The sequence below is a fragment of the Strigops habroptila genome, chromosome 2 (assembly GCF_004027225.2).
Source record: "Strigops habroptila isolate Jane chromosome 2, bStrHab1.2.pri, whole genome shotgun sequence".
Lineage (NCBI taxonomy): Eukaryota > Metazoa > Chordata > Aves > Psittaciformes > Psittacidae > Strigops > Strigops habroptila.
The window spans coordinates 52,429,170-52,573,348 of record NC_044278.2 but is presented as its reverse complement, the minus strand read 5'-3'; positions in this window follow the sequence as shown (position 1 = coordinate 52,573,348).

Here is a 144,179-nt window from a genome sequence, read left to right as displayed (position 1 = left end):
TACATGGAACAGTTTTAATTGAGGGACTAATCTGCAATGGATCATTAAATAAATCTTTATTTCTTTATAACTGTTTGAGAGTATTATCCAGGAAGCACACTTGGGAAAAATACGTTCTACAGGATAAATGTTATCTTTATCTCATTTTATCATTTGAGCTTTATATATATTGCAGAACAAAACTGAAAGACTGGAAACACTTACGAATACCCATACTTTTTTCCATCACAATGGAAGGAACTATGGGCTCTGTTTTTGCTTTTGTGGAGGTTTCATTCTGAGTGCAGAATCACTGAATTACTGCATTTTTCTATACTGTCAATAGAGAAAGACTGATAATTTGCCTACGCTTTCTGAATTGCTCCCTGGAGGTACCCAATTTTCCTTACTGAATGGGCAGCGTTACTGTCTACTAAGAGAACTTTGACTTGGACCAGTAGGATAGAGTCTGCTGCCTATGAATTGTAATACCTCAGTTAGGAACCCAAAATAGAGCATCTCCAGTTCAAAATAAATAACAGCATTCAGCCTGAACTTACTGAGCCAAGAAAGAAAAAAAAATCCATTACATTACTTAGCATTTTACAGTTGAAGTTCTGTCATCATCAAAGTGCAGAAATTTTCCAGAGTTGGCTGGTGAAGAAAATGTAGTCTTTAATGTACTAAAAAAAAAAAAAAAAAAGTCCAATTCCCTCATCAAAGATTTCTATTGATTTGAATAAGAGCTGTAAAAAAAACAACCAACCAACCAAAAGCAAATAAAACTAGAATTTTGGGAAGTTCTTCCAAAAAAAAAAAAAAAAAAAAAGAAGGTTCTACAGTCTTGTGCCTGTACTGAATGAAATATTCTTCAGGTAAATGACTTTTTTTTTTCCAAGCATTATGCATTATGTAAATAGAAGTGAATGTTATTTTATGTCACAAATGTACAAACTTCCCAAACTGCATCTCCTTTGTTGCTAATATGACCATAAATACTAAATAAATTATAGTGACTTCTGAAAACATAAAGAAAAATTCCCATAAGTGTCTTAGTATTACTTGGGAAAAGTAGGAAGGCAAACCAAATACGTACATCATATAATATAACATAACATAATATAAAATGTATATGTGATATGCCTCCATTATCTTCACTGTTCCAGAGCCTTAATAGATTTTTAGAACTGACTCCAGAGAAACCTTCATTTAATCATCCACATTAGCTAGAGTAATTACAATTTTCAGTTCCTGACACTCCCAGACCTCCAAGTAGAATTACCTTGAAGTGTTATTTGTACTGGGATCTTCGTATTCAGAAGATGCTGTGTAATTTCTGCCAAACTCCTGAGATTCGATAGCTGTAGTGTCTTTTATCTGACTTCCATTTTCTTTCAATAAAGAAACTGAAGGAGTATTTTCTTTGAGATGTATAAATCTATCAAAATGGGTAACATCTGAGTGACAGAGCACTAGCACTAACAAAAATCAGAGGCTGAGAGACCAAAAATTTGCCAGACATTAATTTGTCATGTACGTTACTTGCTGCAGAAACTTATCTCAGAGTTAATAATTATTTCTGTTTGTAAGCCTTGTTTCTAATGTTCTTTAAGTTATTGACTTTAACTCTGAGGGAACACAAATTCCTTTAATATTAACGCTTACAGGTGATGGAGAGAGACGTTTGAAATGTTGGCACCAAACAGTAATTTAATAATGATCTTTTTCACTAACAAAAACCTTACTGTTCCTTCTTTTCTAGACTGGAATATTAAGATATTTAAGCTGATGAGTCTTTTGTCCTGTGGATATTTCCAGATGGAGTGCTGTAATGACAACTGTAAGAGTTGCCATGTCTTAGAGGAATACCTGGAGAGCTGGATCATTCACCACAGTTAAATGGTTAATGTGAGACTGCAGATAGGGCAGTAGTTGCAGTCTTACTTCCTCAAAATCTCTGCTGCATTAGCAGAGATAAATCACATTATTCACTTTGCAGACTTCCTATATAGTGTCTGAGATTCCCATTGTTAACATTCACTTTCCCCTATGTATTTTCTCCATTTTACAGCTCAGTCCACATTTTATGAGGTAATTAAACATCTCTTCACAACTTTCTTGGAGGCATGTAAAGGTTAGCCGTAATATGTCATTTAGTGTTTGATCAATGGATTGCAAATTGCTTATGTGATATTGCAGGTGTTATAAGATCCTCTTTTCAGATGTTCAGAACAGACTTAGGTGACATAATTTCTCTTGTGCTTAACTTCCAAACTATTCTGCAATTCCATGATAGGTTACACAGGACTGCAAAGGGAAGGAAATCCGATCCTCTGTCAAAAAGGAATGCAGATTTTCAAACCAGAGATTAGGCTCGGATTTAGGCCATCCTTCTTGAGTAATGGAGTCAGGGGCATTGATGATAATGACATTGGTAATTTGCCAGTACCAGTCTGATATATGTTTATATAAATTTGTATGTGCTTTAAACGAGAGATATACAAGCAATTGCTTTCAATTTTTGCAGTGTTTTCAGAATTAAGATTTCATTGTTCACCTTACCTGGAGAAGACGTGTCATGGGGGAGTAGAAAACAAACACCAAATAAATTATGGAAATGCCGCTTGAGTTTGTATAATACTGAAGTATTATTTATTTACTTATCTAGTTAGCTTTATAGATGTCTGGCATCACTTATGCTGAGTATTGTATGGCTACAGCTTCAGCATGTTACATTTTTAACACTTGACATTTCTGAAAATCAACACCAAAGCGCAATGGAAAAATGAAGTTCTAACACAAATGTGTACAGCAGTAATGGAAATAAATATTAATACACATTGAATAAGATTTTTCTAATTAAAATATTCTCTCTTTTTTTGCTATGAGACATTTCAGTGAAATTTATATTTTAGAGGATGACATTTGGAGATCAACATTTTTTTGTCTCTTTTTATATTCCTGTAAACATTTACCTTGGACTGCAAAAAAAAAAAAAAAAAAAGAATATATGGAGTAGGTGTCAGATACATCTGAAGCTATGAATTTTAAGATTCCAGTTTGAACTTCATGCATATCTGAATTAATGATATATTGAATCTGACTTTCTACTTTATGCTAGCAACCACTATGACAAAACAAGCATGCAAATTTCAGGTATAAATTTTAAGCAGCTTACCATCTCAGAGTTTCTCTTTTAAGGTTCATATGCTTTCTTCCAGTGAACTCACTGGCTGAAATTTAAGGCATATGGGGCATTGTAGTTTTAATCTAAAAGTAGTATATTTGCCTACTATATTTGACATCACTTTTCTTTGGGAAAGTTCTAAAATGGGGTGGGTAGTTGGGGGGGGGGAAGTGTATACCTGAAACAGGAAAGGAAAATGTCCATAGCTTTTTTCTTATGCTGTGATACAGTGTAATCAAACATATTGTCTGTTTGATAAGCGTTGCTCTCCATCTTCAGTTTGCATGCTGTCTGACTGAAAATTAATTGAACTCAGTTTCACAAAAATTATATATATTCAATTTAGCATAAAGACCTTAATATGCTTAATTTTAAATTTTCTGTAATAGCTGCCATTGTTTGGTTTGGGACAGAAGCATAATTTAGTTTAATCTGCTTTTAGCACAATTTTATTTTAATACTGACTAATAGTATCAAGTGTTCATTCTGCTATATTTCTCTAACCTTTCGTAGATAAAGGATGTCAGGCTATGACATTCCAAAGTAGATCTTTTATTAGTACTCCATTATTAAATAGAGGCTGTGTTTTTACTGTAATCTGTTTTCTCTTCATTTAACTAGATGAGGGAATATTCTCTTGCTAGATTTTCCCACAAATATTCCTTTCTGTGATATCAAGCTGTCATTTGATTTAAAATGTTAAGCAGCTTGAGTCATTTGAAAGTCATTTGGCAAAGACTTATATTCACCTGGAAAAATCCAAGGAATGATCTACACTTTTTACTCTGATATTGATGCCATCAAAGTCCATTGATTTTAATGGGTTATTCAGAATTCATTCTACTGTAATTCAAATTAATATTTGAATTTTTATAATGTTTTCCTCAATATAAGATTGTTAATTTAATTTTTATGGTTTATCCAGTTGCAAATACTGGATTTTTATGTATTTCCTGGCACTGCGTAAGACTTCAGTCTACAAATAATCTTTCTGATGTTAATGCTACCATCAGAGGGCTGGAGCACTTCTCTTATGAAGATAGGCTAAGAGAGCTGGGGTTGTTCATCCTGGGGAAGAGAAGGCTCTGGGGAGACCTTAGAGCAGCCTTCCAGTACCTAAAGGGCGCCTATGAGAAATCTGGAGAGGGACTTTTTATAAGGGCATGTAGGGACAGGACAAGGGGGATGGCTTTAAACTGAAAGAGGGGAGATTTCAATTAGGAAACATTCTTCACGATTAGGGTGGTGAGACACTGGAACAAGTTGCCCAGAGAAGTTGTGGATGCCTCATCCCTGAAATTGTTCGAGGCCATGCTTGATGGGGCCAGGAAGATGGGAACAGACATTTTAGTAGGGTCTGTTGTGATAGGACAAAGGGTAATGGTTTTACGCTAAAAATGGTAGATTCAGACTAGATATAAGGAAGATATTTTTTACAATGAGGGTGATGAAATATTGTGACAGGTTGCCCAGAGAGGTGATAGATGCCCCATTCCTGGAAACATTCAAGATTGGACAGGATCCTGAGGAACCTGATCTAGTTGAAGATGTCCCTGCTTATTGGAGGGGACTAGAGGACCTTTGAGAACTAATCAAAACTATTCTATGATTCTATGAACTTTCAAAGGTGATGTATTTAAGAAATTTCTGAGGATGCAACTATTTTATATGTATCTGGAGAGGGAGCAAACAGCAAAACACAAAAAGCTAAACACAAACAAAAAAACCCCTGAAAACCAAAACTCCATTGCAAATTTTGTCTGGGGTTTTGAAAGAATCGCTGTGCTTTTTGATCTTTTCAGTTAAAAGGAAAGACATAATATGTCATCTTTTCTCACATATTCTAAGATTCCTGGTGTATATTATTGGACTGCAAGTATGAGAAAACAGAGCATAAGTAAACAATGGACAAAAATAAATCAAAATTAAGATAAATGATTTCTACTTCAGTGTAAGAACTATGTTCTCGGGAGCCACTCAGCCTTGCAAACACACTGTGTTAATGTGTTCACAGTGAGCAAAGAACAAATGTACAGGTCATGTCAAACTATTAAATTGTTTGTTATGAGCTAAATGAATGACAATAAAAGTTTTAGAAAAAATGAATGACAATAAAAGCTTTAGAACCTTTAATGCTTGAACAGCTTTTCATCTAATTAATTTCTTACTTTTCTATTTGGCAGAATGACAGCCTAGCTCCATTACCTTCTTCCTCAACACCTTTGCCTTGAAATGTGAGAGTGAGCTATTTAATAAAGGTGAAACAAACTAGGAACTGTGGACATTAGGTCAGAGTGTAGATTTATTTGACAAATTCACAAAATAATTCTACAAGTGAGTTTTCATTAACAAAATGAGAAGAAAAAAAGTTTACTTATCAACCCTAAAAAATACCATGATTTATTACTTTGTTCAACAATTAGCATTGGAGTATTCGGTTTTAGAAGAGCTCATTCTACTAGCAGTTTATTTAAATGAGTGAAAAGTGGGCTGTGAAGACTGCACCTCTGGGTTTTCATTCAGAAATGTACTTCGATTGTATGTCATACAATCTCTTAAATAGATGTTGATGCTAATATAAAATGTTGAAATGGGGGGGTTAATTACCCTTTTTACTTTATTCTTCTTCACAGATTCAGACTTCTGGGATTGTACACTTTTTGCACGGGATTCTGTGTATCTGTCACAGCTGGATACTGCCCACAGAAATGTCTCTGCTAGGACTACTTTAGTTGATGGTAAATCTAGGTACAAGCAAAGTTACCTGGGGGCAATGTTCTGCACTATGGCTGTGCTGATTTCTCCATCTGTGCTGGGCAATATGCTACTGCTGCAGGTGCTGCTAGGAGACATGGCATTCCCAGAAACCTCATTCTCCATTGCTGCTTCTGCCATTCCTTTGCAGGTAACTTCAGAAGTTCAAATGAGCCTTAAAGGCTCTTTTATCCCTTTCCCAGCCAAGGTGCTTGTCAGATCTTGCTTTTTTTTTGTACGAAATGAGCAGCCTCTGCCATTCGAAAGCAAATTTCAGTTTTGCCAGTGCTGCTGAGGAGCCTTTAACTGGATCTGCATGGTTCTTGTTTCTGCTAAGATGCTTGACCCTGCAGTTTCACAACTGACTTTATCCATGTTGGAGGTTCATTCATTAGTATCTGTGAGAACAAATATCACAGGCAGTTTGCAGTCACCACATCAAAAAACCTTCCACCTACCAGATGCTCCCAACCTTCTTACTATCAGTTGTGCTGTTAAATTCAATTGCTGATTAAGGAATGAACTTAGTAAAACATTGGCAGTAAAGCTCTGTGTTAAGCTAAATGTCCATTACACTCCCTGATTCCCTGCAAACATTATGTATTTTCTCAATAAAATATTTGCTGTTCTTATTCACTACCATGTACAAGCCAATGTTTATTTCACAATAGTGATCAATTGTGATAAATGCTTTAAATGAGTTTAAGACCTTATTTAAAAAGCCAGCATATGCTTCACCCTGAATTTTATATTTCTCAGTGATTTTAAGAAAAACTTCTGTATGTACTAATACTCCTCCCAGTGACTGACATTTTGATGATTGTTGATATGCAAGATTTTCCATTGCTTAGGGACATTACTATAGAAATAGATTCATGGGTATTTGCAAACTTTATATTTAAACCATGTCTTGCATTAATTTAAATATATTGATGAGAACTGGACTTATGTCCATGATTACCCCAACAAGATATCATGTCTTTTATTAAATGCTTCACTAAATCAAGGTAGATAGCTGTACCGCTCGCTGGGTACACTCCAAATTCCAACAGAAAAAGCAAATTCCATTCTTCATTTCTTTTTTTATTTAATTTTCAATATATTTTTTTTAGGTGTCCATTCCTGTAGACACCTCAATCATCCATTTGGAATGTTGCTATAATCAAGACCTTTCCAGTCAGGTGAACCTTTTAAGGACTGTTTACTCAACAGGTTTTAACCTTCTTTGCTCCTATGTCTATCTATCTGTGTAACTGAATATGAGAACTATCCTAAATTATGTTAATTAGACCACCACAGTCTATTCTGAAATATTCGAGTTCATTTCAGGCAAGGTCCCTGTACAAGTACTATGCAAAGGATATTACAACTCATTTGATGAAGCAGAGTACTTCAGCTTTGTCTATACAGAAGTACTGATCACTTCTAACTATTATAGCATGACCAGGATGCTAAACACTATTCTGTTACTTTACTGGAGTTCACGCAATTTATAAAGCAACTTAAGACCTGAATGACAAGATTTGCCTGCTTTTTGTTTAGACAGTAGAATAATCAGATTTTAGGCACCTGAATTTGAATTGGCAGTCTCATCTTCATTTTTACAATTTTTCTTTCACAAACTTCATAAAACAAAAGCATCTTTTCCTTCATGAGAAAATTTTGCAGACTTCAGTAACAGCAGATGCCGTCAGTATGTACACAACAAAAACAATGAAAGATTTAATTAACTTTATCTAACATTGTTTATCCAGTAATTTTCTGCCTGACATCTTCCAGCATATTCTGTAGAGGGAGGATGGAGGTGCAGGGTTCTTTTCAGATCCCAGTGACAAAAGCACAACAGCAAATATGGTAATAGAATTGCTTTAATAACAAGCTAGAAATAGGAAAAGAAATAGACATAGTGAGTATATCTTTCATCCCTTCAGATGCTGGGAACTCCACTTTTATGCAACAGAAGATTGACCTCAGGTAGACAGTTACTGCATGCTGTGCATAGCCCATCAATGGGAAGTTTTATCTTCCCTATATAGTGGCTTCTCATACATAGTGTGTATTAAATGAAGCTATACACCTTGCTTTTACAGGTAGGAATGCTATCTCTTGATGTCTACCAGAGCAAACCTAGCTGCACATATCTGGGAACTATATCTAGGAACAGTGTGTATCCAGGGTATTCTACCACAATCTCTTACACTGTTAAATATGTAGGGTTATACTGTGGTCACTTGTGCTAACATATGTGTTTCTCAAGCCCCAAATACAAGATCTAGCATGGCTGACATGACCTGGTCTACATCTCTAACTGCTCAATCATCTCAATTATCTTCCTCAAGGCTCCCAGTACATAACATTAGTAAGCATAGACTCTTTTCCAGACATTAATTACATGTCCTTATTTAAAAGTAAGTTTGAGATGGTGTCTCACATAGACTCTTTAGAACTTTTGTTAAAAGCCCAGAATTGTACACTACAGGGATATACTGACATCCTTAGAAATGTCCCCAACATTATACATGTTTATACTATTGGTCTTATTCCAGGAACTGCAAAAATGTCTCAGGATATCTAGGAAGATACTTCCATGATAAGAAAGAAAGTGAGGTTTCTAATGATAAGCCATACTTTTCAATTCCTCTTCGTGATGGCCTGATAAAAGCACCGCAAGGCAGGGGACGGAGAGGAATTTTGGCACTAGTGTTCAGAATAAAAGATGTCTGCTCTTGATCAGCGGAGCAGTTCTTTATGGAAGGTTATTTGTTTGGGTTTTTTGGTTGGTTTGTTTGTTTGTTTGTTTGTTTGCTTGTTTGTTTTCATGAAAGTTCTAATGTCAGCGTGCAGGATCTTTCTTAGCTTATCCTGATCGTTGAATGATGTTATATGGTAGTCCAGACTTGAGTTCATGAAATAAGATGTCAACACTGGTAATTGATGATTGTCATGTCAAAACCAAACCAAGCTACTTGTGGTTGTGTACTTCATAAAAATCTGCAAAGTGACAGAAGAGGGTTTTCTGGTTCTGACAGACTGTGGCCTTTCTCATTAATTGTGAGCATACAGGCACAGTTGGACTTTTATTGGCAGGCAAAAGCCTGAAAATCTTTCTGGCTTTGCAGAAAAGAAATAAGATAAATAATGTCTAGATCATCTGCTCCTGCTCTGTTTACACATGAAACCTGTGACAGTGGTTGGTAGATCTCTTTCCAGAATTACTTTCTTTAACTATCTGTGGAACATTGTCTATCCCTGTCCTTTTAACAATGAAACCACTGTTAAAAGCATCAAAAAGATCCACATATGACAGAGGATAACACAGAGCTGCAGAGACTGGTTATAAAAGCAAATGAACCAATGAGAAGACAGGGACTGCATACATCATTTGTAATACATGAATGGCTGACTTCTGGGGATGTATAGACTGTTTTGTCAAAGATATACCCTTGAAAGTCAAGGGGTTGTTCGTGATGCATATTCACAGATCACCAAGAATATTATGCTTCAAAATAATGGGATCGGCAATTCTTAAATTGTAGAATATGGTCTTTTGAGAAACAAGGATATTGCAATCCAACCAAGTAGTTCAAAGAATTGTTTAAGTAGGTGATATAGAGCAGACATTCCATTCAAAACTGACAAAAGATTATGGGAAATAATGAAAGAGGGGTTTTTTTTTATAGTACATCTATTGTGTATGCCATTTATGAGTGATGAATAGTCTCTAGGAAGTGATAACAGTGGAATAAGGAATATAAACTTAATGACCAAATGGAGAATATGAGAATTTTACAATTTTTGTTTTCTTATGAAATATGATACATAAAGTGTTGTATCAATGTGGGAAATCACATCATGTAACTAGCCCGAAACATTTTACCTGTAGAAGAGAATAGACTGTTTTGGTTGGAAGGGACTTACAATAGTGCTCCAATCTATCTAGATCAATCTATCTGAATCCTTCTGCAAGGCATCTTGTCCCTTGAAGGAGTCAACAGCACCTCCCAGTTTAGTGTCATCAGCAAATGTACTGATGGTGCATTCAACTCCTTCATCAGGCAATTGTAAGTAATTGAACAGACAATTACTAGGCAGTCAAAAGTGAGGTACAGCAAATCAGTTAAACAGAACTTTCTATTTGTGAACCCATGTTGACTATGCCTGATAACTGCAGTATAATCTTCTCCATATTTTTTCCAGGAACTGAGGTTAGACTAATAGGTTTGCAGTTTCCTGGGTGGTTCACTGTGGCCAAGACAGCCACCTACCCTCATATCCCCTAAGAGTCTTTCTCTATTCACAGATAGCAAGCTCAGGAAGGCATCTTCCCTAGCTGGATCACTGAGTACTTGTTACAGGAAGTTATCTCCTACAAACTTCAAGAATTTCCAAGACCTGATCATCACAGGAGTATGGTATTCCTAGTTGATGTCTGTTAAAAGTTAAAATATCCCACAAGGACACAGGCTACTGATCCAGAGATTACTCATAATTGCCTATAGAATAACCTGCAAATACTTACATCCCAGCTGGGCAATCAGTAGTAGGCACCCACTGCAACATCTCCTTTGTTTTCCATCCTCCTAATCTCACCCGGAGGCTGTCAACCACATCATCCCTAACTGTAAGGGCTGTGCAATCAAACCTTTCCCTTATGCATAGTGCCACACCTCCACCTTGCCTTGTGGAGTATTACTTGTACCTTAGTAATCCTCAGTCTAGGTACTGACATTTTTATCTCCATTGAAAGAAGGGTTGGGAAAGAAACTTTATGAAAATAAAGAAGTCCAAAGAACAAGAATGAACACATCACAGCTGTAGGGGGTTCTTATAGAAGAGTGAGAAAAAAAGCAATTGAAATACAAAGGTCAGAGAAGGATTAGAGAGCCCTTCTCAGCAGCAAAAACCTCAGGTACTGCAGAAGAAATTTCTGGAAAAATTCCAAGTTATTAATTATCATGGTTCTATTTACAGTTCCTTTTCCAAACACACAACAAAATGTTTAACAGCTTGCAAAAAGGAAACCTTTGGAGGTAGGAAGAGAGAAGTAATTTCAGATTTACTTAATGTTTACCATGAGACTGTTTATCATATTTCACTGAAGTGAAATATGACCTAGGGAAACTTTAGTTCCACAAAAATAGCAAATCCAGATAGATGAAAGTTACAGAACAGTTTCTGTGACTCAAAAAGTTTGAATGTCAGGAGTTTAACTACTTTGGAAAGTAGTATTTTCAAGTGCCAGGGAAAAGGTGAAGTTTATTTGTAGCGAAAGCTAACTTGACTGTCCACCGTATCCGGTGGAATTAGTTTATGAAAATGTTAGTGAATACGTCAGTAATGTTTGGGAAACTGATGCAGAGAATGGTGCAGTCAATCATTTGAAGGCAAAAAAGGTGAATGGGAGCAACTACTATAGATTAATCATGGGTAAATCCTCCTTGGCAAATTGATTGTCTTCTAGCATGGAATGATTGGATCTGTAGGAAAGGGGAAAGAAGTGAATATTGTCTCCCTTGTCTTTAGCAAGGCTTTCAAAAGGACTTTCAACCATATCTTTGTAAGGAATGTTAAAATGTAATTTATATAATCTGTTATAAACTAGATGGTTGAACTACCAGATATGTGAAAAAAATGGCTGGACTACCTATCCAGCCATTACTGACTGGGTAGTGGTTAAACGTACATACTCTACCTGGAGGACAGTTTCAAGTACCTCAGGAGCCTATCCTGGGATCTCTCTTGCTTCATTTTCAAGAAGGGGAAGGTGGAAGACCCGGGGAACTACAGACCAGTCAGCCTCACCTCTGTGCCTGGCAAAATCTTGGAACAGTTTCTCCTGGAAAACATGCTAAGGCACATGAAAAACAACGAGGTGGTTGGTGACAGCCAACATGGCTTCACTAAGGGGAAATCCTGCCTGACCAATTTGGTGGCCTTCTATGATGGAGCCACGGAACTGATGGACAGCGGCAGAGCAGTTGATGTCATCTACCTGGACTTGTGCAAAGCATTCGACACTGTCCCACATGACATCCTTGTCTCTAAATTGGAGAGACATCAATTTGATAGATGGACCACTCGGTGGATAAAAAACTGGCTCGATGGCCGCACGCAAAGAGTTGTGGTAAATGGCTCGATGTCCAGTTGGAAACCTGTAACGAGTGGTGTCCCTCAGGGATCGGTGTTGGGACCGGTCCTGTTCAACATCTTTGTCGGTGACATGGACAGTGGGATTGAGTGCGCCCTCAGCAAGTTTGCCGATGACACCAAGCTGTGTGGTTCGGTTGATACGCTGAAGGGAAGGGATGCCATCCAGAGGGACCTTGACACGCTTGTGAGGTGGGCCGATGCCAACCTTATGAAGTTTAACCAAGGCAAGTGCAAGGTCCTACATCTGGGTCGGGGCAACCCCAGGCACTGCTACAGGCTGGGCAGAGAAGAGATTCAGAGCAGCCCTGCAGAAAAGGACTTGGGGGTGTTGGTTGACGAGAAGCTTAACATGAGCCGGCAGTGTGCGCTTGCAGCCCAGAAAGCCAACCGTATCCTGGGCTGCATCAAAAGAAGCATGACCAGCAGGTTGAAGGAGGTGATCCTGCCCCTCTACTCTGCTCTTGTGAGACCCCACTTGGAGTACTGCGTACAGTTCTGGTGTCCTCAACATAAAAAGGACATGGAGCTGTTGGAGCGGGTCCAGAGGAGGGCCACGAGGATGATAAGAGGGCTGGAGCACCTCCCGTATGAAGACAGGCTGAGCAAGTTGGGGCTGTTCAGCCTGGGGAAGAGAGGGCTGCATGGAGACCTCATAGAGCAGCCTTCCAGTATCTGAAGGGGGCCTCCAAGGATGCTGGGGAGGGACTCTTCCTTGGGGACTGTAGTGGTAGGACAAGGGGTAATGGGTTCAAACTTAAACAGAGGAAGTTTAGATTAGATAAAAGGAAGAAGTTCTTTACAGTGAGGGTGGTGAAGCACTGGAATGGGTTGCCCAGGGAGGTTGTGGATGCTCCATCCCTGGCGGTGTTCAAGGCCACGTTGGACAGAGCCTTGAGCCACATGGTTTAGGGCAAGGTGTCCCTGCCCATGGCAGGGGGGTTGGAACTAGATGATCTTAAGGTCCTTTCCAACCCTTACGATTCTATGATTCTATGATTCTATATCTTTCCCAGTGGCCTGGAAGAGGACAGAGAGTGGGCCCTCACCAAGCTGGGAGGTTAGGAGGGATCTAGTCAATATGCTTGAAGCCAGGGCTACTATTCAGGGTAATAGTGTGGCTGAAGGAATTTTGTGACAATCACAGACAGTTGAAAAGTCCTGTACATGGGAAAGACTATTCCCATGCAATGGTGCAGGTTGGGGTTGGAGAGTCAAGGGAGCAGCGCTGTGGGAAAGGCCCAGGGAGTGGCAGACAGCAAGTCGAATGTGAACCCTTGGTGTGCCTTGGTAATGATGAAGGTGAAGAGTATAATGGAATTAGAGATGTGTGCAAGGCTACGGGGATATGATGTCACTGGTATCGCAGAAACACGGTGGGATGGCTCCTGTGACTGGAGTGTCGGAATGGAAGGTTACAGGCTGTTTAGAAAAGACAGGCCAGGCAGACGGGGAGGGGGCATTGGTATTTATGCCACTGACAGGCTGGAGAGCACGGAACTCTGTCTGGGGATGGGTGATGAGTTAACAGAGTGTTTGTGGGTCAGGATCAAATGGAGAACAACAATGGGGGACATTAGGGTAGGAATCTGTTACAGGTCACCTGATCAAGAGGACTCTGTGGATGAAGAACTCTACAGACAGATAGGAGCAGCCTCACACTTGTAGGCCCTTGTCCTCATGGGGGACTTCAACCATCCTGACATATGTTGGAAGGACGGTACGGCCCGGCAGAAGCAATCCAGCAGGTTCCTCGATTGCGTAGAAGACAACTTCCTCTTTCAAGCAACAGAGGAGCCGACAAGGAGAGGTGCCATGCTTGACCTCGTGCTCACCAACAGGGAGGGACTGGTTGGAAATGTGACGCTCCAGGGCAGCCTTGGCTCTAGTGATCACGAGATGGTTGAGTTTGAGATCCTCAGGACAGTGAGAAAAGCATGCAGCAAGCTCACTGCCCTGGACTTTAAGAAAGCAGACTTTGGCCTCTTCAGGAACCTCCTTATTAAGGTTTCATGGGATACAGTCCTAGAGGGCAGGGGGACCCAAGACTGCTGGTTGATATTCAAGGATCACCTGCTCCAAGCTCAGGAGTGTTGCATCCCGACTAGAAGAAAGCGCAGCAGGAGGGCCAGGAGACCTCCATGGATGGACAAGGAACTGCTGAGGAAACTTAGAGGGAAAAAAGAAGCTTATAGAAGGTGAAAGCGAGGACAGGTGGCCTGGGAAGAATGTAGGAACATTGTTCTGGAAGCTAGGGACCAGGTTGTGAAAGCTAAGGCCCAGCTAGAATTAAATCTGGCAAGGGATGTGAAAGATAGCAGGAAAGGATTCTATAGATATGTAGCAAATAAAAGACAGACTAGGGACAATGTGGGCCCTCTCTGGAAGCTATCGGGAGAACTGGCTACCATGGATTTGGAGAAGGCTGAGGTTCTTAATGACATCTTTGCCTCAGTCCTCACTAGCAAATGCTCTGACCACACAACCCAAGTCTTGGAAAGCAGATGCAGGGACTGTGAGAACGAAGACCTTAGGCCCACTGTAGGAGAGGATCAGGTTCGAGACCATCTTAAGAACCTGAACGTGCACAAGTCCATGGGACCTGATGAAACCCACCCATGGGTCCTGAAGGAGCTGGCGAATGAAGTTGCTAAACCACTGTTCAACATATTTGAAAAATCCTGGCAGTCAGGTGAAGTTCCCGATGACTGGAAGAAGGGTAATATAACCCCCATTTTCAAGAAGGGGAAGGTGGAAGACCCAGGGAACTACAGACCAGTCAGTCTCACCTCTGTGCCTGGCAAAATCTTGGAACAGTTTCTCCTGGAAAGCATGCGAAGGCACATGAAAAACAACGAGGTGGTTGGTGACAGCCAATATGACTTCACTGAGGGGAAATCCTGCCTGACCAATTTGGTGGCCTTCTATGGTGAAGCCATGGAACTGATGGACAAGGGCAGAGCAGTTGACGTCATCTACCTGGACTTGTGCAAAGCAAGTCCCGCATGACATCCTTGTCTCTAAATTGGAGAGACATCAATTTGATAGATGGACCACTCGGTGGAAAAAAAACTGGCTCGATGGCCGCACGCAAAGAGTTGTGGTAAATGGCTCGATGTCCACTTGGAAACCTGTAATGAGTGGTGTCCCTCAGCGGTTGGTGTTGAGACCAGTCCTGTTCAACATCTTTGTCAGCGACATGGACAGTGGGGTTGAGTGCACCCTCAGCAAGTTTGCCAACGGCACCAAGCTGTGTGGTTCGGTTGATATGCTGGAGGGAAGGGATGCCATGCAGAGGGACCTTGACATGCTTGTGAGGTGGGCCAATGCCAACCTTATGAATTTTAACCAAGCCAAGTGTAATGTCCTACACCTGGGTCGGGGCAATCCCAGGCACTGCTACAGACTGGGCAGAGAAGAGATTCAGAGCAGCCCTGCTGAGAAGGACTTGGGGGTGTTGGTTGATGAGAAGCCTAACATGAGCCAGCAGTGTGCACTCGCAGCCCAGAAAGCCAACCATATCCTGGGCTGCATCAAAAGAAGCGTGACCAGCAGGTCAAAGGAGGTGATCCTGCCCCTCTACTCTGCTCTCGTGAGACCTTACTTGGAGTGCTGTGTACAGTTCTGGTGTCCTCAACATAAAAAGGACATGGAGCTACTGGAGCAAAACCAGAGGAGGTCCACGAGGATGATAAGAGGGCTGGAGCACCTCCCATATGAAGACAGGCTGAGAGAGTTGGGGCTGTTCAGCCTGGAGAAGAGAAGGCTGTGTGGAGACCTCCTAGCAGCCTTCCAGTATCTGAAGGGGGCCTATAAGGATGCTGGGGAGGGACTCTTCCTTAGGGACTGTAGTGGTAGGACAAGGGATAATGACTTCTAACTTAAACAGTAGGATCTCAGTGTCACTGTGACCATGTCTAGGTAGCTCAGATGAGCCTTTGACCTTCATTGGCTATAATAAGAGTTTAGACATTTATCACATAGAGGCTGTGCTTAAATGTCTTAATCTGGAGCTGTCCCATTCTAGATGTCTTCTGAATAGGTGGCATCAGACTGGCAGTTTTAAATGCTGAAGAACCTAAAGGAGAAGACACAAAACCCATATTCACATTGTGGAAGCAGTCACACATGAGTGGGTGGGTGAGGGTTTGTGTGTGAAAAGTCTTCATGGGAAGCCTATATGAAATGCTGAGAACACAAATATCAGTCCACGTGATCTTGCCATATTGAGAAGTAGAACTTGAATGAGTTTGCCATTCTGGCCTGTGCGACTGACAGAAGGATTGAAATATAATCTGAATTTGTTTAATAGATTTATGAATATATAGAAGAGAAGGTGGTTAGCACTATGCAACTGATACTAAACTGCAAAAAAAGTGAAAAGACCATTGTGGTTTGCGAAAAATAGTCTGGAGACGTAAAAAAAAAATGAGTAATATTAAAGTTCATCTGGTAAAACAGATATGATTTTTCTTCTGAGAAAATATTAAAAAATGTATTAATGAAATTACTTCTGTGTGGGAGTAATTATAAATGACTCCTAATGGGCACACTGACACAGTGTCAAAATAGACACATAACAGTTAAAAACAGCCTTTCCAATGGCAATAAGTAGATGCAAAAGTACATAGTCCTAGGGAGTTAATAGATGGGAAGACAATTATGATTCATATGAACATGGAATATTACTATAATTGCATATTACAAGTTGCTGATAGATAATTAGTCCAGTGAGAAACTTTAATATAGATTATATGTGCTAAAAGATTTGCCTCAAAAGTAGAGAACAAAGATGGGGTGCTCTCTGCTGAAATCCCTTTAGAGGATCAGTGGATATGGACATCTATCTTTCAAAAGCTCCTCTAAGAAACTAAACTGCCTTGGGTGTTTAAGTAAAGGCAAAAGAGAAACATAGTTATAATCTGACAGTCAGGACAGAGAGAAAGTGATTAACATCCACGAGTATAAAGAACTACTAGAGGATAAAGTTAACGAAATAAATGTTTAATCTGAAAAACAAATGCTATTTCCAGATAGTGCTTGCTGTTGTGTGAAAGACTTTTAATCCTGCACCCTATTAAACATCAAAAGTAAGTAGAAAAGAAGAAATCCTGCTTTAGCAATAAAATGGTTTAAATACTGTAATAAGGTCTTTCTTAGGTCTTTCTTACCTCTAAACTTACATTCCTGTGACTCAGCACTATTTTAAGAGTAACATTTTATTTGTATTCATGTGGTAGTTACTTATATTGAAAAGGGGATGAAAAGATGTCTTACTGTTTAAATGTGGTAGTATCGGATTGCAACTACAGTTACAATATTGCTGAAAGGTGTCCGTATTCCAATATTTTTCACCCAAAAGTTAAAAAATATGTTTCGTTAATGATACTCATGGTCTGTGTTTCTGCTATTTTTGAAGCTAAAAGCTACAGCTTTCATCATATATTCTGCTCATTTGCATGATCAAGGCCATGGAATAAGCTTTCAGTCCCAGCTTTTAAGCATTGCTACAGTTTGAAGCACCACAGTCTCATAAATAGCCATGAAGTGCACCTGGTTAGGAATATGTAAACGATCAACTGTTTTAAGCATCACAGTAGTCAAATCTGAAGACTTGGAGTAGGGAAATTCAGACTCTTTAGGTCAATTCTCAATGAATCGCTTCTCTAGTCACTTCTCCTTTTTAAGAACTGTGAGCCTTGAGGAATACAAGGAATAGCTGTCTTCGTACTCTAAGTGCATAGTATATGTATGTCAGTATGGGTATTCTTTCTTTTTCTCTAGGAATGGCTTCTAGAAGTTTTACACCCAATAAACTTCTTTTATGTGAGAACATTTTGCTGGCTCAATGAACTGAGAATATGTGATTGCTGTAAGGTGTACCACCATTGGTGATAGTAAACATAGTAACTTGTACAGTTGCACTAATAATTTGTTAACACAAAAATTAAATCTCTGGCTATGTTTATATCCAGAATATACGAGCCTATAGTTTTTCAGTGGAACCATTATGAAGAATCAATTTGGATAAAGATTTTCCACATCCTCTTTGGTTGTGCTAAAAAGCCTGTTAGGAAGTTTTTATTGACATTGTATTGGATTGTACCCTATTGATGATACACTGATATTACTTTGTAGAAACCTTAAAATGAAAGCAGTTTTCCTTGTTTTCATCTTCATTTGAAATGAATCTCATTTACCACCTGCATTAGATGCAAGCATATCTGGTGAGACAAATAAACCTAGCCAGGCTACTAAGTCATATTTTCAATAACTTTCTATCATTAATAGAAACTATAATGCATCACAGGAAGGTCAAGTCATTTGTTGCTCAGCTGTGCCCCTGCTAAGAGCAATGGAGAAACTCAACAAGCAATTTTCAGTCTGTGGAGGAATTTGGGAATGGTCCACACTGTATGTCCCATGGCTCAAACTTCCAATTTTCCTAGGAATGTCAGAAGAAGACTGTGTCTCAGAAATGTAAGCAGTTCCTCCTAGAGTACGTTGTTTCAGAGCCAAAGGGCAAAATGGAACCACATTTTCCATTCAATCTGATCATCTGTATACTATAGGCTGTTAGACATGCCTTGGTTCTTCCTAGAAAGAGAGCATACATTCCTATAAATGTATAAAGTTCAGACTTGGTAAAAAGGTGTAACAATGCAATGATCAAAATTTGTTCTTACTTTGAAGAAATAAGAATCCATCAACCAGAAGTCATTTCTCTTCTCCCATAAATTTTCTAGATTAACATTGTGAACATTTATGCCAATGTCAAATCGGCGGAAAAGACAAAGGATTAAACACCTTAACAGCTTGAAAAACACTGTGTGTTAATGGCATTCCTAGACAAAAAGTCAGTCTTGTTTTGTTTTATGTTTTTCCTGAGAGAATAATGTTTCCATGCTGTGGAAATGAAAGTTGTGTTAACACGGGATAGAAAGCTTTGGTGCTGCTATCAGCTCTGATGAAGGAGAACAAGTCATTTCACCTTCAAATCGAAGAGACAGATGAATAGGTAGTGACAGCAAGGATAAATGAGAAGCCAATGCAGTCATACAAACACTTGTCCTAAGAGGCCTGACAGAAGCTATTAGGATTCACCCCACAGTTCTCGTTGTCACACTATCAAGGTAAGTGAGCAATGAAGGCTCCTATAACAAACTATTGATGCAGCCTTCAGGCATGGGCTTCATGGGCAGCACATTGTGTGTCATGGATTACCACTGTGATGGTTCTGATGTGAATTCCAATAAAATGCATCATGGAAGATAACTTTGCGGGGGGGAGTGTCTGCTCCCTGTATTAATCCCATATATTCCCAGTCTGCTGCCAAGGAAATCCCACAGCAATAAATAATTGACAAATTAGGTCATATTATGTTGCCTTTCCTCAATTTTCCATCACAATCCTCTATCAATATTGCAAGAAAACACACAGGGATATGCATTTTGGAGGCCAACTCTCAGCAGTCAGCCATGCTAAATCCGCGGAAAACTTCAGCTTTTGTTCCTTATAAATATTCCAGTTGGTTAGTTTGGCCTTACCATGGTGATAAGGATCTTAAGTAGCAATTCACTTATTTGGCAATATAGGAATCCAGGAAGATGAAGCAAAACTCCACAGAACAGAATAAAGTAGTACAAAATCTCAACCCCAGTGCCATCCTACCTGGTCATTCTTTATTTTGCTTTTCCTTAGCTTTTCAGGCTTTGATTTTATTTCCTCTAGCACAATAACTGTACTAGAGGAAATAACATATAGTAAAAAATATATATAATAATAAATCTATAGTAATAAAATATATAAATATATGTTTATATATGTATAAATATATATAAAACATAGTAATTATGCTGTAATTACTATAATCACTGTGAGGTCTATTTCATCAGAAGTTTGGCACACCATAGCTTTTGCACACATGCAGGATACTTTTGGAACCTGATTAAGACACTGTCCTTGACGTCCCATTTGGCACTAATGCAATAGGAGTTATTGAACAAGGAGTATGGGTTCAGTTGTAATGGAGAGATGAAATGCAAGACATCATACACTCATAAAAGTTTCCTTCCAAGTGCCTCAACCTACTTGTCTCTGTGTCCTACTGACATTTCAGAGGATGTTGTTGCTGCATAATCGGACTCAACTTTTTCTTTCTATTTGTGTTTCTCTAAAGCCTGAGACTGAGTCCTAAGCAGTCTTTCTCCTACCAGAAGGACATTTGAACAAGATGGTCCTGGGAATGGATTAAAAGAAACAGAGAACTGAGACCTAACCCTAAAGCAATTACACAAGAAGCACAGCAGGATTATTGGAATCACAAGCACTGCTGAACAACTTGAACAACCTTTTCCAGAATAAGGTCCTTACTGTTACTCTGCATATATTTTTCTTCTGGATTTTTGGGTCTGCTCACACAGGCACATGCAAAGACACTTCAAAATTAGTCAGCTTCAAGGGTATCTTCTTTGCTTTTTTCTCTGCAAGTTCGTGAGGTGTTTATAAGAAAGCTGAGGTTTTAACAGCATTTCAACAGTGTTTAACAACATTCCAACAGAACTTCCTAAATTCTTCGACAAGAATTGCTATGATGGTAAAAAAAACCCAACCATTTTCAGACATCAGTAAACGCCAAGACTCCTTTTTTTTTCATTAAAATTTCTCATTTCAAATGTGGAATTTTTGACTAGCAAATAAAATGAAGGTATTTCACTTATATGGATTCAAGTCCTTCTTGCCGGTGAAGTAAGGCTTCACTAAAACTAACTAGCTAAAGACGACAGCACTTCATTTTGATAGTTCTCAGTGTTGCTCCAACACTACTACAGCTACTACTACCACTACTACTATTGATTATAAAGTTTGCAAGTAGAGTTTAGCCCACTTGTTTGGTAGCCATAGTCTGTATATATATGTCTTCTCACAGCTGAATTCAAGATAACAGACATAATATCCACTGTGAAACGAATAGAAAGTTAAGCATTAAGACTGTCAATAAGGTGACTAGCAGGCTGGTTTTTCTTGTTTGCCCTCCTTTTTTTTCCCCCCACTAATTGTGGTTTGGGGGGGGGGGGGTGGTTTTGGGTTTTTTTTTAAGCATTTGGAAATTACACAGTCAGATTTCACTTTGATTCCTTCAATTTTCAGATTTTAAAAGTGCTTTCCCACACTATTCCACCACTGGAAGCTTTAAACAAGATGTTTTTTCATTGTGAAACACTGACATTAACATCAAGGATCAATTTTCAACCTTTTTGCCATTGGAAGAAATTTATACATGGAATAAAGTTAAGAAGCGTTAAGTATTCTCTTACACAAGCTTACAGGACTGTAAAAAAATAATTCTCCAATGAAATCAGTTAAGTTGTATTACCCTAAAATCAAATTAAATACAACAAGATTTTCACCCTCAGATACCAGAACCATGATGAAAACTATCAGTTTCATTTTAATGACTTTTTTTTTTCATATTTTTAAGATACTGATGTTTATTTCTGTATGACCTGGATTATACAACAGGCCAGCAGCAATGCAATATACACTACTTTTGCAAGTGGTGCACTTCATTAGTCAAATATAAGTATTTGCAGAACCAACCAGATATGATTGGGTGAGTTTTTAAAGCAAGCTATCAGCTGTTTCATGATTTTCACACTGCAGTCTCTTGAAAATCACACCTGCAGGATAGAAAAGTTAAAAGAGTAAATGCCTTTAACTGGTTAAATTTCTTTTATATTTATATGTAGGAACAATCATATAGTGCAATTACATTATAATAATTCAACCATTAAGAGTGTGAAGACTGTGATTTAAATATATTTCTAATATTATGGGAAATAGACTGACTTAAAGCTCAAAGATAATGTTCTATTGTTGAAAAATGAAAGAAACTGATTTCATTTCTTACCAAAAAAGAGGTCATGTTTTATATATTGTATTGTCCAGTATGGACTGTGTTAGACACAGCATGAAATGAAGCTCATCTTGGTCTTCAGTCATTAATTCATACCATTAATTATTATTATGGTATAGAACAACAACAGATAATTTCTCTAAACTTCAGCTTTTACTGTCACTGTTCCCAAGCGAATGTGTTTATACTTCCAGAGTACTATTCCAGACCTAAAAAACTTTGCCACATCCAGACTTGATACATCACTCCATAATGTGTTCACAAAAATAGCTATACCTTGGCTGACATTTGGATCACTTGGCAATTCTAACAGATAACCTACAGTTATAAAAACGTGGGTTGTCCACTGCACCTGAAATGACCCACCTTCTATCCTAAAGGTAAATGTCCAAGCATATCCTAGAGTTGCCCACTGAGTGGATATATAGAGAAAATAACTTCTCGTTTATTTATGGTTTTCCACACAGGTGTCTTAAAGAAACATGCCTGACAGCACTTTTAGTCTGGGGTGTCAGAAAAGCAGCCAACATTAATTTCTGCCTTCAGGAGTATGCTATAGGAATAGTTTGTTTTCACTGAGCTTTCAGCTTCACTGCTGACTACAATTCCTTACTGTTGTCAGCAGCCCTTTTAAATTAGATGTGTAAGTAAGCGTGCTACCACCTCATTTTTCACATAATGTTAGATATCTTCCCTTTTTCTACAAATATTTATCATTCACATTTCCTCCAACACTTCAAAGGCTAGTGAGAAAGAATCTATTAAATAAAATATTAAAGTAATCCCATGGCTTCCAGGTCTTTTCTTTCTACTGTGTGTGATTTAGTGAAGTGGGAAATTCAGGTTTCTTCAGAACACAGGGGATGTCAGATGCAGTCTTCTAACTGTTTAAAAATAGTATTTGAAGTACGATTTAGGTTAAAACAATTTTCTTTTTTTATGTGAGAACATCTTGGGTTTATTCACTTTCTCATTCATCCACTTGCATGCACATAACATATTGCACACACAGAGTACAGTAAAAAGGAAAACAATCCAGTTTTTGCTCATCTATAGAAGGAATGTAGAACTATCTGGATAAGTGGGTTGGCACAGAAGTGTAAGAAGGCTGGATGCCTGGGAACCTAGGTAAACTACTGATGCAAAAGGACATAGATCCTAGGAAATAAATGAGGAGAATGGGAGCAGGAGACTATAAGTCTGTATGAAATCTCTGGGCCATGAATTATTGGAATTAGAGATATGATGTGATGGCTTGCACAACTGGAGAGCTGCAGCAGATGGTTACAGATTCTTAAAGAGAGTTTATATGCTAAGATCAGCTAAGAAACCAACAAAGCAGGGTGAGGTTATCATGCATAGTGGGCATCTGCTACAGGCCGCCCAGTAAAAGAGGAAGTAAACAAAGCTTCTTAAAGCAACTCAGAACAGCCTCACAGTTACTGTCCTTGGCTATCATAAGAGGACTGCTACCATGACATCTGCTAGGAGGGCAAGATAGCACGACACAAATAATCCAGAATATTTCTGAAATGTTGTTGTTTTTTGATGCAGTTTTTACATGAAGAGATTAAAGGACAAGCTCTTTGTGACCTGGTATACATCAAAAAAAACCAACAGTGAATCATTTGAGAATGTCATAGTCAATGGCAGCTGCGTCCAAATCAGATGATATTAAGATCCTGTGAAAAGTGAGGAAAGCAACCAGCAGACCAAACCCCTCAGCTTTCAGAAGACCCCAGCTTGTTCAAGAAACTTGCGATCTTGCACATGAAAGCCCTAAGTGCACCAATAGGCTTTGCCTGCCCATCGCTTTTGGGGTCTGGCTGCCCATGCTCAGGACAGCTCTGTGAAAGCCCAGCTGAGTGCCATGGGATCACACAGATGGAAAGAGCCGGAGCGGAAAGAGCTGGAAGATAGCCTGTGAGGTGATGCCTCCCACTTTGTTTTGGAGCTGTACTCAAGCTTAGGTCCTATCCTTTGCTTCTTCCCTAATCTACATCACAGGTATACACTTTCCAACTGGGTACCACACTGGTCCTTATCCTGACCTACTTTCTTGACCCCTTAGCTGGATCTCAGACCTCCCCTGCCAATGCGGACTTGCCAGGTGGTCACTGGGCTCTGCACTTGACTCCTCACTTTGCCTGGCTTGATAATTATTGGGCAATGGGAGGGTCCTGCCCCGGTCCTGCCTCCACTGGGGTAACGAAGGAAGATGCCCTGTCAGTGACGGCACTGCTCTGACAGCACGGTGGATGTCTGTGGCTCCTGGCTCATCCTCCTTTACGGTGAGGGTGAGCCGGGATGTGCCTGCTCTTTGACAAATGAAGTAACTGGCTTTGTGGGTGAGAGGAGAGCAGTGGATTTTTGTTTACTTTGACTTTAGCTACGCTTATTACATGATCTACCCATAATATCCTTGTTGTGAATTTAGAGACATGTGGACTGGTTGAGTGGTAAATTGACTGGATCATCCAGCTGAAAAGGTAGGGGTCAACATGAAAAGTCCATCTGATCACTTGTTACAAGAAGAATTCTTCAATTAACAAGAAAGGACTGATGATGTTTAAAGGCATCATCAGTCATCAGGGTGGTTGACCAGCACACATCCTCTGCAACGGGAGAAAAGGAAGACCCAGCGAATCACAGTCCGGTCAGTCTCACCTCAGTGCTTGGCAAGATCACAGAACAGATCCTTCTGGAAAGTGTGCTAACACACATGGAAAATAAGGAGGTGATTGGTGACAGTTAATTTCTGTTTTGAAGAGGACCTTGGACTAAATGACCTACAATTTTTTTTATTATATGAGTAAGATCAAATTGTCTCAACTGTAAGTACTCTTCCTTCACTTAATAGGAAAGATAGTATTCCTGAGAGATGATAAGCCTGTTGCCATCTAGATCTCATCAATCAAGAGACTTGGGTCTTTGGATGAGTGCTATAAACGTCTGAGAACTTCAATCTAAGACTGTGGTAGGGAGACAATTTTTTTCATTTAATTTAGTAGATATACAGCTCAGTAACAGAAGCCATTTGGTTCAACTGACCAGGAAGACTCTGATGTTTGTCTGAGCATTAGTGGGTAATGAGACAGAATCCTATAAGCAGTTTCCATACTGGAAAAATATGCCCGATTGCTTACATGCAGACAAGCAGTTATTTTGAGAAATTTATCAGAACAGACAAGGTGTAGATGCAGTTGAGAACTGTACAAAACAGGATTTTCAATTAAAGCTTCAGCAAGTAACCTCTTTAATTTAGAAGCAGATCCAAAATCTTCTTTGTATGAAAAGGACCGTGAATATTTTTGTAAAGATTTAAGTGACTATTAATGAATATATTTCATTTATGGTAAAACTCAAGTAATTCAGCAGGGTTGATGCCAATGCTAGGCATTTGTGAAGAATCAGCTAGAAATAAAATTTCTTTTTATTTGTCTTTTTAATTGTCAGTTACTTTTTCTTTCTTCCTTTCTACAACAAGTATGTAAATAGTATCAAAAAAGTAACAGCAGTCTGAAGTCAAATGACATTTCTTTCAATTTATTTATTCATCATCATCCACTTAACACAGCCCAATTGTGATAGGTGGTCCCAGAACTGGTACACACACTAGTAAGCAGCAAATGTATGACAAATGAGATTTAAAGCCATGAGATAAACAGCTGGCAAAATCAGAATAAGCAGAAGAAAAAACCCTAAACACAACAAGGAAATAGCAAAACTATGTATCTCAGTTCCACCATCCTGCAGCACTAATCAATCTGATAGATGAGAAATGATTCAAAGATAATGCAGTGTCAGATTCTCAGTGACAGCTTTAAAGGAAAATTTAGAATTAAGAATGACTTTATGATTATAAACTACAGCAATAATCTTAATGAGGTGATCACTTGAGAAGGAACATGGCAAGAAATCAAACAATAAGTTGCGTGGTTTTATGAGCCTTTAATTATGGAAAATTAACTTACATTTCTTAACATTAGAATGGCAAGCACCCTGAATTAAAAAGCTACAACATTGACCAGTTAGTAGACGTAAAGGCATTATCTGTCAAATTTTTTTCAAAACATTTAATTATTCAAATACATTCAGCTGTGTCATCTCTAGTTATCATTCAGAAATGCATATGGCATTTACTGATTTCCAAGGAAATCTGTAGGAAATGCATTCATTTTGCTCTGTGGTTTTCCAATGAGGTTCTGGATTACATATGCACAAGATGACAAGAATAGCTTTTAATAATATAACTGCACATCTGAAGATGCAAAACATTTCAAGTACAAGATAAATATCTAGTAGACATGGTAGATGGTGCTGTAAATGCTTACAGACTTAGAATTACAAACTGATAATGCTTTATTTAATGTTTTCATAAAGCTCATTAATTTCTTCTGTCAAAAAAGGGATGAAAAAATGAAGAATCCAAGAACGAACAAAGAAAAGTGCACATTATACATACTTAGTAATAATTACAACATTGAATTCAACTTATCTTAAAATATTATCAGCAGACTAATAAGTACAGCTATATCTAGATTGTCTTGCTATGAAGTCTTTTAGACACCATTTAAAGATGGGGGGGGGAAAAAGTAAAAAATAAAAACATATGGCCCTTATAGCAACCTAGTCATTAGGAAAAAACAAACCAACCAACCAACCAGAAAACAATAGAAAGGAAAGCTCCCAGCAGACCAAGAAAAATTTAGGCAAAATCTGAGAAGCTTCACTTCCAAGGCCTTGCAGGCTCACTTGTGTCCTGGTAGTGGCAATGGTATATTTCACTGGGCTACAGGGGCAAAAACTTCAGTGAGACATGTTGTCTTAATTACCCTCTTGTTCTCTTCTGCAGGCTGCATGACCTGCTTGCCCTGACCTTTTTTTTTTTTCATTCAAACCCAGTTCCAAGGAAGAATTATGCCATTTAGCTAACATGGGATTTTGATGCAAGCATATTTCTTGGATTATATCCATTGTGCTTTCAAGTGAACTTGCCAGGACAGGCAAAAGGTAGTGATACTTGAGTATTAAGTAAGTTTCACAGTAGAAATTCCTCTCTGACTGTGTTATAACCACCAATTATTGTGCCCCATTCCTCAGTACCACCTTATTTTTTATTTATTTTTTTTGGTAGTAGATTCTGTTTGGGTTTTTTTGCTTTGCTTCTCTTTTAATATTCAGACACCCTGCCTCCTGATACCCTGGCCCCTTGACCGATATTGGCAGCATAGACAGACTACTGACATGCTGCTCTTGACCGGTATTGGCAGCATAGACAGACTACAAGCACCCTGTCCCCTTGCCAACAACAGCAGCATAGGCAGGATGCCACTCTTTATATTCTTGTAAGGTATGATCCTTTGGTAAGGATTTCATGTAAGGTATGATCACACTGTCATTGCTAGGGCCAAGGGGTGCCATGACTCTTGCCCGTATTCAAACGGAGTTTGCATGACTGGCTGTTGCTGACAGATGCTCTGGACACCAAGTGGCTGTCCACTAGGGTGGTGGTATTGCTTATGATGCTAGCGGTGATTTACTGTATGGACGCATTGTTGCTCATCATTCCTGCTGCCTCAATAAAGCTTCATTTTATAATATGCTGTCACATTCCATCACTGTTTGGATTGCGTAATTACATCTGAGTTAATAATGGTTCTTTGATTAGACTGTTACGATTTCAGTTATATTAACAGTAATGTCTATAAGATGTGATTCTTTTCTGTCAATAAAAACACATTGAACAAAACAGACTACAGAACCCATGTCTCCTTTAAACTCTGAACGGCTCTTATCATGGAATTATTAATTAAAGATGGTAATGGAATCACCATGGGAGTTGTCATATCCTAATAACACTCATGTGCTGAAATTTAAGGGTGCATTTAAATTAGTACATCCTGGCTTGATACACATGCCTCAGAAGGTGGGGCTGAATATGAGTGACTAGTATCCTTGTTGTGGTTTAAGACCAGCTGGCAACTAAGTATCATGCAACTGCTTGCTCACTTCCCCACCTCCTCTCAGGTGGGATAGGGAGGAGAATCAGAGGAAGGAAAAACCCATGGGTTGAGATAAGAACAGTTTAATAATTGAAATTAAGTAAAATATGCATTCTAACAACAATAAAAATAGGGAATAAAAAAAAAAAGGAGAAATACAAATTTGGAAACCACATGTGATGCACAATACAATTGCTCACCATCTGCTGACCAACACCTATCCCATCCCTGAGCAGCAAACAGTGCCTCTCCACCAACTCCCCCCCGTTTATATACCAAGCATGACATTCTACGGTATGGAATACCCCTTTGGCTAGTTCAGGTCAGCTGCGTTGGCTATGATCCCTCCCAGCTTCTTGTTCACTTGGTCACTAGCAAAGCATGGGAAACTAAAAAGTCCCTGATTTAGAATAAGCACTAGTTAGCAACAACTAAAGTATTGGTGTGTTATCAACGTTATTCTCAGACTAAAGCCAAAACACAGCACCTGCCACTAAAATTAACTCTATCCCAGTCAAAACAAGGAAAATCCTGTGGCGTGTTTCTGCTTCACCTCCTGTGTCACCTCAGACTTGTGAAAAATTGGTCCTCAGGTAGCAGCTTTGCCCTTGTTGAGAAAAGGGAACTTTGGTTCCAAAGCACTATTTTGAGTATATAATACCCAAAGACTGGTTGACAGAGACTGAACTTTGCAATTATCAAGTTCTTTTACCTGAAGTTCTTGTGTTTGTGGGTATATAGACCATGACAGCCTAAGAGAGTGCCTACTTGCTAGCCAAATTATTCCTAGTTTTGCAGATTTATTTCTCCATCTAAGAGAAAGATGTAGCGAAAATAAATACTGCATGGCTGTGTTGAGTACAAACTGAACATGAAGCAGTGGCATTCTTGGGCTAATATGATATGAAATTATTATCATAGCACTAACTTTCTATCATGTCTTATTAGTCTTACATCATGTTGAGTTAACTGGTATTCTTTAATATGATGAGTCAGTAATGGCATGAGACTTTTCTTTTATAATAATAAATACCAATGTAACACAAGGGTGATATGACAATGTAAAATTGCTAATAATAAACTTTACAGCCCCTTTTCCTAACTGAAAACATTTTTGGTACTACTAAACATTTACTTTTCCAAGATCGTATTTGCATGGTTCTCAATGGCAAGAAAGTACTCTCAGGGGGACATAATTGTTTTCCCCTTCTGACTACTTTGAAACCTATTTCATGTCTTCACTGTTTTATTTTTTTTTCTGAAGATTGTTTTGAGAGGAAGAGTATGAGAAAAAATATTAATCAAACAGACTATCTTGTGAAGGATATATAAATACTCATTCTTTGCAAAAGAAATAAAATTTAGACATTCATAAAAAAGGAAAAGTTTTAAAGATAACTTCTCTTACATAGACTGTATTTATTCATGTCATTTTTCAAGTTCAAACGAAACCTGAATTTTTAACAGAACAATTCCTTTAACATTCAGTTTTGTTAAGCTATTAAATTCAGAACAAAATTTTATTAGGATGGGGAACAAATACTTCAAAAATGCAAACAAAAAACCAAGCAGCTTACCACAAAGATATAATTCTTTTTACTATTTTACCATTATTATTATTATTATCATCCTTATTATTATTAATATTATTATTACTTAACTGCAAAAAGTTAAAGAGTTATCATGGGATGGAATTGTCTAATATACCTACGTTATTAATAAACCTTGTTGCACAGCAAGTTTGATTAAAGTTTTTCCTTAACTTTGAGGATGTGACTTGCACCCTTATTAGAATTTCTGTAAGACCATTTTTTGTGTGTATAATCCATAACTAATGACAAATTTTCGCTCAGTGTGAAAACCTTTTATGGGACGTATATGTAACCCAGTATTCCTGCATAAAGAAGTGAATACATTGCATTTTATTTCCATTACTTATGATTCCAGAAATAATTATTAACTTTTATAGTATAGTACTTGTAATATTAGATTTGTATAGGTTTTTCTTAGAGAATTATCAGCCAGACATACGGGTTAATCAGCACCTTACCCATAGGATTTAAGACTATTTGAACTTTCAAAGCCTGTCTTTATTTTTCTTAAATTAAAACTAATTTCATGACTGTGATCACTTACTTCATTCACAAGCACCATGAGCTGATCAGAGAATTCAAAACAGCATTACTAATTTCGTTACCACCTAAATGAAGTCATTGTTATACACCATCCACTTCCAAGAAGGCAGACAAGGATAAAAAGAAGATATTTTAGTTCTTACTAAACAGGGAAAGAAGAAAAATGAATAGAACAGGAAAACCAGGGGATAGATATCACGATGAACTGAGTTAAAGAATCCACAAGATACATTCTCATGCCTTGATGTTGTTTAAATATTTGCATTATTTTTACTCTTTATTTATACCTGTGAAATTATGCACACGAGCATTTCACTGAAGCAAATATACAACCATAAATGGAAAATATAGCTATAAAGTTCAATGAAGTAACTGAAGTTCAGACAATTCAAGGAATTCTACTGGTGCCTGACACCAAATACTTAGTATGTGAAACCTCAGGATGTTTAAGAATGAGATTGTTCAGAGCCACCTGGTATCAGGTCTAACTTGGATTCATGCAGGATAAGAAACTTGCACAACGTATAGAGTCAGCACCTCAGCTATGGCCCTCATGTTTATTTCCCTCATGGAAGAGCACTGGAAATTCTATTTATTGAACTCCTGCTGCTGAGGAGCAAGTAGTTGAGCTATTCTATATGGAAGCAATAACTACAGTAGGAAACAAGTAGAGGAGCAATAAGGCTACTTCTGTAAGGGAAGTCAAGGAAAGGAAATGCAAAGCAAGGCTAAAGAGGAGGAAAGCAGAGCAGAGAAAGAGAAGAAATGAAGCAGTATCCACCTTACGAAAAAAAATAAAATTGAATAAACACTGCTTTCAAGTTGCTTTTGGCTGGCAGTACCTAAAATAACAGCTAGACATCTAGCCTCTCAGACACAAAGTTCTTCTGTAATTCTAACCCATAAGGGGTTTTCAAAATCCCACTAGGCACTTACCTTCATCTTTAGATGCCTACATGCCTCTAACACAGCACTCTAAGCCTCCTTTAATTGCTTCTCCGAGTTTCCCACTGCACAACCGTGCTGACTGAATGAATGTATGGAGGATTTGAAGCAGTTTGATACCTTGGTAATGAGGGAAGGAGGAGCACACAAATGGACACACTAAAGAAAGCATTCTTAACTGCTAAAATGAAGCTCCCTGCTTTAGACCACCAGCAGCTTGAATCTCTCAGTGCTGTCAGAAAGACCAATAGCCCTTTTGATCTTCTAGTGTATTCTTGAGTGCAGTTACTACATAATTAGTACTGATGAAAGATAGTTTAATTTGGAACAGAAGGGTTTGTGTGAATGATAAAGCCCAAAGGAATTTTCCAGGATTTATCTTATAAAAGATTTATCTTATTTAGCTTCTAAATGTTTCCTGAAGGATTTAATTATACCCTATTACTCTATAAAATATACAAAAATTTATTTTCCCACTAAAAATACAAATCTGATATGAACTGTAACAGTGAGAAAAAAGAAAAGAAAAAAAAAAAAGCAAATGGGCTTTCAACAGATACTGACCAGCCTTAATACTGACAAATGCTGTAGAACTAGAACACAAAGCCAGCAGATCACAAAAGGCTTAAAAGTATGGTCTAGTTAAAGAAGAATTTGACATATCTTAAAAGCTAGCCACAGCACAGGAAAATTTAAGGCCCTAGGATAGATGAGATTCATCCATCCTAATGTTAAGTATCTAAATCTTAGCTAGTGACTCTAGGTTCCCTTTGCTATCTGTAGTAAGAAATGGGCATTCTTAAATAATATTTTATCAAAACTATTTTGGTGATTTACAGGAGAATAAGATAAACTGCACTCTGGAAATTTTCCTTCTCATCATTCCCTATTACAGAGTCTATGTGAAATGTCGAAACCGGGAGAAATGAAACCATCTACTTTTCCCAGACTTGAGCTCCCACACTTGATTCCCAGCATAATCTCAAGCTTGCATTAAACACCAAGACATCCTGGGCTGTGCACACAGTGTATCTATTTAGCTGGATCTGAAAAACAAAAGTGGTGCAAAGATGCCCTTCTGAATCTTTCCCAAAGAAAAGCAGAGCAGATAGAGTGAGGGTTTCCAGGGAAGCATTTACATCCACTCTGAAATGTCCTCCTGAAGAAAGACATGATATATAGCGGGCAGACTGCTGTCCTTCCTAGAATAAAACTAGGTTCTTTACTGAAGTAGCTGAAGACACAGAAGATATGACCCCAGACTTGTTTACCCTGAGAAGATTCAAATACCTCTTTTCTACCTTCTAAGAATCTTTCCAAGATACCTATCTACAGAATAGTCTGGGTGAGGGTCCAGGAGGAGGGTGGGTACCTTGTGTCCTTCAGACTGAGACTAATATACCCAGCTGGAGAACAAACAGAGAGGAATAAGATTGCTTCTCACTGGATATCCCCCATATTTAGTCTATTTGCTTTCTCAATCACCTCAATGCATGAACAGTCAAAGGAGCAGAGACTGATCTGCTAGTGTATTCTAGCCTGCAAATAATGAAAACACAGCTTCACTTTGTAGGCTCACAGATACTTTCAATGCTAAAATAATTCATTCCGTATTTAATTCCAGTCTCAAAACCAAATAATTTCTTTTCCTTTTTCTCTTACATCATGTCCCCTTTTGCCTTTTTGTTTTAACTTTCTTTCTTTTTTTCTGTTGATTTTTCCTCAATAGTTCCATTAAGCAGTAAAATACAGAGGTAGAAATACAATTACAGAAGTAATATAGATTTATAGCAAGACATATATGTGTTTCAAATAAAAGCCTTTTTTATCCTTTTCTAGGAAAAAAAAAAAAAAGGCATGTTTAAAGAAAGGGCTCTTTTTTGCTCCTTTTTGCCTGCAACAAGTAAATTTTTTGGCTACAAAAGTTCCTGCAGTAAGAAAGTCAGCTTTCATCTTTTGAAAAGGCTTATGTAATGTTCTAAGACTATAAAGTAGATGAAGAAAGATTTCCAATAGTATTCCAAGGTTAGCACTAAGATATAAGATCTTGTTACTATGTTTGGTGTCAGCTAGAAGACCCCATTACTTCTCAGCTACTGCCTTAGCGCTAACATATTATCAAGTCATTCAAGTAAAAACCTAAAGCAAAAAGAAAACACAGTATTATCCTATTTCTAATTTACTATACTGATGCCATGAATATGTAATTTGTAGCTTCCTTTGTAACTGGGAGGATTTTTACATGATAATATATGTTTTGCGTCAGAAAATCAGAGATGCAGCAGAACTAGATTGCCTCCAAGAAAAATACAGTTAACAGGATTTGCAAGTACAATTTTCTAAAAGTTCTTCTCAACCATCTTTGCACATACATGAAAGCACTTTAAACCTTTTGGTGGACACTCAACTTTATGAAATATAATTCTCAAAGGGTGAGTAGTCTTCTGAGAACAAAATATTTAGAAAATATTGAACTCCTCTATCCTCTATATTATTTAAATCTCCTATATTACCTTTCAGGAACTGCTTAGATTTTTATCTTTTGTTGATTCCATTCCCACTATTTTAATTCCTTATTTTTCTTTTTCTCTTATATGCCTTTCCTTCACTCTGTTTTGTAAAAGCCTACCCCTGCTGAAAGACTAAATATAAAAATTTGCTCTTTCAAACCAAAAAGAGTATCTGGAAAGCTTGTGGACTTGGCCTTTGACATAATATGAAGGATTACTTAACAAAAAAACCCAAATAATTGGAAAATGGTGATATTTTTTTCCTGATGAAAGTTTTTGGAAGTATCATTACAAATGAAGAATATCTTTAATTATTTTAATGAAAACCTTTAAGAAGTTAAACTGAAGCAACTAATACTAAACTAAACTAAAGCTACTACTTCAAAAAAGTAAGAAAAATACTGTCTCTGCCTGTGTGTATACCTTTATATGTATAAATAAATAATTGTATATTTATATATAAAATCCTCAATAATACTTTGATGATATATGAATTACATTTATGATTAATTTTCCAGACCACAGGAAACAATGTAAATATTTACGTGTTATAAAAGTGACGTCTCTTTATCTTGCATAGTGATTAGCTATATATAGCACAGCTGAGATTTAGTAACTTGTAGAGTTACTTGTAGATTAGTTTTCCAAATATAGTGAGGAAATTCATCATCAGAATGAACAAAAGGACAAAAGAAACAGCGTTTGCAAACAGACTGTACAATCTGTCGTGGGGATCAAGCAGGTGATTCATCTGCAGCTGGTTAGGATCTATTCTATAATTTTCAGTCAAGAAGTGAGAAGTTCTTATGCATGAATATTTCTGTAAAAGTGCATTATTTTTAAAGTAGTATGCATCTGTTCAAGCTGTGTACCTCTAAGAGGTCAAATATATGCTGACCCCAAGAAGATACTTCTACCCTGTTTTATGTAGCCCTGTAAGTTCTCCTGCAATGTAGCACATTTTCAATTATTTTTCTGTGGTGTCTTTTTCTTAAAAAATTTTCAGAAGTTCTTTGTTTCTTCTTAATATAATATGAAATTTGTTGGTTGTTTTTTTTTTTCAAATCTCAGAATATTTCACTTGCTGGAACAGTCAACAATCACCTCCAGGTACACATATTCTTTTCTATTTCTAATGTTTGTTTGTTACCTTTGTTCATCTATTTAATAACTAGTGTGGCTCCAGTAGATCTGATGAAATATATTGTTCACAGACTGCTAGAGCCTCAGAGGATGCATGAAGCACATTCATTGCCTACAGAAATCAAATACAACATCCAGATCTCATTTCTCATTTTTATCCTTCCATATTAAAAAGTATTTTCTGGCATACAGAATATTTCAGATGATTAAATCCTGATTGTGAGGACTTAAAAGGAATCATTCCTTTAATTTACCATTACAGTTCTGACTGTAAAAGAACAGTACTAAAACATCTTCAGAACAATGGTGCCATGATCTGAAATAGAAAAACCTGCGACAGTGTAATTAGACTGACATGAAGAAAACAATTTGTAAATATTGAAAGATAAGATCACGTTTGAGGCTGCTGATAAATATTTTGTTCCAGCCTGAAGGAATAATAATGTTCTACTGTCCTTTAGTAAGGTTAGACCTGCATCATTTTTCCCCTCCCTGTGTGCCCCATTGAGGTCTTGCTGCAAGTTTACACACAGTCATTATGAAGAGTTATGCTTTGCTGTGTGACAGTGACGGAAAACTTGCATGAAGGTAATTGGAAAACAAAGCATTAACTTTGGGTAAATGAAATCTGAACATTGTCTAATTAATGCTTAAGTTTGTTTGTTCTTATCTTCATGTTCTCCTATAGTTAAAGCAAAAAAAAAAAAAAAAAAAAAAAAAAGAAGAAAAAACCGAGGTTTTTAATACAAACTGTACTATAAATTCAGATCTGTCACATTTAGAAAGCAGAAAAATTGAAAAATATTTTGAAAGCTTTTTTTCCTTTCGCTTTTCAATTGTTTGGGATTCTGTTTATTTGGGGAATGTCATGGTACCCTCAAAATCCCCTTAACAGAAAGTAGAAATGTTCTCTAAATAAGAATTCTTAGCACTCCTAAAGTAGCATTTCCTTAACTTTTGTTAACAGGGTTTAAATTTCAAGAATTATTGAGTTTTATAGGCATGGAAAATGAAGCTACAAAAGCTTTCTCTGAGCAGATGCTTACCTGCCTGTACAAACACAGAACACAACTAGAAGGTGGCCTATGTCCTAGATATGAAGGCTGAATGCGAAAGGTTCGTTCATTGCTTATCAAGAAGTAGGCCTGTTCCCATATATATACTATTTAACTCTCAATAATGACCTTTTCCTGTACGGTTTTCTGATGCTTCTGAAAAAGAAGAAACATACCCCAGATGACTGTAATGCTCAAAATACATGAAAATATATAACATTTCAAGGAAATTGTGCAAAAGACTTTTTTTGCGTGTGGGTCTGTGTGTGTGTCCTGAAAGAGCCCTCTAGTTGAAAGCCAGAAAACTAAACTTTTTCGAATAATGACTTTGCATAATAGGCACTGAGGGAGCTACTTTCAAGTGGAATTGCTTCCCTAGAGGGTTAGGTGTTACAGTGCATATTTCATTTTCATTTCTCTCTGGGACTAGTTCACACATATATGGCATAAGTACTTCGCATCTGTTAGTTTGGGTGAACTTACCCCTCTCCTGGCAGAAAGGAATGATAGACGTGCACTGTAACTGGTGCAAGGTCATCACTAAAGATTCTGCAAAAGCAGAATTGAGCCACAGGAGAGAGTCACAACATGTGCCTTAAGGCAATTTATTCATGGAAAAAGAAAACCTATTTTTTTTTTTTTTCCAGTGGATGAGACCAGGACGGTTTTCAGAAATGCACAATCTATATTTTTAGATTCCAGATATTCAATAGCAGTGTGGATTATTGAAAGAATGCTGACAAAATGTATAAACAGCTTCCTCTCATATTCCTGTGTGTCAATCTATATTGCAGACAGAATGAGAGACAACGAATCCTTCTGACAGCTGTAAGACATTGTTAGTATATTTTAAGTACTCTGTTTCAGGGATCATTTTTTTAAAGCAATTTGAAGTTTGGTGGGTTTTTTTTCCCCCTAAAATTATCTGACTACTGAGGACGAAAGAAAGAGAATCATTTGCATTCACATAGTGATGTCTTGTGCAGGCATCACTTATGTCTTGCAATAAAGCATTATGGACTAACTACTGTGATTTTTTTTTTTTTTTCCCTAGAAATTTAAATCCAGAATTGCAGATAGAGCACTGCTGGGGATGATCAGTGGGATGGATGTGTCTGGCATGAGTGTTATTCTTGGTTTGGCTTCATTAAATGAGCCATTACCAGGAAAGACAAATTGCTGTATACTTTTACTGTCTTCCAGTGTTTCCTCTATCAAATCAATAAGACTGTTTTGTAACTCTGGTTATAGCACTGGTTCTAACTCCATTTCATGACTATTGGAAATAGTTCATTAGGTTCTAAAATGACAAGGACAAATGGCACTCAAGATGCAGAAGTGGACTGCTGTTGTTTTAGAATTGTGAATATCCTCTATTCTATGTCATGATACATAAGTAAAGATTAGTAAATAATTAAAAAAAAAAAAATCTGTTATATAGCATTGTTCAAAGCCCTCAGATTAAAAACCAAAACAACCTCAAAGCAGCAAACCATGAGTAATTCTAGACAGTGACAAGATTACCATTTACAGAGTGGTATATACGTTAAATTTTCAGGAATCTTTAATTTTCCTAGTGATTTCTTATCATCATATTCATAATTATTATGCCACAGGTCACTATCAAGTAATGTGGATCCATGAGAGGAAGAGATGAATGTTTCATATCTATTAAAAACCTCAGAAAACAAATGGTTAAATGAGTATGATTTCTCATTTTCCTTAGCATTTAAGCTGGTGGTTTTCAGAGATGTTCTTATTGAGTGGCTGAAGAGGAACCATCTCCCTCCTCTCCTGATGTTCTAACATCATCTTGAAGAACTTATTCTGCCACCATGTGACAGAGGAGAGAACATGCTGTCTCTCTACCTCCTGCCACAGCAGACAACTGATTCTTAAACCTTGGTAACAATTCTTCTTTCATTAGATCTTGTTTAAACTAAGACTTTTGATTGTTTTTTCTTTTGAGACTTTCTTATCTCCTAACATCTCCAAACAGTTGAAAAAAAAATATTTCACCAAAGCACTAGAAAATGCCCACAGAGATTTCAAAAAACCCACCTTGCTTTTTTTTTTTATTCCTGATTACTTGACAAAATATTCTTACCATTTTCCAAGTCTAAAATATCTCAGACAGACCTCATGTGCAGAACAATATAATAAAATATCATTTTAACACTGGAGAAATAGCATGGAAAAATTCATACCAAGTTTATTTAGATAAGATGTTTGAAATATTCTCTATTACCTCAGTGTAACAATGAGTTCTACTATAACACCACATAAACAATAAAACAGCTCAATAAAATGTGAATGGATGTTTCCAAACTTCTTTGTGTTGAAGATCATTTTGTTGCTACATTTTTAAGCTGTCAAACAATAGATGGCTAATTTGTCAGATTCCTTGGCTTTTGTATCCTTTGCCATCATTTTAAAGGTGCATTTATCACATCTGATAGCGGGGTGACTGTGAAACTGGTACTCCTAGTGTTTATCAGAATTCAGTCATTTGTTAAAAAAAAAAAAATTAAAAATTATCATAAGTTTTTTTTTTTTTAGTGTAGGTGTCATCTTAATAATAAAAATTATATTAAAATTAGAAAATTCATTTTCCTTTGAAAGAAGAGGAACTTTTGATTTAGGTAATAATAACAAGCAGAAATCTCATCTATTCTGATTCATTCATTTTGTCTCCAGGTGGAGATGTCACTGCAGAAATATCAGGAATGTTAACACTGGCTTCTAACTGGAGAAAGCCATATTTGCTATCATAGATATTTTCCTCTAAACTTGCATTTTCTGCCTTCACATGTTTACAAGATTGTTGCAATTTACTATTTTCACATTTTGTCTTGAATTCATGTACTATCAACTTCAGATTTCCCTTTGATACTTGTTATACTTTTTGTGTCCAGGCGCTTTGCAATTAGAGGAAACATATGAAAGATAGCAGGGTTTTTTGGGGTTGTTTCTGTTGTTATTGTTGTTACTCTTCGATGGAACTCACTTGATTATGTCACTTCTGTAATAGTCTCTACGGTACTAAAGTCATCTAAACCAGAAGAGGAATGTCTCACCTTGCCACTTAAGAACTGGCTTTTAACTGAGGAACTGTTTGTGTGTGCTAGGCAAATAAACATCTGTATATGAACTTGCTGCACCTGTAACTACTTTATAGTTACGCAATATATGTTGATTTGTTGATTAGCAGTGCAGAAGCTAATGCTATATGTTTGGTTTGTGGTGGTTTTTATTTTTGTTGTTGTTCGTTTTTTGGGGTTTTTTTAATGTGCGTCTTCATCTTTACAGGATGCATTGAAATTACATATAAAAGCTTGGCAATTGTTGCAGAAACAGAAACACATCCCTCTGCCATGAGAAAGCTAACAGCATATTAATAAAAAAGGTACATTCTGTATTAAAGCAGTATTTAAATAGACCCAGTGGGAAATCACAGCTTTTACATACTGATAAACCTACACATATATATACACATGTATTTAATTATGTCTTATGTCAGACCATGCAGAGCATACACACACATACCCCCACTCACCACACTCAAAATAACATAAAAAACCTTCCAAAAACTGCTACTAGATGCCTTATGGTATTTACTGACTTTTGTTTTGATTGTTCTCAAGATTTGGATGCAAGAGGGAACTGCCCCTGAAGAAGAAACTCCTTTCATCTAAGTATTCTTAACATACCCTTACACTTGAACATGAGAGTTCAGGAGGTCAAGTGATTCTCAAGATTCATTATTTTCTGTTTAGTTGAATAAATTGTTCCATTCAAATCAAATTATCTCCTTTATATTACAATACAATTAAGATTAAATCTGTATCCTTATGAATAATTAGGATCATCAGAAACAGCATGGAAATGGATTTGAGCGCAAAAAAGCCACCACATAAGCATCATAGCTGAATGCAATGCTCATGAATGTCTGGTGAAGAATGAAGGGTTATTTCCCGCAGTATTTTGAGTTTATGCCAAGGTTTGCTTACTTAACAAGAGCTATGAAATTACAGTCATTGTTTGTGTATCTTTTTCAAGTGAAGAAGTGAAGAAGTGAATTCTGTCAAGTATCTTGTTTACATTTACCAAATTTATATCATGCCATCTGATAAAGATGCTAAATTTAATGCAATTCAGAGGGAGCTTCCTTGGTCTTTGGCAACTAGTCTCCAGTGAAATGCAAAGTGGAGAGTGGAGACCTTGACCTAGGAAGCAGTTCAGTGAAGAGAAATTAAATGCCTGTACTGGACATCAGGGAGCATAAAAATTTTGTTACTATGTTCAGCTATTCCAGCTGTTAGCACATATATTTCACTGTAAGCTGTATGTATTTGCCATTCTACCAAGGATCATACATTCTGGTATCACAAAGTTGAGAAGCACAAGAACTTCCATTTTGATGGCAGTCAATGGAATACATTATTTCAGAAGGCATTCAGTTAAGTAGTAGCACACTAGGCAAAGTGTTAAGAAATATCCATTAGAATACAACATCCCAGCAGCAGTAATGGAAGACACAGGTATGTCTGACTTGAACAGGAAGGGAGAGTATGTACAGATTTCCCAAACTGGTAAGAACATATCTGCTATTGTACCAAAAAAGTCTGCAGCTGGGTCAGGCTAATGCTGTTGCTTAGAAGCTAGGCTTTGTAGCCTGATTGCAGCCCTGTGTTAGCATAGCTTACATTGTTTCCAGAACACAAGTTAGTATTTCTGTCTAGCTGCAACCCTCTTCAACATCACACAGCTTTGACTTTAATCAGTATTAGCTCAAGGATCTCCGTGCTGCATTGCTGTAAATAGACAGAGTTACATGCACAGAATTTTCAAAACATGAGCTGAAATTGAACTTGCTAATTACAGCACACACAAGGCAGTTGCTGCCTGAAAGTGTTTATGGCCTAAAAGGCAAAGCTTTCTTCCTCAATCCTGCAGCACAGTGCAGATGTGCTCCACTGTATCTCCATAGGCTGCAAGCAGCAGTGTCTTGTGTGCCATCTTCTGCCTTCATTCTTGAGTTCACACTAAGGTGGATCTTAAGACAGCTAGATGATAGAGGGTTTGAGGACACACTTAAACTTCTTAAGCAGTACAAACAAATGACGTGTACAATTTTTTTTTCAAACTTACTGAGCATAACATTAAGAAAGAAACATATTTTGCTGTTGAGAAATAAGATTGACAGTTGGGCTTTAATGACCACCACTAACCACCTAAGAAATTGGTATACAAGAATTTCCATTGATAATAATAATTAGATCATCACAAAGTGTATCTTACTAAGCATTTACAAGAATAGCTTTTGAGTCAGTCAAATCTTCATTTTGTACAATAATGTTTCAACCCACAGAGAGAAATAGTAACTCAGAAAAACAAAGCAAAACAGCCCAAAATGAAACAAAAACTAACTAGCCAAACAAAACCCCCAAACAAAAAAAAAAAAAAAAAAACCCCACTCTCACTCCATGTGCTGTCCAAATTCACTACCATAAACAGTTTTATGATGTCATGCTATGTAGATATACCGGAGTAATCTATAATGCCAAATTTAAAAAGCAGACTTGTATCACAATCAAATAAAGTGGGAAAATCACTTGGGAGGGGGAAATTAGAGAAAACTGGGATCTAACAGAAGTCATAGGATTATAGAAACCTTTTTAGGGTAAAATACAGTTGCCACTTTCAGGATGGTTGGCATGCACAGAAACTACTCCACCATCGTTCCCTAGGCTACACAACCTGCTATCCTATAGGAGCAATGGAGGGTGGAGAAGAGTGGAGATACCATGGCCAGGCTCTGTTGTACTTCCTGCAGAACTGAGAACTTGATGGTACCATACTGTTGATAAGCTGCATAGCAGTTGTCAGATGGAAAATATTAGAGATGTCTGTTGCTGAACCAGCAACTGTGGTGAAATCACTTTCTTTAGGTGAACCTTGCTCATTATAATCTCACTATAATACTAATGCACACCTCCATCCCAAAGTTACCTGCCCCCAAGGTATGGTCACCTCTGACTGAGCATGAGCTTTATATTTTTTATCAGCTATATCTTTAAATGAGAAGCAAGAGAATTTTACATCAAACAATAATAAAAGAATTGTATTACTAGAGTCACTCAAGCTCCACCTGAGAGCATAAAAGAAGAAACGTATGAAAGTGAATGAGAGAGGGGAAGAGATAGGGAAGACTCCATCATAACTTCCAGGATGAGGGGATGGGCTGAACCTGTTTTCTTCCCCATAGGGAAGCCTATTGGGTGAGAACTTGATCTTATGCTCACTAAATAACTAACACACACTAGCTGTTATTAATGATTATAGTCTGGTTGTGTTCACCTCAAGCTTGTTTTTGCAGACAGTCCCTGTCACAGGCAATCCACAAACCTTAATTTGTCACTATTTTATATTAATAAAGACTGTTATTCAGTGAACTGTTAGTGTTAGTCCCTCATGGGTGCTAGCAGTCACTGGCAGCAGGTAAAAAAGTGAGAGAACCCAGTGAGGGTCCCCCTTTATGCTGTTGGTGCATTTCCCTGAACAAGTCAAGTCAAATCAACCTCCAATCTAGCAGGACTGTTCATTGAAGGGTACCTGTAACGGGATGCTGACAGACTGGTCAGGCACAAGGGTCTCAGCCAATTCACCAGTCTCTTTAAATAGGCAGACAAAGTCAACAAAGAATTTCTAGTAGATGCCAATCAAGAGATTACTCATTGTCGTGGTTTGAGCCCAGCCGGTAACTCAGAACCACACAGCCGCTCGCTCACTCCCCCCCTCCCCCCTTCTTCCTCCCCCCGCTCCCGGAGGGATGGGGAGGAGAATGGGAAGAATGTAACTCCCACGGGTTGAGATAAGAGCAGTCCCGCAACTAAGGTATAACACAAAACCACTACTGCTACCACCAATGATAATAACGATTAGTGAAATAACAAGGGGAGAGGATACAATTGCTCACCACCCGCTGACCGATACCCAGCCCGACCCGAGCAGTGATCTGGGCCTTCCGGGTAACTCCCCCCGGTTTATATACTGGGCATGACGTGCTGTGGTATGGAATACCCCTTTGGCTAGTTTGGGTCAGGTGTCCTGTCTCTGCTTCCTCCCGGCTTCCCCTCCTCCCTGGCAAAGCATGAGACTGAGAAAGTCCTTGGTTGGAATAAACATTACTTAGCAACAACTAAAAACATCGGTGTTATCAGCGTTGTTCCCAGGCTGAAAGTTAAAAAACACAGCACTGCACCACCTACTAAGCAGGAAAAAAATGGCTGCTATAGCTGAACCCAGGACAGTATCCACCCCTTATTCCATACCATTCACGTCATGCTCAGATCCCACATCTCTCAGCACACCATCACCCCTGTCCCATATATACACATATATATACACCCACACCCACACACAGAGAAAGATATCGTTCCCTAGTCCATGGACCAATCCCTGTAAAATTGCTGAACTCATCCAGTCCATGATGTCAGGCTCCATCTCTTGTAATAGTCTTTCAGGGCAGGAGGGACGGTACGTAGTGTTGGGTTGTTGCCTGCTGATGATACCGCCAAACTCATCTGGTCACTGCTGAGCTCGTCTAATTTCCTCAAAATTCATTCTTTGTTGAGGTGATGATCGGAGGGAAGTCAGGGTCAACGGCTGGCGACCTGAAGATATCTAGCTGGTGGGCTATAAAAGTGTTATAGAGCAGGCAACAGCGTACAATTGAGTTCATTGGCTGTTTTCCCCCAAAATCAAATCCCCTTGAGGTACACATCGGACTTCCCCATCTTCCCGCATTACCCACCAAGTATATCCAGGTCCCTGAGCAAAAGCAACCCCACGAGTGGGTTTGCCTTTACCTGAAGCAGGAATAACCCAGACTGTCTTCCCCAACAAATTCTTTATGTGTACCACAGGAACTTTATCCCCCTCTACGGTACGTAAAAGATCTGATTGGGCTGGGCCAGCCCTGTTGGCAGATCCCCTACTGTTGACCAACCAGGTGGCTTTCGGTAAATGTGTATCCCAGTGTTTGAAAGTCCCACCACCCATTGCTCTCAGTGTAGTTTTTAACAGCCCATTGTACCGTTCAATTTTCCCAGAGGCTGGTGCATGGTAGGGGATGTGATATACCCACTCAATGCCATGCTCTTTGGCCCAAGTGTCTATGAGGTTGTTCCGGAAATGAGTCCCACTGTCTGACTCAATTCTCTCTGGGGTGCCGTGTCGCCACAAGACTTGCTTCTCAAGGCCCAGGATAGTGTTCCGGGCAGTGGCATGGGACACAGCGTATGTTTCCAGCCAGCCGGTGGTTGCTTCCACCATGGTAAGCACATAGCGCTTGCCTTGGCGGGTTGGTGGGAGTGTGATATAGTCAATCTGCCAGGCCTCCCCATATTTGTACTTCAGCCATCGTCCTCCATACCAGAGAGGCTTTAACCGCTTGGCTTGCTTAATTGCAGCACATGTTTCACATTCGTGAATAACCCGGGCAATAGTGTCCATCGTTAAGTCCACCCCTCGATCATGAGCCCATCTATATGTTGCATCTCTGCCTTGATGGCCTGAGGTGTCATGGGCCCACCGGGCTAAAAATAATTCACCCTTATGTTGCCAATCCAAGTCCATCTGAGCCACTTTAATCTTAGCAGCTTTATCCACTTGCTGGTTATTCTGGTGTTCCTCAGTGGCCCGACTCTTGGGTACATGAGCATCTACGTGGCGTACCTTCACCACCAGGTTCTGCACCCGAGCAGCGATATCTTGCCACAATGCAGCAGCCCAGATGGGTTTACTTCTGCGTTGCCAGTTGCTCTGCTTCCATTGCTGCAAAAACCCCCACAGGGCATTTGCCACCATCCATGAGTCAGTATAGAGATAAAGTACTGGCCATTTTTCTCGTTCAGCAATGTCCAAGGCCAGCTGGATGGCTTTCACCTCTGCAAACTGACTCGATTCACCCTCTCCCTCAGCAGTTTCTGCAACTTGTTGCAGGGGACTCCACACAGCTGCCTTCCATCTCCGATGCTTTCCCACAATACGGCAGGACCCATCAGTAAACAAGGTATATTGCTTTTCACTCTCTGACAGTTCATTATATGGTGGGGCCTCTTCAGCACGCGTCACCTCCTCTTCTGGTGACATCCCAAAATCTTTGCCCTCTGGCCAGTCCATGATGACTTCTAGAATTCCTGGACGACTGGGATTTCCTATTCGAGCTCGTTGTGTAATTAGTGCGGCCCACTTACTCCATGTAGCATCAGTTGCATGATGTGTAGAGGACACCCTGCCTTTGAACATCCAGCCCAGCACAGGCAACCGGGGTGCCAGGAGGAGCTGCGCTTCAGTTCCAATCACTTCTGAGGCAGCTCGAACCCCTTCATAGGCTGCCAGTATCTCTTTTTCAGTGGGAGTGTAGCTGGCCTCGGATCCTTTATATCCCCGACTCCAAAAGCCAAGGGGTCGACCTCGAGTCTCCCCTGGAGCTTTCTGCCAGAGGCTCCAGGTAGGACCATTCTCCCCAGCTGCGGTATAGAGCACATTTTTCACATCTGGCCCGGCCCGGACTGGTCCGAGGGCTACTGCATGAACTATTTCTCGTTTAATTTGTTCAAAGGCTTGTTGTTGCTCAGGGCCCCATTTGAAATCATTCTTCCTCCGGGTCACGTGGTAGAGAGGGCTTACAATCAGACTGTAATTTGGGATGTGCATTCTCCAGAACCCCACAACACCTAAGAAAGCTTGTGTTTCTTTCTTGTTAGTTGGTGGAGACATTGCTGTTATCTTGTTGATCACGTCTGTGGGGATCTGGCGGCGTCCATCTTGCCATTTTATTCCCAAAAATTGAATCTCCTGTGCAGGTCCCTTGACCTTATTCCGTTTTATGGCAAAACCGGCCTTCAGCAGGATTTGGATTATTTTCCTCCCTTTCTCAAAAACTTCTTCCGCTGTATCACCCCACACGATGATGTCATCAATGTATTGCAGGTGTTCTGGAGCTTGCCCCTGTTCCAGTGCAGTCTGGATCAATCCATGGCAGATGGTAGGGCTGTGTTTCCACCCCTGGGGCAGTCGGTTCCAAGTGTACTGGATGCCCCTCCAAGTGAAAGCAAACTGTGGCCTGCATTCTGCTGCCAAAGGGATTGAGAAAAATGCATTGGCAATGTCAATTGTGGCATACCACTTGGCTGCCTTTGACTCCAGTTCATACTGAAGTTCTAACATGTCCGGTACGGCAGCACTCAATGGTGGTGTGACTTCGTTCAGGCCACGATAGTCTACTGTTAATCTCCACTCTCCATTAGACTTTTGCACTGGCCATATGGGGCTATTAAAGGGTGAGCGGGTCCTGCTGATCACTCCTTGGCTCTCCAGTCTGCGGATCAGCTTATGGATGGGAATCAAGGAGTCTCGGTTGGTGCGATATTGCCGCCGGTGCACTGTTGTGGTCACAATTGGCACTTGTTGTTCTTCGACCTTCAGCAACCCCACAACAGAAGGATCCTCTGAGAGACTGGGTAAGGTGGACAGCTGCTTAATTTCCTCTGTCTCCAAGGCAGCGATACCAAAAGCCCATCTATACCCTTTTGGGTCTTTGAAATACCCTCTCCTGAGATAGTCTATGCCAAGGATGCATGGAGCCCCTGGACCAGTTACAATGGGGTGCTTTTGCCACTTCCTCCCAGTCAGGCTGATTTCAGCTTCCAGCATAGTTGGAAGCTGGGATCCTCCTGTCACTCCAGAAATAGAAATGGGTTTCACCCCTTGATACCTTGATGGCATCAGAGTACACTGTGCACCGGTATCTACTAGAGCCTTATACTTCTGTGGGACTGGTGTGCCAGGCCATCTGATCCACACAGTCCAGTAAACCCGATTATCCCTCTCCTCCACCTGGCTGGAGGCAGGGCCCCTCTAATAGTGATCACAAAATTCTCCACTTCTGTCTTGTAGAAAGGGATTAGTATTCCTTATCACAGGAGCTGGAGTAAAATCAGCTCTTTCGCTCCATCTGGGAAACTGCTCGCCAGAGACTGGAGCAGCAGCTTTCCTGGGAGGATCATCCTTGACCATTGTTCTCCTCTTCAGTTCACGCACCCGTTGCTCCAGAGCTGAAGTAGGTTTTCCATCCCACTTTCTCATGTCTTCTCCGTGATCCCGCAGGTAAAACCATAGGGTGGCCCGTGGCGTGTACCTCCTATATTTTCTTTCTCGAGCAGTAGGGCGCCTTCTGTTAATAGCTGAGACATGGGTTGGTACGCGTGGGGAGCTGGATAGATCGGATAAATCGTCTCTCAATTGTTTGAACTCCTGGGACAGTTTTTCCACAGCTGAAATGATGGAAGGGGTGAGATTGTCTTTGAACTCTCGGAGTTGACGAATCAGGAAATCCACTGTTAGTGATACTCCGTCATTCCAGGTCATTGATGCCAATGTGTGGGCATATGATGATGGCGCACTCCGTGTAAGTTTCCGCCACATGGGTCGTGTACATTCGACTTCATCTGGGTCTACGGATGTGTTCCTGGAATCCGGCCTACGATAGATCATCTCTATAATGGCTGATTCCCTCAGGGACTGGATGCCTTTCTCTATCGTGGTCCAGTTGGCTGAGCGATTCGTAATATCGTCTTTGTAGGGAAACCTTTCCTTCACAGTTGCCAGGAGCCGCCTCCAAAGACTGAGGGCTCGCTTCTCTCTTGCAATCGCTTTGTCAATTCCTCCTTCCTTAGCAAGTGATCCCAGCTGCTTGGCTTCCCTACCTTCTAGTTCGTGACCGTCGGCCCCATTGTCCCAGCACCGGAGCAACCAGGTGACAATGTGCTCCCCTGGAAGACGGGTGAAATCTTTTCGCATATTCCGTAGTTCGGTTGAGGTCCGGGGTCGAGAAGTGACCTCTTCTTCTTCTTCCTCTTCCTCTGACCCACGTAGTAGTAACTCTTGTTCAGATGCTGTTGCATATAGTAATGGCACTGGGTCTTCATCTTTCTTCGCTTCGCGGGTTGCTCTTTGTGCCTTTCGTCTGCTTTTGCTTACAGGGGCAACAGACATTGTCACAAACTGGACATTTGGTTTAGCTGCAGTGTTTGTCACTGTGGTTGGAGTGGCTGCAGTGTCTGCCACTAGGATTGGAGTGGTTGCAATGTCTATTGCTGGGGTTGGTGCAGCTGTTGTGCTTGGGAGTTGAGTAACACCAACAGCTGCATTATCTGTTGCTGTTGGGGTTTGAGTAGCTACTGTGCTTGTCACTGGGGTTGGTGTAGCTGCGGTGCTTGGAGTAGCCATATTGTCTGTTGCTGTCGGGGTTTGAATAGCTACTGTGCATGTCACTGGGGTTGGTGTAGCTGTGGTGCTTGGAGTAGCTATATTGTCTGTTGCTGTCGGGGTTTGAGTAGCTACTGTGCTTGTCACTGGGGTTGGTGTGGCTGCGGTGCTTGGAGTAGCCACATTGTCTGTTGCTGTTGGGGTTTGAGTAGCTGTTGTGCTTGTCACTGGGGTTGGTGTAACTGCTGTATTTGAAGTTGGAGTAGTTGCGTTGTCTGTTGTGGTCAGGGTTTGAGTAGCTGTTGTGTTTGTCACTGGGGTTGATGTAGCTGCTGTACTTGGAGTAGCTGTGTTGACTGTTGTGGTCAGGGTCTGAGTAGCTGCTGTGCTTGTAGTTGGCATAGCTGCGTTGTCTGTTGCTTTGCCATCAAATCCAGAGACATTTTTTTCCCTTTGAAGGTGCTGGATAGTGTTGAGCAGGGCTCTGTAGGCATAGGCCAAGCCCCAGCACGTTGCCAAAATTTGTCCCTCTCTGGTATAACCAGGACGACAGCACACCTCGTTTAAGTGTTTTACTAGTTTTTCCGGATGTTGCACTTGTTCAGTGGTGAAGTTCCAAAGCATTGGAGGGGCCCACTGGCCTAGGTACTTGCCCATACTATCCCACACACCCTGCCACTCATAACTGTCCAGCCTCAGGGAAAATCTCCTGGTGGTCCTCCTATATCGTCGTCTAACCCTAGACCAGATTCGAACCTGATACTGCTGAATTTTTGACATTAAACGAAATAGGATGCTCCTACGACGGGATGGCCGTGGGTAAAACACACTCCGTATGTTTGCCAACATGCTGATCCCCAGCACAATCAGCAGGCAGGTTTCAAGGGTACTCAAAGGCCATCTAAAACCTTCAGAGCTCTCAACTGCTGTTGCAAATAGGCTGGTGGGGGAACGGGGGGTGAAAGAGAATGCTTCCTTCGTAAGTTTACCCCCCGAGGAGAAAAAAAAAGATATGCAATTGCTAAAATATTTCATTATATACCTCCCAATGTATAGTGGTGATGGCCACGCTGGAAGCACAAACCAGACCAGTTTCATGATCAATGAGTCTATTGTATTACAAGTCATTACCATGAAGTACAGTGAAACAAGAACCTTAGCCCAGGCCCCCCAGCCGATAAACGCTAAAACAGCAAATAGTGGCTGTAAGTAAGGTACAACATGCTGAAACTCTGAGATCAAGCGCAACAAGTCTGAGAGCCAAATAATCACCATTGTGATGAGTAGTAACAATGAATGCTTATCACAAATATGATTAAACACACTCTGGTCAGATCTGTCGTTATCTCAACCTTTCGTGCCCCACGTTGGGCGCCAAAAAAGAACTGTCGTGGTTTGAGCCCAGCCGGTAACTCAGAACCACACAGCCGCTCGCTCACTCCCCCCCTCCCCCGCTCCCAGAGGGATGGGGAGGAGAATGGGAAGAATGTAACTCCCACGGGTTGAGATAAGAGCAGTCCCGCAACTAAGGTATAACACAAAACCACTACTGCTACCACCAATGATAATAACGATTAGTGAAATAACAAGGGGAGAGGATACAATTGCTCACCACCCGCTGACCGATACCCAGCCCGACCCAAGCAGTGATCTGGGCCTTCCGGGTAACTCCCCCCGGTTTATATACTGGGCATGATGTGCTGTGGTATGGAATACCCCTTTGTCTAGTTTGGGTCAGGTGTCCTGTCTCTGCTTCCTCCCGGCTCCCCCTCCTCCCTGGCAAAGCATGAGACTGAGAAAGTCCTTGGTTGGAATAAACATTACTTAGCAACAACTAAAAACATCGGTGTTATCAGCGTTGTTCCCAGGCTGAAAGTTAAAAAACACAGCACTGCACCAGCTACTAAGCAGGAGAAAAATGACTGCTATAGCTGAACCCAGGACACTCATATTTGAGCAGAATGAATGGCTAGATCATAAATATCAAAACCAGCATACTTCTCTCTTGTGAGGATAACATTTTTGGCAACATTTGGTCTTTGTCCTCCTTCTTTTTGTAAAATTAAGAAAAGTCATAATGAGTGTAGGTAATTAAATGGAGTAAAGAAGAAAATTTATACTAGCATATACAGCAATTTAATTATGGTTTAAGCAACAGATATTTGATGTAAATATTATTATTAGTCTTATCGTATTTTAATTTTTCTTGTTCTTACAATATACATTTGCATTTCAGGAATGCTAAAGAATTCCACTCACTTCTGGACCAACTGTGCTAGTTTCTTTCTCCTAATACAAGTAGAAAATATGGTAACTACTCCAGGAAGTTTTAAACCTAGGTATAAAACCAGAAGAACAGAGAGGAAAAGCAATGCATAATATGTAGCAGCTTGATGGATAATATTTTCTGTAAGGTGTCAATTGTTTTCAAATACAAATATGATGGACCACGTTAGTGAAGGAAAGAAAATGTTGAATGAGAAATCTGCCAAGGAGGTGAAAAAAGCCAGGAGTGTCTGCTGACTGAGGGGAAAGTTAATCTCTCTGTGGTGAATGAAAGATGATAGAGTAGGAGCAGGCTATGAAACTGAAAACATATTTAATGTTTTATCGGAGAGACAGAAAAGTGAAACAAACTGATAAGACAGGAGGAAGATCTGCAAAGCAATACTGTGAATGGAAATGAAAGGGACAAGGCTGCATTTTTCAGAATGAGAATAATAAAGTTGCATTGAGTAAGATATGGCAAGATGGTTTTAGTGAACTTTCTGGGCATCTGACCCCTTATGCAAGACTTACATGGTTAGATTTGAATGGCATTTTATGCTTTGGGAAGTATTCATACCATACTAACTTTAGTAATTTTTAGGATTTTTTAGGAATTTTTTAAATTCTTCTTTGAGGAACAATTTAGGTCTGTAAGCAGGCGATCATGTGTTTCTTATACAGTCCAGACCTGCTGTTACAGGTTATTCAAAAGTTTTATAGTAAGCCTAGTTGCTGTCTCAAGTTCTGTAACAGTGCCCTGGAAACAGGCTCCTATCTGTTCCTTGTTTAGGGAATCAAAGTTTCTTGTTTGAGGAAGATAGGTGACAATAGCTGGATCTATTGGATTCCATCTGTGTGATCACTGATGTGTGGTAAAAACATAAGACTCAAGAAAATAATTTCAGAATTTGAAAAAAAAGGCAGAATTTTTTAGGATAATAGAAAAACCTAAATATCAGAACTCAGACCAATGAACTTGCTAACTGAAAACTGTTCCTTCTGACTTTTCAGAACTGGGTAGTAGTAATTTAAAGAACACAGACCTGTGGAAGAGCTTATGCTTTTATGCTTATGCTTTATTTTAGCATAAATAATTCAGAAAGTTGATATGGGTAAAGATAAGCTTGAGTTTTTCTGGGAAATATAATTATTTGGCCCCCATCTCTGTCCATATGCTTCTTCATGTTATTGTGGAAATGTAACTTGCAAAAAACTGAAAAGTCCTAAACTGTATTTTTTTTCTTAGTTTGGCAAGAAATTGGTGCTGCTTTGTAACTGTAGTGGTCTTCCTGCCAGAGTGCACAGTGTTTTGGCATTGATACATCAATCACATGAATTGCTGAGCTACTGATAGTCTCACGAAACAGTGTTGTATTAATGCTGATAAATTGTCATTTACATTAACATTAAATTTCCACTAGAGAAATGTTGTCAGGAGGCTATAGAAAGTTCTGTGATTACACTGATGTTCTCTAACATACTATTACTGGAATAAAATGGTGAAATGCATAGATAGTTTACAGTGTACTCATGTTTGCATTTTTATAGGACTTCATAATTTAAATCCAGTGTATGCTGAAGAGGACAGTTGAATCTTTAATGCTAAAGAAAAGTAAAATAATAATATAAACTAAATAAAATCAATAAACTACATAAGGTAAGCATTTTAAAAAGAAATCTTCAAGTGGAGATGTAAGCCTGCTTGACTGAAGTCATCCATTTTATGTCCAGTAAAGCAATTTTCTGTAGGAAATCAGTTCTACATTAGCTACGAGATTAAAAAATGACACTATAAAATGCAAGGTTTTTGCTTAATGTCATAGCTGTGGTGTTTGCTCGTTATGTGATTTTTTATGACATTTTAGCATTTATTATCATACTTAGTTTCACATATAGCAGACTACAAGTTCCAGAACCTTGCTTTATTTCAAAGTATAAGGCTGCATTCAATCAGAAATCTTACTGTTTGAAAAAAAAAAAAGCAATGATTTTGATTGATCACTTAAAAAGATAAAGAAAAAATCTATTTAATCTCATCATGTGAGTTAAATATGGAATTGCAAGCAACTTTTTTTTTTTTTTTTTTAAAAAACAAAAAAGTCCAAAAGTCTTTGAGAATTTCCCAAAGCACACATCTATGTTAGCCCTGGAGGCTGCCATTTTTTGCTAATAACAGCAAGCAATACTGTTTCATGGGATTATTGCCAGACACAAAGTTGTGATTTATTGAATGCTCAAAAACATGTTGTGTGATTCACAAGCACATTTATTAAAAAAAAAAAAAAAAAAAAAAACAACAACAACAAAAAAAAAAAAACGCCAAAAGACTAATCTGGACTTGAAGAATTGATAGTGTCCTACCTAAGAGAAGAAACCATAAAAAAAAAAATAAAATCTCAGATATCCAGAGGTGTAAGAAGATGAAAATGGAGAACCAATACTGAAAATTACATTTAAACATAATCTGATGATGTTTTCTTGTGCTTGAATTCTTAACGATTCTACTGAATACACGAATGAAAGGAAACAGATATGTAAGCATATACGGCGGAGGTTTGCAGTTATCCTTGGAAGGCATTAGACAGGAATCAGTTCAGATACTTTTCAGTTTTTATGTTCCTTAAGCATATGTAAAATGGAATTAAATGCATATTTTAAAATGCTCAAGATGAACAACTGCATAATGCAAATACTTCACATCAGGAAACATGGACACACACATAAAAACATACACACACACACAAAAAAACCCCAACACAACTACCCACACATACCTAGTGAACTGTCCTTGAAATATTTTATGTTTCTTAAATTCTTTTAATCATCCTATTGGCAGTGTGGCTATAGCTGAAGTCATTGTTTCTTCTTCTATATTGTCTTGTCAATTAGTGTAAACATTTTGGATTAGCAAATTAGAAGTAGCTTAAAGGTATGAAGAAAGTGGCTCACCGTAATTGGATTAGTTCCTTTCAGAGGAGAAGAAATCCCACATAAAATGAAATTCTACCCTTTCTGCCTAATTCCCAGTTTTCTGAAATGAAAAATGTTCTGAAATAGCCATGAGCTCTGGAAGACTTAACCATATAGTTACTGTGGGCAAAACTGTCACTGAATGTTATGTGAACAACTAGATTTTCCACCATGGCTGTAGAAAATCTCTAGCTTTCAGCACAAATTCTTCTGTGAATCACAGCTACTTATTTTGTACATCCTTGAAAAATATGGTTAAACTGTTGGGGAAAGTGGAAAAGAGAGGATAGAGTATAAGTTTGTAGTCAGGTGCTGTAGGCCATGAATATTAGGTTACTACTGAGACTCCATGGGCTTAAATTTCAAAGACTTGTCTCAGACAGTTAGCCTGAAAGAGAAAAACCTCCTCTTCTCACCCAGTTTGCCAGCAATATGTTTTCCCGGGGTGGTCTTATGAGGGAAAGTCTATCTCTGTTTAAATATTCAAAGACCTTTCAAGAAGAGTTGATTTCAGCTGCCTTTGGCTAAACAGTTCTTTCTCCCATGTGTGGAAAGCCTTTATTTTCCATATAACTACTCTTTCCTGCTGCCAAAACCAGCTTTGTTGCAGCAGGGTTTATGTATACGCTGTTATGATTAATTGGCAGTGTTCAGCTTTCAGATAGACTGAATGCAGCATTGGTGAGTTTGCCGCAAGTTGTTCCAGAAACATTCACAGAAATGTTCTGCAGAACTTGAAAAAGAAAAAAAAAATTTCCAAGGCCACATCTATACTGATGTCTTTTCTCATCTTTTGGGATGAATGGTAACACAAGAATATTATTTCACAAGATTATCATGCAGCAAATGAAAGCTAACCCACTCCTATATAAAGGACAGCTCTTTGACAAGAATTGTTCTACATGTTTTCAAGTATCCAAAAGTCAAATTTCTTATATTTGTTGTTTTGCAGCCATCATATGGAGAAAAATAATTGCTTGTTTAATTTATATTAGTTTTTTATTCGTGTTGCTCTCTATGGAAGTGTAGGAATGGCATGCATTCTCTCTCAATTCAGAACACAAATGGTTGTGCGTGCATTGCAGACTCTATCTGAAATCTTTGATCTGTTGCAAGAACCAGGCAAGATTTATTTAAAAAGCTCTACTGCCAATGATCTAATATAAAGTATTTACTTCTGTCTCCTTTTTACTCACTGGTCCAGATCTTCAGCTGACGTAATCTGTCAATAGCTCCATTGAAGCCAATGGAGCTCTGCCAATTCATGTTGCTGAGGATAAGTCCCATTAAGTGCTGCTCTTTGCCTTGAGTTGTCCTCATCGATTTCAGCAACTTTGCATGCTGAATATTGGTCAAACTGTGAGTATTTTATTCCCATGCCAAGAAATTATTTTTTTTTACACAGATAATTTCATACTGATGTAAGTCTCTTCTACATCTGGCTCCCCAGTGTGAATTGCAAGACCACAAGCATGACCCAAACTAATACTTAAATAGATAATAACTGAAGCAGAACACAGATGTAATTAAATTTTTCATTTATAGTGACTGAGATCAGAATTTTTCTAAGACGACTGTTAAATATGAAAGACCTGATGTGTAAATTAAGATCCAACAACAGTGAAAAAGTACATCATAATCTTTCTTTAGAAACATTGTAGTAAGGTAGTTAAATAAATAAAAACCCCCTATAACATTAGTCAATATAAAAACCATCGGTAGGCAAAAAGATAGAAGGCAAGATAAAAAGTAAAATGAAAGACTAAACTTCTAAATAAAATATAAAAGAATCTTATGTGAAAAGATCCTTGCAAAGGATGAATACAGTACCTGATAAAGTTTGCTGAAAGTATATTTAAACCATTTCAGGTTTGCGAAAGTTAATAAATGAGCTACCAAATAAGTTACTGATTTACAAATTGTTGACAGAAAATTGTCCTAAATTAGAGAGTTGTCAAGAATGTTTTATGGGTATGACTTTGGGGTAATATAATGGATTGTCTTGTTTATGCTTATGTTTCTGCATTAGGGCTCTAATTTAGTAATTTTTAATTAGATTTGTTTCTAATAAGATATATTTATCACTATCAGTGTTTGTAAGAAAGACCTTAGTGCCCATATCAGAGCTCATACACTGAAAAACATTGGACAAAAGGTGATTTGTGTGTCTTATAATACCTACCTTTCAAACAAGCATGTAGACAATAGCCTCTTTCCTGGACAGGAGATAAGATATTGCTTGTACAATATACTAGTTATTTAAATTTTTAATACAATACAAAAGACTGAGTACATTGTCTAGTATTAATAATTTATAAAGAATCTTTTTAGCCATCCACAAATTGGCTGCAGATAGCAACACAGAAATGGTTTCTCATATATCTGTGTGGATAAACATTTCTAATTCTACCTTCTTCTCTGTAGTTAGTAGACTTTTTATTGGATGTAACATTTGACTTTCCTTTGATTTATAGGCAATTATCCTGTTAAAGTTAAACCGGCATGGACCTTCTGGTCTGGGTTCAGCCAAAGCAGAAGGCAGTTTACTGCAGCATGAAGGACCACTAGATGGGTCCTCAGAGACAGGGGATATTTCAGTCTAGTTTAACTAGACAGTAAAGTTCAATCTTGTGGAAGTAGAATGATTCAAAAAAATTGCTACCAACAGCTTCATTCTTCCCATGATTCCTGTCAGCTGTTAGCTCATGTTTAGGTGTGTGGCTGAGCAAAGGGCAGCTCCTCTTCCCCACACCAGTTTTGGGCTTGGACTTTTAAGTCATTGCTCTCCCTTGTGCATGTGAATCCTATACCCAGAAAAGCCCATTGAGTTTTCTGTTTGAAATATCCTTGTTGTCCACCCCATACTGGGAAATAGTTTGATACTGTTCTGACAGCACACTCATGCCCAAAATTCTTGGAATATTTTGAGATATTCAGTGCTCCTCTAGGCACAGTAAGTTAGAAAAGTCTTTTTGTGCTGTTTCTACTTATGTCAGTGCTTTGTCTAACAGTGGAAACTACACAAATTAATTCTGCTGTGAAAGGCCACTCTTACAACCAGACTGACTCCTCCATGCTTTTCTGAAGTTTTACAGTTTCCTTGCCTTATATTAATCACATACCTTTTCTGGTTTCTGTTTTGCTCTGTTAGACTTATCAAGCTTTCCCACTGCTGTTAGCAATAGTCTTCAAAGAGCAGGTGACCCAGCAATAGCTTCCATTACATCTAATTTTGGCTTTTGCATGTTGAACTTTCAGCACCATTTGCTAATTCATGTATTTGCCCCTTTTAATTGTACGTTTACCAATTCTGAGGACAGTGTCACATTATGAAGTGAAAAGATTGTGGGAAGAGTTGAAGTAGCCTGGCAAATATGACAGAAAGTGGGAGAAAATAGTAAAAGTAGATTGTAAGAGGAACACTGTTCCTTTCCTTGTACCAAAGCTGTACTAGCCCCGCTATACTACTAGTTCAGGCATCTTGTCTTCAACTAACTGGACTTAGACCCACTCAGCTCTGACATGGAAGATGTGTTCTTCTGTTTGGAAACACTTCAGTTTTCCACTTACAGAGCAGTGTTCTGCAAATTCTCTTTTACAGTTCCTGCAATATCATACGGAGTCTTTATGTTTGGATGTTATCTGAAGTGCAGGACATTCAAGATGATGAGGTAGCATCAACAGTGAGATGATTCAAAGCGAACAGGAATTACATATGAAAACTCAGCTAGCTTCCCTAATCTACCTCAGCTGCTTAACAGCAGAATTTGTTTCTGATCCTTCTCCTTCAGAGAAAAGCATATACTCAGAGGATTTCTTTGCCTAGAGACAAAACTGAAAAGAAATGTTCAGGAATTTTTTGCCCTTTTTTTTTTTTTTTTTTTTAGGGGGAGAAAAGCTAAGAGTTTTTTAAAAATATGACTTAGAATGTTTCTTTCTATTTCCTATTGTCCTTGAAACTCTGTATTGGCTATTTTTTATGTGAAAGGAAATAAACTGCACATAGCTTAATTCTGAATTACGCTGTCAGGGTATCTCTCATTACCCCATGCAGTTTAGTTAAATTTTGTCCTAGCTGCTATAGTAGAATAGATCAGTCAGTTCCTGATATGACCTCATTTTGTGAAATGGTGCCTGAAAGTATAATTAACAAACAACATAAATGTACCAGCATGTAGTTAACATGGTGCTTGAAACTGGTTTATAATATTACAATGGCTGATCATTATTTGTATCTATTACACACAAATCAAAATGGTGTTGACCTCAAGAGTTGCCTTGTTATTTTGGTATTCAGCATTTTCCTTTAGCAATGCTGTTGTGTTTTCTTCACCTCAAACAGCACAAAAGTGTATAAATTCACCTAATACAGATCCCAGTTTTTTTCCTGTGCTGTGCATTCGCTGCCCATGATTAGTGACTCTGTTTTTCCCTTGCTAGCATATTCTCATTACTGGAATGAATGATTCTGATAATAGAATTTCAAAATCCTCTAAAAAAATTGTTAGCCCCCAAACCACTTACGTGTTTTCACTTTTTTTTTTTTTAATAACTGAGAAACATCAACTTGCAAGGCAGTTGGCTCAAGAACCATTTTGGATGAAGGAATATAACTCAAGGGCATTCAATACATTTCAAGTACATCTAAGAATATAGGAGAATAAAGGGAAGAATATGGATACTAATTAAAGATTAATTTAAATGAGCAATGCCTTGACAAGCTCTTTTGAGGAAGAAAAGAGATGTTGGCATGAAGGAAAGGGAGGCTGCCTGAGGTAGAAGGCTACATTCTGAAACTTGAACTGATAGCAGCTTCTAATACTTAACATCATTCACATCACCCCCACCTGCTTCAAAATGAGCAGATGCTTCTCTGCAGAAAAGTAATTACCCTCAAGCTCATGCAATGTCTGTGGTGAGCCAACTGTTCAATTTACATGTGCCTAAGGTTTTGTATTTTGCACATCTTTATTTAACCACATCCTTTGTTTACACTCAGTGTTAAATTAAGGCTTCAGCAAAAGCCCTTCTTTCCTCTCTGAAAGTCTGATCTTTTTCACTAGCACCCAGGAGAAGAAATGAACATAAGCCTAGTTCTGACACCAAGAAATTTGTCTGCTTCTCTAATCCATCTAATCTCTTCTATATATCTATACTTTTACCCTCATGGAATTGAAAGAATATGGCAAAAAATAATAAAAATTTTTTCAACCATATAAATATCAAAAAGGAAAAGGATGGAGAATGGAATACAGATGAAAGATACAGGCTCCCGAATTGAATTAATACTTTGCCTCTTTATCTGATAAAAGTGATGGTACTGAATGTGGGAGAAGGCTTATGAGAACAGAGCCAAGGAAACAGAAATAACAACAGAGGTGGAAACAAAGCTTCCATTGCTTGTATAATCAGGATGGGGAGCCCTGAAAAGCTCTGCACCAGAACTAACAAATGAAAGCTCAGATCTGATAGCAGTTATTTTTAATAAATCTATCAACTGCAGGGTGATTGCTAATTGTTTTTTTTTTTTTTTTTTGAATCAATTTCCGAGGTGAGTGTCTCCAGAGAGGACGCCTTTAACACCGGAGCGGGGAGAAAAACAGCGTCCAGTTCGGAGCGGCAAGAGCGACCGATGGAGCCTCAAGACCCCGACAGCACTTGCCCAGGAGCCGGGAGCTCAGCTGACGCGAGCAGCTGACTCACAGGGGGCGGCGCCAGGAGTGACGGCACCAGCCCTCAGTGGGTAAAAACCCACCCCAGGCAGCGGGAGCAACCAGGATGGCGGCGAACAGAGCGTGGCACGTCAGTCAGGGCGTGGCGCGGCAGTTGGCGCGGCAGTTGGCGCGGCAGTTGGCGCAGGCAGGGCGAGCGGGCAGTGAGCGGAATGGTGAGAGCGCGCTTCAGGACCAGGGCCCGCTCTGGGAGCTCTGCTCTGGCTGCCCCGGCGGTTGCCAGCGTAGGCACCCAGGCAGAGCCGATGAGAGGGGAGGCTGCGGTGCAGACCTCGGAGTGTAGAGAGTGCCTCGACTGGTCTCTTGAGGCAAGGGTGCGAAATGGACAGGGCTGCACTCCGTGTGCCCTGGCAGAGGTCTTCCTGCAGCAGGTGGCTGAGCTGTGGGAGGCTGTTGGAGAGCTAAAAGATGCCAGGGAAGCTGAGAGGAAGCTGGGCTGCTTGCTCCAGGCCCAAACTGTGCAGGAGCCGCAAACGTCCGGCATTGCTCATATAGGAAAGAAGGAGGGCAGCAACCCAGGAAGCTGGGAATTAGTCATGAGAAAAACTAACAAAAAAAGGAGGAAGAGGACAATTAACGACAAGGGGCTTCCTCCTAAATCTGATGTCCCCACCCAGAACCGCTTGGCAGTTCTGCAGGGGGCTAATGAGAAAGCACCCACCACACCTAATGAGCATCCTGCTGATGCACCAGTAAAGAGGATCGCTACTGGTGCCTCCAGGAAAAAGCAGAGGGTCATAGTAGTAGGGGACTCTACTTTGAAAGGCACAGAGGCACTCATCTGCCGGCCTGATCCAGTCTCGAGGGAGGTGTGTTGCCTGCCAGGGGCTCGGATCAGGGATGTTGCTGAGAGGCTTCCTGCTCTAGTAAGTCCTGCTATTACCGCCTTCTAGTGGTCCATGTGGGTGCTAGAGATATAGATAGGAGTAGCCTAGAAAACATTAAGAAGGACTACAGAGCCCTGGGAGAGGTGGTTAGGGGCTCTGGAGCTCAGATAGTTTTTTCATCGATTCTCCAGGACAAAGAGGAGGACCTTAAAAAAGCTAGGCGTGTTTGGCAGGTTAATAAATGGTTAGAATGCTGGTGCCATAGTCAGGGGTTTGGCTATTTAGAACATGGGGCTCCATTTGGGAGGCCAGATCTGCTGGAGGCTGGTGGAGCTGGTCTGACAAAGAAGGGGAAGAGCTGTTTTGGTAGGAGGCTTGCCAGGCTGGTCAGGAAAGCTTTAAACTAGATGTGTTGGGGGAGGGGAGCATTGATCCATCCCAACACTCCTGGTCAGTTGCCAGCACCTGTAATAAGTGCTTGGAGCGATGTAGAGATGTTCCAGCTGCCCCAGCCATTGAGTCAGCTGCATTTGGAGCTCGGCTAAGGTGCCTCTATACAAACGCCCATAGTATGGGGAACAAGCAAGAGGAATTAGAGATGTGTGCAAGGCTACGGGAATATGATGTCATTGGTATCACAGAAACATGGTGGGATGGCTCCTATGACTGGAGTGTCGGAATGGAAGGTTACAGGCTGTTTAGAAAAGACAGGCCAGGCAGACAGGGAGGGGGGCGTTGCTATCTAGGTCAGTGATAGACTAGAGAGTATGGAACTCTGTCTGGGGACCGGTGATGAGGTAACAGAGTGTTAGTGGGTCAGGATCAAAGGGAAAACAGCAATGGGGGACATTACGGTGGGGATCTGTTACAGGCCGCCTGATCAAGAGGACTCTGTGGATGAAGCGCTCTACAGACAGATAGGAGCAGCCTCACGCTCACAGACCCTTGTCCTCATGGGGGACTTCAACCATCCTGACATCTGTTGGAGGGACGGTACGGCCCGGCACAAGCAATCCAGGAGGTTCCTCGATTGTGTGGAAGACAGCTTCCTCTTTCAAGCAATAGAGGAGACAATGAGGAGAGGTGCCATGCTGGACCTCGTGCTCACCAACAGGGAGGGACTGGTTGGAAATGTGACGCTCCAGGGCAGCCTTGGCTCTAGTGATCACGAGATGGTTGAGTTTGAGATCCTCAGGACAGTGAGAAGAGCATGCAGCAAGCTCACTGCCCTGGACTTCAAGAAAGCAGACTTTGGCCTCTTCAGGAACCTCCTTATTAAGGTTTCATGGGATACAGTCCTAGAGGGCAGGGGGACCCAAGACTGCTGGTTGATATTCAAGGATCACCTGCTACGTGCTCAAGAGTGTTGCATCCCGACTGGAAGAAAGTGCAGCAGGAGGGCCAGGAGACCTCCGTGGATGGACAAGAGGCTGCTGAGGAAACTTAGAGGGAAAAAAGAAGCTTATAGAAGGTGGAAGCGAGGACAGGCGGCCTGGGAAGAATATAGGAGCATTGCCCGAAAAGCTAGGGACCAGGTTGTGAAAGCTAAGGCCCAGCTAGAATTAAGTTTGGCAAGGGATGTAAAAGATAACAGGAAAGGATTCTATAGATACGTAGCAAGTAAAAGACAGATTAGGGACAACATGGGCCCTCTCCTGAAGCTATCAGGAGAACTGGCTACCATGGATTTGGAGAAGGCTGAGGTTTTTAATGACTTCTTTACCTCAGTCTTCACCAGCAAATGCTCTGACCACACCACGAAAGTCTTGGAAAGCAAATGCAGGGACTGTGAGAATGAAGACCTTAGGCCCACTGTAGGAGAGGATCAGGTTCGAGACCATCTTAAGAACCTGAACGTGCACAAGTCCATGGGACCTGATGAAATCCATCCAGAGGTCCTGAAGGAGCTGGCGAATGAATTTGCTAAACCACTGCCCATCATATTCGAAAAATCCTGGCAGTCAGGTGAAGTTCCCAATGACTGGAAGAAGGGTAATATAATCCCCATTTTCAAGAAGGGGAAGGTGTAAGACCCGGGGAACTACAGACCAGTCAGTCTCACCTCTGTGCCTGGCAAAATCTTGGAACAGTTTCTCCTGGAAAACATGCTAAGGCACGTGAAAAACAACGAGGTGGTTGGTGACAGCCAACATGGCTTCACTGAGGGGAAATCCTGCCTGACCAATTTGGTGGCCTTCTGTGATGGAGCCACGGAGCTGATGGACAGGGGCAGAGTAGTTGACATCATCTACCTGGACTTGTGCAAAGCGTTCGACACTGTCCTGCATGACATCCTTGTCTCTAAATTGGAGAGACATCAATTTGATAGATGGACCACTCGGTGGATAAAGAACTGGCTCGATGGCCACACGCAAAGAGTTGTGGTAAATGGCTTGATGTCCAGTTAGAAACCTGTAACAAGTGGTGTCCCTCAGGGATCGGTGTTGGGACCGGTCCTGTTCAACATCTTTGTCGACGACATGGACAGTGGGATTGAGTGCCCTCAGCAAGTTTGCCGACGACACCAAGCTGTGTGGTTCGGTTGATACGCTGGAGGGAAGGGATGCCATCCAGAGGGACCTTGACATGCTTGTGAGGTGGGCCAATGCCAACCTTTTGAAGTTTAACCAAGCCAAGTGTAAGGCCTTACACCTGGGTCGAGGCAATCCCAGGCACTGCTACAGGTTGGGCAGAGAAGAGATTCAGAGCAGCGCTGCAGAAAAGGACTTGGGGGTGTTGGTTGATGAGAAGCTTAACATGAGCCGGCAGTGTGCACTTGCAGCCCAGAAAGCCAACCGTATCCTGGGCTGCATCAAAAGAAGCGTGACCAGCAGGTCGAAGGAGATGATCCTGCCCCTCTACTCTGCTCTTGTGAGACCTCACTTGGAGTACTGCGTACAGTTCTGGTGTCCTCAACATAAAAAGGACATGGAGCTGTTGGAGTGAGTCCAGAGGAGGTCCACGAGGATGATAAGGGGGCTGGAGCACCTCCCGTATGAAGACAGGCTGAGGAAGGTGGGGTTGTTCAGCCTGGAGAAGAGAAGGCTGCGTGGAGACCTCATAGCAGCCTTCCAGTATCTGAAGGGGGTCTACAAGGATGCTGGGGAGGGACTCTTCCTTAGGGACTGTAGTGGTAGGACAAGGGGTAATGGGTTCAAACTTAAACAGGGAAAGTTTAGATTAGATATAAGGAAGAAGTTCTTTACAGTGAGGGTGGTGAAGCACTGGAATGGGTTGCCCAGGGAGGTTGTGGATGCTGCATCCCTGGCGGTGTTCAAGGCCAGGTTGGACAGAGTCTTGGGTGACATGGTTTAGTGTGAGGTGTCCCTGCCCATGGCAGGGGGGTTGGAACTAGATGATCTTAAGGTCCTTTCCAACCCTTACGATTCTATGATTCTATGATTCTCAACTGGCAGTAGTGAAGCATTTCTTTCACATAAAGAGGGAGTGGAAGGAGAGAGAAAGGAATGACTGAGGCAAAACACACTAGCATGGTCTCAAGGCTATGAAGGTATGAAATAGGAAGCTGGAATGAAAGTAAAGAACAGCAAAAGACATTTCTGTAAATCTAAAAGGAGCTTAAATAAAACATGGGCTTACATAGATTACACTGAAATTAATGATAAAGTGAATGATTTTCTAGAAAAGGGAAATATTATTACTATAATCTACTTGAAGTTCACTGAAATATTTACCTAAAGTACTTGATATGGTACTATTAGAGAAACTTACTTAGGATGCAAAAAAGGGGATTCGCACAAAAATATTAAACTACTTCGGGAATTGGTCGAAGGGGAAGAAGTAGCAAGTAACAATGAAAAGACAGGTTACGCAGAGATCATTCTGTTTTCTTATTATATATCATTTTCAAAAATATGGCTTGAAAAGTACATGCTAATAAAATGTACGATGAGAAAGTCAAAGAGAATTATTAACTGAAGAAGATCAGAAAGAACTGGGTGACCTTGAGGACTGGAATTCTAACTTTGGGAATAAATGTGGCCACTAAAAGAATAAGATAGTACATGTGTAATACAATTCTTTGTTATAACCTGAGAGTTCATCTGCTGAAAATTACTGAGGAAGAGAAAGGTCAAACTGGACAAGTCCATCACAAAAAAAGTCCCCCATAAGACATAAATGTAGCTACAAAAAACTCACTTTTGCTCCCAGAGCAAAGGGTTTCTGGCATAGATTGAAACATACTAGTCAGTGTTCAAGGCACTGATTTTGTCACATCTGGACTGTCCTTAGTCAAGGAAAAAGACCTCTGAGTAAAATGGGTGAAGAAAAGCTCAACTAAGATGATTAAGGAATGGTATATTCATGTAGTTGCATACTAGGTCTGTGCTTAGCCAGTGCTCAGAGGATATTCACCAGTTTCAGCAAGAAAACATATACCTGTATTTATTTTGGCTTCTGTGCCTGAAAGATAGCCCAGACAGGGTTATAGTCACTGTCTCAGTGCTGGTGAAGCTAGCATGCAGTTGCAAAGATATATTTTTGCAGATGTGCTTTCAAAATTCTTGTCATCAAAAAAGGAAACCATTCTGCCTACTAGCTTCCTCCCTACTCAGAAATCACAAAATAGAGCCAAGGAAAATAAAACTGGCAAGAACAAACAGGAAAAAGTGACAGAAGGATGATGGTCATTTGACAGAAGCAGGAAAGAGAGGAGCAAGAGGGTTTGATGCTGTTTGAAATAAATATTATTGCTTGTGCCCTTTACTACAGAAGCACCTTTTGGTCCATCCTTCTGTCCACCCCTGCAACATGGTAGAAAACGAGCAAACACACTGTGTGCCCCACAGAAACACTTGGAGAAATAAGATGAAACTAGGTATGTACTATCATTCCAGGAGTCTAATAAATCTCTTGCTGTCATGAGCACAGAGTTCAGAAAAAAGGTTAGAAATGGAAATAAACCGCATTCACGTAGTTAAAAAAAGAAAAAAAGACTTTGCTGACAGTCTGTTTCTGGGCAACACCAAACTATTTGCATGGTTTTTCTTGTATTGTAACTGGCTGTACTTCTTCCATATCATAATGCTTCCTGGTGTTATCAAAATGTATTTTAATTCAAACCTCACATTTCTTCCTTGCAAAGAGTTATGAAATATTTATGGGATTATACCTGTACGTTTCAGCTGTGATACAGGGATTTAAGCACAGGTTGGCTGATGAATACCCTACGTTGTCCAGTGAAAGGTCAGTATCAAGTTAAATGCATCTCATTTATGCCATCTCTTTCCTTTGAACAACCAGAAAAAATAAAAGTTACATTTTCACCTGTTAAAGAAACTGAAGTGCTGCAAAACCACTGTCAGTGTAATTTCCTGAGACAATTATGTCACTCAAGGAATATATTTATTATTTAAATCTGGTTTCTTACCATGACTGACTTACTTTCCACAGAATAAGATTTGGCATCACAGCCTGAAGAAAACAAAAAATAATTTACTTTTACCTGTTTGTCGTGGTTTAAGCCCAGCTGGTAACTCGGAACCACGCAGCTGCTAGCTCACTCCCCACCTTCTTCCTCCCCCTGCTCCTGGAGGAATGGGGAGGAGAATGGGAAGAATGTAACTTCCACAGGTGGAGATAAGAACAGTCCAGTAACTAAGATATAATACAAAACCACTACTGCTACCGCCAACGATAATAACAATAAGGGAAATAACAAGGGGAGAAGATACAATTGCTTACCACCTGCCGACCGATACCCAGCCTGACCCGAGCAGTGATCTCACCTTCTGGGTAACTCCCCCCGGTTTATATACTGGGCATGATGTGCCATGGTATGGAATACAGCTTTGGCTAGTTTGGGTCAGGTGTCCTGTCTCTGCTTCCTCCCGGCTTCCCCTCCTCCCTGGCAAAGCATGAGACTGAGAAAGTCCTTGGTCGGAGTAGACATTACTTAGCAACAACTAAAAACATTGGTGTTATCAGCGTTGTTCCCAGGCTGAAAGTTAAAAAAAAACCACAGCACTGCACCAGCTACTAAGATGGATAAAAATGGCTGCTATAGCTGAACCCAGGACAGCATCCACCCCTTATGCCATACCATTCACGTCATGCTCAGATCCCACATCTCTCAACACACCATCGCCCCTGTCCCATATATACACATATATATACACCCACACACAAAGAGAAATATATCATTCACTAGTCCATGCACCAATCCCTATAAAATTGCTGAATTCATCCAGTCCATGATGTCAGGCTCCATCTCTTGTAATAGTCTTTCAGGGCAGGAGGGACAGTGTGTAGTGTTGGGTTGCAGCCTGCTAATGACACTGCCAAACTCGTCTGGTCAGTGCTGAGCTCATCTAATTTCCTCAAGATTCATTCTTTGTTGAGGTGATGATCGGAGGGAAGTCAGGGTCAGTTGCTGGCGACCTGAAGATATCTAGCTGGTGGGCTAGAAAAGTGTTATAGAGCAGGCAACAGCATACAGTTGAGTTCATTAGCTGTTTTCCCCCAAAATCAAATCCCCTTGAGGTACACATTGGACTTCCCCATCTTCCCGCATTACCCACCAAGTATATCCAGGTCCCTGAGCAAAAGCAACCCCACGAGTGGGTTTGCCTTTACCTGAAGCAGAAATAACCCAGACTGTCTTCCCCAACAAATTCTTTATGTGCACCACAGGAACTTTATCCCCCACTACAGTATGTAAAAGTTCTGATTGGGCTGGGCCAGCACTTTTGGTAGATACCCTAGTGTTGACCAACCAGGTCGGTTTTGGTAAATGTGTATCCCAGTGTTTGAAAGTCCCACCACCCATCGCTCTCAGTGTAGTTTTTAACAGCCCATTGTACCGTTCGATTTTCCCAGAGGCTGGTGCATGGTAGGGGATGTGATATACCCACTCAATGCCATGCTCTTTGGCCCAAGTGTCTATAAGGTTGTTCCAGAAATGAGTCCCATTGTCTGAGTCAATTCTCTCTGGGGTGCCGTGTCGCCACAAGACTTGCTTCTCAAGGCCCAGGATAGTGTTCCGGGCAGTGGCGTGGGACACAGCGTATGTTTCCAGCCAGCCGGTGGTTGCTTCCACCATGGTAAGCACATAGCGCTTGCCTTGGCAGGTCGGTGGGAGTGTGATATAGCCAATCTGCCAGGCCTTCCCATATTTGTACTTCAGCCATCGTCCTCCATACCAGAGAGGCTTTAACTGTTTGGCTTGCTTAATTGCAGCATATGTTTCACATTCGTGAATAACCTGGGCAATAGTGTCCATTGTTAAGTCCACCCCTCGATCACGAGCCCATCTATATGTTGCATCTCTGCCTTGATGGCCTGAGGTGTCACGGGCCCACCGGGCTAAAAATAATTCACCCTTATGTTGCCAATCTAAGTCCATCTGAGCCACTTTAATCTTAGCAGCTTTATCCACTTGCTGGTTGTTCTGATGTTCCTCAGTGGCCCGACTCTTGGGTACATGAGCATCTACGTGGCGTACCTTCACCACCAGGTTCTGCACCCGAGCAGCGATATCTTGCCACAATGCAGCAGCCCAGATGGGTTTACTTCTGCGTTGCCAGTTGCTCTGCTTCCATTGCTGCAACCACCTGCACAGGGCATTTGCCACCATCCATGAGTCAGTATAGAGATAAAGTACTGGCCATTTTTCTCGTTCAGCAATGTCCAAGGCCAGCTGGATGGCTTTCACCTCTGCAAACTGACTCGATTCACCCTCTCCCTCAGCAGTTTCTGCAACTTGTTGCAGGGGACTCCACACAGCTGCCTTCCATCTCTGATGCTTTCCCACAATACAGCAGGACCCATCAGTAAACAAGGCATATTGCTTTTCACTCTCTGACAGTTCATTATATGGTGGGGCCTCTTCAGCACGCATCGCCTCCTCTTCTGGTGACATCCCAAAATCTTTGCCCTCTGGTCAGTCCATGATGACTTCTAGAATTCCTGGACGACTGGGATTTCCTATTCGAGCTCGTTGTGTGATTAGTGCGGCCCACTTACTCCATGTAGCATCAGTTGCATGATGTGTAGAGGAGACCCTGCCTTTGAACATCCAGCCCAGCACAGGCAACCAGGGAGGCAGGAGGAGCTGCGCTTCAGTTCCGATCACTTCTGAAGCAGCTTGAACCCCTTCATAGGCTGCCAGTATCTCTTTTTCAGTGGGAGTATAGCTGGCCTCGGATCCTTTATATCCCCAACTCCAAAAGCCGAGGGGTCGACCTCGAGTCTCTCCTGGAGCGTTCTGCCAGAGGCTCCAGGTAGGACCATTCTCACCGGCTGCAGTATAGAGCATATTTTTCACATCTGGCCCAGCCCGGACTGGTCCAAGGGCTACTGTATGAACTATTTCTCGTTTAATTTGTTCAAAGGCTTGTTGCTGCTCAGGGCCCCATTTGAAATCATTCTTCTTCCGGGTCATGTGATAGAGAGGGCTTACAATCAGACTGTAATTTGGGATGTGCATTCTCCAGAACCCCACAACACCTAAGAAAGCTTGTGTTTCTTTCTTGTTAGTTGGTGGAGACATTGCTGTTATCTTGTTGATCACGTCTGTGGGGATCTGGCGGCGTCCATCTTGCCATTTTATTCCCAAAAATTGAATCTCCTGTGCAGGTCCCTTGACCTTATTCCGTTTTATGGCAAAACCGGCCTTCAGCAGGATTTGGATTATTTTCCTCCCTTTCTCAAAAACTTCTTCCGCTGTATCACCCCACACGATGATGTCATCAATGTATTGCAGGTGTTCTGGAGCTTGCCCCTGTTCCAGTGCAGTCTGGATCAATCCATGGCAGATGGTAGGGCTGTGTTTCCACCCCTGGGGCAGTCGGTTCCAAGTGTACTGGACGCCCCTCCAAGCGAAAGCAAACTGTGGCCTGCATTCTGCTGCCAAAGGGATTGAGAAAAATGCATTGGCAATGTCAATTGTGGCATACCACTTGGCTGCCTTTGACTCCAGTTCATACTGAAGTTCTAACATGTCCGGTACGGCAGCACTCAATGGTGGTGTGACTTCGTTCAGGCCACGATAGTCTACTGTTAATCTCCACTCTCTATTAGACTTTTGCACTGGCCATATGGGGCTATCAAAGGGTGAGCGGGTCCTGCTGATCACTCCTTGGCTCTCCAGTCTACGGATCAGCTTATGGATGGGAATCAAGGAGTCTCGGTTGGTGCGATATTGCCGCCGGTGCACTGTTGTGGTCGCAACTGGCACTTGTTGTTCTTCGACCTTCAGCAACCCCACAACAGAAGGATCCTCTGAGAGACCGGACAAGGTGGACAGCTGCTTAATTTCCTCTGTTTCCAAGGCAGCGGTACCAAAAGCCCATCTATAACCTTTTGGGTCTTTGAAGTACCCTCTCCTGAGATAGTCTATGCCAAGGATGCATGGAGCCCCTGGACCAGTCACAATGGGGTGCTTTTGCCACTTCCTCCCAGTCAGGCTGATTTCAGCTTCCAGTACAGTTAACTCTTGGGATCCTCCTGTCACTCCAGAAATAGAAATGGGTTTCACCCCTTGATACCTTGATGGCATCAGAGTACACTGTGCACCAGTATCTACTAGAGCCTTATACTTCTGTGGGACTGATGTGCCAGGCCATCTGATCCACACAGTCCAGTAAACCCGATTATCCCTCTCCTCCACCTGGCTGGAGGCAGGGCCCCTCTAATAGTGATCATAAAATTTTCCACTTCTGTCTTGTAGAAAGGGATTAGTGTTCCTTATCACAGGAGCTGGAGTAAAATCAGCTCTTTCGCTCCATCTGGGAAACTGCTCGCCAGAGACTGGAGCAGCAGCTTTCCTGGGAGGATCATCCTTGACCATTGTTCTCCTCTTCAGTTCACGCACCCGTTGCTCCAGAACTGAGGTAGGTTTTCCATCCCACTTTCTCATGTCTTCTCCGTGATCCTGCAGGTCAAACCATAGGGTGACCCGTGGCGTGTACCTCCTATATTTTCTTTCTTGAGCAGTAGGACACCTTCTGTTAATAGTTGAGACATGGGTTGGTACGCGTGGGGAGCTGGATAGATCGGATAAATCGTCTCTCAATTGTTTGAACTCCTGGGACAGTTTTTCCACAGCTGAAATGATGGAAAGGGTGAGATTGTCTTCAAACTCTCGGAGTTGACGAATCAGGAAATCCACTGTTGGTGATACTCCGTCATTCCAGGTCATTGATGCCAATGTGTGGGCAGATGAGGATGGTGCACTCCATGTAAGTTTCTGCCACATGGGTTGTGTACATTCGACTTCATCTGGATCTACGGATGTGTTCCTGGCTTCTGGCCTACTATAGATCATCTCTATAATGGCTGATTCCTTCAGGGACTGGATGCCTTTCTCTATCGTGGTCCAGCTGGCTGAGCAACTCATAATATCGTCTTTGTAGGGAAACCTTTCCTTCACAGTTGCCAGGAGCCGCCTCCAAAGGTTGTCTTGCAATCGTTTTGTCAATTCCTCCTTCCCTAGCAAGTGATCCCAGCTGCTTGGCTTCCTTACCTTCTAGTTCATGACCGTCAGCCCCATTGTCCCAGCACCGGAGCAACCAGGTGACAATGTGCTCCCCTGGAAGACGGGTGAAATCTTTTCGCCTATTCCGCATCTTGGTTGAGGTCTGGGGTTGAGAAGTCACCTCTTCTTCTTCTTCCTCTTCCTCTGACCCACGTAGTAGTAACTCTTGTTCAGATGCTGTTCCGTGTAGTAATGGCATTGGGTCTTCATCTTTCTCGCTTCACAGGTTGCTCTTTGTGCCTCTCGTTTGCTTTTGCTTACAGGGGCAACAGACATTGTCACAAATTGGCCATTTGGTTTAGTTGCAGTGTTTGTCACTGTGGTTGGAGTGTCTACAGTGTCTGCCACTAGGATTGGAGTGGCTGCAGCATCTACCACTAGGGTTGGAGTCGCTGCAGTGTCTGTTGCCGGGGTTGGTGCAGCTGTTGTGCTTGAGAGTTGAGTAACACCAACAGCTGCATTGTCTGTTGCTGTCAGGGTTTGAGTAGCTACTGTGCTTGTCACTGGAGTTGGTGTAGCTGCGGTGCTTGGAGTAGTCACATTGTCTGTTGCTGTCAGGGTTTGAGTAGCTGCTGTGCTTGTCAGTGGGGTTGGTGTAGCTGCTGTATTTGAAGTTGGAGTAGTTGTGTTGTCTTTTGTGGTCAGGGTTTGAGTAGCTGTTGTGTTTGTCACTGGGGTTGATGTAGCTGCTGTACTTGGAGTAGCTGCATTGTTTGTTGTGGTCAGGGTTTGAATAGCTGCTGTGCTTGTAGTTGGCATAGCTGCGTTGTCTGTTGCTTTGCCGTCAGATCCAGAGACATTTTTTTCCCTTTGAAGGTGCTGGATAGTGTTGAGCAGGGCTCTGTAGGCGTAGGCCAAGCCCCAGCACATTGCAGCGAGTTGTCCCTCTCTGGTATAAACAGAATGACAGCACACCTCGTTTAAGTGTGTGTATCCTCTCCTCTCTAGCCGTTATACAAACCATTGTTCCATGTATCTATTATACCATCATGAATCCACTGATTTCAATGCTTGCTTTTTGTTTGTTTTCTGTTTGTTTTTTTGTTAGATTTTCTTTCTCTCTTTCTCTCTTTCTCTCTCTCTCTCTTTCTTTCTTTCTCTTTCTTTCTCTCTCTCTTTCGTGCTTTCTTTTTTCTTTCTTTCTTTCTCTTTCTTTCTTTCTCTTTCTTTCTTTCTCTTTCGTTCTTTCTTTTTTCTTTCTTTCTTTCTTCTTTCTTTCTTCCTTCCTTCCTTCCTTCCTTCCTTCCTTCCTTCCTTCCTTCCTTCCTTCCTTCCTTCCTTCCTTCCTTCCTTCCTTCCTTCCTTCCTTCCTTCCTTCCTTCCTTCCTTCCTTCCTTCCTTCCTTCCTTCCTTCCTTCCTTCCTTCCTTCCTTCCTTCCTTCCTTCCTTCCTTCCTTCCTTCCTTCCTTCCTTCCTTCCTTCCTTCCTTCCTTCCTTCCCTCCTCCCTCCCTCCCTCCCTTCCCTTCCCTTCCCTTCCCTTCCCTTCCCTTCCCTTCCCTTCCCTTCCCTTCCCTTCCCTTCCCTTCCCTTCCCTTCCCTTCCCTTCCCTTCCCTTCCCTTCCCTTCCCTTCCCTTCCCTCCCCTTCCCATCCCTTTGCATTCTGATGTATGCATGTTTAATGCGTAAATGCAAACACAGCTGAGCTTTCAGGGCCTGTTTACTACATGGTGCCACCTATCACTAAAGACAAAGTAGTAAACAAGGCCATGCATGACTAGTCAAAATAGTCTTGAAGCAGCAAAGTCTTAATTTTACTTCTGAATTTTTTTAAATCCTACAGAATATAAGAAGTGAAGAAAAGGCAGCAAAATCAAATGTTACTCTTGGAATTAAGGAATAAAAGTAAGAAGGATATGAGAAAAACTTGAAGAACAATAGCACCCCTTTGTCTTAGCTGTAAAAGAAAGTTTAGCAAAAGCAAATGGGGGTAAATTACTTTATAAAAGTAGATTACAGGGGGAAGGTAGACATAACTCATGAGCTAAGGCCCACAAAACATTTTATTTCACAGCTAATTCACCACAGATCGCTTTCACCATCAGATCTTTTGATCTGAAGTATCTTTAAAGGAGCTGAAAGCCTACATGAGTGTGACAATTAAAAGATGATGGTTTTATATCTAAGTAGAATAAGCCAAATGAACTGATTCTTGTATCATAGAGCTTATTTTTTCTACTTTAAGCACATAAGTAGTCCCCTTTTTGTGTTTTTTATTATTAAATTGTGATTTCAGGGGGAATTTATGTGAATAAAGAGAAGTTCATGAGCACATAGACTTGAGGAAGCTATTCCAAGCTTAAAGGAAGTATTGAGTAAAAGAAAGAAAAGTCAGGAATGACGAGAAATGAATGCTGAGCTTGGTTTCACTTATGGAACACAAGTGCCTGTAATGGTTACTCAGTCAAGATTTTAGCCAGCTGTGTTTTGACACAAGGTCTAGATGACAAGGACAAAATTTTACTCAGATATTTTTTGAAGAATAAGTGGTAAAAGCAAATCAAGTGGCATTGAAAAAGTACTCAGAAATTGTTCTAGCATTCTGAATGTCACTGAAAAAAATTCTTAAACTAATACGGATTGAGGATATAGCTTTGTCTTCAGTTTTAAATAATTTGAACATTCAAATAATTAGACTAGGAAGTAAGCACAATTTGTTTCTTTGGAGCTGTTGACTCTGCAGAAGAAAATTTAAGATTCACAGAACAAGAGAAGAACATTGTGGTCTAAATGGTAGAATGGAAAAATAAAAGTAATTATTCAAGAAATTTTACTAAAATATACTGAACACTTCAACTCAGCAATTTTCTCTGGCTTTCATAGGGAAATGAGCTTTTTTTACTGTGTTATCTGTCAGCGTCTGTAAATAATTTTATGTTTAACTTTTTATGTTTATATGTTTAAGGAAAATGTGGGTTTTTTTCTACTTTTCTGAAATGGAATAGCATAATATGTTATGAAGTCTTGTAATTTTCATTGTGCAGATCCAGCAGAAATTATTCTTATTTTCTGAAAATTAAATCAGTTTGAAATGGCAATTAATTTTGCTGTTGAAGCCTATTTCTCATCAAGTACTTATGACACATAAATTCAGAACATGAAAAGTACATTGCTATCTATTAATTTAATATAACAAATATAAAATCTGAAGGTTTATATTAATCTTTGTTTTGTGGGAATTTGTTTCTAATTCCTTAAAGTAGATTTTGCTGATCTGTGATATTCCTCGTACATCTCAAGGGAATAACATATCTGCATACACGAGTTTATCAGTCTGTTAATGTTTTCAACTATCATTTTCTGCATGGTAAATTAGTTGTTATTTTGAGAAGGCAAGGGAGCAATGATTTCATGAGGTGTTAGAAGTAAGAGTATATAATCAGTTTGGCAATTGTGTCACAGAGATTAAGTTGTTTTGCTTCATTAATTAATAGTAAACCAAAGTGCCAGCTCATACGAGACTGATATAGTATTCCTATTCAGGGCATCAGAACTTCCCTTTCTGGTAATTGCAGAATTTTTCTGGAGGTGACTTCAGGATAGCTGTGTACAAGCGGAGTGAATTTTTTTTTTTTGCGAAATTTAATGGTGTTGATGCTTTAAGTAAACCCCAAAGAGTTTAGAGATTTGGAGGATATTCCCTGACAGAAGAATTAATTCATTACTATGTTCAAATTCTCAGCCTAATAATTGATTGCGGAAATATTCAACCTCACGTCATTTGTCAGGTAGGTGGAACAAGTTTTGGGCTGGGATGGTTTACTATTCATGCAGTAGAAATTGTGATTTTAGTACATGCAGCCACAAATGGTAGCAGACGTTTTTTCTCACATCGCCTTTCACTAGGTGGAGGAGGTATCAATAGTGACTTACAAGTAATGCCTGGTTATTCAAAGCAGAGTGCATTTCACTGCGTTTTTCCTTTTCTTCTGCAGGTGAAGAAGAGACAGCAGTTGCTGCCACCATTGCACATGAGGGTAATTTCATAGCACTAAGAGTAAACAAAACACAGCTTTGCAGCCTGATCAATATAGTTACACACTGAATTGTTTCTAGGTACACATCATATTTAGACTTACAATAAGCAAACATTTCATTCTGAATCCTGGAAACTAAATGCCACAACTGAACAGAAATAATATACCAAGTCTTGCTAAATCAAAGTTAGTCATCAGATTGGCGTGTATTTTGTCATCTTCTCCACAGGGTTGTAGAAAAAGTATAGAAATACCTGTTTGACAAACTCCACCTTTATGTATACTAAGTTACACTTTTTTATTGCATGGCATGTCATATTCTGTCATATAAAAATCATGAACAGTTCTTCTGAATGAGAATTTTAACCTTCTCAAAGAAGGTTAAAAACATTAACTTTAGGAATCTTATGCATTCAGTCAGCTTTCCATGTAAAGTTGTTTTGAGAATGCTGTAGTCTGATAGGCCAGTTATCCTATTCATTACTCTTGAACACTGAAAGCTGGGTAGTCAGTTTCATTTGGTGTTGAAAAAACTTTCTAAGGCAATCAGAGTTATTTGTCAGTGCTTCACCAACAGTTTTAGTTCATGGTTCGTAATTCCTCTGTCATGAAGGAGATGATATTAGATTTTGCTATTCTAAGATAGCATAATCCTTAATGTGAAGAAAACATGTAGTTTTCCTCCAAATTTAAATTGTTTTCTTCATATGTCAGGTTTGCCACTCATTACCAAAACAGTATATACAGAGGTTAATGAATAATATTGCAAACACTGTAGTGAAGGCTTACTAGTAAAGAAGTAGGCTACTATAGATCTTTTTCTTTTTAGTAACCTTCTTCCGAATAAGAATTCTTATTCTCACATTCACATTTTTAATTTCAGTAGAAAAGTCAAACAGATCTTATGTAAAGAGAAAGGAGAAACTTTAGTACTGTCTATCAATAGAGTATGTAACAAATCTTGAAATATTTTCAAAACGAAGTACTGCTGAAACATTATTAGGAAATTCATCCTTAATTAATTCTGCATTTGCATGTGTTTCAGTTATGTTTCAGTTACAAGCATATATGTATATATCTTTTTTTTTCACAAAAGCATGTAGAGCTCTAAGTTAACAATATCTGTGGGGTTGGGAAAATGTGTAAAACAGTGATGGAAACATATTAGTATTCTCATAGAGTAATAACTGATATGTCATCATTAATAGTGTCCTGGGTTCAGCTATAGCAGTCATTTTTCTCCTGCTTAGTAGCTGGTGCAGTGCTGTGTTTTTTAACTTTCAGCCTGGGAACAACGCTGATAACACTGATGTTTTTAGTTGTTGCTAAGTAATGTTTATTCCAACCAAGGACTTTCTCAGTCTCATGCTTTGCCAGGGAGGAGGGGAAGCCGGGAGTAAGCAGAGACAGGACACCTGACCCAAACTAGACAAAGGGGTATTCCATACCACAGCACGTCATGCCCAGTATATAAACCGGGGGGAGTTACCCGGAAGGCCCAGATCACTGCTCGGGTCGGGCTGGGTATCGGTCAGCGGGTGGTGAGCAATTGTATCCTCTCCCCTTGTTATTTCACTAATCGTTATTATCATTGGTGGTAGCAGTAGTGGTTTTGTGTTATACCTTAGTTGCGGGACTGCTCTTATCTCAACCCGTGGGAGTTACATTCTTCCCATTCTCCTCCCCATCCCTCCGGGAGCGGGGGGAGGAAGAAGTGGGGGGGGGGGGGGAGTGAGCGAGCGGCTGTGTGGTTCTGAGTTACCGGCTGGGCTCAGACCACGACAGTTCTTTTTTGGCGCCCAACGTGGGGCTCGAAAGGTTGAGATAACGACAGATCTGACCAGAGTGTGTTTAATCATATTTGTGATAAGCATTCATTGTTACTACTCGTCACAATGGTGATTATTTGGCTCTCAGACTTGTTGCGCTTGATCTCAGAGTTTCAGCATGTTGTACCTTACTTACAGCCACTATTTGCTGTTTTAGTGTTTATCGGCTGGGGGGCCTGGGCTAAGGTTCTTGTTTCACTGTACTTCATGGTAATGACTTGTAATACAATAGACTCATTGATCATGAAACTGGTCTGGTTTGTGCTTCCAGCGTGGCCATCACCACTATACATTGGGAGGTATATAATGAAATATTTTAGCAATTGCATATCTTTTTTTTTCTCCTCGGGGGGTAAACTTACGAAGGAAGCATTCTCTTTCACCCCCCGTTCCCCCACCAGCCTATTTGCAACAGCAGTTGAGAGCTCTGAAGGTTTTAGATGGCCTTTGAGTACCCTTGAAACCTGCCTGCTGATTGTGCTGGGGATCAGCATGTTGGCAAACATACGGAGTGTGTTTTACCCACGGCCATCCCGTCGTAGGAGCATCCTATTTCGTTTAATGTCAAAAATTCAGCAGTATCAGGTTCGAATCTGGTCTAGGGTTAGACGACGATATAGGAGGACCACCAGGAGATTTTCCCTGAGGCTGGACAGTTATGAGTGGCAGGGTGTGTGGGATAGTATGGGCAAGTACCTAGGCCAGTGGGCCCCTCCAATGCTTTGGAACTTCACCACTGAACAAGTGCAACATCCGGAAAAACTAGTAAAACACTTAAACGAGGTGTGCTGTCGTCCTGGTTATACCAGAGAGGGACAAATTTTGGCAACGTGCTGGGGCTTGGCCTATGCCTACAGAGCCCTGCTCAACACTATCCAGCACCTTCAAAGGGAAAAAAATGTCTCTGGATCTGATGGCAAAGCAACAGACAACGCAGCTATGCCAACTACAAGCACAGCAGCTACTCAGACCCTGACCACAACAGTCAACACAGCTACTCCAAGTACAGCAGCTACATCAACCCCAGTGACAAACACAACAGCTACTCAAACCCTGACCACAACAGACAACGCAACTACTCCAACTTCAAATACAGCAGTTACACCAACCCCAGTGACAAGCACAGCAGCTACTCAAACCCCGACAGCAACAGACAATGTGGCTACTCCAAGCACCGCAGCCACACCAACCCCAGTGACAAGCACAGCAGCTACTCAAACCCCGATAGCAACAGACAATATAGCTACTCCAAGCACCACAGCTACACCAACCCCAGTGACATGCACAGTAGCTATTCAAACCCCGACAGCAACAGACAATATGGCTACTCCAAGCACCGCAGCTACACCAACCCCAGTGACAAGCACAGTAGCTACTCAAACCCCAACAGCAACAGATAATGCAGCTGTTGGTGTTACTCAACTCCCAAGCACAACAGCTGCACCAACCCCAGCAATAGACATTGCAACCACTCCAATCCTAGTGGCAGACACTGCAGCCACTCCAACCACAGTGACAAACACTGCAGCTAAACCAAATGTCCAGTTTGTGACAATGTCTGTTGCCCCTGTAAGCAAAAGCAGACGAAAGGCACAAAGAGCAACCCGCGAAGCGAAGAAAGATGAAGACCCAGTGCCATTACTATATGCAACAGCACCTGAACAAGAGTTACTACTACGTGGGTCAGAGGAAGAGGAAGAAGAAGAAGAGGTCACTTCTCGACCCCGGACCTCAACCGAACTACGGAATATGCGAAAAGATTATTATTATGAGTTGCTCAGCCAGCTGGACCACGATAGAGAAAAGCATCCAGTCCCTGAAGGAATCAGCCATTATAGAGATGATCTATCGTAGGCCGGATTCCAGGAACACATCCGTAGACCCAGATGAAGTCGAATGTACACGACCCATGTGGCGGAAACTTACACGGAGTGCGCCATCATCATATGCCCACACATTGGCATCAATGACCTGGAATGACGGAGTATCACCAACAGTGGATTTCCTGATTCGTCAACTCCGAGAGTTCGAAGACAATCTCACCCCTTCCATCATTTCAGCTGTGGAAAAACTGTCCCAGGAGTTCAAACAATTGAGAGACGATTTATCCGATCTATCCAGCTCCCCACGCGTACCAACCCATGTCTCAGCTATCAACAGAAGGCGCCCTACTGCTCGAGAAAGAAAATATAGGAGGTACACGCCACGGGCCACCCTATGGTTTTACCTGCGGGATCATGGAGAAGACATGAGAAAGTGGGATGGAAAACCTACTTCAGCTCTGGAGCAACGGGTGCGTGAACTGAAGAGGAGAACAATGGTCAAGGATGATCCTCCCAGGAAAGCTGCTGCTCCAGTCTCTGGCGAGCAGTTTCCCAGATGGAGCGAAAGAGCTGATTTTACTCCAGCTCCTGTGATAAGGAACACTAATCCCTTTCTACAAGACAGAAGTGGAGAATTTTGTGATCACTATTAGAGGGGCCCTGCCTCCAGCCAGGTGGAGGAGAGGGATAATCGGGTTTACTGGACTGTGTGGATCAGATGGCCTGGCACATCAGTCCCACAGAAGTATAAGGCTCTAGTAGATACCGGTGCACAGTGTACTCTGATGCCATCAAGGTATCAAGGGGTGAAACCCATTTCTATTTCTGGAGTGACAGGAGGATCCCAAGCGTTAACTATGCTGGAAGCTGAAATCAGCCTGACTGGGAGGAAGTGGCAAAAGCACCCCATTGTAACTGGTCCAGGGGCTCCATGCATCCTTGGCATAGACTATCTCAGGAGAGGGTATTTCAAAGACCCAAAAGGGTATAGATGGGCTTTTGGTATCGCTGCCTTGGAGACAGAGGAAATTAAGCAGCTGTCCACCTTACCCGGTCTCTCAGAGGATCCTTCTGTTGTGGGGTTGCTGAAGGTCGAAGAACAACAAGTGTCAATTGCGACCACAACAGTGCACCGGCGGCAATATCGCACCAACCGAGACTCCTTGATTCCCATCCATAAGCTGATCCGTAGACTGGAGAGCCAAGGAGTGATCAGCAGGACCCGCTCACCCTTTAATAGCCCCATATGGCCAGTGCAAAAGTCTAATGGAGAGTGGAGATTAACAGTAGACTATCGTGGCCTGAACGAAGTCACACCACCATTGAGTGCTGCCATACCGGACATGTTAGAACTTCAGTATGAACTGGAGTCAAAGGCAGCCAAGTGGTATGCCACAATTGACATTGCCAATGCATTTTTCTCAATCCCTTTGGCAGCAGAATGCAGGCCACAGTTTGCTTTCACTTGGAGGGGCGTCCAGTACACTTGGAACCGACTGCCCCAGGGGTGGAAACACAGCACTACTATCTGCCATGGATTGATCCAGACTGCACTGGAACAGGGGCAAGCTCCAGAACACCTGCAATACATTGATGACATCATCGTGTGGGGTGATACAGCGGAAGAAGTTTTTGAGAAAGGGAGGAAAATAATCCAAATCCTGCTGAAGGCCGGTTTTGCCATAAAACGGAATAAGGTCAAGGGACCTGCACAGGAGATTCAATTTTTGGGAATAAAATGGCAAGATGGACGCCGCCAGATCCCCACAGACGTGATCAACAAGATAACAGCAATGTCTCCACCAACTAACAAGAAAGAAACACAAGCTTTCTTAGGTGTTGTGGGGTTCTGGAGAATGCACATCCCAAATTACAGTCTGATTGTAAGCCCTCTCTACCACGTGACCCGGAAGAAGAATGATTTCAAATGGGGCCCTGAGCAACAACAAGCCTTTGAACAAATTAAACGAGAAATAGTTCATGCAGTAGCCCTTGGACCAGTCCGGGCCGGGCCAGATGTGAAAAATGTGCTCTATACCGCAGCTGGGGAGAATGGTCCTACCTGGAGCCTCTGGCAGAAAGCTCCAGGGGAGACTCGAGGTCGACCCCTTGGCTTTTGGAGTCGGGGATATAAAGGATCCGAGGCCAGCTACACTCCCACTGAAAAAGAGATACTGGCAGCCTATGAAGGGGTTCGAGCTGCCTCAGAAGTGATCGGAACTGAAGCACAGCTCCTCCTGGCACCCCGGTTGCCTGTGCTGGGCTGGATGTTCAAAGGCAGGGTGTCCTCTACACATCATGCAACTGATGCTACATGGAGTAAGTGGGCCGCACTAATCACACAACGAGCTCGAATAGGAAATCCCAGTCGTCCAGGAATTCTAGAAGTCATCATGGACTGACCAGAGGGCAAAGATTTTGGGATGTCACCAGAAGAGGAGGTGACGCGTGCTGAAGAGGCCCCACCATATAATGAACTGTCAGAGAGTGAAAAGCAATATGCCTTGTTTACTGATGGGTCCTGCTGTATTGTGGGAAAGCATCGGAGATGGAAGGCAGCTGTGTGGAGACCCCTGCAACAAGTTGCAGAAACTGCTGAGGGAGAGGGTGAATCGAGTCAATTTGCAGAGGTGAAAGCCATCCAGCTGGCCTTGGACATTGCTGAACGAGAAAAATGGCCAGTACTTTATCTCTATACTGACTCATGGATGGTGGCAAATGCCCTGTGCAGGTGGTTGCAGCAATGGAAGCAGAGCAACTGGCAACGCAGAAGTAAACCCATCTGGGCTGCTGCATTGTGGCAAGATATCGCTGCTCGGGTGCAGAACCTGGTGGTGAAGGTACGCCACGTAGATGCTCATGTACCCAAGAGTCGGGCCACTGAGGAACACCAGTATAACCAGCAAGTGGATAAAGCTGCTAAGATTAAAGTGGCTCAGATGGACTTGGATTGGCAACATAAGGGTGAATTATTTTTAGCCCGGTGGGCCCATGACACCTCAGGCCATCAAGGCAGAGATGCAACATATAGATGGGCTCGTGATCGAGGGGTGGACTTAACGATGGACACTATTGCCCAGGTTATTCACGAATGTGAAACATGTGCTGCAATTAAGCAAGCCAAGCGGTTAAAGCCTCTCTGGTATGGAGGACGATGGCTGAAGTACAAATATGGGGAGGCCTGGCAGATTGACTATATCACACTCCCACCAACCCGCCAGGGCAAGCGCTATGTGCTTACCATGGTGGAAGCAACCACCGGCTGGCTGGAAACATACGCTGTGTCCCATGCCACTGCCCGGAACACTATCCTGGGCCTTGAGAAACAAGTCTTGTGGCGACACGGCACCCCAGAGAGAATTGAGTCAGACAATGGGACTCATTTCCGGAACAACCTCATAGACACTTGGGCCAAAGAGCATGGCATTGAGTGGGTATACCACATCCCCTACCATGCACCAGCCTCTGGGAAAATCGAACGGTACAATGGGCTGTTAAAAACTACACTGAGAGCAATGCGTGGTGGGACTTTCAAACACTGGGATACACATTTACCGAAAGCCACCTGGTTGGTCAACAGTAGGGGATCTGCCAACAGGGCTGGCCCAGCCCAATCAGAACTTTTACATATCGTAGAGGGGGATAAAGTTCCTGTGGTGCACATAAAGAATTTGTTGGGGAAGACAGTCTGGGTTATTCCTGCTTCAGGTAAAGGCAAACCCACTCGTGGGGTTGCTTTTGCTCAGGGACCTGGATATACTTGGTGGGTAATGCGGGAAGATGGGGAAGTCCGATGTGTACCTCAAGGGGATTTGATTTTGGGGGAAAACAGCCAATGAACTCAATTGTACGCTCTTGCCTGCTCTATAACACTTTTATAGCCCACCAGCTAGATATCTTCAGGTCACCAGCCATTGACCCTGACTTCCCTCCGATCATCACCTCAACAAAGAATGAATTTTGAGGAAACCAGACGAGCTCAGCAGTGACCAGATGAGTTTGGCGGTATCATCAGCAGGCAACAACCCAACACTATGTACCGTCCCTCCTGCCCTGAAAGACTATTACAAGAGATGGAGCCTGACATCATGGACTGGATGAGTTCAGCAATTTTACAGGGATTGGTCCATGGACTAGGGAACGATATCTTTCTCTGTGTGTGGGTGTGGGTGTATATATATGTGTGTATATGGGACAGGGGTGATGGTGTGCTGAGAGATGTGGGATCTGAGCACGACGTGAATGGTATGGAATAAGGGGTGGATACTGTCCTGGGATCAGCTATAGCAGTCATTTTTCTCCTGCTTAGTAGCTGGTGCAGTGCTGTGTTTTTTTTAACTTTCAGCCTGGGAACAACGCTGATAACACTGATGTTTTTAGTTGTTGCTAAGTAATGTTTATTCCAACCAAGGACTTTCTCAGTCTCATGCTTTGCCAGGGAGGAGGGGAAGCCAAGAGGAAGCAGAGACAGGACACCTGACCCAAACTAGCCAAAGGGGTATTCCATACCACAGCACGTCATGCCCAGTATATAAACCGGGGGGAGTTACCCGGAAGGCCCAGATCACTGCTCGGGTCAGGCTGGGTATCGGTCGGCGGGTGGTGAGCAATTGTATCCGCTCCCCTTGTTATTTCACTAATCGTTATTATCATTGGTGGTAGCAGTAGTGGTTTTGTGTTATACCTTAGTTGCGGGACTGCTCTTATCTCAACCCGTGGGAGTTACATTCTTCCCATTCTCCTCCCCATCCCTCCGGGAGCGGGGGGAGGAAGAAGGGGGGGTGGGGGGAGTGAGCGAGCGGCTGTGTGGTTCTGAGTTACCGGCTGGGCTCAAACCACGACACATTGTCTTAGATTAAACGTTATTTACTAGCTTCTAAAGCCAAAAGACTGTGATCAAAGATATTCCTGACTTGCTGAATAACAGTTTGCATTGGTTCTTAACAGTATGCTCTATGTGCTGATAAAACATGTTTTCTGACACATTTGTCAAACTGAATTTGAAATACAGCTCCGACCTGCGGGCACAGAGTGTATCCTGTTTCAGAACTGATGTACAGTGGCTGAAGGTTTGATCTGTTTTCTGAGAAGACAATAAAAAGTCTGCTGATGTCAGTTACAGAAGTATAGAAATCTCCAGAAACTAATTATTTAGGTATTAACCACTGAAAGCCTTAAAGTAACAAAGCTGCATTATGAAGAGAGAGAGAAAAACATTGTTCTGCCATGACTAGGTGGGGAAAATACATAAAGAGACTTAATGGGGGAGTGTAGTATCATTAAATAAATAGTATGAGTGTTTAAAATAATACTAAGGGAAGACATTGTTTTTAACAAATTATTGTCTGTATTTTCATGAATTTGAATAACTAGAGGAACATATATGATTCTGACCTTCTAGTCAGCATTTTAAAAAAAACCCTACAGAGCCCTTTCCCCAGTTTCAATTATATAGCATAGGGTTCAAGATACGACCACATGTAAATAGATTAGTCCATTTACTGAAAAACTACAGCTTCACAACCGTTTTCATAGCTGTCAGTGTTATATCCAATTTTGATCCCATTATCTTAGTAAACTAATGGAGGCAGGGATTCAAACAATTACAGAGCTGGTCATGAGCAGCAATGATGTTGAATTCTACTTCAGGCCACAGTTAATGTGCTGCTACTGGTGCAAGAAGACAGCAGAGTAACAGGCCCTTGAATTTGAGTTATAATTGTCTCCTGGAGCTGAGCATGATATGGTTGTGTTCATCTTCCTCCATCAGATCATCAGAAGGAAGAGGAAAACAGCAAAAATATCTGCTTTAAGAGGCTTAGTCCTAAGCCCTATATAACTAGGGAGCAGTTGTAAATAAAACCACTTGACAGTTTAATAATTTTGCTGGTGATGCTTTTCAGCCTTTAAAAATCAGTGAAATTGTAGTAGTGGTGATTTACTACTTATCTGCTATAAAGACATTTGCTCACAAAGACCTTTTGGATTTCCATTTCTTGATAAATAAATAAAAATCTTCCACAGAATAAAATATAATTTGATTAGCTTACGTTTCTGTTGACTCTTGTGGTGCCCTTTTTTTTTCAGTGTCCTTTTCTGTTTTAAAGATTCCCTGAAAACTCCAGTCCATTTCTACAAAGAAGGAGACTTAGATACTTAGTTCCTTCCTCCTTTTATTTTGTTCTCCATTTCAAGAGATCTAGTTTGAAAGAATTTCTATTTGTCTTTGCTTGGCCCAAAACAATTCTTGTATTTCTCTTTCATCAGGCATTTTAGGTATTCTTTATTTCACTCTGAGCCAAATCAACATCACTAAGTAGTCTATATGAAGGAATCTGCATGCATTTGCAGTTTCTGTTGCCACGTGCAAGTCTGAGTACCCTTCTTCCTGTACTTATGTGATTTGCCCCTTAGCTATCTTTCTCCATCCTATCCTTACATATGGAAAGGGCTTTTATTTGGCTCCACTGCCCCCTCTACCCCTGCAAATGTATTTTCCAGTCTCCTTCCTGATGTAATAATTTTTCAGTGTTTATTTCCCTTCTGGGAATTACATTATTTGTGGCATTGATGCACAATGAGTAATGATTATATGATGAGTAATATGATAATATGATGAGTAAAATGAGTAATGCTGATTGATAGCCTGCTGATCATGAGCCAGCAGTTTGCCCAGGCAACCAACGGCATCCTGACCCATATCAGACTTAGCACAGCCAGCAGGGACAAGGCAGTGATCATCATTCTCCTGTACTCGGCACTGGTGAGGCTGCACCTTGAATCATGTGTTCAGTTCTGGGCATCTCACTACAAGAGAGACATTGAGGTCCTGGAGCGGGTCCAAAGAAGAGCAACAAAGCTGGTGAAGGGTCTGGAGCACATGTCTTATGAGGAATGGCTGAGGGAACTGGGGTTGTTTAGTCTGTATAAGAGAAGGCTCAGGGGAGACCTTATTGCTCTCTCCTGAGAGGAGGTTGTACTGAGGTGGGGGTTGGTCTTTTCTCCCAAGTAACAAGTGATAGGACAAAAGGTAACGGCCTCAAGCTGCACCAGGGGAGGTTTAGATTGGACGTTTGAAAAATTTCTTCAGAGGGGGTTCTCAGGCATTGGAACAGGCTGCCCAGGGCAGTGGTGGAATTACTGTCCCTGAAAGGTTTAAAAACCGTGTAGATGAGGCCCTCAGTGATATGTCTGATATGCCAAAACGAAGTGGTGGACTTGGCAGTCGTGGGTTAATGATTGTACTTGATGATCCTAAAGGTCTTTTCCAACCTAGTTGATTCTATGATTCTATGATAAAGTCTATGTATTATAGAAATACTTCATAGTAGAGATTCAAGACAGCACATATGTGGATGCATAAGCATATTTTTAAGGAACGCAGCTTACTACTGAATAAAGCTCAGGATAAATGACTTTTCTGACAATATAAGGTTTTCGTGTGTTTATATCATAATGTACTGAGCTTCCTCTCATTTGCCCTATACCTCATGGAGTAGTAAGTAATCCTGGTACACTCTGAGGATGATCTGGGTAGTTGTCCTCAGGGAGATGGCTGGCTGTGTGGGTGGTGGTGGCTGTGAATGACAAGGGACAGGAAAAGAGAAAGGAATCTTCCCTTACTGTGGTCAGGGCTCTGAGCACTGGCTTTGTCTCAAAAAGGGATGCCTGGCCATTTGATGCAGTGTAGAAGTTTGGGTGACTTCTCATGTTTGCCCCTATTTGTATTTCATCCTAGCTACATATTCCTGGAAAAAAGTGATTTCAAAATAGAGCAGCAGATCTAAGAACTGTACAACCCTTCTCCTCAGGCTGCTTCCACACAAGTCTATTGATCTTTCTTTAATGACAGGCACATTTCTCTGAGCTGATTTGCCTTTTGCTGCAGACAGACCAGACAGACCTCTGAACAGCTGGCTTGTTGCAGAGCCAGCATCTGCAGTTTCGTATCTTTTTCAAGACATTTGAAAAGTACAAGCCTTAGGGACCAGATCAATCTCTTGACCAACTGCATTTGAGCTATGTTGTGAGAATGCTTTTGTCATTGTGCTTGAGTATCTTATCCTTAAAAAAAGAAAAAATCTGCATAGAGTATTTGTAGGAACCAAATTCAGTTATACCCTTTCACCTTTTTTTTTCTTATAACACAAGTTACCTGACTGTGCTTACATACTGCCTTACATACATTAGGTTTTTTTTGAGAATGCATAATGTCCACAATTCACCCATCAAGCAAAGCTATTCACTCCAAAAGAAACTTCAGGAATTGTTGTGTGAAACTAAATAAATTACTGATTTTATTTCTTTGATACTATGAGCTTAACATGTATTGTACTTTTATTCCAATTTCAGGTCTCCTTTTTTATTGTCTCTGCATATTTCTCTCATTTGGCTGTTGACATTTTCCCTACTTGAAGGCAATTGTTGTTTTCTTTTTTTAGAAAAGAAATTGAAGCCTCTCCCTCTGTTCTGAGTATAACCATGCATATGCATAGGTGGGATGATGAAATGTATATATCTACATCTAAATCGATTCCCTAGATCATAGTATATCGTAGACAAAAAGGTCTAGGTACATAGGTAAAAACAAGCAGCAGATAATGGGCAGTATGTGTAGGTGTGGATAAATGTCCCAGACTGAACTCCTGAACTCTGAAGCAGAAATCTGATACTTACTAGCCATAATTGTTATTGGCTAAGTTGTATGTTTTTGTAACACCTGGATTAAACAAAAGGGGCATGTCCTGAATCCTCCACTTAGAATGCAGACATGAGAGAGAACAGCAGGAAATTGATCAAATATCTTGTTTCTGTACATGGACTATTTAAATTAGGCAGCCGTCTCCCTGCTGAAAAGAGAATTCAAGACCTAGAGAACATAATGCTGTGGGTAGGAGAGCAGGTGAAAGAAAAATGGCTGAGTGTGTTAGAATCAATTAGGTTAAACCTCAAATTTTTATTCTTAAATAAACAAACAACACTATCCAGGTCCAATACATGTTGTCTTTTACTCTGCTTCACCCATGATGGTATGCAAGAGCCACTCCGTTTACATCTTATTATCATTCCTTTGTTGAGTATTTGATACCGTAAAAATGAGGAGGTGCTATCAGTTAATGGCATCTCTTAAAAGGATCATTTGTCTCATGGCATATTCCTTAATTCAACTGGTTTGGCAAAGGCGTGGTTCCACTGACTTAATGCCAGTGCTGTCAGAGTCCAAACTGACTTAGTTTGTGAAATCACAGGTGGAAGTCAAATTAGGGATCTTTGCTAAACAGGCTCATAAGTGGAATTCAGGAGTGTTGTTGAGTAAGCAAGTTCTTCTATTTTGGCATTTAAATCTAATTTCCCACCTGGATGCAAAACCCTGCTCAGTATTTTCACTTGCAGATGTAAGGAATAGGTTAGATTAGAGATGACAGTAGCAAAGGACTACAATGTAGTTCACGAACAACTTTCAGAACATGATATTATATTTTTTCTCAAGTGTGTAAGACTAAAACTGCATTGTTCTGCAGTGTCATAACAATAAGCCAGCTTACTGGTTTGAGTAACTTGAGGATAACGTGACAAATCCCTCAGATTCAGTGACTAACTTACCTCTGAAAAACCCTTCCACCAAGGCTAGATTCAACAAGACCTCTCTATAGATCAGGAGGCAAATATGCAGTTTCCCCACAGAATATTAGTTAATTTATTAATTGAAGAAGGTTTATGGATATTTCATATTTTAGCACATATAAAACATAATTACAGTCAAATGTTCAAAGTGTAATTTATGAAAAGATATTCCTTGTCTGAAAAGTAAGAATCATAGAATAGATAGTAGAAATGAGAAATCGTTCACACAAAAAACCTGCAAGAAACACCAGCTTCTCTGTTTTGGCTTATCATAACATCCATGTCATGCACAAGAGACATTTAAACAAATGTCTCCTGGGTGGCAGTTTGCAGATAGTTGGCACTGTACCCTCAACATGTGATTGTTTTAAATGAGAAAAAAACCTAACAATGAAGATTTAAAATGAAATCGAAAATACCAAGGTACTCAATACCTTGATTGCTTCAGTGATTCTTGGACAGAATAGCCTTCATGAATCAGAAGTCCCTGAGACTATCATAAAGCCTGGAGCAAGAAGTTTACCTACAATGGAAAAGGACCTGGTTAGGGAACACATACACAGCCCAAGCAAACAACTCCCTGTGTGATGATAGGCACCAAAGGGCACTGAGGAACCTGACCCATGTCATTACAAGGCCATTTGCAAGTTCAAGGGGTATCTTATCAATGTGTATAAACACTTGAAAGAAGGGAAGGAGAAGACGGAGACCCTTCTCAGTGGTGACCAGTGACAGAACAAGAGGTAATGGTCACGAACAAAGTACAGGAAATTCTATTTAAATTTAGAAGAAGTCTCTACTACTGTGAGAGTGGTCAAACCAGGTCAAGTTTTCTGTGGAGCCTACATCCTTGGAGATAATCAAAATAACTGGGCATGACCCTGAGCAACCTGCTGTAGTTGATGCTGCTTTGAGCAGGTTGGTTGGATTGGAAATATCCAGAGCTGCTTTCCAGACTCAGACACTTTGTGATTTTGTGGGATAGTAACATATGAGGCACAACAAAATCAGTTTTTTATCAATTCTCAGCCTTTTCCTATAAAATACAGTAGTATGGAATAGAAAAAAATATATCTTTTTTCTACATGACTTTTTGGTTTCGATAAAGTAAGTAGAAAATATAATTCTCTTAACTGAATAAAATACAATGGTTTGAAAACCTAAAGAAATAATTACCTTCTTTGCAGTTTTTGAATAGGGCTTTTAACTCTGACAGAACTGAAATTTCACCCTCTGTTTCATCTGACAGAACCTTTCCACTGGGGTATAGTATAAATGATCGGATTCATAAAGTATAGTTCCTTCTCCTGGCCTTTCCTGTGCAGCCTTTTAACAGCCACTTTCCATTTCCTAGTGTTTCAATCTTGCACACATTTAATTTTTGTTGAAAAAAACCCTCACTCCTACCGCTAGGGGATCTGTGTTAACTCCTGTTGACTTTGATGATAATTTGACACTTTTCAACTGTTGTATCTCAGCAATACATATTTCTGTTCTCTCTACCATGTCCATGGCAAGAGCTAGGTAACTAAAAAGAAAGAAAAAAAAAAGAAAAGAAGAAATCTTTTTTAAAATCTTCCTAGTTTGTTTCAGGGACAACTTTGACACTGGTATCATTACAGAATCAGCACTCTGCCTTCAAACGTTTATTTCTTTATTTTTACAAATGTAACCCTGAATATTTTCAGTAAGCTTAGAGAAAAAAATTACTGTGTGTTTTTATCATCATAAATGTAAAACTCTTTTACTCAGTATGTTGAAGACCTGACGTCTGTCAGGCAATTTTTCTATTACTTTTCAATAAGAAGTTGAGTCTTCTATAATTTTGCAGAATAATCAAAAAGGTATCACATTTTCTTTGTGTTGTTTTCTGAACAGTAAGAATATTGCTTATAATGACTAAGTATTTTCTGGTATATGACTTATTACAGTGGTACATATGTTTGTGTACCAAAATATTGTAGCTGCAGATAGAAAATTTTCTGACAAATAATGAAGTTTCTAAAGTTTCACAGACCTGATGGACAATATGGTAATTGTACTGGGCATAAACCTTCAATTAACTGTTTTTAATGATTTTGTGAAACACTCAAGCAATTAATCACTGACATTCATGTAAAATAATATTCAAAAGGTTACAGAAGATACCTGTAGATAGGTAAGTTTTATGTGAAAAGTGAAAAATCTTACTAAATATGAGGGTATAATAAAAAAACTCCAGCTTTTTATACTTAACATTTTGCCCAAACAAAAATAGCTGTCTTATTTTATCTGCAAAGGAGATTACATTAAATAATTTTCATTGCAGACCTGCTCAACCTCATCTTAAACATGAAGTGTAAATCAATCAGAACGCTTTCAGCTAGAAAACTTTCTCTAAACTATAATTTAATTTGCATAAGAACAATTTTATATATCATTTAATTTATGCCTGGATACAGCTGGTGCAATCAGTTTCTTTACAAAGTTACTTATTTTAGGATACATTTAACTCTTTCAGCCTATTGACAAACAATTTCTCTGTTAAAATGATAAGGGGATGAAAAAGACAAAAAAGATGCAGAAGACAGTCTTAATGAGGTGGTCCATTACAAAGAAATGTCACGGATACTGGGTATATCTTCAGACTGACAATTCTGTGAATATGCATGAATGTTAGCAACAAAGACTGAAGATGAAATACCAAGTCATGCTAACATTGGATTCGGTATTTAGCACAACATCAGCAGCAGCAAGTGGGATTAAGAGATTCTCATTCATTCAGATGTCCCTAAGCAGGCACTAAACTCTATTTAGCAGTCAGAGTATTAGTCCGATTAATGACATGACCTGGGTTAAAAGAAGGTCCTCCTTTCTTCCCTCTTTTTCCATTTTTTTTTTTTTTTTTTTGATGCATCTGCAGGTGGGGTCTCAGGAGTGACCAACTTCCTTTTCATTTTCATATACATAACTAATGTAATAGTTCACTGTGCTTATGTCTGCGTTGAAGGAAAGACCTTACAATAATTTTGAGCAAAGAACCTGAGAAGAAACATAATGGTCGTCATTCACCCCACATGAATTTGGCACAAATCTAAGTTAGACGTCTGTTTGCCAAAACTCAGTCTGTAGCAGTGGCAAGAGATAAATGGCTTTAGGAGATAACTCAGATTCTGGTGGGCTGAATAGCTCTTTAGAAATGCCTGTGTCTCATCAATGACTGTTTGCCCAGAGTCACTGCTAAACATTAAAAGGCTTATCATTTTGTTCACTTTTTTCCTTAAATTGCATGGAAAAGAAACAGAAAAAAAATGTCCGAACTTTGATATTAGACACTCTTAACTGTAAAGGCTAAAACCAACCAGCTAGGGACAGCCCAAGATAAATCTAAATGTGCATAGGTATCTCTTTCCTTTCTTGTCTTTTCTGTAAATGAATAACCTTCCCCCGCCTTTTTTCTTTTTTGTGTGTTTTTTTTTTTTTTAATGTGAAAAACCAGCACAAGCTTAGCCACAAAAGATAGTTTGAACTGCTTGTTCTTTCCCAAGACAGAAGAATTAAAAGTTTCTTTTGTTCTTACTGGATCAACTTTTTAGCATCGAATCATCAGAATCTCACTTCTGGTGACAGCAGATTCATTATCCAAAAGCAGTGGTAGATGTCCTCAGGCTTCTGTCTCTTTCTAGAGGCTACTGATCATGAGCTTATTATTCCATGTGTGAAAATTCAGAAGACTAAGTTTTCATCTCACTTTGAAAGAGTGAAAATTCTTAATTGAAGTATTTTAATTGGCCATGCATGACCAGAGCTAGCTGATTAAAATATTTCTTCAGAGTTTTCTTCAACATTCATGTTAAATATATTTTGCTACTATTTTAATCCTGATTTCAAAATGCTTAACTAATTTATCAAGTGTTAATTTGAGATGCCCAGTAGTATGCAAACTAATTGGAAAGTACATTTGTAATGCTGTGTAAAATATTTCTTTTGCCTATCATATATAGCAGCACATTAATATAAAGGAGGGAAAGAGATGAAATACATAATTAATAGATTCTTTTAAAAAAAAGAAGAAAAGAATTCGTTGAAACTAGGGAAGAAAATGAAAAGTGTACTGGAAACTTGCTGTTCATTTGTGGGGAAAGAAAGCAAGAGCTAAAATGAGAGGTAATATGACCAGAGATTTTTACTATCCACTGACTGCCTATAAATTTTATCCTGAGTTTTAGCAATGACTAGTCAACATGTTCTGAGCTAATGTCCTTCCCTTGGCTTGTCAGTTAGTCAATAATTTCTTGATTTTTAAATGCTTTCTAAACTGGTACATGTAGTAGTGTAAATGAGAGTAAATGGAGATGAAATATGATTCACATTCATTTTCCAACTTCTGCTTTGCCTTGATAAAAGGCAAAAAAAATAAAAGGGACAAACCCAAGGACAAATAAGTTTTAAATGCACTGTTTTGAGGCTAAAGTATGAACACTTTAAATTAAGATAAAACTATGTGTAATACTGAAGGAATTGGTTAAATCTTTAACCTTGTACAGTATAGGGAAAGATATAACATATGGTACATTTTTCCGAGTCACCTTGTCAAAAGTATCTCTTCCATAGTATTAACATAGTGGTAGCTGTTGATAAACACCATGATCTCACATAAAGAGGTACAAAATATAATTTAAAATTTCTTCTTGTTCTTCCTGAATAGGAGATGGTCCATCTCACTTTGGGACACTTAAATCCAGAAAGGAAGTATTTTTATTATAGTACTTCTGGAAATTGGAAGACAGAACACAATTAAAAAACCAATGTGAGTAATAATATGAACCAGAGAGCTGAAGAACCCGCAGAAAAAAAAAAATGTAACTTCATAATCCTTTCTTCTTGGAATAGATATGTGTAATTTATGATAGTGGAGGCTGATTGATGACAGACTTATCAGAGCAAGGCTTCATGATTGCTTGGGGTTTTTTAGACTTGTAACCTAAAATAGTTAATACAGGTGACAGCTTCAAAACCTGCTTGTTCTCAGCAAGTGTACCTGAGGCTGTGGCAGCTATTAGAATATTTAATATGCTTAAAGGGAAGAGTGGTTCAGGAGAGCTGGTTGATTTTGAAGGATCACTTCTTACAAGCTCAAGAATGGCCCACCCCCAGGTGCAGAAAGTCAAAGAAAGTTTGCAGGAGGCCAGGTTAGGGAAACGAAAGCCCATCTGGACTTGAATCTGCTGAGGGATGTGAATGTCAACAAGAAGGGCTTCTATAAATTCAGCAGCAGCAAAAGGAAGGCTAGGAAAAATGACATCTAGCTGCTGAAGTGAGGAGAGGACCTGGTGGCACGTAACATTCAGATGGTTTAAGTGCACAATGCCTTCTTTACTTCAGTCTTTCCATGGTAAGACTGACCTTCAGGATCCAAGTAGATTTAAGACGTTACATTTGCCATATACGGTCACAGGTTGTGTTGACAAGAAGTTGCCTGTAAAGGTAACATGTGTGTTTGTCAAGTGCCACATTAATGGGGATATTTAATATATGCTTATGTGATCTGTGTCTGCCTGTTTCTAATCACATTCTTTTTTTCCAAAGGCACTCTTTTAATTCACACACAAACGCTCCAGATCAAGACAGAGGAAATCAATGAAAAGTCAGAAGATGTGAAGCAGACTGGAGGAATACTAGAACAGTTTTCAAAGGAAAATGTTCCAAATCTAGAGATTAAAAGATGTTACTTATAAGTCTTCCCTTTCCCCTCTGCTTTTCAAATTTTGACAGAAGCAAAGGAAGATGCAGAAAGGGCTGCTCTCTTCCACACAGATACAATGCGGCACAGGTTCATCACATGTCTAAGTATCAATCTGGTGTGCTTAACTTGGGACTGTCATTGCCCATCATCTCACAACATCAGCAGAATATAGTGAATTATAGAGATGTAATTCACCTGCTGACAGCCCCCATTTATCTCCTTTGTCTCTACAAGCCACTTTTAAAATTATAACTCTCATAAAGTTGCCTGAAGTTAGAAAGTCTGTAACCAGGCTTAGCTGCCTGTAACTCAATTAAGAGCAGTCGAAGTTTGACAGTTCAATGCTTTTTGGTTTTATTTTAGTGGTATTCTTACTCTCATCATAAGCACATGAATGCTGCAACTGCCCCCAAACTGCAAGGTTCCCTTTAGACAGCAGACTGGAAGAAAACCTCAGCGTCTGAGAAATTAAAATGTTAGGAAAGAGAACAAATCTTTCAGAGCAATGCTGGCATCCAGCTGGTTACCAGAAAATTACTTGGAGCAGTGTAGAGGCTTTAGCAAATGAACCCATGCAATGGATTAATGACCTGTGAGGGTTAGTAGCTCCTCAAATGCTGTTGCCTGAATGACAGCAACTTTTGTAAAAATCACCTCAGTTAAGTGACTCATATCTGCAGTATTCCAGGCTGCAACAGCTTCCATCCTCCTTTCAGATTGATTTGTAGTCTAAAATGATCAAGCTCCTTTAAAGCTTCTATATAGGAATGTAAAATGCATCTGAGCCCTCAGACTAGGTCAGTGCCCTCAATTGCCAAAGTTCAGTGGAAAGTTAAGAGCAGATGTTGGGTCGTTGTCAGCATATGTAGCAAGAAAATCAGATCTTTGGCACTGAGGAGAAATAAACGATTGGTGATATCATTAAAACTACTAATATAGCCATAAATACTCATTCTACTGAACTATAAGTGAGAAATTGCAAAACAAAATTGTAGAGCAATTCTAGTGTTAATATTGCCTTGCACTGCCCATAGTATCACTGCTTCAATTTTATATTATCATTCAGTTAACTAGACTCCAGCTCACAGATGTGATCACTACCTGATATATCTCTAAATGCTTCCTTCACAACCACCAGCTTAAACTCTTACCAAACAAATTGCTGGATCATCTTGTGGTTTGACCCCCCTGCATAAAACATGCGCTTCTATGTTACCTGAAAAACTTGTTGATAGGTAGAAACAGGAAATAAGCCTGCGTGTATCAAGTACCTTTTCTTTAACATCTCAATATTACACATAAGCTTCAGTGAAACATGATAAATGATGATGTTAACAAATTCGATTTCCTTCACTCTCTAAAACATAGCTCAGTCTTGCCTCTAACTTTCATCTTAAATCAGTCTCACATTCTGATGCCATCAGATACTGCAGTACTTCACAAGAACCAACAGACCTACACTGAAACTACTGTTTTCTCTCACCTTTTTGCATAGTTCTCTGTAGGTTAAATTTCTTTGCATAATACATTTTTGTTGAACCCACCTACCTATGCAAATGGTTGAATAAAAATGTAAGTTCAACCTATTTCAAGTAGTTCCTGAACGTATTTCAGAACTATCACCTTAAGTGATATATTTATGAAAATCATACAAGGTGGATTGATTTTCAGAGCCTTTTTATTACTTTCTATTTCTGATGCCTATCTCTATACATATATCAGGCATTCTGCACAGTAGAAGCACATCTCTATCATAAATGGATGCACTGAATCTTTTCTCTGCCTTTTTATGCTTTCATAAGCGCATCAAATACTTGAAATTTTGTATGAATTTACTGGTCTGATTAAGAGATCTGAAAGTGGGAATGATTTAATAATTTGTAATTCAAATTAAATGTGTCAAAATGCTTGGGTAAAAGATCTAATCGCTCATTAGAACATGCTTAATATGGCAAAGTCTATTTGTTTTTCGGTGTCAGCCAAGAACTCTAAATACAATAGCAATCTTTGGTTTGTTTTGTCCCCCCCTTGGCAAAATGTATATTATTAGTCTTGACCTGAGTGGTATTTGTCATTGTTATGAACTGATTCCTCAGTTCTTTCTCAGTTATGCAAATAGGTAGCTCATGGATTTTGTTGATCTTATACAAGTCTACAACAGTCATATAGAAATATAAGATATCACAGCCACATTAAGCTGAAGTATCTGTCGAAGATTCCTCAAAAAATACTAATTTGAAGTAAAAATCTGAAACATTATTTTAAGGTAAAAGAATGTTAAATTTTTGTAAAAAAGTTATTTGGGAGGAGGAGTAAAAAAACCCCATACATATTTGTGTCATATCAGGTATTCATCTCTATTTTGATATTTGTGCCAAAAAATCATTTATTGTTCACAAATTTCATGACAAATCATGTTTGCAATGATTTATGTGATATAATGTGGTTTTTTTCCATTTTTGATTAATATTTTTATAAAACTATAAAATACTAAACTGTGCAAAATTCTACTTTTTTTCCAGAAAACTTCTTTTGATATAAAAATTATAGATTATTTTGCAAAAAATGGTAAGCTTGCACGTTAAGCAAAGAATATATAATGGATGACTTTATTTCCTTCCTCTTATACAAAAGATCTTTTACTTGAAGAAAAGGCAACTTGAATAAACAATATTAAATACCAATGGGTAGGATACTAATGCTTATAAATCAAAATTTGGTTTTGCTCTTTTTTTTTTTTTTTAAATTAAATAATGTCAGCAATTCAAGTGGTCAGGGCTATGATTCTTACAAATATTTTAAATCTTTTTGAAAGTACATTATTTGTATTAATGCAGATAAGTATCATAAATTATTTATTTTATGTTAAATATGTTATATATTTATAATATATTTAATATATTATTTAAAGCTGCAACCCACATCCCTTCACATGGTGTATGTTTATTAAAGCAGAAAGATAAAAAGACAGTCTTATCTCCTTGAAGAGTTAATGATATAATGTAAAAGACAAATTTTGAATAAAAGAAGATTGAATTCTTTTTTTCTCTCTTTTTTTTTTTTCTTCCAGGATTAAGCACCACATTGCTGCTAGAATCAAGACTACCAATTGTTTGGAGTCACATCCAATGTTTTCCGTTAGTGGATTAAGGATCATGGAAAGAGGTAGTACAGTATTTCTGTGCCTAAAATACTAATATGAACAGAGCTGTTCTTCCATTTCGGATGAAGTATCTTTTTAAAGAGAAATATGTTCCAGCTAGAGTGCCATTTCTCAGAACTGCCGACTGTCTAAATATATGACTGAGATTCTTTGTAATAGTTTTATCTTGTGATTCCCTATTGCAAGGATTTATTGATTAACATAAATTCTGTTATGTAATTACCCTGCTTCTAAAACACACTGCATCAGTCTCTGCTTCTCTTGTTGGAGCTGTTCCATTTTAAATAAATAAATATTCACTGGGCCAGAACAAATGAGTGATTGCGTCTATACGCCAGCGATTAAGGTACTTGCTTGGGAAATACGAGTCAGATTGAAGCTGTGGCTCCAATTGCTACTTATACAAAGTGGAACAGCTCCAGCCTGTCTCAACATTCAGCAGCTTAGGTAGGTTGCATGTCCCTTGAAGGTACCTGAATCCTAGTTCTAAGTCAGGCTAACAATTACTTGACATTATGTGTGTCTTAACCCAGGGACAATTGGACATACTGGGAGAGAAGTCAATACTTTTCTATTACATTAACCAAAGCAATATGTTTTCCAGCCATTTCCAAAGTGTAAAGAAACATAATGAAATTCCATCTTTCGTTAAACTGCATTTGATCTCTCCCACAAGCACTATATATAGCTTAAAAAAAAGTGTAGTTAATACTACCTTGGAGAAATGTTTTTGGTTCTTTTTTCATTACAAGTATGTTGTTTGAGTAGATTATTATGTCAATATATAAAAAATACATATATGTAAAGTGGATATACGCTAATTACTAAAAATTCTCTACCTATGACCAGTCAAGGAAATTGGTTTAACACTGCTATGAAAACACTGGGAAAAATGGAATTTTACTGTACAACTACTGTGGGTATAGCCTTCTCCGGGTTTCATGCAGTTATCTCTGTAGGATGCTGTGCAGATGCTAATGATGGTTAATGTAGGTGAGCAAACAGACATTTGGTATTTTCACTGGTAATATAAAATATAATATATATATATCATATTTGTATATATAATTCTATTCTGAAGTTTTTAAAAGGTGTTTTTTTCACCAATTCCTTTTTGGGGGGGGGGAGGGGGGTCGTGGAGTGCTGGGGACGGGAAGAATTAGCAGAGATACCTGTGATGAAAATAGTCTGCCTCTAAGATTACCTCAGACATCTATAAAACAAACATGCACCTGAGCACATTATCTGGCTCAGAGATGGGGTCATTAGAAGCATAAGAGTATCTAGTGTTCAATTTATATGACCTATTTTAGGCCTGAATATTATTGCAAGATAAATCACAGCCTGAAGGTAGCTATTTCTTTTCTTTTGCTATAAAGCAGCTCTAGAGGGCCAACATGGGGCATGCCTGTGCCACACACTGCAGTTAAGATGAACCAAACTCCCTCTTCCCCTGGCAAAAATAACTGTACAGAAAAAATTGTTTTTCATTACTCCCATTTTGTTTTAATAGTTTCATAGTGTTAGTTTAACATGTCTAAGTGATTCTGCCTACTGACTAGATATGTAAAGTTTTATGTAAAGTGTACTCAACTATATCATGGTTACTGCTGTTTAATTGCAGATACGTCATTTATTTCGGAAAGCAGGATCTAGGATAATGTAGTCTGCTATTATATTTAGTTGTCAAGAGGTATTAAGAAAAAATTAGCATCTGGAAGCCAATGTACTTTTCAGGCATGGTTCTTTTTATCACTATGACTTCTTTATATCTTATTTTTAAAAACAAGTGATTTACAGAAAATAATCAATATCATTGCAGATTTCCAATACCTTATCCTAAGGCTAATATTTCTATTTCTAGCAGAAGTGTTAACTAATATTTAAGCTGAAGATCTGTTTGATATTACTAGATGAGCCACTGCAGAAAAAAAAGCCTGAATGCAGACTTTTTTTTATTATTCAGAGGCAGACAGTTTATTTGTAAATTCCTACTGTACATTTTTTTTAACCTCAGAAATTACAGTCTTCAACCTTCCATTCTCTTACTTTAGAAAACTGCTTTCTCAAATCAACATTTTCTTGTGTAAAATACTTGTTACTCCATCACAAAACTTGGTATGATGCATACACACATTAGAGGCACATAGAGTTTACTTGTAGCTAATTTACAGTACTCAAGTTCACATGAGCTAGTCCTAGGGACTTAAAACTGTTTGGTTACTTAAATAACACACAAATCAATGACAATTATAACACTGACACTACCCCGGAAACATGAAGAATTAGGCATAAGAAAAAATGTTGTAATTTATTGACCATCTCTTAATATACCATAGATGATGCTATCCTTGCCTTTCTAATGTGTGTTAATAAAACCTACATTATCTTTAAATACTTCACCATTTTCAGCTACTTTATTTCCAGTTACAATACTAGTTTTGCCTCCAGTTAATTTATTTCTGCAATTGGCTTTAGTGACTGTACTAGACTTCATTACAAATATAAGATGTAAAAAAGCCAAACTCTGTTCTAATACTGGCAAGAATTAAAAAGCTAAAACCAGAGAGATTATTTTTATTGAATATTAATGTATTTCAAATTATTCTGCAATTGTATTTTAAATATGACTTATTTTAAAACTTACTAAAGAAGTGAAGATCACAAAGAGTGCCACTGATTCTTTAGTTTTAGTTCCTTTCTATACTAGGAGGCATATTTCATCAATCAACAGTCCTTTAATAAAAATGGCAGCTTTCACTTCAATATGTTCAGAGCCTGCTTTATGTCTATAAACCTAAGGTCTAGTTGAGATTAACAAAGATCGTGTTTACTGATCCCTATCAAAGGTAGACATGATGCTAATGTTGGTCTAACATACAGAGCAAGTAGAAAATATGAATAAACCAGATCAGGAACTGGATGCAAAGTAACTTTATCTTCTGTATTACTTGTGTACAAACTGGACAAGTTAACATATAAGGCTTATCACCTGTGGTACAGTTGTGTGTTAATGCAAGACAGATTTTGTCCCAGGGATTTCAGTGATCATTTGTTTTCTTGATTTCAGTGTGCTGTATAAATACATCAGCTTGTTTGGAGTTAACCTTGGTATCTGTAGCACAGTAGTGCTACATATAAAGGTGTATATGACCAGAGCAGAAGGAAGTTTAAACACCTGATTTAACTTCTTGCAGAAAGCCAGCATTTATGGACTCAACAAAAGAAATGCAAAGGAAGGAATGAAGCTGCAGTAGAGCACTGAGGGTGCAAAAGACAAAGTATCTGACATGGTCCAGTAGAGTAGGTCTCTATGCACGTGACTGGATAGGTTACACACACCAAGAACTGATTATAGGATTTTTGAGGAACTGGAAGACATATTGCAGAGCTTTATTTGACATCACTCTGGGTGTGTATATGTATTTTTTTATTTATATTTTTATTTGGGTATAAGTTTAAGGATTCTATAGATATCAAATGCGAAACGTTATTTGGACCAGATATCCTCTCTGACTCTTCTGCTTTTCCCAAGGTATTATCGTCCTGGAATTTGGAAGGTGACTTCTAATGGGCAACATTTAAAATCAGTAATCTTTTTAATACACTCCAAGAGTATATTTTACTGAGAGAGAAAGAAGAAAGCATAGATCATTTATATTAAAATATGCTGGCTTTTATATTTCTAAAATGACAGAAATAAATCATTTATACTGTCTTGCAATTAAATGCAAAGCTAGTTCAGTCTGCTACTGTATATTCTTCTTATCATAGGAGATATTGTCCTCCCCAGAAGTTCAATATGTAAGAGTAAGCCACTGGAGCCAAGTGACTTCCTAGTTAATATGGTTGCCATCAGGAATTTTAGAGGCATCAGCATTTTAGCCTATGAACCATTTATTAATTAAATACAACCAATAACTTTAAAAGCTGCTAGATGTTTAGGAAATAGTTGTTACTGCATTGGGCTAATCAGAATTTAAGGGAATGTTATCCTGAATTATACTAATAAGAAGACTAATAAAAGTTGTGTCACTATTCCTGAAGACACAAGACAACAACAAATTTACCATCTTAATTTAAAAATTGTGAAATTAGAAACAGTATTTTTGAAACTCAGTTAGAAAAATATGGACTTAATTGCTGTTAAAAACACACAATCCACAAAAATTAAATCAAATTAAAATACCTTCTTGGATCTCTATTTCTGTAATGGTGGGGAGAAAGGAGTGTAGGTGGGTGGTTTGGAAGGTCTGGGTTGGTTTTTTTTGTTTGTTTGCTTCTTTTTATTCACTTTGCAAAGTTAAAGAGGAAGCTAACAACAAAAGATTATGTTCTTTACTGGTGGTGCTTACATCTGTAGGGTGGTGATATCTGTAGGAAAAAAAACCCCAACCAAACAATAAGAAACGGACAGTGTATTTCAGCACTCCTCCTCCAGCCTGCACTAATCCTTCCTCCCTGAACCCACTGTGAAGATTCAAAGCTTCTGGTTTTTGGTTTTTTTTTAAGCAAGAATCATAGAATCATAGAATCATAGAATCGTAAGGGTTGGAAAGGACCTTAAGATCATCTAGTTCCAACCCCCCTGCCATGGGCAGGGACACCTTGCCCTAAACCACGTGGTTCAAGGCTCTGTCCAACCTGGCCTTGAACACCTCCAGGGATGGAGCATCCACAACCTCCCTGGGCAACCCATTCCAGTGCTTCGCCACCCTCACTGTAAAGAACTTCTTCCTTTTATCTAATCTAAACTTCCCCTGTTTAAGTTTGAACCCATTACCCCTAGTCCTACCACTACAGTCCCTAAGGAAGAGTCCCTCCCCAGCATCCTTGTAGACCCCCTTCAGATACTGGAAGGCTGCTATGAGGTCTCCACGCAGCCTTCTCTTCTCCAGGCTGAACAGCCCCAACTCTCTCAGCCTGTCTTCATACGGGAGGTGCTCCAGCCCTCTTATCATCCTTGTGGCCCTCCTCTGGACTCGCTCCAACAGCTCCATGTCCTTTTTATGTTGAGGACACCAGAAATGTACACAGTACTCCAAGTGAGGTCTCATGAGAGCAGAGTAGAGGGGCAGGATCATCTCCTTCGACCTGCTGGTCACGCTTCTTTTGATGCAGCCCAGGATACGGTTGGCTTTCTGGGCTGCAAGCGCACACTGCTGGCTCATGTTAAGCTTTTCGTCAACCAACACGCCCAAGTCCTTTTCTGCAGGGCTGCTCTGAATCTCTTCTCTGCCCAGTCTGTAGCAGTGCCTGGGATTGCCCTGACCCAGGTGTAGGACCTTACACGTGGCTTGGTTGAATTTCATAAGGTTGGCATTGGCCCACCTCACAAGCATGTCAAGGTCCCTCTGGATGGCATCCCTTCCCTCCAGAGTATCAACCGAACCACACAGCTTGGTGTCGTCGGCAAACTTGCTGAGGGCGCACTCAATCCCACTGTCCATGTCGTCGACAAAGATGTTGAACAGGACCGGTCCCAACACCGATCCCTGAGGGACACCACTCATTACAGGTTTCCAACTGGACATCGAGCCATTTACCACAACTCTTTGCGTGTGGCCATCGAGCCAGTTTTTTATCCACCGAGTGGTCCATCTATCAAATTGATGTCTCTCCAATTTAGAGACAAGGATGTCGTGTGGGACAGTGTCGAACGCTTTGCACAAGTCCAGGTAGATGACGTCAACTACTCTGCCGCTGTCCATCAGTTCCGTGGCTCCATCATAGAAGGCCACCAAATTGGTCAGGCAGGATTTCCCCTTAGTGAAACCATGTTGGCTGTCACCAACCACCTCGTTGTTTTTCATGTGCCTTAGCATGTTTTCCAGGAGAAACTGTTCCAAGATTTTGCCAGGCACAGAGGTGAGGCTGACTGGTCTGTAGTTCCCCGGGTCTTCCACCTTCCCCTTCTTGAAAATGGGGGTTATATTACCCTTCCTCCAGTCATCGGGAACTTCACCTGACTGCCAGGATTTTTCGAATATGATGGACAGTGGTTTAGCAACTTCATTCGCCAGCTCCTTCAGGACCCGTGGATGGATTTCATTAGGTCCCATGGACTTGTGCACGTTCAGGTTCTTAAGATGGTCTCGAACCTGATCCTCTCCTACAGTGGGCCTAAGGTCTTCATTCACAGTCCCTGCATTTGCTTTCCAAGACTTTCGTGGTGTGGTCAGAGCATTTGCTGGTGAAGACTGAGGGAAAGAAGTCATTGCATTTGCTGGTGAAGACTGAGGCAAAGAAGTCATTAGACTGAGGCAAAGAAGAAACAAAGCAAAACAAAACCCTGCCAGAAAAAATGTTTGAAATTTTTTTTCAGCATAGAACAGCTTCTTCTCTTCTTCAGCAGAAAAAAGATGCTTGTTTGAAGCCTGGAACTGACAATACTGTCTGGACCAGTGACAGGTATCTGATCTCGTCAATTCACCACTAGAAACAGGTGCATTATGCCCCTGGATTTCTAATGTGCTACAGGGCTCTGTAATCCCTAAAAGCTTCAGAAATAGCAGCTTGTATCTGTCATACGGTTGGTAGTACCTGTCTCTCAAACTAGAATCTACCTCTCTAAATGACAGTAGTACAGCTCTTTCTCTGAGGCTGTCCAAAATGGTACCACCACCTGGCCCTCTTGCTAAACACTGCTTAGAAAAAAACCTATAAACTCATACCCACAGTAACTTGTCCAATTTCAGTCATATTTAGATATAATTTCCCTGTTGAACTTGTCTACCACAGAAGACCATTGCAGCAGTCACTACCAAGACTTGTAAAGTTTTTTTTGTCAATGCTGTTTCCAAGTAAACAATCACGTCTAGGGAAGAAAAATATATCAGTGTCTACAGAATAAAAAGACCTCACTTTTCTCAAAGAGTTGTTGGTTTGTAAATCACTGAAGTGTACTGAGGGTAGGCTGAGGAAGAAACTATTACCCTTCCCATTTACTAGTCATCCACTATCAGTCATCACCAGAGCCACGATAATGGATTGCATTGGTTTTTTGTCCAGTTTTGTAGGGACATTCTTACGTTTTCCAGTTTAGAGGCTCGAGGAGGAAGAAGCAGAACTATTATAGCCTGTTTCTGTTCCAGAAAGCATATCGCATTTGGGAATCCAGATCCAACCTGACAAATTAAGATTAAGGTGACATCTTAAAGATTAGAACTGTTTCCTTAAGATCCTTCTGAATATTAAAGAGATACTTTAAATAAAATAGGCAATAATTACTTGCATAAATAAGTAACACTTAACACACTTCTAATGGAATTTATCTCTGGAACATAGACATCTAAATTTAAGGGTCAAAATAAGCAAGTGTCTTCTTCCATTAGAGCTACTGTAGAGCACCTACATATGAAGAGTCCTAGGTTATCCCACATGGCTTTCAGATGGTGGTGCAGAATTATGGCTCTCCTATCAGCTTTGTGTTATCTATGCTAGACCTATGTGTTAGCCTAGCAACATTTGAAGTGACGCTGCACACTCAGTTCTAGTCAAATGCTTTAATATCCCAGTCAAAAAGTCAGTAAAGTCTGGAGAATTACACAAGTAACTATATATAGAGGACTACTTTTTGTTGACCTGAAGCCAGAGCCTATTTGCTCAAACAGATTCTTGTTGATCTACTGACTCCCTATTATATATATCAGGAACTTAAAACATCTACTTATACGAAGACTCCTGAATCTACAATATAAAGCCGTAAACCATTAGTGGTTTGGGAATCGTTAGTTACCAATGTAGAAACTGATTTTTCCATGTTACTTAACATGGAAAACTAGTGGCATTTGCATCTTGCCAAATTAAGACACGCACACCAGAGAGGTGTACAGGACAAATAATTGATTTGAAACTTGCATCTTTCTGCAATAACAGCAGAAGCCCAAGTGGGAAACCCTACAGAGCCTAAAATGGCACTAGATCGTTAACAAATCTGATCATTTACAAAGTAAATTTGAAATGAGATGCAGTTACCTAAATATCAACATTGCTTTTGCTGTGGACACCTCAAAGTAAGCCAACTGACCTCCAGCTGCCAGTCCAGAAAAGTTCTTCGATAGACTGTGTATTTCAGATACCGTAGGGCATTCAAATGGCACTAGTCACCTACATTTAGACATCTGAAGTCCTCTACTACATTTAGACATGTGAAGTCCTCTACTATTAATGCAGCACAAAGCACAATCATATTTTACAATTCATATCAATATAAAACTGGAAAACATAAAAGGAAAAGATGTAAATATTGAATAGAATATGAAAGCCTAAAAAATACATTACAAGCAAGCAACTTTGACCTTAACTTTTGAAAGGAAAAAACCTCTGAGATAGTTAAATAAATTAACATTTGAATAGATTCAGCAGGTAAATGTACTACTGCCAAATTATTTAAAATCCTTATAGCACATATAGATTAAATAATGTTACTTGGCAATTTTGTCAATTGAAGAGGCTAAAAAACTATTATGTGACCATAAAAAATGTCTGACAATATTGGAACATATGAAGGAAGCACATGGACTGGTTCAAAATGGTCTGAAAACTAATACTTTTTTTTAAACACAAATAACAACATTTCTTCTGTAGAGTAGTGTACACTTCACTGTATTATGTGAAGCTGGAGATTGAAACAGCTCTTCTTGAACTAGGGTTTCAAATCTGTGCAGAGAATACTAATGAACCAAAACCAGAGAAGGGACAGCGGAGTTGCCCCTGACTAGTACCAGCTGTCTGTGAGGGAAAGAACAGATTTGTTTCTTTAAGAAATAATACAAATAGTTGTCTTTTATGACAGTCCTCAAATAAGGACTAGGAAAAAGCCGGACTAATAGGGCAAAGAACAAGAGCTGCAGGACATACCAAGGTCCTTACTTGACTTCCTATTATAAAAAAACTGTAGATTTTGTTGGATTCCATTTTAAGTCCCAGAGCATTATCAGATATTGCTTTGTTGAGGAATATTAAATACAAAAATTCTTCTGTATATGGGACATTGTATTTCTAAGCTCCTTGGGGAAAGAAAACAAAAATACCCAATTCCACAATCAATTTCCCCTTCTTAAACCAACATGAACTAATTTTCAACAAAGTAATTTGATTCATGTTGTTTGCATGACCACATATTTCAGAGGATCTGTAGTTTCAGTTAGACTGAGAGGATGAATCTTTCCACAGAAATAAGGTGAAGCAGTTCAAATTTCTGGCATTTTATGCTGAAGCCAGATTTACAGATCTACTTTTTAGTTTATATAGGTAGAATTTGTGCGGGTGATACCAACACCTCCAGGTAACAAAAGACATAATTTGCCTGATTTTTATTGTTGAATTTTATAATACAAATTGATTACTAAAACTTTTTATACTATAACTGTGCTCATTAAAATGTTACCCTCAGAATATTATAAAATTCATAGCACTTGTACCAGGACTTAAAAATTGCTGTCCACGTTTGCTTCACTTTCATACACTCACTCACTGAAGTAACACATGGATCATACTTTTTGGCCAAATATGTAATATTCTGACATTTAATGATGATACCTTTCCTCTTTTCCCTTTCGTTTAAATAAAGTTCTGGAGTTTAGGTCAGAAAGTACATATTGGGAAAAAAAAAAAAAAAGAGTGGCAGAAAATAGCAAATAATAACTACTGTTGTTGTTAGTGAATCACAGTTCCAATTGACTTCAAGAGTGCATGAGGAGACAGATGGCTAGATCACTTCAGAATGTGTATATGCATGAGTGTACATTTATATGTTGTTATCACATACAAACCTAAAGGTGCTTTTTCAGAGAGTTCTACTGTCGGCTTTCTTAGCAACATTTGCTGGCTTCAAACGATTCCATTTATGGTCCCAAAGAAAAATACATCTCTAAGTAGTGCTGCAGAAAAAAGATCCTGATATACATTTCAGCATGTGTTTTTAAATCCTCTGACTGAAACTCACAATCCTTTTAGCATCTTAGAACACTGATAGTAATTCTATTACCACTGCAATAGCCATCACTCTCTAATTCTCTAGACAAAATTACTGTGGACCATGCAAGATGAATACAAATTAACAGAAGAAAAAACACGGTAAAAAAGAAAACCAGCGTGGGCTGAAATGTTCCTGCAGGGGATGCTCTCGCACTCTCCAGTTAAACTGAATGAGCTTCCAGAAACAGTTAAAAAAGAAGAGGGGTGGGGGGGGAAGAAAAGTAAAAAGAAGGGAAAAGAAAGAAAACCAAAACATCAAGTAATGTTCTGTATATGATTTTTCTTCTGCCCTTGGTAATTCATACAGATACAATTCAAATTTTAATTAACACTGTTATCTAGGACTTTTTTTCATTGTACATGAATATACAGTATTTTAAAGAAAGCAGTCAGTGCTTATAATTAGAGAAAAAAAATCCATTGTGTTTCACTTTTCCATCAGAAAATGTTTCTATTTAAATTTATGCTAAATTATAGGAGAAGAAATTTAACTATAAAGTGCTTTTTCTCTTGAATAATATTCCTGATCTCTGCTACCTTTGCAAAAAAGTACATACACCATAAGCAACCTTTAGCAATGGCCATACAAGAAAATAAGGTGAAAACAAAAATAACAGCCTGGCTTATCTTTGATATTTTTAACACAAAATAAAGAAAAGCTGAAGACTACAGTTGCAATGTGCCACTACCTCTGCTGGAAGCGTATGCCATGGTGACAGCCTATTTTAGTTTCCACAGAAGAGAATTTAGAGGCAAAAAATACTACCTAATATTTAAGTTTTGTTAAAAACAAAGAAAAAAAAAGGTAAAATGACTGTTAGATTTGAAGACTTCTTGTTTTGCCTTACACCTCATACTGTCTTCTTAATGGGGGGTTACTTTCCAGTTTTCTTATCTTTTGTAATGCATAAATCCTTACATCCCACCATGCTTTAAAACTGTAACAGCATTTGCCCTTCTCAATGAAACGCAGACGTCTTTTGATATAGAGGAACTTTCTCTACTATTATAAATAGAGAAGTAAAAGGCTTATGGGTTTCAGTAAGAACTATACTACTAAAAGTCTTTATTAAAAGTAAAGGCACAGGACAGGAATTGGACCACCCAACTTAGGCACTAAATTGGACTTTTATTTTCATCTGTATTGAGGCAAGTACCCAGGCTAGAAGGACAAAATCTTATGGAGGCTTTCAAAGACAGTTTCCCCCTTCCACCTCCATCAGCAATTTAGGCATTTACTTCTGTATCATTTTCTTAACAGTTTTATTTCACATGCAGGTTGTATATCCACATTAAATAGACTTTATCCTGCCCTAATGACCTGAATAACATGCAAGCAATACATTTTTCTCTCATTAGAAGAGCAGAAGACCTGTCTAGAAGTCTGCCAGGGTTATGTTACAGACATACATCCTTCAACATCCTCTTATCTTACATTCTAGTTTGGCTCACTATGTATCAATTATTTCTCTTAAACTTAGGAAGTAGGTCAATAGTGATCCTTTGACTGACCACATTAAACTTATCTGCTTCTAGGGCTTTTTAAATAACTGGTAGATAACAGTTATCCCATGTTTTTTCAAAGATAGGGAGGTGTCCCATCCCACTCTGCGGGTCCATGGAAAGGTAATCTTTCACCACACTCTGCTCGATTCGAGGGAGAAACCACAGGCCCTCCAGAGGCTGACAAACAAAATGATTAATTTCATTGTAAACTTCCCTAAACTGTGTCAGGAGGAACAAAACTCTTGGCAGGTTCTTATTCTTAGAAAAGATATGAAAGAGAAAAGGAGAAAAGAAAGAAGGAAACAAAACAGAGAAATAGGCTCACCACCCCATTAATCCAGCAACGTCTCGGTCAGCGACTAGAAATTCTTGCAGTTATAGTCCTTTACAGTCAGCGACTCCGCTGTGGTCCAGGGTGTCAGGATGACACACACAGCTTCAGGAAGGTTTTGCCTTTTTATAGGGCCAGGGTCTCTTGGAACTCTTCAACAGGTGCAGACTCATCCGCAGGAGATCTAGTGAGCCCCAGACCCAGTTCGCATTGTGCCCTGGCAGGCGCCTCAGTGTCTATCGCTGTCTCCGGGCAGTTTGTTGCCGGGCAGTTGACCTTCACGGCCTCAGGGCAGACAGCACAGGAAGCATCCGCCACCTTTCTGGAGCAGGATCCCTGCTCTGCCCCTGGCCGTCTGCCCAAGCAATAGTGAGATGTAAGATCCTTCTGTCTGTGAGTTGTTTTGAGACAAACACAAGGGGGTCTTGACCATCACAGGAGAAAAGGAAGGGAAGGAAAGAGGGAGAAAAGGAAGAAAGAGGAGGAGGGAAGGGAGGGGAGGGAGGAGAAGGAGGAAAAGGAGGGAAAGCAAGGAAGGAAGGAAGGGAAACTTGTTCTTTTGTTGATTACAAAAGCTTCCCATATGCCATAGAGTCCACTCTTATTTTAGCTCAACAACGTTAAGCTGCATTGAGTTAACCAGAACTTATATGAACAACACCTGGAAAAATTAAGACTGCCTGCTTTAAACTCTTCTCAAGAGCTTTTCATTGATCTGATTCCTAACCAAGCTACACAAGATCTTAAGTGATCTTTCGTGAATCTCAATCTGCTTCTCAAAAGGGTGAAATTTGTCTGCTTACAGAATGAACTGAAAAATTTCTCTTCATGTTCTCTGATTTCACAGGCATATATTGGACACTTGAAGTGCTCAGCAAGGCTATTATTGTATGCTTTGGGGGGAACTCATCCTAAAACTAGTAGGAAAAACAGTAGCCAAGGTTCAGCTTTGTCCAAGTCTGACTTGATGGTATTTTATATCAAATTGCTCTTTTGCTCTGCTTTGCTGTCTATATTTCAAATGAGTTACGCAAGACTTCTATTAATCCTGTTGTTTAATGCAAAATTTGAAAAATGTGTCTTTAGAAAGGTTGTTATCACCAGTTGAATATTTCTGAGGAACAAAATCCCTCTCAATTTCTTAATGCTGTCTTTTTCTGTTAGAAATGTAGCATAAAACTGAATGAAACACTGAGGAAAAGCTGAAAGAAAAGGTAAGATAAACTGAGGAGGTAGAATTAGAGGAGACTATTGTGTAGAGTAGGGGTTAAATTTTTAGAAATAATTCAGAAGAATTTCCTTTTTAGAAGGTGGTCAGACAAATTTCTACTTTCTCCTAAGGTGGTTTTACCACTGATTTTGAAATAAATGAATTGTTCACAGTGATCTTTATTTTTCCATATCTTGTACTGCAGACTTTCGTCCCCTTTTTTGTGAGAGAATTATTTTCTTGCTGCTTGTATAAAATTTAATGGTAAATATGTCACATTATATGCCACATGAGTAAATTTTAATGGAATATTTCTATCTGGCAATGGAACAGAAATCTGTTTATCAAATCCAGAAAACAGTACTTGGGCAACAAGTTTATGTGTCTTTTTTGAAAAAGCATAAAATTAAGATTATAAACATTATGGCTAAAAATTTGTTCAAATTCACTAGTACAATGTCAAAACTATGATTTCTGTTCTTAATTTTTTTTTTCCTTTGCTAAGCATTTTATCTGCATGATGACAATATTATAAAGGAGATGCGGTTTATTATTTTATGTTTTAGAAGAAAAGTGAACAAATTTTCTTCAAATAAATATTGGGATTTGGGTCTTCTTGTTCTTCTTTCCTAGGGTTTTAGAATAGTATTTAGCATAATTTAAAGTAACACAGGGGATTACAGGATTCTGACCGAGTAGTTCAAATATAGTCTTTCTAAAAATAAATACTTTCAGAAGTGTTGAGTAGACAGTTTTTTTAATGACTATAACCAGTGGTCATATTTATGTCAGCTGGATTCTACTGCTACATATGACAAAGAGGACAATAAGATGTGTAATAAATTGAGATAAGAAATTTTGGGGGGTTTCTTTTGTTTGTTTTTTTTTTGTGTGTGGTTTTTTTTTTTTTTTTTGGTCTTTACATGATTTTTTTGTAATTCTGACAAGCAGAGAAAAATGTTACGAGATTATTATTATTACTACTACTATTACAACTGTATAGATTACATAGTGGACATATATAATTGTTAAAAAATTGTCCTGTAAGTATGGGTGAAAACAGTTTCTTTTCAATAGTTAATGCAGTAAGTGAATGATGTGATAACAACACTTCAGATCACAGTTTAAGATTTCAGTGCATCAGAGAATTATTTTTATAGGTTACCATAAAGTAAATATCCATAATAACAACTAATAAATAAAACCATTGTTACTTCTTTTTCTTGCCAATTCTTATATATATATATATCCCTCTATTCTTTCTATCAAATGTTCTTGTAAAGGAATTGAAAAGAGAGCAAAAGAAAATAGTATAGCAGTTTCGTGGCCTTTGACTGGGTCCACTAGACAATGTTGCTGCCTAAATGTTTTCTGAAATGGAATCAAGCATCGTGACTTGGAGTTGTGAGCTAGAGGGTGAGTTAGTGCCATTGGAGTAATAAATCAAAACCATTCAAATGGTGCAACAGCAGCACTTCCAGTTATATAACCACAGGATCTCAAACTCCACTTCCTCTCACAGCTTAGCTGCATTTACCAACGCAGGCTATTCTACCTAGCTGGAAGCCAAAGGCTAAAATCTCTTTCGGAGTGGCTGCCTGTCCTGGTTTTGGCTGGGATGTTAATTTTTCTTCCTAGTAGCTGCTGCGGTGCCGTGTTTTAGATTTAGCATGAGAACAATGCTGATGATAACACACAAGTCTTTTAGTTGTTGCTAAGTAGCTCTTACCCTGATCAGGGACTTTTCAGTCTCTCATGCTCTGCCAGTGAGGAGGGGCACAAGAAGCCGGGAGGAAGCAGAGACAGGACACCTGACCCAAGCTAGCCAAATGGGTATTCCATACCACAGCATGTCATGCCCAGTATATAAACTGGGGGGAGTTACCCGGAAGGCCCAGATCGCTGCTCAGGTCAGGCTGGGTATTGGTTGGCGGGTGGTGAGCAATTGTGTTGTGCATTACTTGTGTTTATCGGGATTTTTTTCCTTTTCCCTTTTAGTTTTCTCTCTCTCTCCTTGTTATTTCCCTTATCATTTTTATTATTATTGGTAGTAGTACATTGTACTTTAGTTATTAAACTGTCTTATCTCAACCTATGGGTTTCACATTCTTTTGATTCTCTTCCCCATCCCACTGGGAAGAGGGGGGAAGAGGTAGCCAGCAAATAGCTGCGTGGTCCTTAGTTGTTGTCTGGATTTAAACCACAACACTGCCTTACAGGGTTGTGGTGTTGGGTTTTTTTCCTTGTTGATTTTTAGTTGAGAGGTGGTGGTATTTGTTTATGTTGGTTTTTTTTCCTTCACCCCCCCCCCCCCCTTCTTCTTTTCCTTCTTTTTTTTTTTTTTTTTTTTCCCCTAAATGGCTCAGAGTCTTCTTTTTGTAGTTCAAAATCTGGTCTCAAGGGGACTCCTCCAGCAGATAGTGGAAATGTGTTAGTATTCCTCAATATAAGGAAAAGAAAAAACTTTGTTTTCCTCTTGCTCCAAAATTTTTCTGCCAGTAGACTACCATTCAAAACGCAATACCAGCATCTCCATCCTCAATTGGCTTAGATTTCAAAGGAGAAAAATCAAAATACAGTAATACTCCAAAGGATCTGGAAAAACTTATTCCAAGGCCTTTTCCACTTTAGCAAAGAGGTACCTTGTGACAGCTCTGAAGAGGTAAATCCAGAGAGATCAGTGAATAACAGAATAGAAAGATTCTCAGGAACAATCATCTTTGGAATTTTCTCTTGGCTGATTTTCTGACCTACTGCTCAACATTGTGATTATTGTGAGTCTCTGTGTTGGCAACTAAATACTTCCAAGTAGGAGACCAAGACAATCCAAGTTACAGCTGTACACTGAACAGCAGCAGAGGCACCTTCACAACTACACCCTTCTCATCACATCACTTCAACCTTTTGGCTTCTCATTCTCAGCTCTTCTTTTCTGGCCTATGCTCATTCTGTAAAACTGTTTATGCAGCTTTAACCTGGCTCAAAGAAAAAGGTCAAAGAAGAAAATGGAGAAATTCTTATGGCTAAAAAATACTGCATCAGCCTATCTGTGAATTTTCACCCAAATATGTTTCCAGATAGTTTTTTCTGAAACTACACAAAGACCTAAGCAAGCACAGGAATAAGCAAACAAGGCTGGACAACTTGATTCTGTTTACACTCGCATCACTGGTGAAAAGCCTTTCAAGAAACTAAAAATCTAAACTACTTTGAGTACTGTACCTGAAGTTGCCCAGATACCTTTCATGTATAATAAAATTTCTTATGAAGTATGTGCCAAGTCTCCAGATGGATTGATCCTATCTCCCACCATTTTTTATCTCTTCAAATTTTTTACTTTGTCGAATAAAAGTTTTTTATTACCTTTCTTCTTTTTCAGAACAATAGATGGCAGATTTTTATAGTAAATTAATACATTTAGTAATGTGAGGGAAAAGAAAATAATATTCTTTTCCCATTATACAATTATTTCCCTCCCTTTTCTTTCAGTAATCCTCTGGGTAATGTGGTTATAATGGGTTGACCCTCACTGAATGCCAGTTGCCCATCAAAGCCATTCTATCACTCCCATAATCAGCTGGAGAGGAGAGAGAATATGTATTGAAAGGTTCATGGGTAGAGATATGGACAGTCAGAGATCACGCACCAATTACTGTCACAGGCAAAACAGACTTGACTTGGGGAAAAATTTTAATTTATTAATTAGGATAACGAGAAAAAAAAAACAAATCTTAACAACACCTTCCCCTCACCCCTCCCTTCTTTCTCATGTTTACTCCAAATTCTCTACCTCCTTCCCACCCCCCAGCGCCACAGTGGGACAGGAAATGAGGGTTGTGGTCAGTTCATCACATGTTGTCTTTGCTGCTCCTTCCTCCTCAGGGCAGGACTCCTCACGCTGTTCCCCTGCTCCAGTGTGGGGTCCCTCCCATGGCAGACAGTCCTCCATGAACTTCTCCAACATGAGTCCTTCACACGGGCTGCAGTTCTTCATTAACTGCTCCAGCGTGGGTCCCTTCCATGGGTGTGGTCCTTCAGGAACAGACTGCTCCAGCGTGGGTCCCTTCCATGGGAGCAGTCCTTCAGGAATGGACTGCTCCAGTGTGGGTCCCTTCCATGGGGTGCAGTCCTTCAGGAACAGACTGCTCCAGCATGGGCCCCTGCGGCGTCACTAGTACTGCCAGTAGCCTGCTCCAGCGTGGGCTCCTCTCTCCACAAAGCCACAGGTACTGCCAGGATCCTGCTCCAGAGCAGGCTTCCCATGGGGTCACAGCCTCCTTCAGACTGCTCTGGCATGGGGTCTTCCCTGGGCTGCAGGAGGACAGCCTGCCTTATCATGGTCTGCAACAAATCCACGAGACAATTCTACTAATTTAACAGATTTATTGAAAGAGATTTTGCATGAATTCAGTTCTGGTGGTAAACTATTTTCAATCTACACCACCAAAGGTGGTTCTTCTTCAGTCACTTTTAGACATCTATATCTCATATATTTACCTCAGAGCTAATTTGTAGCTTGGTTTTACAGTCAAGGAAGTAAAATAAGATTTTTAATTACAGTTAATTTTATCTTATAGCAGATGCCTAAATCTGCATCTCTGAACTCTGTAGAGTAACCTATTTCTCTCTAGTAGGTGAAAAGGGAGTGTAGGAGAGAAAGTCAGAAGTAAATGTTCATGTGATGCGATAACTTAAACTATATTACCAACTAACATTTTCTTACTCGACAAGGACTTGTCATCTGCTTCCCAAGATCAGTGAACTTAAAGTCAAAATATTTGAAGTGAGATGCCTTCAAAGCCAGCTTTGGAGGTTTGCAAAAGTTTGAACTGTACCGTTAGAGGTATCTTAGGGTAAACTGCATACATGTGAAATGGGATCAAAATTTGGAGATTGTTCAGACTAGCTGTAGGGAGTATTTTGAGTAAATTAATTGTCATCTAATGTGGCAATCAGTTATCTTCAGGAAAAGTATCATATTTTTAGACAAGTCCAGACTAGCTCTCCTTACTTAGTCTCCAGACTTAGCCAGAGACTCCTTTGTGTTAACACTTTTAACGGAGACTGCCATCACCAACCAGACAGTGAATGACCACCCTGTTTCAGAGATTTGATTCACCACATGAATGTTACCCTTTGTAAAAGATGCAATACATTGGTGTTATAACAAACACTGTATCCACATGTTTCTGTGCAACACCACATCATCCTTGTATAACAACTAACATCAGTTCAAAAGTGTTGGCATCCTCTTGCAGTGAGTGAGCAGCAGGCATATCTTCACAGACAGCAAATTCTAAGATGGCTATGACACTATCTGCCTCACAAAACTGTCTTTTTCCTGCCATGCAACATCATCCCCTAACTTTGCTTACAGCGTTGCACCTTTTACTTATGTCAAAAGCTTCCTTCCAGCCCTTGTTCCCATTGTACTATCACGCCTTTACCACAAATCCAGCATGTAATGTATTCTCTGATTGTAACAATGTCAGATTAGAGTGTATCAAAGCTTCTCAGAAAGTTTTTGCATCCCTCAATCATCTTTCCTGAATTAACTTTTAAACTTGTATTGCACTCTCATTACCTTACACAGTTTGACCCTAGACAAAGGCAAAATGTGTTTTAGTCGCTTTCCTAAAACTCCCATTGTACAATATAAAGAGATGTGCTGTTCAGTCATCTTTTATGTTTAAGAACCACCGAATCCGAATGAAAAGTCATTGGCAGGAACTGCATTGGGTGTTGTTTGTCTATGGCAACACTTCATATCCTTATTATGGAGCAGGCACCTAATCTGCTTAGCCTGATCCAGACTTTAAATTTGCTGCTTGATTGAATTCTGGGTTTAGTGTTGATGATATCCCTGGGATCATGAACGTAATAAAATAGCTTCCAAGAACTGATCAGCTAAATGGAGATATGAGAGCAGTGAATGTCAGGACAGGCAAAGATATGTAAATTAGTGACTCGATACCCTAAAAAACATAAAGGAGAAATAAGCTTTCGTGAAAGAATGATTCAGATCAAGAACACTTCAGGTTTGGAAGGGGCTGCTGTGCTCACACATTCTTCTACTGTTTTATTTGAATTGAGGCAATCTATGGTATGTGTCTGGTTACAGGAAGGGATTTCTGAGCCCAGAGAGGCAAATAACTGTTTCATATAATCAGATTTTCAATAACAGCTGGTCTCTGAGGTGAATCAAAGATAAATTAGAAAAGCTGATGGTTCTTCCTCACCCCAATATGTGTGAAGATCCCGTGTTAAAAATTATTAACTTACAAAATGCTCCAACCCCACTGACACAAAATTAATTCAGGAGGAGAAAACTTCCAGTATTTAAAGTCATTTTCTCTTTTATCCTCTTTCTGCTGAATTTTCTCTAAATTTTGTTTTATTAAGTGAACTAACACTTTGTGATAAATTATTAAGCTAGGCAATTTTAGCTAAGGCTCATCATAGCCATGAAAACAGCAAGTGACACTTTTCATCACATAGTTTCTTTCCTGAAATTCAGTTTTCAAAATTGTGTTGTTCATTGTTTCAGAAATTCCTGACTGGAAAGCTAGAGTTGTTTCCTTACCAGAAAAAGAACTTTTATCTCAGTCCAACAACATGAAACTTTTGAAGGCAATAACCTCTAGGGAATAATTACTGTATTGGTAATGTATAAGAGTGAGGTCCTAAATGTTTGGTATGTATTCACAAAATCGTAGAAACAGAACCATAGAATGGTTAGAGTTGCAAGGGGCATTCAAACATCAGCCAGTCCAACGCCTTGCCACAGACAGGGACATCTTTCACTAGACCAGGTTGCTCCAAGCCGCATATAGCTTGACCTTGAACACTTCCAATGATGGGGGCATCCACAACTTCTCTGGGCAACCTGTTCCAGTGCCTCACCACCCTCACAGTGAAGAATTTCTTCCTAATATCTAATCTAAATTTACCCTCTTTCAGTTTAAAACTGTTGCCCCTTGTCCTATCACTACAGGTCCTGGTAAACAGGCTCTTTCCATATTTCTTATAAGCCCCCTTATATATTGAAAGGCTACAAGGTCTCCCGGGTGCCTTGTCCAGCCTGAAAACCCCCAACCCTGTCAGCCTTTCTTCGGAGGAGAGGTGTAACAACCCTCTGACCATTTTTGTGGCCTTCCTCTGGACTCTCTCTAACAGGTCCATATCTTTCTTGTGCTGGAGACCCCAGCTGGTTGCAGTACTCCAGGTGAAGTCTCATGAGAGTGGAATAGATGGGGAGAATCACCTCCATCAACTTGCTGGCCATGCAGGTTGGTGCAGCTTAGGATACTATTGGCTTTCTGGGCTGCAAATACTCATATTACAATGAAGGAACCAAGATGTTCTTTCTCTTTTAGAAAGCCAAATAAATACTTACATAAATACATACATACATACATAAACCCAGAATTTTCAAGTTTGACAGTTACGAGTATATCCCCTGAAATCACATCTCACTTAAAGCTTTGGTAGACAACTCAGTGTCTTCCACTAAAGAGTGGAAGATGTTTCTTTAGCAAAGTGTAAACGAGTCAGGAAATCACGAAAAAGGCAGTTTTAGTTTATTTGACTAAATCTATTTCCCCTGGTTGTTTTGTCTTCCTTCAATAAAGCTTTTTTTTTTTTTGGTGTCAGAGCACTATTCCATAAGTTGCTTATGCTAAACCAAATAAGCTCCACTATGTAAGGTGTGGATTTTTAGCCAGAGGACTGATATTTGGTGGACATGTGCAATAATAAAAAATTTTAAAAACTCTATTAATTTTGGCACAGCTATCTTGAAGTATTTTGCTAAATTTATCTAATTTCTGCACCTGTTTGAGTAAAATCAAGGATTCTTTTTTTTTAGTTTATATGTCAGTAATTTTGCTTCCCATTGAACAAATACTGGAGTGGGCAAGAACCCTTTAGAAAGTGTATAAACTACACTGTGTTAGGAAAATGCACAAGTGCATCATTAATAACTGTATCTTTCTTTTTACTTTACCAGGAACTAGAATATTTATGCCTCAGATCTACTGTTTGCTGATTTAACCAGGCTGACACTGGATGTTAGTATCAGTGACAAGCACTTTAATATTTTAAGTTCCTCCTGTTTTATTTTTGCCTTCCTTCTTCTTCTGAGAATTATGTATTTCAAGACAAGAACATAGCAGCATCCTTTTTTCATTCATGCATCAATTTAACTGATGCTCCAGAACTGTCATATTCTGCATGCAGAAGGAGTTGGTTACTTGAAGCATATAAGTTCCTGGAGGAAATAATCTTTTTTTGTTTTGAAATTTTCATAGATAAAATAGTCATTCTTGTATATACATATAAGTCAAGTTTTAAAATTACTTCTGTAACTATTCTTATCAGGACCTTTTTTCATTTTGTTTTGTTTAATTTAATTTAACTAACTTTCAACAATGATGCCTAGACTAGATTATGTTATAAAAATATAGTTCTTTTCACAGAATGTATTCTCATAAGCAGAATAAAAAGAGAAGATGATAACTTCCTTTTCCCTGTATCTGCTTTGTCTTTGTCTTTTTATCAAGATTCCTTTCTTTTTTGCCTATACATAGAAAATCTACAGCCTGGAGAATGAATGCTGCCTATAACTTGATTCATATTTGGCTGTAGTTAAATTGGTTTTATAATTGTTTGAGAGCATTGTACTCTGTGTTCATATGTGTCCTTCAAAGGTCTTTAAAGCTCTTTGTACACACTTTGAAGCTATTTTTATGATCATGGCCTAGGACCATGGTCTTTTCCAGAGCTAGAAACTGTCTATATCCATTTTATATAATAATTGATATTAGATCGTATCTATGCTCCTTGTGTATTTCATGGTAGTAAATATTTTTATTTTTCTTGTGAACTTTTACCTTTCCGAATGTGTTTCGTTCAGTTAAATGTGTCTGAAATAATGTTAGGACTGTACTGCGGCCCATCAGAGTGGCTGCAGGTATTGCACGTGCAGAGGTAGTGCATGAAAGACCTGTGGTGGTTTCAGAACAAAACACTGGCCAGAAAATGGTACTGAAAAGGCACATAAGGTAGAGGATGCCTTGCACTTTGAAGGCTTGTCTATGATCACTTACGATGGCCTGAACTGGGGTAAAAAAAAAAACCAACCCAAAAAATCAGTAATTATGGTAACACTAAAATCAGAGAGATGGTCACTGGTCTAGTGACCCAGTATCCTATTTTCAGCTGGGATAGAGTTAATTTTCTTTCAAGTTTATGAACTCAGGCTACTCCTCAGGCAGTAACATTACATTTATCACACACTATCCAGATTAAAGTTATAATTTTATGACCTTTAAAAAATTTATAGAAAACTACAATTCAGAAGATAAATTAAACTGCTTTTCATTCAGATGAGGTACTAGGACTAAGGATAAGAAACATCTCTCTTCTGAAAACTGCTTGGCTCGCAGTATTACCCGAATTATGTCAGTGTCCCTTCCCTGTAAGCACTATCACCTGGGTACTTGGTCCTCAGACTTGTTCTACTTAGAAGTAATTGAGAACTATTTTGGTTGCTAGCAGGACTTGGTAGGAATGTATTTGTTTGGCTACACATGCTGTTATACCACGAGTCATGAAACGGTCATGAAAATTTGTGAAGTTCCATTTAAAGATTAGTGATTTTCAATGGTTATTTTCTATTCTTTTTATTAAAGTTTATTTATTATATACAGTGATAGTGCAATGACTTTATAGAAACCAAACAAAATATACGGAAAAATATATAGTAGAAAGAAAGCCTCAAAATAACATTATCTGTTCCTTCCATTTTCACATTTATTTTATGGAATGTTTAGATTCCATTGGGAGTCTGTTATATCCCAGGTAATTTGGTAATAGGATTACAGAATAACATTCTTTTAGTGCCAACTGATTTCAATTGGTTCCAGTCTCTAAATTATGGTTTTCTAATTCCAAGATCATTTGAGCAAGACTTATTAGAATTTAGTTTCATGTAAAGTGAGTTTAAAGAGTTCCCTATCCATTTAAAAAACAAACAAACAAAAAACACCTATCCCTCAAAACCCCACACAAACAATCAAAAAAACCAAACATAATCCAAAGCGAAATACACCAATGGGGAAAAAAACCCAACAACAACAACAAAAAAATTTGTAAAAATTTTTCTAGTGTTCTATCTTGGTCTTTTTTGTTCTACTGGAATTTTTTATAGTCATTGAAAGGGAATAAGATCTACCAAAACAAACAGAAAAATTAGATTCTGAATACAGATATCTAAAATATGGGTAAGCACTAGTCACACTAATATTGATGTTTATAGTCAATACAGAGAAATAGGTATCTTAAGAGCCTGACTCATGACATATAGGAATAAATCATGTTCTAGAATTTTCTGTTTCTATTCTCTTATTATAAATGAAATCTAGATAGGTAGATGCAGACATCACATATGCAAATACACATATATGTATGTGTTCAGATTAATCCTCCCAGAACTTCTAGACAAGCAAGTGAAATGCATTCCTTGGAACAGAACATGGGCCCATTCACAAGTCCTTAATGTTGAACTAGCACAGAGCCAGCAATGAAACAACACTGAGAGCTGCACAGCCTTTCACTCTCTTCTGATTTACCCTTCTGCTGATTTGTCGTTGGCACACTTGGTTTTGTGGCATTTTAGAGTGTACCACAAATTTTGTGTGAAAGGAAGGGTTAATGACTACACTGCCGAGTTATTTTAGCCAACTTGGAATTTACACTGTTCATCTTCTAAACAGTGAGATAAGACCTATCAAAAATTCAAATGAAAACTCAAATACTCTTAAACATTTTTACTGCATGTGAGCAAATATTATTAAACAACAAATATTATTAAACAACATAGTAAGTTAATCATGCACATCTTTTCACAACTCAAATGCAGCAAATATCAATTAGTAATGTATTGTGAGAAAGATCATATTTTCTCATCATTACTCAAAAGCTCGTTTTAGGTACTGTTTCTGTGGCTGTTTTAGTAAAGTTTGCAGATTTTCTGGGTCACAGTACAGGATCACAATGTTAAGCTTAGTCTGTAACAGACTGCAGAGTTCATTGGTTGTGTCTCTGATTTTATGACTCTTAACTAGTTGTTATATGTGAATCACTTAATATAAAGCTAACTTTTGTTCTTTATTCCCACATTTGAAATTTTTTTTGAGCAATTATATCAGCTTTTACTGTGCTTGGGTCTTCTTATATATTAACATCATTAGTCATTAGGGATGTTGAAAGGTGCTTTGCTTCTCCTTAATAAATGCCAAATTATAAATATGGACAAAGATGCAGCTAGGTAATTTTAAAGCAAAGAAATAACATAACAAATTTCCCAGTGAACTTTAGAAAGTCAGGTTAGTCTTTGAGATGTGAATATTTGTGTGAATGTGGTAAAAAGTTTGTAAAAGAGAAGACTGATACAGTTGTACAGAAATGTAATGTAATTATTGAGCATATTAGTCCTGATGAGATAAATTTTAAATACTTGTCTGCTTTTCTTTATAAGACAATTTTCTGAAGACATCTCTTCTTAAATATTAAATCAGAATTGATGACAACATGGTAATCTCATCAGATGATTTTTCACTAAAATTATTCTTATCTCCTAATAGTACAAGGCCTTTTTTTCATAAGGTTTCAGATTGAAAGGCAAACAGAAAAAACTGTGGGACAAGAGCAGAAATACTGCACATTGACCAATTAAATGAAGGGCCACAAACATGCTGCACGAGAAGTTTCATTTGTTGTTTGAAGTGACAACATTTTAGATATCACTAATCATTCAGAAATTACTAATAGAACATGCTGTCAGAAAGGAAAGTGCTTTTGCTAGCTGTGCTTTGCAAGACATTGCTGTATTAACAGATTTCTAACTGAATTCAAAGATTTCGTCATTACTAAGACTAGCACCTTAGTACATATTGCTCTGAGTGGCAACTATTTAGTCTTACTGATTGATACACAGATCTGAGAAAGCACATTATCTCTATTTCTTAGCTACTTGGTATAATGTAATTTCAAACTCCCTAGAGAAGGGGGGTTGTGTAGTGGTGGGGAGTGGTGGTTGGGCTTGCATAGTTATTTGACACATTGAAAAGTCTGAGGAATGCAATTTGCCCAAAAATAAATGGAACCTGGCACAACAGGAATTATTGTTCCTGGAGTAGAAGTATTTTCACTGAATTAAGAGAGCAATGACCCTAGAAGGAAGGTACTTGAAAGGGTAGTATAGAAGGGCTTAATAGAAACTAAGAAGGTGTTTATCTGTGTGTGTCTGTGTTTGTTTGAAAACCACAGGACAACAATTTTAAACAGAAAAATAATTTTTACTTTAAGAAAAGCAGATGCAATATCATGTATGAGGAACTGTCCTAGACACAGGCAAGGGAAGAAGAACATTTCCTGTTTGTGAGGAAGAAATTCTCCATGGTACATATTTGAAAGAAATTTCATAAAAGTACACATTTTATACTCTATAAAGGAATTTCTCAGAATAGTTAGTGGTATTTTTCCACAAAGATAGACACATTCAGTCTATATTTTCCTAATATAAATACCAAAAACTCTTACAATTTAAAACTGTAGAATTTTAACATAAGTTAAGTCAGTTTATGACTAATAATGAAAGTAATAATGAAAGTTTGCCTTTGTCATTATGAATATTATAACATTTTTTCCTCTGTAATAGTTTTTAAATTGCTAGGCTTTTTATTGTGAACATATGTAATGTCAATAACCTTTTTGTTATTAGTTTGATTTGGCAATCACAGAGAATCATAGGATCACAGAATGGTTGAGGCTGGAAGGCACTTCTGGAGAACATCCAGTCTAACCTCCCGCTCGGAGCAGGGGCAGCTAAGGCAGGTTGCTCAGGGCTATGTCCAATCTTCTTTATTTTCCCCACCAGGTGTTTCTACACATGGACAAGATCCTCCTGAGCCTTCACTTCTCCAGGCTGAAAAGTCCCAACTCCATCAGCCTCTCCTCATATGTCAGATGCTCCAGTCCTTTATTCATTTTTGCGGCTCTTCATTGGATTCACATCAATATGTCTATGTCTTTCTTGTATTGAATGATGGGGCAATCTTTCTGTTTGCATCAAGCAGACAGTTGAGGAAAAGAAATATGGTGGAAGAAAGAGTAAAGCTGTTGAAAAGTGACATGTTTAACAAGGCAAAGAATGTTACTGACTTGTAACAGTGTTATGGTAGGACTGCAGTTATACTAAGGTATTAACAGTAGGTGACGGTGTCTAGGGAGAACTGGTAATCCACACAAAAAGGGAACACACTTTTTTAAAAATATTTTAAATGCCTGGGTGTTTCTCTATGAGTTTATTACTATAAGCAATTGCATCTATTACTAACAAAATATTAAGATAAGCAGAAAGATAAAATATTAGTTCTGAGAAAATGTGAGAAAATGACATTTGATTCATAATGTGAAAACCAGCTCATCACTAGTTCCCTCTTCATTAATTTATTACCTGAAATTTATCTCCTTTACTCAAAAACTGTAAGCACCTCACAAAAATTTTGTCTGTAATGAAATTACCTAATCTGTATGCAGAGCTTTCAAAATGTTTCAACTTGCACCCACTCATGTCTCTTAGTGCGCTATCCGCAGATGAGAGAACCATAACAATGGTGCACAACATTAAATGGAGCTGATCTGCATGAATCTCTGTCCTTAGTGTCCCCTCTTCCAGATCTATGGACTTCAGGGAGAAACAAAAATGATGGCTGGACCAACAACTTCTGATCTCTGCAATCCAGTATCTTGTAGAGACTAACAATAATAAAAAGTAGACCAAATAACCAAGGCAACTGGAACTTTAGACACAATCTACTTCAGCCTTCCACAGAAAGATATATATAGATATACACTTACATGAGAACTGTCACATATTTGAAAGACACTTTTTCAGTGCTTTTTTTTTTTCTTTTTAATTTTCCCTTTTCCGTCCTGTTTCTGACTGAGAATTTTTGGTGTTCTTCAGCCAACATAGTGCTAGATAAACTTCTGTCATTCAAGTCTTGGTAAAGTTCCAGGTTCAAGAGATCTTAAAACAAACACCAAAGAGGGACAAGTCAATAGGATTTCCTTAAGTGTACTAGTATGAATTTGCTGGGAAAGGATGAGAAACTCTTTTACCCATGCTACAGCAAAAGCACCAAAACCTTCCTATCTCAGATTACCTATTTCTTCTATTATAAAAGGTTTCATCAGGCTGCCTGAGAGCCTGTGTAGAACCCCTCTATGTGTGCTGAAACATAAAACATTTTTTAAAAAAAATCTTAAATTAGTATGGCAAACCTGAAAAAGTAGGGAAATATGGACAGTTTGCACAGAAATGTTATTTCAATGTTTAGAGAAACTTCACCCATCTGCAGTTATGGAAAAGTTCACTGTTTCAAATTGCACCGGTATTTTATGCACTATTTTAAATTCAGAGAAATTGAAGAAAACGAGAAGTTAAATCTCATACATCGAAGACTGTTTCTCAGCCCACTGCATTATGGCAGCCATGTTTAACAGTCATATATCACCATAATTGTATGAGGACACAGAGAAAGAGGTAACTGAAATGCCTGATCACTAGGTTGAATAAAGACTTTTAAAATTTACTTCTTTTATCCTTGCATGTGTTCCAGATGTTGCTTCTGAGCTCCCTATGCCTGATTCTGATCTATATTATTTTATACAGTGCTCAGAGAAATCACAGAAACTTCCAATGCAATATGTGAGTTCAGAATTTGAAATAGAAATAGTTTCTATTTATTAATTGGAGCTGTTTAAGAAACTATTGTAATGCTACATGGATTTTAAATCTTTATACATTTCTTTAGTCTCAGAACCATGCAAAATATTTCATTCAGTCTTCCTCTATATCTCTTCCCAGAAGAACAAAAAATCAAATGTTACCTCTGCCTCTCTTGTAATCCTTATTTCTGTGTGATACAGCACATTTCTTTTACTTTAGTTGCATATTAAAAAAAAAAAAGTTGCAGTTACGAGAGGGACTCTTCAAGACAACTTTATGTTAAGTTTTCATGAAGCATCAAAAGCTTTTTCTGATAATTTTATGGGAATCAAAATGTCATTTTTAAACTCAATGCATATATAAATAATTAGAAGTTGAATTTTATTGAAAGCATCTCATACCTTGCCAAGCTGTTCTAAGAAGTGATTTTAAACTAACCCATTGTTTATTAAAGGCCATTATCTATAATTTTTTCCCTGTTCAGATAAATGAGGGATATGTTATCAATTTTCAAAGAAAAGAAAGAAAATGCTGAACCATTTCCTGACTTGCAAGAGCTCTTGATTTAGAAAGAAAAATGAAAAGAACATTTTTGCTATCTAAACAGATTAGGTTGGTACCAGGAGCTATTTATGTTCAATTATACCTCCTGATTTATTTAGTGAGTGGGCAGATTTTGGTAATTTATTTAATAACATAGTAGAACAATATTTATATCATGATATAATTTAAAAGGTTGGATTGTAATATAATGAACTACTCAGTGCATGCCAGTAAAAATATTACACTATTAAGGATTTTTACATATTTCTGTGTATTCAGCTACATCAGTGTGCCATCCAGTCATTGCACTATGTCAGGAAATAGAATCATAGAATCATAGAATCAATCAGGCTGGAAAAGACCTTTAAGGTCATCAAGTCCAACCGTTCCCCAGCACTGCCAAGGCCTCCACTAAACCATGTCACTGAAGGCCTCATTTACACAGTTTTTGAACACCTCCAGGGACGGTGATTCCACCACTGCCCTGGGCAGCCTGTTCCAATACCTGATCACCCTTTTGGGGAAGACATTTTTCCAATATCCAATCTAAACACCCCCGGTGTAACTTGAGGCCATTTCCTCTTGTCCTGTCACTTGTCACTTGGGAGAAGAGACCAGCCGCCTCCTGGCATCATCCTCTTTTCAGGTAGTTGTAGAGAGCAGTAAGGTCCTCCTGAGCCTTCTCTTCTCCAGACTAAACAACCCTAGTTCCCTCAGCTGTTTCTCATCACAGCTGTGCTCCAGAGCCTTCACCAGCTCCATTGCTCTTCTCTGGACCCACACCAGCACCTCAATGTCTCTCTTGTAGTGAGGGGCCCAGAACTGAAAACAGGATTCGAGGTACGGCCTCACCAGTGCCGAGTACAGGGGGATGATGATCAGGGCCCTGCTGGCTGTGCTATTTCTGACACAGGTCCAGATGCTCTTGGCCTTCTTGGCCACCTGGGCACAAGCTGGCTTATGTTCAGCCAGCTGTTGACCAACAGTACCAGGCCATTTTCCACCAAGCAGCTTTACAGCCACTCTTCCCCAAACCTCTACCATTCCATGGGGTTGTTGTGGTGCTGGGAGAACTCTCCAAGGCAAGTGGACATGCAACAAGGAAAAAGGAAATGAAAATAGCCTAGTTCTCATCAAGAGGAGCAGCGAGGAGCAGCAGCCATGGCAGAGGGCTGCTCTTACCACAATTCACTCAGGACAGGAGAGCAATACTTGTCTGTAAAGGCAGCAGTGCAGGAGGTTTACATTGCTAAGCACTTGCTTCACACAAGTGCCCCCATAGCAGCACAGAAAACATGTAGTCTCAGAATCAGGTGCTTAAGTAAGGACAAGTAAGTGTAGCACCAGAACATCCTTTCCTACTTATAATCTCTCCTCCTTATCCAGACCTTACTGACTGATTTCTGTGGAGCCTCTGCTCTGTTCAGTTGGTGTCTCTGTTAAACCACTCAGTGATACTGCTGAGACAGAAGAGCCTCCATCATCAGGATGTGTTCAGGCAACCTTGTTTGCACCGACACTCTGTAAAATGCTAAATATACTGGAAGTCCTTCAAAATAATTGTGTGCTTTATTCATATCCAAGAGTGTATGGCTTTAATAAATTCTGCTTTGGAGAGCTTTTTCGAGTGCTGTGGTCAGACAGTATCTGTGGTTTTTGGTCGCTTGTTTTTCTAATACTTTGATCAGTGTCCAATCTCCCTGGTGTTGCTACTCTACCCATGTAATTCCTGCTCAAATTGAATTTTCCACACAGTTCAACTTTACAGGCCCTGGTGCTCCCTGACACACGAAGAGAGGTTACCACCACTTTGACCAATTTCTGTGTATTTCTGCTTTCAAATGAGGGGCACAAAAATATTAACTAAGGCTCTTTAAAGTCATGTAAAATTGCTTTAGTGGTTTAGTCTTCCCAACAGGAACCAAATTGGACCAACTCCTCTTTTGGACAGCACATGTTTCCTAAGGTGTGGTAGAGCTCAGAGGGAAAGCCAGGAGGTGACAGTTTACAATCCCATAAGCCATTTAATGGGCATAAGTACCGTTCATCAAATCCCAAAGGCCTTCCACCAAGGATGCTGCATTGTGACCCCACCATGTTGTTCCCTGTCTCCCTGAATCCCACAGTGAGGTACTGGGGGCTGATGTATGTGGGATATTTCTATTGCCTCCAGAGGAAAAGCTGTAGAGCTGGGGAAGTTCTCTGCAAGGCATACGGACATGCTGTCAACCAGCGCATGGGAATGCTTGTCTGAAAAACTGGAAGTGTCCCTGCAACAAGGCACAAAAAAAGGTGCCATCACAGGTGAAAGAGAACGTTCTTCTGTCCCCTCCTAACCAGCACTGACACTTGCTCCAAGATCCCTTCAGCACCATAGCGAGGCCTTCTTGATGCAAAATGGAATGGAATACCCCAATACCTCACTCTGGGACTCATAGAGAAGGGAACAACATGGTGCGATCAAAATTCAGACATCAGCAATCCCTGACAGATTTTTCTGAAGAGCTCTGCATCTTTCTGCAAGCCCATTACGGAACCTCTGCTCAGCCACATGTATTGTTCGAGCCCAAATTCACTGGTTGTGATGTTTGACCTGGGGTGTGACATGCACTCATCATGTAAAGAAGAGATAGCCAGTATTTCAAACATGAAGATTACAGATATTATCCTTTTACTAACAGGGGCTGTGGGCAAGAGATGGAAAGTGCTGCAGAAGAAATACTGCCAGGACTTCCTCTTTCACTTTTCAGTGGACATGCAATGGCTGTGGCAGGCAGTTCTGATTTCCAAGGGCTTAAATGGACTTGCAGTCTGCCCTGTTGTGTGCTACAAGGAGCCTGTCCTAACCATCTGCAATAGAGTTTTAAATAAATATCAATTTTTTAATAGAAATATCACACCGATTCCCGCTCTGCTCTGTTGACATGCTGACATGGGAATGCCTGCCTGGAAAGCTGGAATGTGCCCCTGCAGTGTGGCACACAAGAAATGTGCCATCACAGATGAAAGAGAACGTTCTTATGTCCCCTCCTAACCATCACTGGCATTGCTCCAAGGTTCCTTCAGCACCATAGTGAGGCCTTCTTGATGCAAACCAGAACTGAGACATGACTTTAATGAGGGGCAGGAGCTGAGTGTGGAGCTGGACAGGGAGGTGTTTCTGCAGCTGCTTTGACTGCAGACACAGCCCAGGTTTACCTGGAGCAGCAGGAAAGCTTAGAGAATAAGTGTGGTGTTGAATTGTGCAGCCTGGGAGCCGCAGTTCACCTGCTGTTGTGCAGGAGCTGCTGTTCTTCTAGCATGACACCCTTCTTGTTGGTCACCTGAGGGAGGAGAGGGGGAGTCAAGCAGTGAGTGCAGGCAGGAGGCAGGGAAGTCACGGGCTCTTAGGAGGCGCCACAATCTCCTTCTGACTCCAATGGGAAACAAGAGAAATAGAAACTGGAATTCGGCAGAGGGAAAGAATATAAAAATGGTTCCTGCCATATATATATCTCTGAACCATATTTCTGAGTTTTTATAAGGTAGATTAGATAATTATTATTTGTATTAAAAACTTTGCTTCATCAGATCAATGTCTGAACTTCTGAAGCAGTCTTTTAGTGTTTATTTAATCTGTCCTTCGAAAGGTCTGCACTACACGCTAAACCAATGCTTACATCAGACTTGAGGAGCATCTCAGTGCAGCCAAAATTGCCAAAGATGAAGATATAGTAGGTGTCTCTGAGAAATCAGTCAGAGACGATAGTTTTCTTTATTGAGATTCATTTTTTTTGATCCCTGTCATACAGAATTTTGCAGTTGGAATATGAGTCTTTGAAATGCTTATCTGTAGAAAAAGTTGCTTGGTTCCTCATGTAGGCCACTTCCTGTGTACCCAGGAGATCTTTTAATAATAATATTTGACATTTACACTGAACTTTCCATTAAATGATGGAAAAATGACCATAAAACACAGAACATGACAATAATTTTAGTGACTTCCCATTAAAGCTGAAGGACTGTATGTTCTGAGATTAGAAATTATTAATTTAAACTGTATGGAGTGAGAAAGCAATGGCTGTCTGGAAATGTTCAAGGACCTCAGGCCAGAGCATTATCAGTAGGTCACATCTCTTCTCCTGTTCTTTGATGAGAAGACATATTTTTGTCCAGAGTTTGACACATCTAAAATGTTGATGTGAGATGCAACAGGCACAGCCCGAAAGCTGTAAGAGTTCTGGCTCACTGCCAAAACTAAAACCCAATGAGTTGTATTACAGAAATCACCAACACAAAGTTATAGTTTCTGACAGTTTGTAGTTCTATGAAACTTAAATGGATTTTCAAGAAATAGAAGTCATTTCTTCTTAAAAAAATCCAGTTTGAAGTCCTGGTGTCATATATGATGTCAAGACTCGCTGAGAGGAAAAACAACAATAAAGCTGCTTGATGTTTCTTTATATTAGTAAGGGTCAGGTAACTTTAATATAGAAGCTGTCATATATACAGGACTATGACATTTCATGTAACAAATGTTCATGAAGAACTGAGAAGGCTATAATTGCTAGATAAAACTATCCCAGTAAATTTTCAGATGACTGCCTGTCCTTTTTGCAACACAATTTACAAGTGTAATTTATCTGCGATTGCTTACCTGCGTAGTGGCATCACTATCTGATTGAAGGCACAAATTCATTTTAGTTAAAGGAAAGTTGGATCTATTTTGCACAGACAGGTCTTTTATTTTGAGATACTTGTGATTCTTTTCAGGAGCAGATGTAAGGAAAAGTTAATAATACTCTGGCTGGCAAATCCAGGGGTTCTGTATCTACCCATTGCATTCATAACTTACATTTATGAAATCCTATAATCATCTACAAAGAGATAGATTATAAATATGAAAATTTTTAATATAGGACTTATTCTCTTAATTCCTTCAGCAGTTTTAAATTGATCAATTTTCCAACCTTGTAGTTCATTTACAGAATTGTATACTGAATCAGTACTGACAATATGAGATAATATTATACCAGTCTATCTAACTTCTCATTACAACAATCCAAATATCATTGTAATGAGAATTGCTGTGCTATTCTTTTCCATTTCTACAAGAAAAAAATAGCCAGGTATGAAGTCAATGTATTTATATGATTGTATAAATACATTCCCATAACTTATACTGAAATCACTTGCTTCAATGTGGAGAAAGTCCAAAACCAGCTTTTGTTTCCTTAGAAAATAAAGAGAAATTTGTGGACAACTTTAATGAGTCGTTTGGAAACTGAGATCATAAGTATCTATCCAATGAGCAGTTGCGAGGACAAGATATTCTTGCATATTAAAATTTAATTTTTTATATTTAAGGTCCTTGGAAGCAAATATCAGAGATTTAATAACTGTCATTCTAGTTGTTCTGCCCTATATCCAAAATTACTTTGAACAGGATCGAGTGGACAAGTTTCTATATAATTTATGCTTTTACTTGGATACTTTCACCATCATGCTGATAAATATGTGAAATATAGTCTAGCACATTTCTGGTGCTTTACACTCTGGCTGCTATTTTCAAACGTATTGGTAAACGGCCTTCTTTTTTGTTAGAATGAATGCTAAACTGATCAATGTAGTTCTCCTAGTTCTTTGCCACAGGTACTAGGATACACTCGGGATAGGCTGAGTTCACCCTTAATTCACTTGTTACAAATATCAGAGACAGCTGAAGTGAATAAACCAGTAGATGTTACCTCATATGCCTCACAATCTGGTGTACTCAGCTGTGTAATAACTACCTCAACATTTTTGAGGCTCTGAGGAACCGGGCAATTCAGGCATCTGGAGACATACAAGACCACAGCTCTGCTTGTACAGTTTGGGAAGAGAGGAAGGCATAGCACTCCCAGGTGACCTTACAGGTAGGTGATTTGCTGGTTGAAGACCTTTTCTTTAGTTGTACATTTAAGGGGCCTTTCTAATCTAATTTCTCTGAAGGAAAAAAGTGACTGAAACCCAGTAAGACCTCTGCATTGCCAAGTAAATGATATAAAGGCTCCACAGACCTGGCTCACATGAGGTACACACACCTCTCATGCCACAAATCAAAATACATTCAAGCATCAGATGCACTGGGTGGCTTTCTGAAGCTTCATTCCTCTTTCTAGTCTCCTCTCCTGCTCTGTCTGAAAATCTTGACATCTCAGCTTTTCTAAAATGAAACAGCATTATTCAGACATGCTTAGCACCACACCTCTGCAGCTGCTTAATGGCACAAAATCTGCCTTCTTCCAACTGAAAACCTGTTTTGTGTTCCTGATTTGGCATAGAACCCCAGGGACAGAAGGATTCCCTGGACAACCCGTCAGGCATCTGACTTGTTTAGGAAATGTGTCTGTCTCTGCAATGCCTAAATGCTGCTTTTGCCAGAAACCAGAAAGGTGGCAAACAAGATAATGGCAGTGAAGGCAAGCTATTAAAAGGAAGCTATTATATAAAACTCCATATTAAAATACTAATATTATTCACAATATGAGTAATACAACCTCTTTCACTTAAAATAAAACCGTATCAGGAGGATCAGAGTTAATTCTGCCTGCATAAGCTCAAGACTAAGACCTCTAATGTTGAGTCTTTCACTCAGAAAAATCTGTATCTTAGTCACCTGAATCACTCATAGGTGACTGTTGAATTGTTCCAGCCACATGGAAATCAGAAGATGAGCAAGAAACTTAATGCATTGAAGTGAATCTACTTTGAAACGTGTTTGAATGAAGTAAACCAGAAGTCTAAAATATTTTACTTAAAATACTGTGATTTCTTTGTTTAATGTGGTAGATGCGCAGAGGAAACAGAAATGAGGACTGCAGGGAGTAGGTGTCAAATGAAATGTATGGTTTAATTAAAAACTTCTTCAGATTTGACCTTAATTTTTTTTCTGAGTTGAACAGTGAACCAAAAAATTAATTTGTTTTGCATAGTTCTGGCCAGACCATACAAGACACTGACATAATATTAAGTGCAGACATTATTATTCACAGCTTTACCATGCTTTTCTCACCTGATTTTTTCAGTTATTTTTATTATTTTGTTTATTATGAAAATATAATTTATTAGAACATGTAAAAATAAGAATTGCATATTATTTGCATTTGCTTCAGATGCACTACCTACAGAAAAATCTAATTATAATTGTGTTAAGAAAGTCATTAAATTCAGCCATTAAATTCAGCCATTAAATTCAGTTATCAAATTATTTTCCTCAAGAGGAGGAATAATTGTTGAATAGCTTGTGTAAAATACATAATGTTCTGAATATACTTTCTATGCCATTCTTGAAAGACTAGATAGCATTCTATTTATGCAAGATAATTAATAAACACAATTTTTGAAATTTTGGCTTACACAAACATTCTCTATTAAGGTGTATTTAATGAAAAAATTTTGTTTGTAAATACTTTTTTTTTACTGTTTTACTTTTGAATAAGTGAAGTTTGTCCCTGCCCATGGCAGGGGGGTTGGAACTAGATGATCTGAAGGTCCTTTCCCACCCTAACTGTTCTATGATTCTATGATAAGTTACTGTCATTCACTGTTAGAAGATCTATTTGCTATTACTAGTGAAGGATCCTGGTTCTTGCCACACTGAACACCAAATAAAATATATTTCCCCATCCAAAATGCTTGCAAATCTAAGATCTTTTTCCATAATCAACTACTAAGAATTGACCTTGATCTGCTCTGGGATCTCAGCAAATCACCAGAGGGTTACTTCAGCAGATGACATGATTGAAGTTGCCTGGTTGCAGTATCTGGCTGTAATAAGATGGGCTACATGATATTATAAAATCTAATTGAACCCTTTTTATTAAAGGCAAGGAAAGGGTGTTATTTTTCTCAGTTTCTTTAATAGCCTATGTTTATAGCCCTCATTTAAGATACAGGTGGATTCAGTTTTCAGTCTGACAAGGTTCAGACTTCCAGTTTCTGTCTCCCAAATGAATGTCTAACAATTAAGCAACAAGCTAAACTGGTTATGTCTTAACACAGCCATTAAAACCTACAGACAACATTAATTCATATTGCTCTTGTGCCCAAAGGAGCTCTGATTCACTTTTGCTCACTCTGACTTTTTCAAAAGAGCTTTACACAGCAAATTTGGGCTGAAGATCTCCTAAGACAGAATTCATCACAAGTCAAAACAGCAGTTTTAGAAAATATCGTTTGATAACACTTTGTTAAGTGTCCAGTTAGTACCCGGATGCATGTAAGACTGTGAGAATAAACAGGAATATATTTATAGGATCAAAAGGAAAGATTGAGAGGTGAATACATATTGTTATTGAGACATTCAGATTGTACATGGTGGGAACAAAGCCCACTGAAGGGCCAAAATTCTTGGCAAGTAGAAGGGGATATTATTAGTGATCTGTAGCTCGATCAAATATGAAAAGAGTATGGAGGACTGGACTTGACTTAACTTTTCATAGATGGAAAGGTAAGAAGTATGTTTGAAGAGAGAAACAGCAAAGAATGTTGTTACTTGAACACAACCTAGAGAGAAAAGTAATTAAAAATTTTTTTCCATCCTTTTGCTTTGATGTTAGAATAAACACACAAAGAAGTGAAAATAGCAATCATAGATATATTTACATCTCTACATTGTTGGATTTCCTCTTTTTGTAAAAGGAATGGACCTCATATTGCTAAAGCACTAATGTTATACTTTTGGTATACTTGTAATTGAGAGGAAAACCCTGCATTAAATTTAAGAAGATGTTAGTGCCAGAGTATATTTTTGTACAAAATAGCTAGTGCCAGAATGTGTTTGCATATGAGATGATTGCTTTCTGGAAAAAAAAAGAAAACTTTGAAAATTAGATAAAGGTTTGGAGACTTAGAAATAGTTTCAACAAATAGAGCACTTAAGACTGCAGGATTAAAGTAATTAATTAAAGTAACCACAAGGGTGGTTTGGAATTAAGTTAGTATTAGGCAGCATATATGGAATCTAACACACAGACAGAAAGGTGAAGAAGGTTATATATGCCATAAGATTGCATGAAAATATTTACTGTTTTGACCACACTCTGCATTAAATAAATTAGGGATATCAAAAGAAGTAGGTATTTGAGACTATAGACAGAGGCTAAGGAATTTGTGGGGTTTATATTTTTAGAAGTACAAATATTAATGTACCACGGCTCATATTTTACTGTACTAAGCACAATCATGTCTTTGCATTATTTGTTAAAAAAAGCATAGAGCTTCTAATTTTAAGATGAGTGAAAGATATTCCTTTCTCTGTTTTAAGCCCTCTGAAGACCTCTCTGACCAGCCAGCCTCTTAGAAACAAAACCAGATCCAAACAGTGTTTCTGCCTCAACATCTCTCCCAACTCCAGCTCTTGCCACTTTCATGCCCTGACTTCTGCCTGCCCTGGCTGTTCAGGCAAGCAAATGAGGCTGCAGTAGGAAGTGAAATACAAATTTAACTCTGAGTATTCTCATGGCTGAATTGCTCCTTCCATCTGAACAGGTAGAACCCGCAAGTTGATAAAAATATACTAAAACTGGAAGTCTTTTTGTATGGAAACCCCATATACACATATTTCACACCCTACAATCCAACACACAAGTCATAAAAGGAAAATAAAGCTATAACACACAGATGGCATTTTTCCATTCCTGAAGCATTTTGGCTGTTGTGAACATTAGAAGCTTGCCAGGCACCCATAAAACATGTAATATACTCACAAAATAACTGTTTCATCAAATTTTGCAATTGAATATGAGATGTTCCCTCTTTCTCTCCTGCTTTGACCCAAAAGTTCTGGATGAAGGGATTTATTGGTTAAAATTGATTCATGATCTATACCTGGCAAAGAGTTAATTAAATAAGTATTTCTAAAGTGCTTTTCTTGAGACACAATTTTTTTTGTCTGTTTTTTTACATTATTCAAATTGATCCTTTATTCCTTTCTGGTTTTCTGACCATTTTTACTTTATGAAAATACTTTGCTTTTCAACCCTTTGTCTGTGTTAGTTACATCCTGCATAAAACATGTTCAAAACCTAAGTAAAATATGTAAATTGATTCTACTTTAGTTACTTTTAATTTATAAATTTAAAAATTCCTTTTTTTTTTTTTGAGTAAACTATAGTCTTCTGATTTTCTTGGTATGAAGTGTGTTTCTTTATGCCTCATTCCAGCTATTTCAAATTTCCCATATATTCTATATTTGCTGAAATCTTCTGCAATCATTGCACTTACAAATAGGAAAGCTATGGTGGATAGTTTACATAAAAATTTTTAATTAAAAAAAAAATCAGGAGTCATTACTTTCTGATGAAGATTTGAGCACCTTTAAAGTTAACAGTCTTAAATGCAGCTGCTAAAGTTTAAAACAGAAACATTATTTTATATGTCTGATTTTTCTAGAGAAAGAAAACTTTAATTTGAAAATTATTTTCGGACTTTATCATTTTATGTTATTAATGGCAACATAAGCAAAGATACTGAAATGAAAAAATGTTTAATACTTTTAATTAATTCAAAATATTATGACTGAACTATTTGTTTTTCTAGTATGTCATATGCAATTTTTATTCTGTTGCATATTATGAAATAGAAAATATCAGAACTAGTCACTAAAAACTTAAACTGTTCACCCATCAAAATCCTGACAGCTAAGCAGTATCAAACCCTTTTTCTTCATTTTCTAGTTAATTAAACTAGTGCAAAAATTAACCTAATTCAATAACCTAACCTCATTAGTGTCAGGTAATGTCAGGCAAATGAGTCAGCTATAGTTTCTCCTATTTATGTATTTGAAATTCAATCACAAAACAAGAAAAAAGACGACGAACACACACTAAAAAAAAGTAGCATTTTTGATCACCCTTGCTAACATGTCTTTTATAGAGCTAAACACCTATAAACTCTGGGTCTCTTTCTTTTGGCACCTGGCTCCTTTGTTGTGAAAAGCAAGTTTTGCTTGTATTTTGCTTGTTATTGTCCCACTACTTCCCAAAAATGGCTTAGTGTCCTGACTGCACTAAATCATGCTATACAAATGCCAAGCTGATCGTACATTCTCATCACATCAGACCTCTTCTGTTTCTATTTACACTTCTCTTACTTCTTCCTTGTATTTCTTTTTTCTCTGAATAAGTTACATTCTTCTTCATTTCCACCTGCATCTTGCCACGTGTCATGGTTTAAGCCCAGCCAGTAACTCGGAACCACACAGCCGCTCACTCGCTCCCCTCCCTTCTTCCTCCCCCCGCTTCCAGAGGGATGGGGAGGAGAATCAAAAGAATATAACTCCCATGGGTTGAGATAAGAACACTCCAGTAACTAAGGTGTAATACAAAACCACTACTGCTGCCACCAAGAATAATAATGATAAGGGAAATAACAAGGGGAGAGGATACAATTGCTCACCATCCGCTGGCAGATACCCAGCTCAATCCGAGCAGCAATCTGGCCCTTCTGCGTAACTTCCCCCAGTTTATATACTGGGCATGACATGCTGTGGTATGGAATACCCCGTTGGCTAGTTTGAGTCAGGACCTGTCTCTGCTTCCTTCCGGCTTCCCCTCCTCCCTGGCAGAGCATGAGACTGAGAAAGTCCTTGGTTGGAGTAAGCATTACTTAGCAACAACTAAAATTATTGGTGTTATCAGCGTTGTTCCCAGGCTGAAAGTCAAAAACACAGCACTGCACCAGCTACTAAGAAGGAGAAAAAATGACTGCTATAGCTGAACCCAGGACACCACGATATAGCCAATGCTTAACGATAAAGACAGGTCAATGTGAACCTAACACACATAGCTAGGAAAAAAAAGTACCTCAGGAAAGATTTGGTCACAATGTCATGACAATATAGCATTTTTATTCATTACTGAGTTCCATTATGCTTTTAGGATTTGTTTTGAAGAGAGTGTCCTTATTTTGTTGTCTGAAGATAAACACTTCAGCAGATGAAGAGCTGAACTTGTATTTTGTTCTGTCCCCCCACCCATTTTTCAAAATTATTTGTTATAAAATGGTTCCTCCTGGAGTTAAACATTTAGCTTCTACAAATGTTTGCAATGTTATTAATATATACATCATGATTATGGATTTTTTAGAGAAAAAAGTATTTAGTTTAAAAATGCAAAATAAAATCCAATGTAACAAGTGACCTCTTTCACATAACCTATAGAAGATTAGAAGAGCATATGTTCTTAACTATGTCCTTAAAATTTACCACATTGATGTCAGAACTGTGAAATATCTGGCTTCATTCGTCTTTACTTTAAGAACTAAATGAGTCTTTTACCTCCCCAGACTTCAAAAAGGAAAGTATTCCATTGTTACATATCTTGTTACAGTGATCTTACATTTTATTCAGCACAACTTATTTTGAAAAATCTCTGTTGGTCTACAAAACACCTGAATAAAATGCTAACAGGGATAGAGTGCTACATGGCAAAAAAAACCCAGAAAATTAAAGAAAAAAAAAAAAGAAAAAAAAAGGGAAAAGGAAAGAAATAAAAACAGCAAAAAAGAAGAAAGGCTAAAAGGAAAAAAATTAAGGCTTTTTTATTGAATAGGCTGGACTAGATTGGACTATTTCAGTTGGAAGGGAACTACAACAATCATCTTGTCAAACCACCTTACCACTTCAGTGCTGTTGAAAAGTTGAAGCATGTTATTAAGGGCATTGTCCAACCAGCGTTGATAATACAAGGATGATTTAGTTATTGCTGAGCAGGTCTTTCCCACAGTTAGGGCGTTTTCCACTTCTTATGCTGGGGCTGCTGGGGCTGCACAGAAGTTGGGCAGTGACACAGCTGGGGCAGCTGACCACCAAGTGTGATGGATCCCTGCTTTCCTGGAGATTGCTGAACACCTGTTTGCCAGTGGGAAGCACTGAATTAATTTCTGATTTTACTTTGCTTGCATGTGCAGCTTTTGCTTTACCCATTAAGCTGTCTATCTCAACTCATAAGTATTCTCGCTTTTACCCTTCTGATTCTCTCCCCCATCTCACCAGGCATGAGGAGTGAGCAAGCAGCTGGATGTTGTTTAATTGCTGACTGGGCTTAAACAATGATATATATCAACAGTAAAACTTTTTTCCATAGCTAAAGCTCTGTTTTAATACTTATATAAAAAAACCCCCAACTTTTAATTTTATGCATATACTTGTAAAACAATTTCCATAGATATGCAGAAAGGAAGAAGAGAAATCTTTTACAAAGAGATTTACACAGGATAAATATTTTGCATAAAGATTCTCCCGATTCATTCCAATTATAAATTTTTTGTGTTTCAACAGTCACTAGCACCCTTGGCAGCACAAGAGGAATTGAACACAAAAAGAAACATGAGAAGCTCTGTTTGATCAAGGAACCACTTTTTACTGTGATACTGACAGGTTGCCTAGAGAGGCTGTGGAGTCTCCATCCTCAGAAGTATTCCAAAGCCACCTGAAAATGGACCCAGGAATTCTGCCCTATGCGGCCCTCCTTGAGCAGTAGTGTTTGACACGATGACCTTCAGAGGTCAGTTCCAACCTCAATCATTCTGCAGTTTTGTGAAATCCGTGAGAACAGAAAACTAGGGTCTGGAGACCAAATTCAGATCAACAGCACAGCAAAATTATTCTCTTTTGTTTATTGACTCTGTAAGAAGGTAAGACTGCAAAGGATGCTCTGGATCATTGGGTTTGAGTCCCTGTCTGCTATAGCTAAATACATCATACAGCGATATCCTTAAATATTTTGATTCTCAATATAAGCCCTTCTACATCTTTACAAGTTGCTCCAATATCTTCCTATCTAAAGGGTCAAAAATACTAATCTGATTTTCAGCCAAGATAATTCATTAAAACCCACTACTTATTGGTAAATTTGGGATGTCCAGCTTCTCCTCATGGGAAATTTTTTCCATTCTGTACACACAAGGAATAGCAATAGCAGTCTGCTTAGCTGCGTATCTGGATTTGCATAGGAAAAGTGGGAGATACTTGTACAGTTGTAATCATAATAAAAAGCTTTCAGACTCATTGATGGATTGCTCAGTGACAAGCTGCTGGCACATTTCCAGTAAGAAAGCTGTGGCTTAAGTAGTTTTCTTTCCTCCTTTATGATTACCTCTCAATGAATTTATAGGAACAATGCTGCACTAATGTCATTTGGCAAAGTTAAAACATGCTTCCTCTCTTTTTACCCTTCTAATAAATATATATCACAAACAAACAAGTTCAACAATTGAGAATGCAGAAATACCCCTACCCGTTCACATTTAGTAGGACAATGTCTGGAAATATCTGTCTCATGTGCCTCGTGACTGTCTACACTGAAATATTTGCTTTCTACCGAACTTTCTACTATGGACTGACATCAGCAGCCAATGTAAACCTCCAGATTCAAACCTCCTTTCTCCAGGGAACAATTTTCTTTAAGTTACAGTAAAAACAGGCAAAGAAATGGAATGCACGCACGGGAATTTGGAATTTATTAGTGTGTATGGACACTCAGGGCTAAACTTATTTACCTGGGGTGGTACTATTTTTAATAAGCTTCACAAATAGAAATTCATAATGGCTGACATCTTAGAAATTCAAGAAATGTAGCATGTGTTGTTCAATGATAAATGGACAGAGAGACATCCTCTGAAGTGGCCCATATATACTTTGCTTTGTTAGGGCCAGATGCAGAGAAATGGTAGTGTGATGACCTCCTTATAGATTCAAACACCTGCAATCCAGCAGGCAATGTTGCTAATGTATTGCTGGCCATGTAATTGCTGAACAGGTGTCTTCCAGGCAAAGAATGCAGCAGGAACAAGTTTCCAGGGCAGCCGCATTATGAACATTTCATTCTGCTCACTATTACATTACAGAAATGCTGAGGTTTTAGATTTTTATATATATGTACATATGTATGTATGTATGGGTTTATATAAAAATACATGTATCTCTTAGTTTTCAGTTTTATAATGGGAAGTGGTGCAGAGAGGGAAGAAAGAACATTTAAAGAAAGAAATTAAGAAGTCAAAATACAGATCACTACCTACTCAATCCAAAACAAAATGGAATAAAACCTGGCTACTAAAATAATATATAGCAGATGGTTAGATCCCCCCCCGCTTGTAACAAAACCGGGGATTATGCTTATTTTGAATGTGATTCTTTTTTGTTCTGTGGGTTTGGTTTTGTTGTGGGTTTTTTTTTTTTTTTTTTTTTTTAAAAAAAAAAACACTTCACTGCGTGCCTAATTTTCTTGCCCTCTGGTATTTTCTACTGACATTTCGTTCTGATTTGTCTTTGTTGTTGTGATTGTCATAAGTTTTTATATAGAAACTACTTAGAAAACCTGAGATTGTATTACTTTTAAGACTAGTTTCTTACAGTACTGCACATTTGTGTGAATGTTGTTTCAACTGTACAAAGATATTTTAGTTCAGCATAGTATAATCCCTTTGTACATAGAAGTGTGTTTTACTGTATGTAGGAATGTATTTTACTGCAAAAAGAGCAAGAACTGATGAAATCAAAGGAATACCACTTAGGAATACATACAATTACTTGGGAACACCCTGGTCTTTTAATTAAAAAAACATTTCTATACTTTATTACACTTCTTTTTACCACAATTCACTTACCTCCTGAAACATAAATTTAGGACAGTGAATTTAAATCTCTAGATTTGCTGATTCCTTTGCATTTACTCTTTGCAAAACTTCTATGTAACAAACGGAAACTTCCCCTCAAGTGGTATGCTTTCGTTATTTACATTCCACAAATTGCTCAGCAGTTGCTGGACCACATATTTACTTACAGTGAAGAAAATGTGCCACACATCATCTGTGACTCAGAATGAGCAAAGCTTCTTCGCAACAAAAGTAATTAGCACACAGAATGGCTATGCAATGACAAAAAATTCCATGCTATCAGACCCTCAGAGCATGCCCAGTCACCTGGTCTTTTGCATATCTTTTAGGGCATAGGGATGACATTGAACATGTAGCTACCACTGGCTTATTTCTCCCAGAAGGGTAATTTTGAATCTTCATCAGGTATGACGCCAGTGTTCATTATGAGACTTTCACAAATTTCACTAGCAAATTTCACATTTCTCTAGACTTCAGGAAAATGGAGTGCTATGACTTACTACTATAAGACTCAACTGCTGTTGTATCAGTTCCCTTTGTGTGTCTGTTGCTATTATTTCATTTGCATTCATTAATTATTACTGTTATTACTTATGAACCCTTATAGACCCTCATTTGCCTTTTATAAAATAAAATGTATTGCATTTTCTCCAAAAGTCTGAGTTATTATCCTCATTGGTGTTTTATTCTACCTAACACACACAAAAAAAAAAAACCCCACCCAAAAAAAGCCCCTCTTAAAATCTTATGAGCAGCCAGTGATAAACATTGTCCTGTTATATGTCTTCCAGAATACAGAATGGACCTATCAAAGAATATGTTGTTAGAACACAAATAGAAACAGTATAACTCATGTGTGCTATTTATTTATATGGGCCACATGTTTTCCTCACCTGGACTTTATATCTCCCTTTTGAAATCCAACAAAGTCTATAGGTCCTTGTGAGCAGTTGTTTTTATTTTGACATTAAGCTTTTTTATTTCAGGTTTCTTTTTGAATCAAGGAAAAAAGAAATCAGATGGAAAACCTAAGGTAGAAGTTATAAATCCATATATGCAGCACACTGTCATCCAAAGAGTAGGTTTTGAGACAAGTTTGCTTTCTTCAAAACTTCTCTCATTTTGTTGAAGTAGTCTGTTCAGTTTTTCAAACATTGTGCCATACATTTCATAATCCCTCCTAAAAACATGAAAAAAATATCAACTCCAAGCTATTGTGTTTTCAAGAACCCACAGAAAGAGAACCTTAATAAAGGTTCAAATAAAAAATGTGATCTGGTAGGATGAACAGTAAGTGAAGGCACACTAATAAAATTGATTCTATATGAATTAACTAGAGGACATTGTTGCAGAATTTTTTTTATCTATCTTCATCAGTTTTCTGGAAATTATTCTGTTCATACACACTGATGTAAAATGGTAGCGTGCCCAAAACACTCTGTGGGAACCTGATACTTCAAGCATAATTTTAATTGATGAAAAGATCTCAGTTCTAGCAATTTTTCAAAAAAAACAGTAACTCAGTGCATAATAAATTCAGACCAAATGGAGATTTGGATACGTACTTTAGTCAGAAACTATACCTGAACTTCCTGCTTGTAGGGGGACCTATTTCTTTTTTTGAGGAGGAAGTGATGAACTTTCAAACCTTCTCATTGGAACTGCTCTACTTCATATAAATAGTTTTTAGGAGAACGGGAACAAAAGGTGGCTCTACAGTTTTACTATGAAGTCCCTCATTACAATCAGAAGAACTTGACTCTGTCATCCTATCTAAGAAGACACCTCCAGTGCCATCCAGAGGAAAGTTGACAGGCCTGAGAGGTGAGCCTGTGCGAAACTCGTGAAGTTCAACAGGGCCAAATGCAGGGTCTTGCACTTGATTCAGGGCAATCCCAAGCACAAATTCAGGCTGAGTGTAGAATCGATTGAGAGCATCCCTGAGGAGAAGGGCTTGGGGGTGTTGGTTTATGAGAAGCTGAACATGACCCAGTAATGTATGCTTGCAGCCCAAAAAGCGAACTGTATCCTGGACTGCATTAAGTGTTACCAGCAAGTCGAGGGAGGTGGTTCTCCCCCTCTACTCTGCTCTTGTGAGACCCCATCTGCAGTATGGCATTCAGCTCTAGGCCCCTGACAAAAGATGGATGTGGACCTGTTGGAGTAAGCCCAAAGTAGGGCCACAAAGGTGGCCAGAGGGCTGGAGTACCTCTCCTATGAAGATAGGCTGAGAGAGCCAGGGTTGATCAGCAAGGAGAAGAGAAGGCTCAGGGGATACCTTAGAGCAGCCTTCCAGTGCCTAAAGGGGGCCTAAAAGAAATCTGGAGAAGGACTTTGTACAAGGACATGTAAGTATAAGACAAGGGGTAATGACTTTAAACTGAAAGAGGGTAGATTTAGATTAGACATTAAGAAGAAATTCTTCACTATAAGGGTGAAGAGGCACTGGAACAGGTTGCCCAGGGAAGTTGAATATGTAACAATCTGCCCCTAGAAGCCATGGATGCCCCCTCCCTGGAAGTGTTCAAGGCCAGGTTAGATAGGGCTTTAAGCAACCTGCTCTAGTGGAAGGTGTTCCTGCCCGTGGCACGGGGATTGGAACTAGGTGGTCTGTAAGGTCCCTTCCAACCCGAGTCATGTTATGATTCTATGAATTTCCCATCTTCACCTCTTGAGCTTTTGCCAGTATCATCTTTTTTTTTTTTTTTAAATATTTACGGTTAACTGAACAAAAAGTCAACAACTAGCTGATGTTTTGACCAGCTACTTGATAGGGGTACTTGTGTGCATATAATGATATATTTCATAATATTTTTTTCATCATTGCTATAAATATTTTAATATGACTTTCATTTCCATTTCATTTATATTTAGCTACACACAATTGAAAATGGTCCCTGGTTTTCAATAATTTGTTTTCCTCTATCTTCATAAATGTTATTTTTTTCATTGAGCTATCAAAACAAACTCAGCATGCCATTTGTACTTTAACAAAATGTGCAGAAGGGATTTCTCAGGTGAAGTTTATTGCAGATTCAAGTGCTACTCTTTTGTATTCCTTTTTTTAAATTCTGTTGTTTTTCTTTATATTTTCTTTAACTTTATCTTCCTGGAAATATGCTAAAAGAATTAGCTCAGCCGTTACTATTCTATCCAAGGAATACTGCTTTTTTTCTTTTCCCCCTCCTGTAATCTGAAATACAGAGGCTAGTATAGAGAATTAATGGTTTTGACTACTCCACTTCCACCAGTTTTCAACTTTCATTAGAGTGATAATCCCAATCTCTGAGATTACCACTCTAGTCCATTCTTGAGATTTGTGCTTCAGGGCAGTCTAAGCATTTCAGCAACAGGAATAAGATGCAACTTCACCCTAGCTTTCTTCAAAATTCCTCAATATAGCACATTTTCATTATGTGCATATGATCTGAAATATTAAAAGTTTCATCTCAATCTTTATTTTCTTCTTCACTGTACAAGCTCACTTTGCTTTTTAAACATCTTGACACCAGTGAGTAGTCAGTCATTTGAGGATTCCTGTCTGGCAGAAACAGGACTAAGCTGATATGATTATTTTAGCTCCAAGGTCATGTAAGTGAATGCTACTAATGTTACTTTCTATGTCTGCTGCTCAGTTTGTCTTCATACTGTGCAGTGCTTTGGATGCTTATAAGCACTTCTGCTG